The following is a 144179-nucleotide window of genomic DNA, read 5'->3' on the forward strand; positions in this document are numbered from 1 at the left end:
ACCTACTGAGTTTCACAAAACAAATCCATTAATAATTGGGGGGGGGACAGTTTTAATTTAATAGATCAACCTAGGAAATTTTAACATCATGTTAAAGCTGTCTTAATCATGGTACTTATCTAAAAATGGTGCCCATTTTTTTATTGTTTCAAGCCTTTTTTTATTGTTTCTTTCAGACACGTTTCACATCTTACTTCATAGAGCTCTTATACATTCTTAAGAGTTTAATCTTTGGAATCTCATCTGTTTTGATGCCAATATTAAGGAAGTCATTTCTGTTTATGAATTTTCTACCTAGTTACCAGACTGCCATTTTCTTATAGTTAGTAATACTATTTAATTCTTTTGTGTTTTCCAGTTACACAATTATCTCCCAGTTTGCATATCTCTTTACATTTTAATTGCATTGTAATGCAATTCAAGAATCACGTTAAATATAGTACTTCTAGAATCATGTTAAATATAACCATGTTATGTTAAGGAGTTAACCATGTTAAGGAGTATCCATTGATCCCTATGTTTAAAAAAAAAAAAACGCGAATCCATGTTGAATTTTATCACACACTTTATCACTACAGAGATGATCATATGATTTTTCTCCTTTGATCTTTTAATATGAATTTCATTAATTTTTTTGTAATTTTGAATCATTCTTGCATTCCTGAAATAAACTATTTGGCCATGTGTATTATTTTAATATATTGCTAGATTATATTTTATTTCAGATATTTGCAACTGTATTCATCAATGAGATTAGTCTATAGTTTGTGTGCATGTGCTGTCTTTACGAGGTCTGGTTATTAATTTTATGCTGGAGAATTTACAAACTTTCTTTCTTTTCCTTTGCTCTGGAACAGTTTAAATTGCACTGGAACGAATGTTCCTTAAAATTTCTGTGAAATTATCTGGGTCTGATGGATGTTTGGCAAGTAGCTCTTTGACAGCTTTGTTGGTATCTTTGGTAATTGGTCTGTGTAGTTCTTCTATCTTAGCCGAGATCATAAGTCATCCATTTCACCCAGGTTTTCAAATTTAATTGCCTAGAGTTGAGCAGTTATCTCTCTTTTGTGCATATGGCTCTCCCTTGTGTATTATGTTTGCTCCTTTATTTTCTTAATTAAGATAGCTTACATTTGACCTTTTAAAACACTCTTTGTTTGTTTCTCTCAGAGTGGTATGTTTTGAATGTCTATATTCTATAATTTTTCTGTTTTCCAATTAACTGACTTTCACTTTAATAAATTTCCTACTTTTTGCTTTTCTTAGTTCATTTGCTGTTTTTTTCCCTAACTCTTTGAGTTAGAACTTCATTCTTTCTTTCTTCCTAATTATTAACATGAGATTTAAGGTGTAGACTTAATTCTGAGCACGGCTTAAGATGAATCACTTGGATGTATTGGTGTTGGTTTATATCCTAGGTGTTGTGAAGTTTCAGTATTAATTTCCTCTTTAATCTAAAAGTTGTTTTACAGAGGAAGGTTTTTTCCTTTTTTATTTTCTTTGCTCTTTTTTTCCCCTCAGATAATAGGATTTTTGGTGTGAGTAGTAATCTTGTTTTCTGATTCTTGCATTAATTTTCATTTTTATAGTATCAAGATCAGAAAATGTAATGTGCATTATTTGGGGATATATGGGGAGTTTATTGTCCTTTCTCATTTTTTTTTAAATGTTCCAGGAACACTTTTAAAAAGTACATTCTCTGTTTACAAGATACAGATCTCAGTAGATTTCACTCAGATTTACCATGTTGTTTAGATGTTCTCCAGAGTACTTCATCTTGTCTCAGTCTGTCAGAGCTCCAGGATTAGTTTGGACGAGACTAGAAACCAAAGAGGCTGCGTTAGGGTTCCATGGGCCCCAGCCCTGCCTTGGGGCTTATGTTATCAGCCAGGACTGAGAACATAAGCATAGGATGAAGGGAGATCTTTCTAGAAGCTCTTGAAGTTTTAATCCCTACTGCTGTTTACCACCATCATCCACCATTAAGCTGGAAAGAAATGGGCAAGACAGTTAAAAAGAGTACTGTACATTCGGTATACTAGGTATTCGTTGAGTACCTACCACAAACCCAGTGATGTGTACAAGAGTTTACCTTACTGCTGCCCCTTTCCACCTGCTTTGTTCCCTCACACCCTTGCTCCTGACCTTCAAGGGAGAAGATGATGGTAACTTCATAGGAGGACCTGTTTTACTCACCCTGTTGAAAGAGTAATAGAAGCAGGCAGTAGAGAGAAAGGCTGGTTCTCAGAATAACTACACCTTCCTTCAGAAATAGCATACAAATTACAAATTGTGGATATTGGCATGGGTTGGATGTTGGTTGATTACATTTTTTTCTAAGGTCCTCAACATTCAAGGTAGAATGAGGCAAAGTAAAATTCACAAGAGTTTTAGAACTGGAAGGAATCTTTAAAAAGGAAATAACTAAAATAAATAAGAAACATAAAAAGAAAGTAACAGACAAAGCTGACTAATCAAAGTTTTCAACTTCAATGAAATAATGTATTTACATCTTATAAACCATCTATGCATACATGGTTTAAACATTATGTGATGTTATGGATTTAAAAAAAAAATTTTGACACATACCTGACCTAAATGAGTATATCCCATGTTCACACTAACAAAGACCATTTTTTTTTAATTTTTAAATAAAAATTCAATTAACATACAATGTATTACTGGTTTCAGAGGTAGAGGTCAGTGATTGTTCAGTCTTACATAATATCAGTGCTCATTACATCGTGTGCCCTCCTTAATGTCCATCACCCAGTTACCCCATCCCCCACCCCATCCCCTCCAGCAACCCTGTTTGTTTCCTATGATTGAGTCTCTTACAGTTTGTCTCCCTCTCTGATTTAGTCTTGTTTTATTTTTTCCTCTCTTCCCCTATTTTGTTTGCAAAGACCATTTCTAAGTCCTTTACCACCAGCTGCTTTTTCATCATAGGGAAGAATTCTCAAAGCATATATTTACCCATTGTTGAGTGCCTACTGTTTGCCAAGTCTTTTATATGTCTCTTTGGATCTTTATAGTCCTCTGTGATATAAACTACATATTACTTCTATCTACCCAAGAACACAACTAGTAAGGACAAAACTAAAAATGGACCTTACTCAGTCTTATCTGACTCAACAGTCATCTTGAGAATGAGATGAATCATAAAATGAAGTAATATCAGTAAAGAAAAATACCCATCTTCCAAGTGGAGCCAACAGAACTGGATTACTTGCAAAGTCACTGACCCTCCGCGTCCTTGATTTGAAATAAGGACAATCGTAAGGTGATTGGGAGGAATAAATTAAGGTTATATTTGTAAAAGCTTTCACACATATTCTGGTCACCTTTTGCTGTGTAACAAACTTTATGCTTACAGCAGCCACAAGCTACTCGGTTTGCTCACAAATCAGTAACAGGCAGTGCTCAGGGGAACTGGTTCACCCTGCTCTTGGCATCCACCAGGGCTCCAGGACATCCTCCTGGGGCTCACCTATGATTGGACAAGTCTGTGCTGCCTGTGGGCTGGGAGTTCAGCCAGGGCCACCAACCAGGAGGCGTGGATCCTCTCCATGTGGCCTCTCCAAGGGCTGCTTGTGTTTCCTTTCAATATGGAAACTGGGATCCAAGAATGAGTGTTCAGAGCACCTGCAGAAGCTCCAAGTGTTCTTACGACCTAGTCTCAGAAGGTCCAGGATGTCACCTCCTGTCAGTCAAACAAATCACTGAGGCCAACCCAGATCCAACAGAAAGTAATAGACTCCACTCTCAGTAGTGGACATAGCAAAGAGTTTGTGTAATCTTTCTGTATCTACCACAGCATAGTAGCTGAGACATAAGAAACACTAACTTGCCAGGGAATATTGTACGATAAACAGTGTTACAGTCCCAGTAAGAAGCTCATTTGCCAAAAGGACATCGAATCAACTCGGCTCAATATGTCAAGTACATCAATCGTGTTTATGTTGATTACAAACACAAAGGTAAAACAATCAGTGCAAATTTAAATAAGTACCTAGGCAGTTGATAAACAGTAAATGAGTTGTTTTTCAGCTATATCTAAAATAACTTCTATTTCGACATGATATGTTTTCATAACCTAGAAAATCTGTATTTTCTAATTTATTAGAGGTGACATAGTGGGTAAAAGCCAGAGCGGCTGGATTTTAATCTTGTCCTGTGATCTCTAGCAAGCCCCTCGATCGCTCCGCACCTCAGTTCTCCGTCTGTAATTGGAGGTAACAAGGCTCTTGGTGGATTCAATAAATTAATATATGTAAAGCTCTTGGAGCAGTTCCTGGCTCATGGCAAGCACTGTGTGTTTGCTCTTCTTTGTTCAACAGAGAACATCTCTGAAGCTTCAATTAAATAAGAAATTGTGTGTGAAACGTCCTGAAAGGGTCGTGGTTTCTGAAGAAGTGTGCTAACCCCAAATGCTTCTGAGAGCAGCCACTTCCCCTGGAATCATGGAAGTGAATTGCAACCCAAAATAAAAGTCAAAACAAGAGCAAGAAAAGGAAGAAGAAACTACGGTGCCTCTCTAGGGATGAGTTGAAGGGAATTTCCAGATGGAGGAGGCAAAGGACCCCGCTGAGGCAATCGCCTTAGTGACTAAATCTGGAGCTACCGGTTACGAGACACCTAGAACCTGGCGATTTTCAGATCACTTCGTTCCCTCCTTATAGCAAACACTGCTGGCTGCGTACCCAACACGCCCCAGCAGAGGAGCCTCATTCTATGGGTGTGGGGAGAGGACAAGAAGTAGCCTCGGCTTGGCTCCCTCGACTGCCAGTTACGTGAAACACCTGTAGTAAGTTCTCAGTTACCCACTGAGTAATCCATTCCTAACTTGGAGACGGGCTCTTTTTTATTTCCCCCCGATTTTTTTTTTAAATTTATTTATTTATTTATTTTTGACAGAAAGAGAGAGCACAAGCAGAGGGAGATGGAGAGGGAGAAGCAGGCTCCCCACCAGGCAGGGAGCCTAGGACCCTGGGATCATGACCTGAGCTGAAGGCAGACGCCCCACTGACTGAGCCACCCAGGCACCCCCGTCAACTACTTCTTAAATTGGGAACAATAGCTGTGGGCTTGAGGATTAACTGAGATAATATATGCAAACAAGTTAGAACAGGGACGGTTAAATGCGGTGTCGTGCTCGAGAAGCATTCATTGCTCCGGCTGGTGGTCGAGTTATCAATAAACCACTGGCTCCGTTCTCTGCCAAAGTCACTGTTTATGACTAAGATCTCATTTGAACAAAAGGCTTTCGGGATTAATTATTGTGGAAACCAATTGTCCTCTGAAACCTCCAGCAGCAGCTGGAACAGCGTAGAACCAAGTCACCCCGTGCTAACTGACAGCACGCATGGTGAACTGACATGGAAATAAATATATTTTGAAAAGAATTTACTAAGAGTGATTTCAAGTAAAAGATACTGAGATGTCAACTAGGGCGGATCTTCCCAGGTGTGGGACGGAGGCTCAAGCCCAAAGAAGCTTAATATTTTCCTAAAAGTGAAAATATTTTTACACACGGGAGCTTCTTCACTAAGGGCAAATACAGTGAGGGGCAAAAACCTGGGCTTCGAAGTCAGACCCAGCACAACTGGAATCCCAGCTCTGCTGCTAAAGAGTTCTAGAACCGAACAAATTACTTGCATCTCACCAAGCCTTGGTGTCTCCTCTGGAACATGGGATAATCCCTACCATTAAGGGTTATTACCATAAGGATTAAACAAAAGAAAAAGGAAAAAAAGAGACTGTGCGTTTCCCAGAGCATAAGAAGTTGAAAATAAATTTTAATTGCCAATATTATATTTTCCAAATTAAAACAAACTTTTTTGTTGTTGTTCTCCCCTCCATGTCTATTTCTTAGTGGCTGAGCTCTGATTTCAAAGAACACAGAAATTCTTAGCTAGTTTGGCTTTGAGATTTAGTTTTTCAAAGTCTGACTTAAATGCACTTTGTATTAGTTATCGTTCATTGATGAGTTAAAACTTTAGAGAAATTTTACTTTATATTTAAGATTTTATTACAGTCACATAGTAAGGATTTCTTGGCACCACGTTTGTTTTATTAAAAATTAAAAAAGGTTTAAAAACAACCACTTCACAGTCTAGGATGGCTATAATCACACAGACTGGAAATAAGAAGTGTTGGCAAGAATGTAGAGAAATCGGAATCCTCATGCCTTATTGGTGGGGATGTAACAATGGTACAGTCACTCTGGAAAGCAGTTTGGTAATAGTTCAAAAGTTAAATATAGAGCTACCATACAACCCTGAAATCCCTCTCCTAGGTACATACCCAAAGAAATGAAAACACGTGTCCTCATACAAAACTTGTTTGTCAACGTTTATGGTAGCATTACTCATAATAACAGAAGTGGAAATAACCCAAGTGTACATCATTTGACAAATGGATAAAAGTGTGATATACCCAGAAAATGGAATAGCACTTGGCAATAAAAAGGAATGAAGTGGAAAAACACTCTAGAGCATAAACAAACTGGAAACCATTATGCTAAATGAAAGAAGTCAGTCACAAAAGACCGCAAATTATATGACCCTATTTATACGAAATGCTTTGAAATCTGTAGAGACAAAAAGTAGATTATTGGTTGTCTAGGGCTAGGAACTGGAGGTTTGGAGGAGTTAGGGTTGGTGACTTCTCATGGGTAGAAGTTTTTTTTCAGGGTTGATTAAAAATATTCTGAAGATACGTTAGGTGAATGTTGGAAAACATTGTAAGTATATTAAAAACCATTGACTGCAACACTTCAGATGGGTGAGCTTTGTGATATGTAATTTATCTCAATAAAACTGTTAATGATTAAAGAACAAAAACAAACAATATTCCTTTTCTCCTTTTTCTTTTAGAATCAGGTCTAAGCTCTTCCTGTGTAAATAACGTTGCTTATTCTGCAGGATAAAAGTAAGTGTTTTATCAAATTAAAGACAGAAAATACTCTCTTCAGGGCCGCCTGAGTGGCTCAATGGGTTGAGCCTCTGCCTTCGGCTAAGGTCATGATCCTGGGGTCCTGGGATCTCTCTCTCTGTGTCAAATAAATAAATAAAATCTTAAAAAAAAAAAAAAAAAGAAAATACTGTCTTCATCTATCTACCATATAATATAGTAGTTGTCAGTTCCATTGGCTTTGAAATCCCATCAACTAACTGTGTTACTCTGCCAATTAAGCTCTTTTAACCATAGTTTTTACATCTGTAAAGTGGAAGTAAGGCTTCCTACTTCCTGGAGTTCCTGTCGAGATGAGAGAACATATACGAGGGCCTAAGCCCAGGTCCTTCCTAGTGGATTCAAATTCAACAATTAATTATTCCTAAATATTTATGGAAGGACTATATTTGCTCAATCTATATGCTCTTGAAGTCATAATGTAAAAGCTTGCTTGTGATCTCTGTCAAGTAAATTTTTAAAAAATCTAAAAAATAAAATAATGTGAAGAATATATTTTGCAAATCTAAAAAGTCATAATTTTATAACCTGAAATTACCCTTGAATATTAACACACCCACAAAGATTTTATTTTCCTTTTCAACTTTAAAGGAAAGATAAAACTTATAAATATAAATCGAGATACAAGGTTACCAGGAGAAGTGTTATCTGTTACTTAACCCAAGTTGCCGACAAACCAGATGAATAGTTGGCCTTTTCAAGAAGCCATCTAGCACTTTATTCTGGCATTTACAGTTACTTATTTTGCAGTAGGATTTGTTGATTGTTTTTCTTATCACTTGAACTTCTTTGAAGGCAAATGTGTGAATGGAAAAGGAAATAAGGCTGGCACTCAGTCTGGAGCTCCAAAAAATTCTAAAAGAAATTTTTTTTTAAGATTTTATTTATTTGACAGAGAGAGAGAGAGAGAGATTACAAGTAGGCAGAGAGGCAGGCAGAGAGAGAGGGGGAAGCAGGCTCCCTGCTGAGCAGAGAGCCCGATGTGGGGCTCAGACCTAGGACCCCGAGATCATGACCTGAGCCGAAGGCAGAGGCTTAACCCACTGAGCAACCCAGGCACCCCTCATCAAGAGTCTCTGATGGCTTGTTTTGCTCTCTGCTTTTTTTCTTTTCCCCCTTCCTGTATGTTCATCTGTTTTCTTTCTTAAATTCCACTTATGAGTGAAATCATACGGTATTTGTCTTTCTCTGACTGACTTATTTCACTTAGCCTAATACCCTCTAGCTCCATTCACATCATCGCAAATGGCAAAAATTTCATTTTCTGATGGCTGAGTAATATTCCATCGTGTACGTACACCCCGTGAAGATGACTTTTAGAATGAAAGTAGGTGACCTCCTCTGCAGATACTTTGTGGCTCACTTTGTAATCAAGTCAAAAGTCAACAAAATGTAAAAGACAGAAAAGAGCTAGTGGTTGCCCAGAGCCAGGGCTGGGAGCAGAGATGATTGGCTGTACAGGGACCTAAGGAAACTTTGGCGGATGATGGAAATACTCTGTCTTGATTGTGGTGGTAGCTGCATGAGAAAAGATTGCATGTCTTTGTCAAAATTCATAGTACTATATGCTCAAACAAGATGAATTTTACTTTCTCTATTTTACAATGTTTTTATTAAAAACTTTTTAAATATAAAATATAATATTCAAACCCTATTGTGGTCTATGCAACAAAAAGTCTAAATAGTATTTTTTAAGTGCTTTTCTCTTGCTTAGAATGGTTAAAAAGCTTAACCAAGAATCCACAGATGGTAGTTGATAAACCAGAACTCAAAGGCAGATCAGTTGGGCTCCAAAGTGCAAGCCGATTCATTTATTCATTCATTCTTTTTTTTTCTTAGATGCTTTGTAATCCATGGAGCACTTCCATTATTTCCTTAAGTATTATTATATTGTTGGAATAAGTTTGGCTAAGAAAGACCAGAATAAGTTGGAAACTGGTACAGTCTGAGTGAGTTACAGCAGCAGGAGAGTTTCTGGAAGTGCAGGTTAGTGCTGTTGGCTGATGGGCAGAGGAAAGCTCCGAGCAGAGCCCAGTGTTCCTAGGTCACCACTTGAGAAGGCAGTGTCTTTTTGTTCAAGGGGAACAATGACAGGCACTATCAGAGGCTGAATTAAGGGCCCCAAAGATACCCAGATATCTTTCTAGACCCTGGAAACTGTGAATGCTGCCTTCTAGGGCAAAAGGGACTTTGTAGATGTGAAGTTGAGGATTTTGAAAAGGGGAGACTATCCTGGGTTACCTTGGTGGGCCCTGACTAGAATCACAGTGTCTTTTTAAGAGGGAGGTCAAGGAAGATCTGACACAGAAGAGAAGGCAATTATAATCATGGAGGCAAAGATGGGAGTGAGGGGGCCACAGTTAATGAGTATTGCCCCCCCTCCCAAAAGCTGGAAGAGGCTGGGAAGCAAATTCTCCCCTGGGAGGCCCCAGAAGGAACACCACTGCGCAGTTTGACTCTGGTCCAGTGGAAACTGACTGGGCTCTATGACCGAAAAAGACTAAATCTGTGTTCACTCAAGCTGCCTCCTTTGTGGTGCTTTGTTTCGGCAGCCGTAGGAAAACGCAGATGCACTGCTAGAGCCCACTTTCCCAGGGCGTGCCTAAAACTGGCAGCTTCCCATCAGAATATTGTAACAAACAAAAAACAAGCCAAAAAAAAAAAAAAAAGTTTTTTTTCCTTGAGTTTCTTGGACTCAACACAATAACATCTCCACAAGTTTTTCCCCAAGACAGGTCAATGTGGGTGTGTTGGATATGATGCATGAGACTTGTTAATTTGTTACCAAAAAGTCCACTTTATAATAATACTATTTATTTATTTATTTATTTATTTATTTATTTATTTTACCACTCATGACCTTGGTTACATGAGCAAGAACACAAAATGGTTCTGCCATAGAGTCATCACAGTTGAGGGGACTACGGGCAGCTCTGACGCAGCCCATCACGGGGGCTAGAGGTGTGAAGTCAGTGTCAGGGATGTAGGATTTCACTCCTGGATTCTCGTTTATCCATTCATGTCATCTGAGGCCCCAGTGCAGCCAGGAGATGAATGTAGCTTTGGAATCTGGATTCACATTATGGGTAAATTGCAGGTTCCAGAATAGCGTACTTCCAGTATTTATTGCTGTGTGACTTTGGGCAAACCGTATGACCTCAAAAGGCTCATCTATTAAAGGAACAAACAGCACTCAGGTCAAAGACTTGTTGTGGGGGTGAAGTGAAATAAGGCATGTCGAGTATTTGGTCCAGTCCCGACCTGACATGAGCGCCTGATAAATGTTAGCGGCCGAAGCTGGTACTGTTATTCAGGTCAGCTATTTTCTCCTTCTACCCAGGACTGGTGCTTCAAGGAAGAATGCCCTCTGGAGCTGTGAAATGACCAGCTCACTCTCTCTCTCTCTCTCTCTCTAGCCCTCCAGAGTCAGGGAGCCATTCCCACCCACCAAGCAGGTCATTGCTGAGCAGTGAAAAAATGTCATCCCTGCTCATCAGCACGCAGACTCCAAGATCAGCCGCACCCAGCTTCATCCCCAGATGATTGCAGGGTGTGCATTCTCTATGCACCTTTCCAAGCAGAGCCCTTCTGCTTCAGTGGGGGGACCAGAAATAAAATAATCCTGAATCTCAAAGGCAAGTCCCGCTGGGTCTCCAAGTCACACGCCTTGACCCGAGAAGGACTGAACTCTAGGGCTCTGCAGGGCCCTCTCTGGGTGAGCTTCTGTCCCTGTTCACAAAATCACAAAACTCTAAAAGCACAGAGCGGGGGGCGCCTGGGTGGCTCGGTGGTAAAGCCTCTGCCTTCGGCTCAGGTCATGGTCCCAGGGTCCTGGGATCAAGCCCCACATTGGGCTCTCTGCTTAGCGGGGAGACTGCTTCCTCCTCTCTCTCTCTCTCTGCCTGCCTCTCTGCCTGCTTGTGATCTCTGTCTGTCGGGTAGATGGATAGAATCTTTAAAAATAAATAAATAAATAAAAGCACAGAGTGTGGGTCCTGTTAAGCTAACTCCTTGTTTTTCAGTTGAAGAAACAGAAGCCTGGAGAGTAAGGGACTCAACCAAGCTCGTCATCATCATCAGAGCCAAGATTAGACTCCTAATTCCAATTCCTCAGTTGATTTTCTTCTATTTTGACCTGTCCATGCTACCTACTTACCTCTTCGATCACTGAGCTATAACCTCATTGTCCTGCCAGGGACTTGGATCCCAGGGTGGGACAGGGAACTGGGGATTCCTGCAGACCCTGGCTGGGGCACGCTTTCTGGAGATGCCCAGTTCTGTCCTGTCCTTTCTTTGGTGTTGCCGGCACACACTCACTGCCCGTGGACAATGGCTTAAGACCACAGGGGCCTAGAGCAGGAGCGGGACAGGTTAGAAGAATAGGAAAGCAAACTCCTGGACCTCAGGTTAGCTGAGGACTTAGATACCACTGGGCCCAGTGGATTTGTTTCCCCATAAACACAAGGACTCAGTGAAGGAAGTCACTATTTTCTCCTCTACCTTGCTGCCCCTTTAAACCATAAGTCAGGGAGGGTTTCTGTGGTTAAGCATCAATCTCTGAAATCCTTTGAATGTCAGTTCGTCCTCTGAGGAGTAATTTGCTCTCAGACACACTTTGTTCTGTGAGTCAATCAACCTGACTCTTTCCCAGCAGGAGGAATGCAAAATGGCAGTCTTGCTTCCCACCAACATCCTGTCTGTCTCCCAAATCCTTGTCCACTGTAGACCTCTGAGGGAGGAGGCAGGTGAACAGGACGAAGCCAAGAGAGGCAGGGTTACTCCGAGGACATGCTCTCTCCAAGGAGAATGCTTGCCCAGGCTCCTCCTGCCCAGTGAGCTGGTGTGGGACATGGATGTCCCACCAGAAAGGGAGCTAACTCTTTCTACAAGCTAACAACGCTTCTCCTTAAACTTCCCGGCTCTCTCTTGTGTTGAGCTCAGTGAATCTCAATGAGCCATATATCCTCCTCCTTCAGTGACATTCTACAAACCTCTTTTCTGACAAAAGTTTGAGTTCATGGAAAGTTTGTTTTGGATTGTGTTGCAGGGCATTTCATGACCTCATGCATCTAAAATAAAGAAACCTTTTGAAATCACTCACCCAGACAATATCAGAAAGGACGTTGTAACCGCCCTCACATCGCATCCTATTTTCCTAGGGTAGTGTGTTATTTGAAAGACTTGTAGGAGTTTCATTACATTTATAATTATTCCTTCCACCCTTACCCAACACTCTTTTGATAATAATCTGTATTACGTTTATGGATTTCTTGTTCCTGGCTTGATGACCAAATCTGGAATTTGAAATCACTGAGGCTTTCTAATTTTTAATCATTTTGATGTGTGTGTAATCTGAGAGTTGAGGAAATTTGGCGATATCTTGCATTCCATTATTGAAAATGACATCCCTGAATTCACATGGAACTGCCTCGTCTCCAAACTCAAAGTTGTCTTCCCAGCCTCTGTCAGCTATTAAAAGTAACAGAAGACCCAAAGTAAACCCACTTCCACAAACAGGAGAAAGTCTAGAGGAGAGGACTTGAAGCATGGATAGTTTCAGAAGCTTCAAGAATGTGAGAACCCAGCCTCTCTCCATCTCTCCTTTATGTCCTCCATGTTGGCTCTGTTCACTTAAGAGCCATGTGGTCTGCATGGCTCCCAGAAGCCTCTTGTTTATAGTCTTTCAGGTTCAAGTCCAGCAAGAAGGAGCAAGCTCTCCATCTGTTCTACCTAACAGAAGATCCGCTCTCATTGGGCACAGTCAGTCAGCTTGGGACACGTGCCTATCCCTGAACCCATCACCGGTTCTATCAGACTTCATCTGCCGTCACCTCCCCAAGCCTTTGCGTACTCTGTTCCCACCACCTAGAATGCCATTCTTCTTCCAACCCGTCTTCTATTTATGTCCATGTCCTCTCTGCCCTGGTTCAAATATCACTTTGTGAATCTTTGATATCTAATTTTCTTCAAGACAAAGTACACTTTCCCTTTCCTCTAAACTCTTGATCCTCTCTCAAAGGTAGAATTTTCTATTTTATATATTTCATCATATACTGAAATGTCTATGTGTGTCACCGTCGGCTCTTGGCTCCTGAGGATAAGAATGTCATTTTTCTTTAACACTTAACCCTCTAGCTAATCACCCCTCCACTCCAATGGTCAGTTCCTACAAAGCCAGTATTTGTTAAATAAGTTTGTATGGTATTTCCCATTTTATTAAGGTACATTCACAACCATCACGTTATCTGCTCCTCAAAGAGGGTCTGAGAAGTATTATCTCAGATTTATGTATGAGAAAACTGAGGACTCAAGACGTTGAAAGATTTAACTGAAGATCTCTAAGCCAGTCAAAAAAAGAAAAAGGAAAAACCTGAGGAAAAACCCAGATCTTTAGAATTACATTACCTGCTGTTTTCCATGAAGACCTTGCTGGTCTGCACTGCAGCATTAAAACCTGGAGAAGAGTTGGTATCAAACCGCTTTAGTTTCAAATAGATTCAATGTTTTCACTCTGAGCTTTTACACTGTGTCTGCCGATGACTGATTTGTGGGATGATTTGCTCCTCATATAAAGAATATTTTTACAAGGAAATCCAGATCAAGCGGTTCTTTCTGGCGTGGGTATTATCATTGTTGCTGTAGGGGTTTCTGTGTGTGTGTGTGTGTGTGTGTGTGTGTCTGTCTGTCTGTCTGTCTGTCTTGGGACGGACACATACGTCTTCAAAGTAAGAGATAAGGTGGATTTCCTCCCCCGCAAAGCGCATTTTCTTATGAAGGAGAACAGACGTTTACACTCCAAGACTTTGGCTTCCGACCGCTCAGACCCCCGGGCTCCGGGCGCAGCACCCCAGGACGGGAGCGGTGCGGACCTGGCCTGTCTGAGCCCGCGGGCGCCAGCCCAGCCCTCCCGGGGTGGAGTCCGCCAGCGCCAGTCTATAAACCGGCGGGGGCGCGAGGCTGCGCGCTCGTCCGCGCTTCGGAGCGGGAGCGGGAGCCCAGGGTGCCGACCGTCCTCGAGGACCTTGAGGGCGCACCTACCCCGCAACCCCCCGCCATGGCGGCACCGTCGCGGCTCCTGATCCGCGGGGGGCGCGTGGTCAACGACGACCTCTCGCAGGTGGCCGACGTGCTGGTGGAGGACGGCGCGGTGCGGGCGATCGGGCGCGACCTGCTGCCCCCCGGGGGCGCTCCCGCCGGCCTGCGGGTCCTCGACGCGGCGGGCAAGCTGGTCCTGCCCGGCGGCATCGACACGCACACGCACATGCAGTTCCCCTTCATGGGCTCGCGGTCCGTGGACGACTTCTACCAGGGCACCAAGGTACCCGCGCCGCCGCGCCCGCCTCTCCGCACCGCCCAGCCCCGCGCCCGCTGCCGCCGCGCTCCCGGGGCGCCGCCTGTGCCACGTGGAGGAGCCGAGGGGCGGGAGCGAGCCCGGCCGCAGCGATCGACGGCTGGGGAGCCGGTCTTGACCCCCGCCCCCCGCGCGCGCTCTTCCAGGCGCCCCTTCTCGCGGCATCAGCCCAGCTCAGGCCGAGCCAGACAGCCTCGGCTCCTCCCTTAGGGTCATCGACAAGTTTAAGGCGACCTGGCTCCTCACCCTCATTGCTGCGCGCTCTGGGCTCCCCCGCACTCTCCTCCCCATTGTCACTATTCTGTGGAAGTCCACAAGTCTTTCATAATACCTGTAGAATCTTTTGGTTTTGTGGGCGCTCCCAGCCATTTTCTCCCCGTGTCCCTTCCCCGGCCAAAACCAAAGGAAAAACCCATTCACCCAGTGCTTACTGCCCTGACTTCCAAGTTCACAGCGTGCGCTGGATCGCGGTAAGTCTGGGCAGACTGGAAGCCCACCGTGACCACAGTCTTTGCCCCCACCCTCCAGTAGAAAAGACACAGCCGTGACCAGAATTTAGAAGAGAAATATCCCAGCATGGTCTCGGAGCACTCACACTGGCCCCAAGGCAAGCTGGCCCCATCTCTTCTTAACGGGCTTGCCCAGGGACCATCAAATAGAGATCCGATTCCCGCTGCTTGAGCCCCCGCAGCTGGGCTGATGGTGCGGGAGTGTCAGTTACCAAACCCAAGGGGGAGAGGCTTGGGTTTCTCTAGACACAAAGGCCGAGAGGCTCTGATCTATGAAAAGAACCTTAAACGTTTCTCCAGAGCTCCTGAAAACGAGATCTGGAGATGAACCCGACTGCCTTACAGCTCCATAAAGTCAAAACCCCACTCAGCGCTTTGGCTGAAGCCCGACCCACAGCCTCCTTGAGGCTTGCGTTGAGGCTTGAGGCTTGAGGAAAGAGCTCTTTCCAGAGTGAAAGTACTGCTCTCCTTAAAGCCTAAACACTTGTGTGCGAAACAGATGAGGCTACTTAGTCGTGCAGGCTTTCACAGCGGTATGGACTGTAGTTCCTTTGCCTTACTAACTTCTCTCAAATAGTTTTATTCTCTTCACACACACACCCCTCCACATTTCTCAGTCATCTATGATTGAGAAGTATGTTTAATAGAAGAATCATCTGACCCAGAGAGAGGGATCTGGGGCGGGCTGCTCACATCAAGATTTGGAAAACTTACTCCTAGTTACTAATTATTAACCTTTCCCATCAGGGCAGTGGTCAAAGTCTTTTGTAGGATGTATCATTATCTGTTGTGAAAATCGAATATGCATGTTACCCTTTTGTTAAAAAGTAAAATTTCCTAAAATTCAGTGAACTTATTTTTTACATTTTAGATAAAATTTTCAGATATAAAAGCAATACATGATCATACAAAATTGGAAAAAAATATTATCCGTAATCTCAACACCATGACAGCTGTTTTGGTGTATTGCTTTTATGCTTTCTAATATGCCTTATTTTACCTAATTGAGATTGTATTATGCATGTATGTATGATTGTGTATGTGTGTATACCTGTATATAAAATTTTGTGACCTGTTGTTTGCAGTTATAGTAGACACACTTTCTGTTATCCAGGTTCATCATTAACAAAGTACTTTGCTGATGGCGGGGCACTCCTACTGATGAAGTTCTAGAACCTAGGTGAGGTTCGGTGGGGTGAGGTTCGGAGCCAACGGCTAAGAAAGAATTCTTAAGACGTCTTTGGTGCAAGAAGGTGGTTTATTAGAGCACGGGGACAGGACCCATGGGCAGACGGAGATGCTGCCCCGGGGATGTGAGGAGTGGCTGGTTATATACACAGAAGTTGAGTAGGTGAGGACAAAGGGGTGTTCAGAAAGGCTATTGGGGTAAAGAAGACTGTCAGGATATTGAAGGCCTGATTACTATCAAGCCTAGGCCGCTTTCCCTCTAATGAGGCACTAACATAAAGACAATTGGGAGTCTCCTGGTGGAATGTTACATTCCTGCTATCAAGCGTCCATGTTAGTGAGATTTAGGTTTAAAAGAAATTTAACTTTATTTACTTTTCCTTCTGCCTCAGCCTCCTTCAGTTTTAATGGAGGGGAGGGCGACATTAGGGCTTGGGGAACTGAGTTATGTGCCTTTGGAAATTGGGCTATTGATAAGGTAACTTCTTTGTTGTAAATCTCAAGGACATTTGTAAACCGAGGGAGAATCCTGCCTTGCAGGATTGTGATCTCTGCAAGTTAACTATTTGTTTCTCACTTATGGCAGCCAGAAGTGTCTGAGGAATGTCATACATATTACCAAGGGGAGGGGGTGGAGGGGGGTGCAAGGTGCCAGCTTTTGCTTTGTCCTCAGCCAGCCTCCTGGTCCCTCATCACTATGATGCCCCCATTTGCCAGGTACAAAGCTGCTCCTTCTGGCTATCAGTTGCCAGGCCCACTAGCATCACTGCCTTTCATCATCTCCCTTTTTCTCATCCGGGTTCTAGAGATGCAGCCAGGAAGCTGGTTGGAATGTTCTAGAGGAAGAACATTTCCTTCGTTTTCTCAAGATTATCTGTGTGTGCCCCCAAGGCCCTGAAAGGTGGTTCTTAGTCTTCTATCTGTTGTTCTTTGGCTATTCAGGGATTCCTAGCATGAGATTTACAATTCTAGGCGGGTCTTTGAAGCTTATTATAGTAGTATAGTCATCAACATTTGAAAGAACTTAACCACCCCCTGATTCTCTAGGTATTTCCAGACTTAAAGGTTGTTGAACGATTAAAAAACATGTTCTTCATGAGCTTTCGGTCTTAATTAAACAATATACTCAGAGATGTTAAGGTCAAAGATTTAGGAAAGGCTAAATTCAGTTGAACATTAAACAGTACTCACAAAGACACTGAGTTACAAAAGTCTACTTCAATACTGGTTGGATCCCAGGAGATAACCTCTCCTGCACCCATAAACAGAGGAGACTCCATAAAAGGGAACTAGATGGGTAAGTACAGATAAATGTGATCATTAAAGTATTGGCCTGAGTTCTGAAAGGAGACCATTATGGAGTCACCTTGTCCTCTTTTATAGAATCTTTGCAATAATCCCCAAGGCAATGTTGGTTGAGCTTCTAGTTCATGGAAATAGAAACAAAGAAGACTTTTGTACATGCTAATGGTGCTGTAGATTACACTTGAAATGTAACATTTATTTTATCCAGCCCTCACCACTGCTAGGCACTGGACTAAACTGTTCATCTACCCACACTCTCAGGGGCCATTATCTCCTTTTGCAGTTGAGGAAACTGAAATGTAAGTCACCTGCCTAAGGTCACACACCAGTAAGTGACCAAGTGCCTCTTCAAATTCCTTACTGCCCACCATTGGTACAGCTCCTACCTATCAGGCTCTCTTCCTTTCTGAAACCATTGGGGAAACGTGTGATGTTTCGATTTGTCCCAGGGGTAGATGATGGGATGAAAATACTGGGTAAGTTGCAAAATTGAGCAGTCATCCTTAAGGAATGCAGTAGCCCTTCCCCTTCTAAAGCTAGAGGCAGTTAAGGTTATCAAAACAAACACACATCTCAGGTGTCAGCTTTGTGAGGCATTTGTACATACATTTATGGCCACATCATCTCTAAGGATACAGATATGGGTACCTTACATACAGAAAGCTTTAAAGGAAAAATGATATATGATGCTTCCAGGAGGTGGGTTCTAAGCGTTGGCTTTCTGCAAGCCCCAGGCTGATCATCTATAACATCTGACACGTAGAAAGGATAGTGTTTGTGATATTCTATTTATTGATCACCAGATTGTGATGTCGTCCAGTTTAAGAAATGAAATACACAGGTCAACCAAAGGTTAACATATTTTATAAATCTCATTTATGGCAGAGGTTGAGTTGAAGCCTGTAATTGATTTACTTAATTACAGGTAAAAGCTTTCTCTCTGATGTAACTAATAGAAATAGTGTTATGCCTTAAGGAAATCATATTTCATCTTGTTGGTCTATACTAGATGTACAGTCGTCTTCCAATAATTCAATATCCATGAGGAAAAACAATGAGATTTTTTATTCAAATGGAAATTGTGAATTAGATATAGTTGAAGGAATTATGACTTTGTTTTTGCTACATCCTGTGATAAGAGAGTAAATTACAAAAGCTCAGCTAGTTTTCAAATATATATTTATTAATATTCAGAATACATGCAGCTTGGAGTAGATGGGCTCACATTAAAAATCTGGCAGCATCCTTCTTGGGAAAACACACAGAATACTTTTTTTGTGTATAGGACAAAAAGTCTTCAAAATTATCAAGAAAGGAAATTACACTTTACTCTGGAGCTTTTTGGTAAAGTGCCATCAAGATGATTACTTATAATAGGGCAGTGGAAGGTATGTGATTAAGCATGCATTTGTGGCATATTTATAGAATTTCTTCACCTTGTAGGAGAACTGCACTTGTGAAAACTTGATCGCAAGCTAAATCCCTTTCTCTGTTCCTTGCAGGAGCTCCGGGCTGGGCTTCAGAGGCTGTGTGGGCTGACTGTGTGACCTTGGGCAAGTCACTTCTTCTCTCAGGGTTAACATTATCTTGTCTATATAATGACGCATCTGTCAGAAGAACAACTTCAATTAATGTTGGCAGTCATGGAAACAATATATACTATTCATTATCCAGACCTATAGGAAAATGCTGGAGCATTACAGTTGCTCAATATATATTAGTTTCCTTTTTTTAAAAAGGAAAATGCAGTTGCATATAAAGAAAATAATATTTAAATCATATATTTTAACATTCTTAAACATTTTAACATTTTGCTTCTTATATTTTCATGCTTTTCTTTCTGGGGGGCATATAAACATTTTCTGCTAAATTTTGCATACTCTTCAGAGATAGCCTTGTTCATCACACATTTGTCCGGGACCTTGACTATCATTGGAGAACGTGATTTCCATGGCCCCGTTGTCCTCGCCGAGGTTGAGTCTCAGAGATTTCTCTCTGGTTTTGGTGTCTCTGTGCATCAGGCTATTATTTCTGCCTGTCTGAGGATATCATAACCTGGTTGTCCCACAAGCACTTTGAACTCAGGGTTTTCCAAACCAAATTCATTCTTCCATCCTTCCTTCCTAATGTGCTACCCATTTTTTCAACCAGTTTCACAAACTGTTAATAGCTCCTCCTCCCATCTTCTCAGTGGTGGACATTTTGATGGTTTCCAAGTTTTTTGGTTGTTTTGGTTTCCAGGTTTTTTGGGGTTTTTTTGTTTGTTTTGTTTTGTTTGTTTGTATAACAATGTTGGGACAAAAATTATTGCATAGATTCTTGATAATTGACTTAGAAATCACCCCTTAGGGTGACATGATGGGACCGAAGAGTATTAGATCAGTCTTGAAAGAGTTTAATACATACATTCAGCCTCTTTTGTGCTCCCATGAGCAATACATTATAATCCTCATTTCACTGAATCCTGGCTAATTGTAGCTACTGCCTTAAAAAAAAAAATCAGCACCAATTTAATTGGAAAAACATAGAATTTCTTAATGTTTTTAAACAAGCATTTCTTCCCTTACTGGTGAAGCTGAGTTTTGAATGTTCTTGTTGTGCTAATAGTTTGCCTGTTCCAACTCTAAGAGTTTATAATTCTTCGATTTCCTCGAGGGGCTCTTTACTGATTACAGAGTTAATCTTTGCACTCATCAGAGGAAGAAAAAAAAAAAAACCTCCAAGGTTAATTTGAAACAACTTGATATTAAGTAGGGTCCTACTGAGGATGTCGTCTGCTAGGAATTCTCTCACTGAACTTTACAAAATCTGGGGCGTCTTCTTTCAGTTTTCATACTTGAGTTCTCTGTGTTTTTCGGTTCCACTGCTTGTTCCCTCCCTCATTTGCCTGGGCCAGGTGTTTTTAATGTCCAAAAAAGGTGGTGTAGAAATCAAGGTTTTCATGATGCTACTCTTGGGAGGAAAAAGGTTTTCCTATAGCCTCTTAGGTTTGGTTACTGAGGCATGCAAATTAACATACAAAAGACAGATTAACAAGAGAAAAGACAGGTCTTTAAATTTCACACACCTGTGAGTTCACAGAAAAATGTGACTCAAGGGACAATTAAAATTTGAGGTTTATATGCCACCCTAATGGGGGAGAGGAAGGGGGAGAAGGGCATGTATGGGAAAATAAATGACTTCTTCTTTTTTTTTTTTTTTAAGATTTTTATTTATTTATTTGACAGACAGAGATCACAAGTAGGCAGAGGCAGGCAGAGAGAGAGGAAGGGAAGCAGACTCCCTGCTGAGCAGAGAGCCCCATGTGGGGCTCGATCCCAGGAGCCTGGGATCATGACCTGAGCTGAAGGCAGAGGCTTTAACACACTGAGCCACCCAGGCGCCCCAATAAATGACTTCTTAATAAGAGAAGCAGGGGAGTAGAAAGGGCACTTATGGGAAAACAAATGACTTTTAGGAAAGATCCATGAGCTCCTAAGAGAATAGGTGGGAGACATGGGAGTTTGTGACAAGGTCTGTTGAGGCATGGTACAGGTTTCTAGTCTCAGGTGTTAAGAGCCATGGTGGTGAAACTTCCAGAAGGGGATTTATTACAGTTGAATTATTTGGGGAGGCTTTGCTTTTAGGCAGATAAGGAAGTTCACACACACACACACACACACACACACACACACACACACACATGCGTGGCTATTCTTAAATACCTTCAGCTCAAAAAGATTTTTATGCCACAGTGGCATACTCTGGACCTTGTCACTGCCATCTAATATGGAATGATCCTAAACTAAGTATTGTTCAAGTTGATGGTTGGGTGATATTATTTCAGTCAACAAATATTTCTTGGTAACCCACTAAGTGGTAGCCATTGTGATTGGGCTCTTACAGTTGAAAAACTTTGTTTCAAAACTTTGTTTCAAAACTCAAACAAAACTTTGTTTGGTGGTCTTTGTTCCCAATGGCAGACAGGCTAGAGACACATGGGGCTCTAATTTATGTTGGCTTTAATAATAAAGTATATACAGTAGACTTTTGGACTTGTGGACTAATTTAGATGACTGTGACTATTTTTGAGTGAAAACTTAAGGTCTGGCATTTTCCCTTTGGCAAGGTCCCCCGTCCTAATGGCTTGCTGCATCTCAGGCTGTTTCTGAGCACGTTATGTGGGTGATAAGTTAGCAACTACTGAGAGTCTAATGCTCACTTCCACTTTGTGCTTTTCCTATCACATGTCAAGTAACAAACTGAGGGAGGGCTCTTCAAGTCTTCAGTTATGTTTTGTTGCATCCAGTAGAGAAGTTGTTTTCATGGTGGTCATGAGTTCCCAAATTCTAGGGATCTGTTCACATGTAAAAACAAAGACCTTAAAAGTTGTTTAAAGTAAAACAAACTGCAATCTGAAAAAAAAAATCATTTGAGACAAATATGGATTCCAATCTGTTGTATTACCAATCCTGGCTAACGCTGATTAGGTAATAGGCTTTGGACAAAACTGACTACTTGGTTTTCCTATACTCTTAGAGTATACATTACATGTTAACCTTTTCCTAGAAGGAACCAGGAAATTACATGGTCAGGGTTAGCAATATTTTGAAGAAATGACATGTTACATTAACATGCAAGTTACTCTGCTTTCTTATTTTCTGTTGGAAAAGTGAACCATCAGAATCACTCCACCTTATAGCTATTGGGGGAAATTAATTGATCCCTCCCTTTCTTTCTCCCGTTAAAGAACAAAAATTCAGTTGAGTAAACTTGAAGATCTTGTTATCTTTATTAAGTGATTCTGAAACCAGGCAACATCCCTTCTGGCAAGTAGAAAGAAGCTCCAAGGAGTTTACAAAACGGACGGTTTTTATAAGAAGGAGAGCGGGGCAGGAAAGTCACTGGCAAAAGAGAAGAAAGGATTGTTCCATGAATGGTCAGTTTTCCCGAGGGGGAGAGACATGGGGTCTTATCATGCAGATGATCTCATCTTACTTTGGGGGATGGAGAGGGCCCATGTGACGGATTACCTCATTGGTGCCAACCAGAAAATTTCTGACTACATTTCTGAGGGAGGTTGAAATGACAGTTTGATTAGGTATTAAGCCCTGTTTCGATGACTTGGCCTAGCATAAGTGATTCCATCTTGGGACTGTGATTTTTTTTTTTTTTAACATTCCCTTAAACATTTAAAGAACCTTTATGTACCAGGCACTGTAGTGGGCACAAGACAGACAGAGATGAAACTATATCCATCCAATCAGGATCTCTGAGAGATAGGATAAATTTCCCTAGACGATGCTGGTGTGCAGCCAAGGTTAAGGTCACTGGACCCATGTAGAAGAGAGACTGGGGAGGGAAGAACAGAAGTAAGCTCCTTCTTATCTCTCTAAGTGAGGTAGAAAGGAGCTCAGAGCTCTCCAAGGAGAGGTAGGGACGATGTCACTGGAGTGGGGTGAATGGGTTGGGAGGGAGGTGACTTAAGAGCAATTGGAAGGGTCAGCTGAAGTTTAGCCTTATGGGATGTGTAATAATTGTCTCTTCTCCATCCTAAGAGCAAAGGGCAGTGGCAAGCATGGCCGGGGACAAGGTGACAGTGAAGAAGCTACTGCCTTAGTCCAGTTGGGGGACGTAGATAGTGCTGGGCAGCAGAGGTGAAAACACAGGAAGGAGAGAGATTCATGGAATATGTAGAAGGCAGCCCACGGGGGTTGGGGAAGAGCTGGGCTTCCCAGTGGGTTGGATCTGGGGATGTCGAGAAAAGAGAGAAATGTCAAGGATGACTCCTCAGTCTGGTTTGAAAAGTTGGATGGACGATGGTGTGGCTAATATGTCAGAGTCAAGGTGGGGGAGGGCACAAGGAGACAGGCAAATGCAGGCACCATCTTTTACAAAGCCGAATGTGCTTCCAGAGTTGAAACATAAACTGAGATCATGAAGTTTGTTTTCATAAGTCTTAGCAACTATGAGAAAGCTGAGAATTCAGTCCAGAGGTTCTCCCTAAGGCTCAAATATCCTCTTGGATTTCTTTCTGCTTCACTTGGGTTCACTGATCAGGTCCTATGATTGATTATAATGAGACCAAGTCACTTGTTTAAGGATGAGCTTAGAAATGAAAATTTGGTGACCCCATCAAAAGGAGGACGATGCTTGAGCTGCTTTCCATAATGATTTACAACCTAATACATTCTTAAGTAGAATCTTGTGTTATATAATATTGTGACCCTGCTGTTGGTTGTTTATCTCAATTTATGTTCTATCCCATTTGCACCTGATAACAGCACTTGCTCTCCTCCCCCCAAAAGAAGGCTTTAGATAAATTGGAAGGTTTTTCAAGGGAGAGCAGCCAAAGTAATTAGGAGCTGAAAGAATTGATTTATGAGCCAAGATTAGATAAGGTAAATACATTTTATTTGGCTATCTGACAAATAAAAGTGGAATGAAGTCAATCAGCAGTAAAAAACAAAGGAAACAATTCAGGTTCACCCAGAAATATGAGAGAAATTCTCACCCTTTACTGGTTCTCCCTCCCCTACCTAACTCTCCTCATTCCTCAAGTGTTAGGTAAACTCTGAAGATCGTTTGTGAAGTGAACCCAAAAGGGTCTGATGATAAAAAAACAGTTAAACAGATCCTGAAACTACCTGAGGTGGGCTAGGGAGGTGATGTTCTGACCAGTCAGTCTGCTGAATAAGGGAGATCTTCTAGGGCCCATCAGGGCATGGACATGAAGAAGCCCTAATACAGGGCCCTTCCTTATGAATCTTCTAGGGCCACATTATTCCAGTAGTGACTGTCAGTGATGAACATCAACTGAGCCGTATGAGACTGTGTTTTGTTTGTGACTTTCCAGTTGACAGTCCGGTGGGATTTGTTTTGTTTTGGAAGGCATTTGATTTCCTGAGTGCCGCATTTACTTTATCGACCTCTGCATTTCTCAGAGGAGTGATTCACCCCTGACCTGGGGCAACTGGCTGGAAATGAGATCCCAGACATGGCAGAGGGGCAGAGGGTTGAGGCCCAGAGTAGGCTGAAAGTAAGATTTAGCCCTCAGAGCTGCACACTCCTCCATGTAACATGGGGGTCATTTGACATCTCTGAGCCTCAACATCTTCAGCTGTGAAGTAAAAACCATCCCTACCTCACCAGACTGCAGCAAGGCTTGGTTAAATGATCTAATGGGTAGAGCATGCTTAATCCAGGCCTGGGCACTTACAGGCTCTTCTTTGAAGAGGTCAGTACCTCCTGGGAGGAACACGTCTCCTATCACTGTCTTTGGGATTACAGATCGCCGCTCTGGCATGTGGCACCCCAGATCCCATAGAAAGAAGGGGACATCTTAGGTCTTGAAATAATATCCGGGGATTTGAGATAACTTTGAGGAGTGAATGGACCCTGGGTAACCAGAGGGACCAGGAGATGAAGGGGAGGAAGGAGGCTCAGAGGAGGCTGGGGTGCAGACCGTGGCTGGCAGCTGGTCCCTGGTGGTGAGTAGCTCATGCCCCCCCCTGGCTTGTTTTCCGTGCATCTGCCCACACCCTCTCCCATTCAGTAGAGCTTCTGTGTTCCCGTGTTGAGCAGAGGAGAGGGAGGAAGGGCGTGGAGGAGAAACAGGACAAAAAGAAACAAAGGAGAGGTGAGTGGCAGTTCTCCTGTCCCTTTCCTGCTCCCAGGGAATTAGGGAGGCGGAGCAGGTGCGATAAATCCTGATTTGGGAGCTTGCAAATTGTAGCCCTAGGAATTTTGATCTGCTATCGTTTTAGAATATGGCCCTTTGACTATTACATCTGCAGTCTGGCGAGAAGACCAGCAGCACTCCGTACCCTCAGGACCCCTCTGGCATCCTCTCCAAGGTGACTGCCCTAACCTTCTCCTGCCCTTCATGGCTTTTCAGTGTCAGGTCTGTGTTTGTCTCTGTGCACAGACACAGCAGATGTGTGCCCAGGCACCGCACACGCAGGGTGTTCCATACCACACTCCTGCTGCCTCTCCATGCCAGAGCTGCTGCCTCCTCTGTCCCCTCTTCTGCCACGGTCAGTCATCACAGTTAGAATTTGTTCATAGAGTCCTGTCGCCCAGGCGGATGGCACAGCCTTCTTCTTGTTGGAACCAATGCTTTGAATCAACCCTAGTCTAGGTCTGAGTTCTGCCCTTTCCCACCTTCTGCCAAGCTGCTGGCTTTTCCTCATGGGCCCTTCCTCAAAGTGACCCTGTGCTGTTGGCTGTTCCTCAGAGCACAGGGCTCTGGAACCTGATGACCTGGTTCCGGTCCCGCTTTGGTCAAGTTATGTAAGATTGCTCTGCTGGGTCTCCTCAGCTCCCAAATGGGGCTAATCATATTCCCTACTGCAGATCTGATGAGAAGAGTCCAAAAGTTAGAGCATCTGGAACATCAGAATTGTTCTCGGCACATAGTAAGTGCTCATTGCACGTTTGATAGCATTACGCTGTTGGCCACTTGGCGTGTGTGTCCATATGCTAATTTAAATCTACACTTAGTCTGGTCTGGTATTCTTCACTCCTCTGAATTCCCGGTGGTCTTTCCCAGGGACCTCATCTAAGAAGCTTAGCAATTTTTACTTCCCCTTGGCAATTTCTATACTGCCAGTTCTTGTAGGAGTATACTTGCCACCCGTTACTACAAACTGATGATTTTACTGTAATGATTCATTCATATTTCCATCTCCACCTCCAGACTACAGACCCATGCGGAGAACTTTTGTCTGATTATCTGTGGCCCTTCCCACCCCCTCTCACTCCACGTCGTGGCTTACATGTGGTAGACCATTTTTTTTTTTATTGGTAACAGTTTCATGAAGATATAATTCATATATAACACAATTCAGCCATTTAAGCTATATCTTAAGAGTGGTTTTTGGTATATGCCTAGAATTGGGCAACCATCACCACAATCAGTGTTAGAACATTTTATCCAAAAAGAAAGTAGGTTCGCCATTAGCTGTCATCTCAACTCAACCCTTCCAGCCCAAGGCCACCACTGCCCTACTTACAGTCTCTGTGGATTTGCTGCTTCTGGAGGTTTCATACAAATGGAATCAGCATGTGATCCTCTGTGACTGGCTTCTTGCACTCAGTGTAACATGTTCAAGTTCCATCCAGAGCCCATGCCAGTGTTTCCTTCTTAGGGCTGAATAAGATTCCGTAGCGTTCCTCTACCTCATTTTGTTATCCAGGCGACAGTTCATGGGCATTTGAGTTGTTTCTACTTTCGGACTATAATGAATAATGCTGCTCTGAATATTGGTGTACAGGTTTCTGTGTGGATATGTTTTCATTTGTCTGGGTTACATGCCTAGGATTGGACCTCCTGGCTCAGATAACTGAGGTTGGATAACTCCTTGTTTTAACTCTCTGAAAAACTGCTTTCCAAAGTGGTTGTGCCATCTTTTTTTATTTCCATTAGCAGTGTATCTGGCTTGCCCACCTCCTGAATGTGGAAGACTTTTAATATGGAATGAATGGAAAGAATAGTTCTTTCAGCTTGATTTTGTAGCTCAGTAGACACTGAAAACGTACTTTCTTCTAACGCTTTAATTAACAGCATGTGCTATTAGAAAAATGCCCTTCGTCCTCAAGGGATGTCTGTGATGTACTGGGTAGACACTTTAAGAAGGAAGAAGGCAAGAAGATTAATCTGCATTTAAATAAAAATGCAGAGCCTGAGGATTTTTTTTTTCCTAGTATTGTCTTTACTGTAGTGAACCAATATGGATTTCTTAAGAAACATAAAAAGGTATTGTTTGCCAGGAATAAGGCAATGTTATCTAGAGGTAGAGACAAAGCATGTGATCCTATATAAAGAAATTTTTGAGAGCAAAAAGAACTGGAGTGGGGCCAAGTGACTTAGAAAAAATAAAAATCTATTGAAGTAAGCAAGAATAGAGCTAGTAAACCAGGTGGGACATGGGATGTCTCCGTGTATCTGGACAGCTTCGCAGGGAGGGTGATGGGTGTACAGGCAGAGGGACCTAGGAGAGGGGCTGGTGGCTTCCCAGCTGATAAGCACGGACTCTGAGCTTCCAGCCCTGGAGTCAGTCAGCCTCCTTGGTCAGTGCCCAGCATGAGCATCCCTTTCTGCTCTGTTTTTCCATCTCCACCTCCAGACTACAGACCCTTGTTTGGCCACAACAGTTAAAAGCACATTAATACCTTGTGATTTTAGTTTAAGTAAAATCAATTTCAGTAATTCATCAAGGACACTTAATTAAGAACTTACTTAGCTTACTTTTAAAATTAATCGTAAGTTAACATATACGATAATATACCAAGGAAAATATAAGTTGAACCAGATCACATGGGGCCCTGTAGACCGTGTTAAGAAGACTCAACTTCATTCCAGGGGCAGTATGAAGCATTCAGTTTTAACCTTTGGAGTCAAGTGGTCACATTTGTGCTTTGGAATGTGCTTCTACTTGCCTCAAGGAATTCGTATTGGACGGAGTGGAAGCAAAACTTGAGATACAAAGATCATGGAGAAGAATGATAAGAGGTTGAAGGAAGACCAGAGCAGTGGGGACGGATTAGAGGGACCAGTTGGGAGTTAAGGAAAGACAAAGGTCACCAGTTGACTGTGGGGAATGAAGGTGACGCAGGCACTGTGTGAGTCTCCCGGGATTCTGCGTGGAGCATGGGGCCACTAGAGATGCAATTCACTAAGACCGATACTTATGAAAAGAGACTTCACAATAACAAATATAATTTTCTAGAGAAGAAGAAGTTTTCTGTCTTCTCCATTTTTTTTAAAGATTTTATTTATTTATTTGACAGATCACAAGTAGGTAAAGAGGCAGGCAGAGAGAGAGAGAGAGAGAGAGGAGGAGGAAGCAGGCTTTCTGCTGAGTAGAGAGCCCGATGTGGGGCTCGATCCCAGGACCCTGAGATCATGAGCTGAGCCGAAGGCAGAGACTTTAACCCACTGAGCCAACCAGGTGCCCCTTCTCCATTTTTTCATCTCAGTTTTACCTTGCAGTCCAAGTGCATTGTTTGGACCAAAGCCATTTCCTTTTCATCAGGCATGTCATTTTTCAAAGCAATTCCAACAATTTCAGTACTTCCAAATTTAATTTATGGAAAGTCTGTTTATGTCCTTCTGGGTCTTTTATTTGTTCATTTTTAAAGATTCACTTACTTATTTGTGAGAGAGAGGGAGAGAATGAATGAATGCAGAAGCCGGGGTGGGGATGAGGCTCGATCCCAGGACCCTGAGATCGTGACCTGAGCCGAAGGCAGACGCTTAACCAACTGAACCACCCAGGTACCCCATGTCCCTCTGAGTCTTCTAAACAGGCAGCATCTGTGCAATATCCTGGACCCTTCAAGCTTTCCCTGGGGCTTGCAAATGCGTAGCGATCAAGGAGATAAATGACTCAGCTAGAAAATTGACACTAACCTGTTGAAACCCTCTTGTGATTCCAGGCTGCCCTGGCAGGAGGCACCACCATGATCATTGATTTCGCCATTCCTCAGAAGGGTGCTTCCCTCCTCCAGGCCTTTGAGACCTGGCGGAGCTGGGCTGACCCCAAAGTGTGCTGCGACTACAGCCTTCACGTGGCGGTGACATGGTGGAGTGACCAGGTGAACCACAGCGTGATGGCGGTGGGGGGGCTGAGGGGGAGGCGGCCCTGGGCGGGGGGAGCAGGGACAACACTTCTTCCTTTTAGTTCCCTAGTCCTTGCTCTGTGCCAGATCAAGAAACTGGTCATGTCAAAACATAAGGAATTGATGATATCAGTTGCTTCCTGGGTGACTGGAAGTCAGAATTAGAGGGACGACTTTTCCTTGCATATTCTTTTTGTACCTTTTGAATTTGGATCCTGTGAAGTATTATCAACTTGAAAAACTAAAAAAAAAAAAAAAAATTTAAAGCATATAAAGATGATAGGCTACATCCTTTATACTCATTCACAATAGCCTTTCCTCATCGGTAATCCATGAATTGTAAAATCTTTAGCTGTAATTTTTAAAAGTACTGAACTTCTCAATTTTTAACACCTCCAGGCTCTTTTAAACAGTATTTTTCCACAGAGTAGAACTTTTATTAGAAATGTTTAATATCTGGAGAAAGAACAAAGAAGGGACAGGCCAGTCATGTTTTGAAGGCTAACTCCCAGCTGTGTGCTAACCTGATGCCCTTCCTGCTCTGTTCTCTAATATGAACACGGGATCGGATGGTTTCATGGCAGAGCTGAAACCAGTCCTCCGTATCTGCTAACCATTTAGGCTGTGGCAGAAAGGACAACAGAATTCAGATAGAAAAGATAGTTTTGAGAGATGTTAAAATACATTTATTTCTGCTTATAAAAAAACATGCATGCGTTCTTTGGAAGAAATTTTTACTTGAATTTCGACTCCCAGCATGTGTTTCCATGTTGGACTTAATTCAGAAATCCTTTGACCAGAAAGGGTTCACAAGGGTGACTTTATTTGAAGTTACCATGTAACTTATGTTGGCACTTACCCCCAGAAGTTGGACTTCAGGCACCAAATTAACGTAAAACAAGTAATTAATCTTTAACTGATAGTTTCTCAAACATAATAGCAAGGTTTACAGTCCATGGCAAAAGTTACTTTTTCTCCCAAAACACCATTGTAAGTGATGCATCTAATCTCTTTTCTGCTTTTAGGGTCTTCTTGCTTTCCCCCTTTCTCCCTGCCTTCCTCCTTCCCTCCTTCTCGCCTTCCTCCCACTCTTATTTTATAACATAGAGCAAAGTTGAAGATGTTGCCTTTTCCAGTGTTTCTCACACTTCAATACGCAAATGGTTACCTGGTGAAATTGGTAAAACACGGATTATGTTCCGTTAATATATCTGTTTGCCAGGGCTGTTGTACGGACTGAGAGGCTTAAACAACAGAAACCTAGTGTCTCGCCCTTCCTGGAGACTCAAAGTTTGAGATCAGGATATTGGAAGGGTTGCTTGCTTCTGGGGCCTGTGAGGGAGAGTCCCGTGCAGGCCTCTGCCCGGCTTCTCGTGGTTGGCAGGTAATCTTGGATGTTCTGTGATTTGTAGAAGCACCTCCCCAGCCCCTACCCTTGTCTTCACCTGGCCTTCTCCTGTGTGCCTGTCTGTGTCCAGCGTCCCCTTTTTATGTGATTGGGGTCCCCCTCACAACCTCCTCATCACCGATGTGAACTGCGACGCCTCCCTTTCCAAATAAGGTCCCATTTTGAGGCACTAGGGGTTAGGTCTTCAACATATGAACCTTAGGGGGTGCACAAGTCAATCCATAGCAGCAGGGCTGGGGCAGGGCCTGAGAATCTGCATTTCCAGCCAACTCCCAGGCGATGCCCATGTTGCTGGTTCAGGTACCACACTTTTAGAGTGGCAAGGCCTAAGCCACAGCACCTGCATGTGCTAACAGTGTTTAAGGCTTTTTTTTTTTTTTTTTTTTTTTTTTTTTACTATAAAAATAACAGACTCATGGTAGAAACTTGAAATTATAGAAAAGTTAAAAAAAAAAAAAGCCACCAAAAAACCCACAACACAATATATCGTGTTGTTTCGGGTGGCCATTCTGCAGCCAGCATTGTTCTCAAACTTGGCCGTGGACTAGCTCTGCAAAGCCCCTGCTCTCATGGGGCTGAAATTCTAGTGGGGGAAGCCCTGAAAAAGTAGATATGCAGTATACCAGGTGATAAAGCACGATAGAGAAAAGTAAGAGGAATAGGAGGGGGGTAAATAATGCCAGAAGGGAGTACTCTGATAGAACAGAATCATCTGCCAGGGCGCCTGGGTGGCTCAGTGGGTTAAGCCTCTGCCTTCGGCTCAGGTCATGATCTCAGGGTCCTGGGATTGAGCTCCTCCTGGGGCTCTCTGCTCAGCAGGGAACCTGCTTCCCCCTCTCTCTGCCTCTCTGCCTATACTTGTGATCTCTCTCTGTGTCAAATAAATAAATAAAATCTTTAAAAAAGAAAAAAATCATCTACTAACATCACTGATTCATTAGAAAAAGATTGCATTGTTTTATTTTGCACTTCTCAATCAGCAGAAAGGTTAACATTTTTTTCATGTTTATTCATCATTTGTGTTTCCTGTTTGAACTGCTGGTAGTGTTTTTCACCTGGAACGTTCAAGACTTTTTCTTAGTAAATTGACAGACAACAACTAAGAGCAATCGTCCTATGCCTAGAACACGTGTTGAATGTGTGTGTGTGTGTGTGTGTGTATGAACATATAGAAATTCAAACAACTTTCTTTGGTCAAATCTACCAATTTTTTCTTTGAAGTTTTAAGTTTTCATTGAGACTTGAATTGGACCTGTAAAGGTAGTGACTTGACCTTGTTTGGCTCTTACCTTGGGCACACCTGAAGGCTCCTGAGGATTCCAACCCCTTCAGAGTCTCTCACCTGCCTCGAGCTGCGGGCCGCTCAGTGGCGCCCTTCCCTCCTCCGACATAACACCCATCCTGGGGCTTTCAGATCTGAGCCCAAAGCCCTACCTTGCTTTAGCTTTGAGTCCTCCTAAGTCCTCCTAGAGACTTGATTGCTCCTGTGGCTGCCAAGTGACATTGTTTTCATTTTCTAAAATAATTTCTTCCCATCAGGAGCTAGATGCCAAGAACTCTATGTCCAAATGAAGAAATGTAGTACTTTGGGGGGAAACTGAACTTTTTCATGATTTAAGATTATCTTACCAACAACACCAGGTGAATTGAGGTCTAGCCTGGGGGCAGGATCAGGGCTTTAACTGCATTTTTTTTTTTTTTTTTAGGATTTTAACTCTTGTCCTTATTTTACTTAATTCTCTTCTGAATGCAACATTTTGAAGGTTGAAGAGAATACTGACATTGTTTTGTAAATTAAAGCATGGCATTGTGTGTGTGTGTGTGTGTGTGTGTGTGTGTCTGTCATTCCCTTTTAGGTAAAAGAAGAAATGAAAATCCTTGCCCAAGACAAAGGTGTGAACTCCTTCAAGATGTTTATGGCCTATAAAGACCTGTACATGGTGAGGGATGAGGAGCTGTACGCTGCCTTCTCTCAGTGCAAGGAAATCGGAGCGATTGCTCAGGTCCACGCAGAAAATGGAGACCTGATTGCAGAGGTGAGCATTTGCCCCCCAGAACTTCACCATGAATGAAAGGGCTGTAGCTTGAGCTAAAGACAATGGGGCCCAAGTAGGTGAACTCATTCCATGCCCTGGGAGAATGGACATATTCAGGTGGTATAGACATTGGAGTGAAGATTTTCCTTTATCAAACCAGCTATCAGATCTCAAACATGTTTCTCAAACAAATACTTTTCTTGGTGTATCCCAGCACTTTATTTTTTTTTTTTTTAGTAGCTCTGCCTGCTGGTTCAGAATGCCAAAGTGCAGACATGAGTGGGATCTGATGATGTAAGCAGTTTGGTGTTAAGGGCTGCTTAAAGTCCCACTCTTTTCAGAAACTGGGTATTAAAATGTGCTCTGGAGGAATCTAGATGGTATTTATTTCTCATATGAGTTCCATTATTAATGCCCAAAGGATACACTATCTGCAAGATTTAAAGAGCTGTCTCTTACCCTTTATATTAGCTGATTTTTTTTCCTCTCCCTAGGCTCAGCTCCCATTAAAGTCAGGGAGAGTGAGGCTGGGTGGCCAGAAGGCAATCAGGATCCTGGGAAGCGAGCATGAGCTGTAAACTCAAGCAGACCAGACTTTAAGTGGACTTCTCCACTTCCTAGCTAGGTGACACCCAGCAGGCCATTTTCCCACTCCAAGTGTTGACTTCCTCCTTCTTTTGTAAGGAAGAAATAACATTCTGGAGTAGGAAAATGTCTCTTCTGATATCATTCAGTGGATGGGACAGAGGGCAGTGAAGACTATGATTCAGTAAAAAGCACAGCTGCTTACATAATGTCATATGAGTCACTTCAACAATATTGGGAATTCAAATATTTGGTTTTATTTTATTTTGTACTGAACCAGTAATAAGAATGTGATTCGAATTAACCTCCTATCTTTTCCAGCTTTTCAATGAAAATAATTTAATTATGAAATATGTGAATGAAAAACTAACATATACCAAGTGTTATGTTTATGTGTTAAATTTATGTTTGCCAGGGCACCTGGGTGGCTCAGTGGGTTAAAGCCTCTGCCTTCGGCTCAGGTCATGGTCCCAGGGTCCTGGGATCCAGCCCCACATCGGGCTCTCTGCTCAGCAAGGAGCCTGCTTCTCCCCGCCACCTGCCACCTGCCTCTCTGCCTACTTGTGATCTCTGTCTGTCAAATAAATAAGTAAAATCTTGAAAAAAATATTATGTTTGCCAAATACACACACTGTACCTATACACACACACAGACCTCTGCACCTAACAGGTCTGAAAGCCTGGCTGTGTATTTAATTCACAGTAAGGTAATGGTACTTGTCATTAGTAGACCTTCCTTGCATATGTGTCTGTTCCCACTGTCTTTTTAGGGAGCAAAGAAGATGCTGGCCTTGGGAATAACAGGGCCCGAGGGCCATGAGCTGTGCCGCCCGGAAGCAGTGGAGGCAGAGGCCACGCTGAGAGCCATCACCATCGCCAGTGCGGTGAACTGCCCTCTCTACATCGTGCACGTGATGAGCAAGTCTGCAGCCAATGTCATAGCAGATGCAAGGAGAGATGGTAATTCCTGAGCGAGAAGCTCGCCTGTAACTCAGTAGTAGCTAAAGAGGGAAGTAAATCGTCCACAGTTCCTGCTTTGCTTATGAGAAGGTTGCATGGGGGTGAGGTTGCAGGGGAGGGAGTGCCTGGGTGGCTCAGTTGGTTAAGTGTCTGCCTTCTGCTCAGGCCATAATCCCAGGGTCCTGGGAGCTGAGCTGGACCCTCTGCTCAGCAGGAAGTCCGTTTCTCCCTCTCCCTCTTCCTGGTGCTCCCCCTGTTTGTGTTCTCTTTCTCTCTGTCAAATAAATGAATAAAATCTTTAAAAATGAATAAATAAATAAGTAAATAAATATCACAAGAAGTTACCTTTATTACAAAAAAGAAATTGTACTTGCATTTCCATAGCTTGTCTTCCTTCCTTCTTTCTCATTAGCATCCTTTCTGTTTTCTCGCACATTATGCATGTCTAGTTGTGCCCTCCTTTCTGCTTATCTCTTAGGCATCTCCACTCTCCTCTTAGTACCTGAATCAGGATGGCACAGGGTACACAGGGGGTGCTCAACCAATTTCATTCAAATTGAGTTGATTTGTCCCATAGCTCCTTGGGTATTAGAGCTATTAAAGCAATTATCCAGATAGTATTTTTATGACAATTAGTTTAAGATTTTAAAACCAAAGTCCCCCGCCCTCCCCCCAACCATAAAATATAATAGACCCTCCTAGGATGCGCTAATATCATCGCACTTTTAAAGATCAGGAAATCAGAAATAGTCTTATAAATCATCCTGGCTCTTTGTTTTCTTTTTAAACTGAAACTGATTGAACTTCTAAAATATGGATTATAAAAATGATGAAATTAGATTTGGCATGTCTTTCACTAACACTAAGATTAATTTTATCAAAATCGCTTCTTGTTACATGTAGTTTCAAGAAGAATTTTGTGCAAGTCAAATGCATTTTTAAAATGTAATCCATTGGTATCTTGTGTTGAGAGTAAACTCAGTTTTACATAGGAGCCAAGAAGGGCTTACTACCAACCATCTCTGGTTACTTCTCCCCACTCCCCTTCCCCAATAATATAATTTCAGTATAAGAGAGCACCGCGGTTCAAAAAGAAAATACTGCAATTTTAAAGTTACAGTATTCATTTCAGCCACTAGGTGGCGGTGTTGCCAACTCTGTGGAATGGGTGGTTGTATAATTATTTGCTTTGTAAATCACGTCCCGTGTCCTACAGCCTGTCAGTCAGGTCCATAATGTCAGAATATGATTTAAGAAATAGCAAAGTCAGCAGAAACGGGCAGTCTTAACCCACATCAAGCTACTATTTTGACAGTCCTGTCAGGACACAGTTTGTTGATCTTAAGTATAAACTTTTTTACTGGGATAGATTTCCATTAGGTACAGAGTAAAAGTCTAGAGAAGGTTTTGGAATAAATCATGGGCAGAAAACTACTAAACTTGAGTATGGACATTTTAATTTTATTTTAAATTTTAAATTAAATTAATTTTTTTTTATTTTATTTTTTATAAACATATATTTTTATCCCCAGGGGTACAGGTCTGTGAATCGCCAGGTTTACACACTTCACAGCACTCACCAGAGCACATACCCTCCCCAATGTCCATAACCCCACCCCCCCAACCCCCCTCCCCCCATCAACCCTCAGTTTGTTTTGTGAGATTAAGAGTCATTTATGGTTTGTCTCCCTCCCAATCCCATCTTGTTTCATTTACTCTTCTCCTATCCCCTTAACCTCCATGTTGCATCTCTTCTCCCGCATATCAGGGAGATCATATGATAGTTGTCTTTCTCCGATTGACTTATTTCGCTAAGCATGATACCCTCTAGTTCCATCCACGTCATCACAAATGGCAAGATTTCATTTCTTTTGATGGCTGCATGGTATTCCATTTTGTATATATTACCACATCTTCTTTATCCATTCGTCTGTTGATGGACATCTAGGTTCTTTCCATAGTTTGGCTATTGTAGACATTGCTGCTATAAACATTCGGGTGCATGTGCCCCTTCGGATCACTACGTTTGTATCTTTAGGGTAAATACCCAGCAGTGCAATTGCTGGGTCATAGCGTAGTTCTATTTTCAACATTTTGAGGAACCTCCATGCTGTTTTCCAGAGTGGTTGCACCAGCTTGCATTCCCACCAACGGTGTAGGAGGGTTCCCCTTTCTCCGCATCCTCGCCAGCATCTGTCATTTCCTGACTTGTTAATTTTAGCCATTCTGACTGGTGTGAGGAGGTATCTCATTGTGCTTTTGATTTGTATTTCCCTGATGCTGAGTGATATGGAACACTTTTTCACGTGTCTGTTGGCCATCTGGATGTCTTCTTTGCAGAAATGTCTGTTCATGTCTTCTGCCCATTTCTTGATTGGATTATTTGTTCTTTGGGTGTTGAGTTTGCTAAGTTCTTTATAGATTTTGGACACTAGCCCTTTATCTGATATGTCATTTGCAAATATCTTCTCCCATTCTGTCAGTTGTCTTTTGGTTTTGTTAACTGTTTCCTTTGCTGTGCAAAAGCTTTTGATATTGATAAAATCCCAATAGTTCATTTTTGCCCTTGCTTCCCTTGCCTTTGGCGATGTTCCTGGGAAGATGTTGTTGCGGCTGAGGTCGAAGAGGTTGCTGCCTGTGTTCTCCTCAAGGATTTTGATGGATTCCTTTCTCACATTGAGGTCCTTCATCCATTTTGAGTCTATTTTCGTGTATGGTGTAAGGAAATGATCCAATTTCATTTTTCTGCATGTGGCTGTCCAATTTTCCCAACACCATTTATTGAAGAGGCTGTCTTTTTTCCATTGGACGTTCTTTCCTGCTTTGTCGAAGATTAGTTGACCATAGAGTTGAGGGTCTATTTCTGGGCTCTCTATTCTGTTCCATTGATCTATGTGTCTGTTCTTGTGCCAGTACCATGCTGTCTTGATGATGACAGCTTTGTAATAGAGCTTGAAGTCCGGAATTGTGATGCCACCAACTTTGGCTTTCTTTTTCAATATTCCTTTGGCTATTCAAGGTCTTTCGTGGTTCCGTATAAATTTTAGGATTATTTGTTCCATTTCTTTGAAAAAAATGGATGGTATTTTGATAGGAATTGCATTAAATGTGTAGATTGCTTTAGGTAGCATAGACATTTTCACAATATTTATTCTTCCAATCCAGGAGCATGGAACATTTTTCCATTTCTTTGTGTCTTCCTCAATTTCTTTCATGAGTACTTCATAGTTTTCTGTGTATAGCTTCTTAGTCTCTTTGGTTAGGTTTATTCCTAGGTATCTTATAGTTTTGGGTGCAATTGTAAATGGGATTGACTCCTTAATTTCTCTTTCTTCTCTCTTGTTGTTGGTGTAGAGAAATGCAACGGATTTCTGTGCATTGATTTTATATCCTGACACTTTACTGAATTCCTGTACCAGTTCTAGCAGTTTTGGAGTGGAGTCTTTTGGGTTTTCCACATATAGTATCATATCATCTGCGAAGAGTGATAGTTTGACTTCTTCTTTGCCGATTTGGATGCCTTTAATTTCCTTTCGTTGTCTGATTGCTGAGGCTAGGACTTCTAGTACTATGTTGAATAGCAGTGGTGATAACGGACATCCCTGCCGTGTTCCTGACCTTAGCGGAAAAGTTTTCAGTTTTTCTCCATTGAGAATGATATTTGCGGTGGGTTTTTCATAGATGGCTTTGATAATATTGAGGTATGTGCCCTCTATCCCTACACTTTGAAGAGTTTTGATCAGGAAGGGATGCTGTACTTTGTCAAATGCTTTTTCAGCATCTATGGAGAGTATCATATGGTTCTTGTTCTTTCTTTTATTAATGTGTTGTATTACATTGATTGATTTGCAGATGTTGAACCAACCTTGCAGCCCTGGAATCAATCCCACTTGGTCGTGGTGAATAATCCTTTTAATGTACTGTTGAATCCTATTGGCTAGTATTTTGGGGAGAATTTTCGCATCTGTGTTCTCTTTTTTGATGGGATCCTTGTCTGGTTTTGGGATCAAGGTGATGCTGGCCTCATAAAATGAGTCTGGAAGTTTTCCTCCCATTTCTATTTTTTGGAACAGTTTCAGGAGAATAGGAATTAGTTCTTCTTTAAATGTTTGGTAGAATTCCCCCGGGAAGCCGTCTGGCCCTGGGCTTTTGTTTGTTTGGAGATTTTTGATGACTGTTTCCATCTCCTTACTGGTTATGGGTCTGTTCAGGCTTTCTATTTCTTCCTGGTTCAGTTGTGGTAGTTTATATGTCTCTAGGAATGCATCCATTTCTTCCAGATTGTCAAATTTGTTGGCGTGGAGTTGCTCATAGTATGTTCTTATAATTGTCTGTATTTCTTTGGTGTTAGCTGTGATCTCTCCTCTTTCATTCATGATTTTATTTATTTGGGTCCTTTCTCTTTTCTTTTTGATAAGTCTGGCCAGGGGTTTATCAATCTTATTAATTCTTTCAAAGAACCAACTTCTACTTTCGTTGATTTGTTCTATTGTCTTTTTTGGTTTCTATTTCATTGATTTCTGCTCTGATCTTTATGATTTCTCTTCTCCTGCTGGGTTTAGGGTTTCTTTCTTGTTCTTTCTCCAGCTCCTTTAGGTGTAGGGTTAGGTTGTGTACCTGAGACCTTTCTTGTTTCTTGAGAAAGGCTTGTACCGCTATATATTTTTCTCTCAGGACTGCCTTTGTTGTGTCCCACAGATTTTGAACCGTTGTGTTTTCATTATCATTTGTTTCCATGAATTCTTCGTTAATTTCCTGGTTGACCCATTCATTCTTTAGAAGGATGCTGTTTAGTCTCCATGTATTTGGGTTCTTTCCAAATTTCCTCTTGTGATTGAGTTCTAGCTTCAGAGCACTGTGGTCTGAAAATATGCAGGGAATGATCCCAATCTTTTGATACCGGTTGAGACCTGATTTAGGACCGAGGATGTGATCTATTCTGGAGAATGTTCCATGTGCACTAGAGAAGAATGTGTATTCTGTTGCTTTGGGATGAAATGTTCTGAATATATCTGTGATGTCCATCTGGTCCAGTGTGTCATGTAAGGCCTTTATTTCCTTGTTGATCTTTTGCTTGGATGATCTGTCCATTTCAGTGAGGGGAGAGTTAAAGTCCCCTACTATTACTATATTATTGTTGATGTGTTTCTTTGATTTTGTTATTAATTGGTTTATATAGTTGGCTGCTCCCACGTTCGGGGCATAGATATTTACAATTGTTAGATCTTCTTGTTGGACAGATCCTTTGAGTATGATATAGTGTCCTTCCTCATCTCTTATTATAGTCTTTGGCTTAAAATCTAATTGATCTAAGGATTAGATAATTAGATAATTAGATAATAATATAAGGATTGCCACTCCTGCTTTCTTCTGATGTCCATTAGCATGGTAAATTCTTTTCCACCCCCTCACTTTAAATCTGGAGGTGTCTTCGGGTTTAAAATGAGTTTCTTGTAGGCAACATATAGATGGGTTTTGTTTTTTTATCCATTCTGATACCCTGTGTCTTTTGATTGGGGCATTTAGCCCATTAACATTCAGGGTAACTATTGAGAGATATGAATTTAGTGCCATTGTATTGCCTGTAAAGTGACTGTTACTGTATATTGTCTCTGTTCCTTTCTGATCTACTAGTTTTAGGGTCTCTCTTTGCTTAGAGGACCCCTTTCAATATTTCCTGTAGAGCTGGTTTGGTGTTTGCAAATTCTTTCAGTTTTTGTTTGTCCTGGAAGCTTTTAATCTCTCCTTCTATTTTCAATGATAGCCTAGCTGGATATAGTATTCTTGGCTGCATGTTTTTCTCGTTTAGTGCTCTGCATATATCATGCCAGCTCTTTCTGGCCTGCCAGGTCTCTGTGGATAAGTCTACTGCCAATCTAATATTTTCAGGATTTTCTCTTTGTCACTAAGACTTGTAAATTTGACTATTAGGTGACGGGGTGTGGACCTATTCTTATTGATTTTGAGGGGGTTTCTCTGAACCTCCTGGATTTTGATGCTTGTTCCCTTTGCCATATTGGGGAAATTCTCTCCAATAATTCTCTCCAATATACCTTCTGCTCCCCTCTCTCTTTCTTCTTCTGGAATCCCAATTATTCTAATGTTGTTTCGTCTTATGGTGTCACTTATCTCTCGAAATCTGCCCTCGTGGTCCAGTAGCTGTTTGTCCCTCTTTTGCTCAGCTTCTTTATTCTCTGTCATTTGGTCTTCTATATCGCTAATTCTTTTTTCTGCCTCATTTATCCTAGCAGTGAGAGCCTCCATTTTTGATTGTACCTCATTAATAGCTTTTTTGATTTCAACTTGGTTCAATTTTAGTTCTTTTATTTCTCCAGAAAAGGTTTTTATATCTCCCAAGAGGGTTTCTCTAATATCTTCCATGCCTTTTTCGAGCCCGGCTAGAACCTTGAAAATCTTCATTCTGAACTCTAGATCTGACATATTACCAATGTATGTATTGATTAGGTCCCTAGCCTTTGGTACTGCCTCTTGTTCTTTTTTTTGTGGTGAATTTTTCCGCCTTGTCATTTTGTCCAGATAATAGTATATGAAGGAGCAAGTAAAATACTAAAAGGGTGGCAACAACCCCAGGAATATATGCTTTAGCCAAATCAGAAGAGATCCCAATTCGTGAGGGGGGAGAAAGGGGATAAAAAGGTTCAGAAAGAAAAAAAAAAGAAACAAAAAAAGAAAACTAATAAAGAAAAAATATACAAAGGAAATATATATATATATATATATATATGTATATATTAGATAAACTAGTTAAAAAACGTTGAAAAAGAAAAGGGTAAAAGTTACAAAAATTTAGCAGAAGAAGAGAAAAAAAAATTGAAAAAGAAAAAAAAATTAACTGCAAGGCTAAAGAATCATGGGGAGAAAGCCTTGAGTTCCGTGCTTTGCTTTCTCCTCCTCTGGAATTCCGCTGCTCTCCTTGGTATTGAAACTGCACTCCTTGGTAGGTGAACTTGGTCCTGGCTGGGTTTCTTGTTGATCTTCTGGGGGAGGGGCCTGTTGTAATGATTCTCAAGTGTCTTTGCCCCAGGCGGAGTTGCACCGCTTTGAATTCACTTCTCCACCAGTCCTACCTTTCAGAAAGTGGTTGATTTTCTGTTTCTAGAATTGCTGTTCTTCTCTTCAATCTCCCGTTGGATTTGTAGGTGTTTGCAATCTTTAGATAAGCTATCTAGCTGATCTCCTGCTACCTGAAGTAGTCTCAGCTTGCTACTTCTCCGCCATCTTGACTCCTCCCCTAAATTAAATTTTTTAAAATATTTTATTTATTTATTTTTTTTGACAGAGAGAGATCACAAGTAGGCAGAGGGAGAAGGGGAAGCAGGCTCCCTGCTGAGCAGAGAACCGGTTGTGGGGCTCGATCCCAGGGCCATGAGATCATGACCTGAGCCAAAGGCAGAGGCTTTAACTCACTGAGCCACACAGGCGTCCCTTAATTTTATTTTTTGAATACGTAAAGAATTTACATGGTCCAAAAGTCAAAATTATATATTAAGAAAAAAGGATTCTCAGAGAAGTCTTACTTCCTTCCCTAGCAGCTTCATCTTCTACCCCACTAGTAATTATTTTTATTAATTTATTTCTGGCTTATCTTTATAATGTTTCTCTTTATGAAAAAATACATGCATGTTCTTATTTCTCTTTCTTTACTACTTGAAAGATAAAATAGTATATCTCATGTTCTGTATTTGGCTTTTCTTTATACTTGAAAATATGTCTTAAAGTCAGCTCATGTTAGGTCTAGAGTTTCTCCATTGTTTCCTATGGTGTGATGTGCCTCTTTATTTGTTCAGCTGGTTTCCTAGTGATGGACACTTGGGCTGTTTCAGTCTTTAGTGCTTACGTATAAAACCACAGTGATGGCCTTGAACCTGTGCTATTTTATGTGAAACGTGTATTCATTTTCTATTGCTACTGTAAACATTGCCACAGATTTAGTGGTTTAAGACAACACAGATGTATTCTCTTACAGTTCTGGAGGTCAGAGGTCTAACCCACATCTTACTGGGCTAAAACCAAGTTATTGTTCTTTTCCTAGAGGCTCTAGGGGAAGAATCCCTTTCCTTGCCTTTCTGAGCTTCTAGAGACCATCTACATTCCTTGGTTCACATTTCCCTTGCTCCGTCTCCAAAGCTGCAGGGGTGGGTGGAGAAAATTGCATTATTCTCTCCTTTTCTGTCCCCTCTCTTCTGCTTTAAGGACGGTTGGGTTACATTGAGCCCTCCCAATTAAACCAGGATAAAGCCCCTATCTCAAGGTTCTTAATTTAATCACATCTGCAAAGTCCTTTTTGCCACATAAGAGCACGTGGCCACAGCTTGTGGGGATGAGGACGTGGCCGTCTTTGGGGCACCGTTATTCTGCATGCCACGGAAGAGGATCTTCCGGGTAGAGTCCTCAAAGTGGGACTGCTGGTTCAAAGGGTAAATGCATATAGATTTTTTAGATATTGCCAAATCCCTTTCCAAAGGGGCTGTAAATAGGAAATATTTAAAATGTCAACCCAGATCTTCCAGTCGAATCAGACTTACTGTGGTAACTTGTGAAAATGCTCTAAGGGGCCATGTCAGAGGCCGCAGAGGTCCAGAATAAATTGGCATAAGAGCTTTCCCACACCTGGCATGTGAACTCTCACACGTGATCAAGCAGAAACCTGAAGGGAGTAGAGGGTGGGTTGGGCATAAACGGTGCCAGACTGTTCCCATGGTGACTGTATCCGCCAACCCAGGGGCAGATCCCTGGAGAGTGTAGAGTGACAAGAGCTAGTGGACCACATTGACCTTTTGCTCATTCATTATCTAACATGACTTCTGAACATGAACAAGCAATACACCTCTATTCATCGTTAGCATGTTTAAATAAGAAACAGTTCAGCTTTACAGGTTTGTGATATGCACACGTCCTATCTATAAATCCTTTGCCAGCCTATTCTATCATCAGAGCCTTTGACGACCAGAGTGTGGTCCCTAGAGTGGAGTGTCAGCATCCCTTGAGAGCTCGTTAGAAATGCAGAACCTTGGACCCCATCCCAGACCCACTGACTCAGAAGGTGCACTTAAACTAGAACCCCAGGTGATTCATATGAATATTAAAGCTTGAGAATCTCTGCTCCAGGAAGCACAAAAGGGATCCAATTATTAATTCTTTAGTGTAGTAGCCTTGCAATACAATGCTATTAAGTTTGATATTATTGTTGAATTGCCAACCATCTCAAAAGAGAGCAGCATGGTCGTTAATGATTATATAACAACCAATGTTATTTGTTGAGTACTTAATGTGTGCCTGGAACATATTTTAATAGGTATTATATCATTTCCTGTTTTACTATATATTATGTCATTAGTGCATTTTAATATATGTTAAATTTTAAAATTGTCATAACAATGTTCATGTCAAGTTTTACCAGTTTGGGGGCTGATGAAATTGAGACTTGGAAAAGTTTGGTAAATTAAGCCCAAGATCACTTACTGGGAGATGCTAAACCTGGAATTCAAGCCCAAGTCTGTGTGACCCCCAAACCCCAATTTTTTCCATTACTCTCCATTCTGTTCAAGAAGAAATTGGTTTACAGAGTTAGGAAATGCAGATATTGAGTTTGTATTTAATTGGCTTTGGTCTTTGGCCTTACATTTTACATTTTTCTTAAAACATTATCAACATTTTGTTATTTTTTACTGTTCTTGAAAGAGAAACTCACTGTTGGAGTGATGTCACCAAGATGGCGGCTTAGGTTGGTCCTGACTTCGCTCCCCCTCACAGGAGCAGCCTAACATCTATTCAAGTGTAAGATACCACTGAGAGAATCCCAGAACCCAGGGCTGAGGCTGAGGCAACCCCTGAACCTCAGAGACCAAGACAGACTGGATTAGGAGGGTTAAGAGAAGTGACTACTCAGTGACTGCATTGCCCCTCCCCCACGCCAGTGCAACGCCACCAGTAGAGGTCTCCCGTGAGACTCTGGTTCCTCCTGTGGGAAGAGAGAACCCAGGGGGAGAGCGAGCCTCCCTCAGCATTGTGGGTCACTTTGGGGAGCCTCGGCTCTGATCTGACATCATGAGGAATTCAGGGGAATCCACAGAGCTTAACCACTGGGCCTCTGACTGTGGGGAAGAAGGGAAGGGCGGCAACAACCAGCACAGATCTTGACAGAGAGTTCACACCTGCAGTGCCCAAGTAGTAATCCCAGACAGCAGCTTTGATTACCTGTGGAACCAAGCTGGGGGCACATTCTGACCAGAGGAATCTGTCGAGGGGGCAGATTGGCCCGGTTCAGGTCCCTAAACCAGGAGTTTTGCTGACCCTCGAGCCCGGTTTGCTCACGCACAGGCAAGGAGCTGAGTCAGGGCCCCACCTGCTGTGGGAGTGCCTTCCAGCTCCATCGGACAAGAAGCCTTGGCGAGGATTCCAGAAACTCTGTGGCCCAGCAGTGCTCACGCACAGAGACAGACAGCTAGAGCCGGTCACACAGAGCACTGCTAGCAGTAGGCACAGAGGCCCCCCATGCTGTGCAGACGTAAGGGATTCATTCATAGCCAAGGCTGACCATCACTCCTGGACCCTGCCAACCCGAGAGCCTGTTTGGGAGACTGAGAAGAGCCCAGAGCCTCACGTGGGTAAGGAACCAAGCCAGCCGTTGCAGTCAACTGTTCTCAGCCAGTGGCACCCCTCTGCCCCGGTCCCTGTCCTCAGACCTCAAACGGTTGCCTCAGCCAAAAATAGACCATAATAGCAGGCCCCACCTGCCCAAAGACATCACCAGCAGACGCACTCAGAGACCCGAACTGAGCCAACTGGTGAATGTTTCTGCCAAATTACCCAAATGTGAAGAAACAAACCTAAGAAATCAAGGGTCGCAAAAACAATCAGGTAAATACGATTCCACCAGAGGAAGCTAATCAAGCTCCAGTAACCGACCTACGTGCTGCCCACGGATAGTTCGGAATAATCCCCATAAGGGAGTTTAGTGATCGACCAGCAACAGACAACCACACGAAATTAGGAACAAGAGGCATGAACAAAATGAGAAGTTTGACAAGGAAGTAGTAACCATCAAATAGTAACCAGTCAAAACCCTAGAAGGCTCAGAGTTCAAAAAATACAGTAACTGAACTGAAGAATTCCGTAGAGAGTTTCGAAAGTAGACTCAGCTACACAGAGGAAAGACTCAGTGACTGGAAGGATAGAACTTTCACCCAGTCAGACGACTAAAGTGGGGAAAGAATGGGAAGACTGTCGAAAGCCTACAAGAAGGACGAAACACAACAACAACAAAGACCAACCAATATTCACATATGGAATTCCAGAAGAAGAGAAAGAAAAAGGGACAAAAAGTATATTTAAAGCAAGAACAGCTGAGAGTTCCCCAAACCTTGGGAAAGAAATGGACATCCACATTGTTTCTTGCTGAGTCAGTGTTCCTTTTTTTTTTTTTTTTTTAACATCTTGGTGTGATCCTGGGCTATCTATGTTTATGACTGTCCTTGATAAGCTATTGCCATCCCTCTGCTTTCTCATCTTTCTAAAATCGACGCAAACTTCTGGTCAGCTGTGGTCCCTGTTTCCTTCTCAGAGCACCCGTGGGGCTTGCCCATCTCTCAGACATCTTGGTGTGAGCTGAGAAGAAAGAGACAGAAATGTACATTGCATCCCCAACTTTAAATTGAAGCCTGAGCATTCCCTTTGTACCTACCTTGATGTTTTCTTTAGCACTTGCAATAAAAAACAAAAAGCAGGTTCCGGGAAAAAAGAATAAACACGTCCTGCGTAAGCCATTGAAATCAGAATCGCTTTGGATAGTTGGCAAGGAATTTAAATTTCATGCTTATTTCTGGTCTTAGTTCATCTAAATTGAGTAACTAGAACTAGGTTAGTTCTCATCCTTCGTGTGAGAAGCCACTTTTGCAAACATGAAGTATGAGAACCAGAAGGCTGCCCCTAGAATGCTATCCTTTTTCTTCCAGAAGCAGAATCTGCCTCCCTTGCTCCATACCCCATGTGTAAAGTCGGACAAACCAGCTGTATTTGTGTCATATATAGAAATTCCCATCTGCCCGGCCCCAGACCACGCTCACTTACCAGTCATGCCTTTGTCCAAATAGTATACGTGTTGACATGTGTCATGGGCTTCGGAGACACTTTTTATTTTGGTTTGTGTAGCTTTGGTTATCCATGCCCTTTTTTTCCACATATTGACCTCTGGAATTATCAATGACCTCACGTGCGTGTGCAGTCGCTGTGTTTCTGGTGCTCTATTTTGAATGATGGGGACCTCTCTCAGAACCTACTCGATGCTCTACTTGATGTATATCTGTTATAATTTGTTTTCCAGCTATGACTGAAATTATTAATGCTTTTTTTAAGTTTCTAGTTTAACTTGTCTTAATAAAGTTCAACTCGACTTTATATCCGTATTCCTGTCTTTAGGGTATAAATAAGAGTTTCACCTGAACTTATTAATAAAACCCCGAATTTATTGGACACCAAATATATGCCAGGCGCTGTGCTCTGGGCATTGGATTTGCAGAAGGGATTATGTTCATTTGCTTCCTTCAGTAACTTAGAGTGACCCAAGCTACATTGTGGTTGAAGGGGTTTTTTTTGTTTGTTGGATGTGGTTTGGGTTGGGTTGCGTTGTACTTATTATCAAAACTTTACTTTTTAGGCTTATCACTATAAAGTGTAAACTTGTATTACAGAGAGGTTTTCGATGTCTTCCTTTCCACTTTATAAGAAGCTTTTAAGCTCTGCCTGCCCCCCACCCCCTGCCATGTTCCTCTTGTGTTTTAGAAGATGGGCAGAAAGGTCCATGCAGGGACCACTCTCCCTCTCTCTGGTTGCTATTTCTTGTGAAAGCTGAACAAGAATAAATCGAATCTTGTTATCACAGGTGTCGTTAGCTGACGCTTAGGAACCGGCGCTTCTCCTAAGAAACACGTGGAGCTGAGTCAAGGTGACTCTGAATCTCAGACTTTCTTTTTCTGTACATGAACACCAAAACACTCCCTGGTCCTTAAAATTGAGAAAAAGATTGGGGCACCTGGGTGGCTCAGTGGGTTAAGCCTCTGCCTTCAGCTCAGGTCATGATCCTGGGGTCCTGGGATCGAGGCCCGCATCGGGCTCTTTGCTCAGCAGGGAGCCTACCTCCACCTCTCTCTCTGCCTGCCTCTCTGTCTACTTATGATCTCTGTCTGTCAAATAAATAAATAAATAATCTTTTTAAAAAATTTGAGAAAAAGATGATTTAGCTTATGTCCAAGTGCAAAGCAGTTGAAGACCAGCCATTCTAAAACATTTATTTTTTTAAAAGAGTTGTGTTTAAAAAAAAAAAAATGAGTTGAGCAACCATAAGGAAACTAATGTTTCTGGAACTTACTTGATGATATAACAAAGTACCAGAGACTGGGCAGTTTAAATGACAGAAATGAATATTCTCATAATATTGGATACTAGAAGACCAAAGTATTGGCAGAGTTGGTTCCTTTTTAAATTTTTTAAATAATTTTTTATTTTTTAAGAGTCTATTTATTTATTTGACAGATGGAGATCTCAAGTAGGATGAGAGGCAGGCAGAGAGAGAGGGGGGAAGCAGGTTCCCTGCTGAGCAGGGAGCCCAATGTGGGGCTCGATCCCAGGACCCTGGGATCATGACCTGAGCTGAAGGCAGAGGCTTTAACCCACTGAGCCATCCAGGCACCCCTGTTCCTTTAAAAAAAAAAAAATATTTTATTTAGTTATTTGAGAGAGACAGAGAGAGAGCACAAGCTGGGGGAGCAACAGGCAGAGGGAGAGGGAGAAGCAGGCTCCCCACTATCCCCACTAAACAGGGAGCCCCATGTGGGGCTCAATCCCAGGACCCCAGGATCACGACCTGAGCCAAAGTCAAATGCTTAACTGATCCAGACACCCAGGCACCCCGAGTTGGTTCTTTCTGAGGACAGTGATGGAAGGATGTATTCTAGATCTCTCTCCTTGCTTTGTAGACGACTGTCTTCTCCCTCTGTCTTCACAATTATCTTCCTTCTGTATGTGTCTGTGTCTAAATTTCCTCTTCTTAGGAGGACTCCACTCATATGGGATTAGGGCTTATCCTAGTGGCCTCATTTTAACTTAATTACTTTTATAAAGGGCCCTTCCAAATACAGTCACATTCGGAGATACCGGGGGTTAGGACTTTAACATTTGAATTTTGGCAAGGGGCACATTTCAGCCCATAACTGAACCCAGAGTCCCAAGATGGTGGGTACTTTCATATGCAGTAATTTATTTGATCTTCATAAAATTGCCACTCTCTCTTAGAGACACACTGTGACCCCACTTCACAGATTAGACAAACTGAGGCTAAGAGCAATGACTCATCTTACACAAGTCACTAACTAAAAAGTAGCACAATCAGGATTTGAGCCTGAATCTGTGTGATCTTTATTATGCTGTTTTCTCTGGATTTTCCTTGTTAGTTGAAGATTTCCTTTCTTTGTAAATACAGTGTTTTTTGAACCAAACAGAGCCCAGGAAGGTTCTGCTCTATCCTTCTAGCTGGGAAAAATTATTTTTATAGATGTGCTTGGCTTTCTGTTGGTAGCCAGTGCTTCCACTCCTGGGTACTCATGCCAGCTTCTCTGGATTGTTCAACCTTTTGTAACAGATCTTGGGACTTGATTAAGCTCTACTCGCAAATCTAGACAAAGTGTGAACACCTGCTCTATCACTTTCATCTAATGAATGGGTTGTCTGGTCAGAGGGGAGATTGGATTGGCTTGACAGGTTTCATCATCTGGAAATCTTTAGACACTCAGCAGGAAAAACTCCTTTAAGTGGGAGATAGCATCATAAGTGCAGAGTCTCTTTTGGCTTCAGGCCAAACACTGGAGAGAGGAGGAGAGACCCTGTATGGGTGGACAGGGTACAGTGCAAACCTTGCTGAGACAGTGGGTGGAGATTAATGATGAAGATGTTCTATCTCCCAAGAGTTGTTGGAACCATCTTGTCTCAAGTGTAATCAGGAGAGTACCCGACTAGGACAGATACAGCTCTTTTCATTACCAACCTGCTAAGCAGAGTAAATGAAACCAGTAAGTGAAATTGGAAAATTGCTCAGCCACATCCACAAATGGCTTGTGGTTGACTTAAATATTTCAGAATACATATTCGTTACCAAGAAATGAAGAATGACGCTTCACCTAGTAACGTAATGTGTATGTATGATATGATACCAAAATACTAGGGTTCTAATTCTTTGTACCACTTACTACCTGTGTGACTTGGGCAAATTAGTTCGTTTCATTGAGTGTCAGTTCCTTTATCTGTCAAACCAGCATGAGGGTTGCCCTGAAGGTCAAATGAGATACTTGACATTCAAACTCTATTTGCCAACTATAGAGTGCTATACATATGTTAGATATTTTTATTATTACTTTATTTTTGACCCAAATCTAATAAAACTCTAAATTATACTGAATTATCCAGTTTGAGTCTCCAATTTATGGATTACCCAGGACCCAGGCCCCTTGTTTACCTTCCCCTTTTTCCTTCTTGAATACTGGGAATTTTTTTTGAAGATGCCTTAGAACTATTGTAAAATAGGGGAAAGAGTAATTGGGAATTTTTACCTTTTATTTGAAATTTTAGAAGTATATTTGTAGATGCTTAATGGGGAAACCGTTGGAAATAGCACCATTCACCTGGGTGGCTTAGTCATTAAGCGTCTACCTCTGGCTCAGATCACGATTCTAGTGTCCTGGGATCGAGCCCCACATCAGGCTCCCTGCTCAGTGGGAGGCCTGCTTTTCCCTCTCCTGCTCCCCTTGCTTGTGTTCCCTCTCTTGCCGTGTCTCTCTCTGTCAAATAAGTAAATAAAATCTTAAAAAAAAAAAAAAAGGAAGAAAGAAAATAGCCCCATTAATGAAGAGCTTGTTGTGTGTACCAAAACCATGGCTATCACATTTTAAAGGGGCTAAAATCTTCCAAGGAGATTACATGTCATCTGGTTTCAAAACGGTCCTGGCAGACTCCTGGTAGATGCTGACACTTTTAATTTTTCCTGAGAGCTATTAAAATTGTAGAACTTTGGAACTGTATCCCCATCTCACCTTGATGGCCAAGTGATTGAATAGAGCATGTGATAAGAATCTTTCCTGTATGATGAAGCACCGTGGAAAATCCTGAGTTGGCAGCTTGTAAAGTGGTTACAGATCAAGTCTCTGAGTTTTTCATTGTCTGAGCATCTATCTGTATGTTCTCTTAGGATAGAAAGGTCTCTCCATACCCGCTAATCAGATATGGGTTCCCTCCTGCTCGCTGTACAGCAAACAGTACGTTACCTCTTAGTTCACATTAAAAAAAGGATTGTTCCTTGTCCTACACACAGCATAACGAGTGACTAATGGTATTCCCTCTTTTCTGGGAGTAAGGCAGTAAGAAACAGAAGGGGGATGGGATTCAGTGTGTGTGTGTGTGTGTGTGTGCGCACGCACATGTGAGAAAGAGAGAGAGAGAGGCATGAAAGTGAGGGATCTTAGCAGTGTCTGTGTTCTTGGGAGGTAATTGTTACTGACCGTGATACTTGGTTACTTAAGAAGCAGGATTTGTTAGGCTTCAGTAAGCCTTGTTTTGTGACTTGCAAGAGGAAAATGGCTAGTTTAGGAAAAGAAATGATCTGTGAGAGGGTACTACATTCCAGTTGAATCTGACACAGGCAGGTGATGGCCACCCACAGTCAGTATCCTCCGACGAAGTTAGTTAATTTCAGTTCTCTGTCAGGATTTTCACTGAAATCCGCTGTCTGACCAGCCAGAGTGAAGTTCACAGAGTTCCGTGGGCACATCCCTTACTCTGTGTTCACCTCTGTGACTGCCTGGGGACGATCAGCTCAATGCCGGTGCATCTATTATCCCAACAAACGCTAATCAGAGATAGGATTCTGATTTTAAATTCAAATTCACGAGGCACTATTAACTTTTCTAACATTGTGTGCTCTTGATGGCCTCATTTGCATGATTTTTTAAAATATGCACGTCTGGCTACAATTTTATTATCTGAGTGTTCTTTTATTTAACATAAGTTTTTGGACGAGTTTTGTTTGTTTTTGTGGTTGGTTGTTGTTATGGTTGTTTTTTTGTTTTTGTTTTGTTTTTTTATCCTTTAAGGGATATGAAGAGATTCTCAATCGAGTTGTAACAGAGCTATACCATGGTTGAACTCCATATGACCACGTGATAATTGTCACCAGGGTAGTATTTGCATAGAAGTTAGGACTGGAGTCCAAAACACCTGGCTTCAGATCCTACCTCCTCAACACCATCCATGTTCTGTTAGGTGCATGTAATACACCTGTAGAGAAGTTATTTATTTTCATCTTTCAATGGGGATAATAATAGCATTTGCCCCATAGGGTTTTTGAGATAAATTCATTAGAATGGCACACATACCAGCCAGCATTTGCTAGATTAGGCTGCAGTAACAGCTGAATCGGAAATGTCAATGGTCTCCAACTACTGAGATTTATTTCTCCTTCGGACTCATGTCCATCATGGGTTGGCACTAACTGTGTTCCATATTCTCTTCATCCTGAGACACAACTGAAGAAGCAACCTGTGGTAGTCTAAGGACAGAAGGAAGACTTGGCATGTGTTACTTCCTTTTGTATTTAATTGGTCAAAGTAGGCCATGGGGTCAAGCCTTGTGTCGGGGAGTGGGTATAATCATCTACCACAGCGTGCACTGCACCTGGGCAGAATATAGTAAATGCTCATGAAGCAGTAGTTTTCCTTTTTAAAAAATTCTGTCCATGAAAGGTGACTTGTGGTCTGGGATTCTTATCATCCTTTGCTAGCACAGAGAAGACGCATATTTATGTGTTTGTCAGGTGGTTCTCTTGAGAGCAAATGAAGGGACTGAATGCTTCCTTTGATGTTTCCAGGGAAAGTGGTCTATGGAGAGCCCATAGCGGCAAGTCTGGGCACAGACGGCACGCACTACTGGCACAGAGAGTGGCACCATGCAGCCCACCATGTTATGGGGCCGCCCCTGCGACCAGACCCCTCAACGCCTCACTTCCTCATGAATCTATTGGCTAAGTAATAATTTAACAAATGATTGTGAAGGGTTCTGCCAAAATAAGGTATCATAAGAGTCTTGGGTTTGAGTGGAGGACATCGTGTCTTACCATCTGACCTTCGTTGACCTCCATGCAGTATTCTGTTCTACTTGACGTGATAGGCTGTGAGGAGTCCCTCACCTGGGACCAAAAAAGCAGTGGCTTAATTATGATATGGTGTCAAAATCTCTCCCAGACACAGAGAAATCAGATAATTTTTACTAAAATTTCACTCTCTTCTAACTTTTTCCTCATCTTTTCTATCACCTATTGCCTGGAACCTAGTCTCTTCATGATGCTTTGTTTTTAATCATTCACATATTCTTGAATATTCTTCAATGGTGATATAACCCAAGAAGCAGATGTGCCTGTGTACATCTGATAGGTTATGATCTAGGGCAGAGCCACCGGAGGGGTGAAAGGCAAAATCCTGCCCTCAGAGAGGTTATCCCCATGAACGGCCATCCAAACTATTTTCAGAGATGCTACTTTCTGTGAAGTTATGATTACTTTTCTTGGAGACCCCAACACTCCCCATTCAGATACTAGACCCAAGTTAACAAAGGGTTTTTCACAACAAAAGTTCAAGAGTTCATTTACCTTTTTCTTTCAGCCTACTTCCTCCTTCACATGTCTACATCTCCAAGATTATTCACAATTCAAAGCAGGGCTCTCTGTCTCTGGTGACATGAACATCCTCAGCCAGTGTCCCATCTCTGCTCACCTCAATGTTGCCATTTGGCCAGGGGCTGCCTCTGTCCATGTGGGCCATGGAGGTTCATCTTTGTGTAGTGCTCTACTCGCAAAGAATTTTCCCTTACTTTATTGCCAGTGATCCTAAAATAATTATCATCGAGTACACATCATCATCATCATCAGTTTCTAGATAAGACTGAGCATTTGAAGGGCATCTGGGTGGCTCAGTTGATTAAGCGTCTGCCTTCGGCTCAGGTTGTGATCCCACAGTCCTGGGATCGAGTTCCGCATTGGGCTCCCTGCTCTGCAGGGAGTCTGCTTCTCTGACTGTCTCTGCCTATTTCTCTCACTCTTTCTCTCTCTCTCTCTCTCTGTCTGTCTTTCATGAATAAATAAATAAAATCTTTAAAAAAAAAGAAAACAACTGAGCATTGGACAAACTCATAATCATAGAACTAGCATGTGATGGAGTCTAGAACCAGTTTTTCTGACCTGAGCAGGATCTGGCTTCACACTTCTTGTAAGAGTATTATTTTCCAAAAGTGCTTCCTAAAATAGAGATGGGTATGGCTGAAATATGTGCTTGAAAAAGTCACTCATTATCCATTGCAGCTTTCTGACTTTCAGTTGAGAAGGGCATCAGAAGAACAGGAAAGGTTCTGGTAGTTTTCTTTTGATGTCTTTTATCTACTCATCCCACACTCTTGTGTGTTCTTCTTTTTCAGTGGTGATCTAACCACAACAGGAACTGACCACTGCACTTTCAACACTTGCCAGAAAGCTCTGGGGAAGGATGATTTCACAAAGATTCCCAATGGAGTGAACGGTGTTGAGGACCGGATGTCAGTAATATGGGAAAAAGGCGTGGTGAGTTTCACAGGATCCAGTTTGTTTTGTTGAACTCTTTAGCCAAGATCTGGCTCATTTCAGGACCAAAGTGCCACAAACCTTCATAGAAAAGCTTTGTGATTGTTTTTATTAGAGTGGAGACTGGGAACGCAGCACGGTGACCATCGCCACCCCATCTTCCAGGACAATAATAAAAAATCATTTTCATCTCTGCATAATTGAGTTTAGATGATACATTGCGTCATTATGCAGACATTAGGAGGTAAATTTAGATTGGGTACCTGGAGGATTCCTCTCTAAGTCTATGTTATAGCCCTTCTACTTGATTTCTTGTTTTTGAATCCCAGTTCCTCATGTATCACTCCTGTAAATACTTGGAATGATTGAAAATACATGAAGCATTTTTATTATGTTCGTATCTCCTTCTCATGAAATTTTTGTAGATGTCCCCTTTTGAGGATTTTTGTATATCATATTTTTGAAACTGCTGTATAAAGTCATATAAATAACAATCCAAAGCTTAGAAAAAGAAATTTTTTAAATGTCCATGATTTAAAAATGTCTCCTGGAGCATGGAGAAGAATCAGGTGGCTAAATGTTCATATGTTCACCTGTCCATCCACTTGACACGTGTAATTGTACGGATCAGTGGGGAGACTTGCCTGGTTATACCTGGGCCACCATTTTCATGTCATTCTCACCCATTTTTCAGAAGCCCTCCCTTAGATGACATTATCTCACACCTCAGAATCCCCTCGACATGCCATTCTTCCTAACTCTAATTATTTACCAGTTATTGTCAATTAGATTCCTAACATTTCTCCTTATTTACATCTTCATGTTGACTACTATAGTTTGAAGGCTGTCTCGGTTGGATCGTTGAAGTAGTCTCAAAGCTGGTGCCCCTCCGCCAGGCTCTTGCTTGCTTATACTATATTGCCTATGTTATCCTCTAGTACCAGTGCTGCCTTCCAAAAAACAAAGGACTATTCATGCTATTTTTTTCTTTAAAACCCTTTAACATTTTCCATTACTTATAGGATGACATTTGAATGATCGTTTACATGTAAGGATCTCTAAAACATCTCCATAGCCCTTTCTTCTGCTAATCATCTTTCAGCCCTTGGTACCTCTACCCTAACTCTAATCATCCCACATGACTCTTCCTCTCTTTCTCTTTGCTTAGATTTTCTTGCTAAAGGTTCAACCTTTTTCTCTGAGCTTGTGCTATTATAATGAGTATGTTCGTTAAAGCAAATTTCCATAATACAGCAAGTGTGTAAGTGACTTTTAAAAAATGGAATATTTCTTAATAATGTACAGAAACTGTGTTATTTTATGAAACATGAAGATGGTTGACTCATGGGAATATTACTCTCAGGTTGTGGTTCTTAATCATTTTGTGAGACATGGACACATTGGTAATTAAATAAACCTTATTAAGGATGCTCCTAACCATATAAATGTACATAGGGATAAGCTCTCAACATTTAAAAAAACAAATCAGGGGTGCCTGGGTGGCTCAGTGCGTTAAAGCCTCTGCCTTCCACTCAGGTCATGATCCCAGGGTCCTGGAATTGAGCCCCGGATGGCATCAGGTTCTCTGCTCAGTGGGGAGCCTGCTTCCCTTCCTCTCTCTCTGCCTGCCTCTCTGCCTACTTGTGATCTCTGTCTGTCAAATAAATAAATAAAATCTTAAAAAACAAAACAAAACAAAAAAACAAAATCATACGGTTTTAGAAAGACCACATTAATCTACAGTATGTCCATATTAAAATCCCTTATAATAGACTCCATGATTATTGGTTCATGTACATTTCAGTAGCACAAAATTTGATCTCTTGAGTTGATTTTTCCTCTTTCTAAACGTCTTGTCATCTGATTTAAAGGTCTCTCTTATTTTAACTTTATAATATTTTACTTGTTGTCTACATGATCATCTCATCATTCTTAGGTCAACAGTAAATAAGCCAGATCATAAATACAGTAGGGAGTGGTAGTCAACTCTAAACAAAAATTGAAAATACTATTGCCAACATCTAGCTGTTGTCTGTGTGATTCTGGGAAGGATGGAGAAAATTAGTGAAGGGTGGGAGTTAAGTTTAGGCTTGTGAAAAGTTATCTTCAGGCTTGTGTTAACCCATCATCCCCATCATTATCATTATGATAGTTTAAGGCTCACCAGCATCCCCAGAGGTGTTTGGCTCCACAGTGTAAGAAATTAGGTGCAGTTCTGTTGGGTTCTAAGAGATACAAGTCTTACACTTTTATTGATAGGAGATGTTTAAGTATGTGGTCATTAAAACACATGCATTTTCTTTCTTGAACTGTTTTTACAGCATAGTGGTAAAATGGACGAAAACCGGTTTGTGGCAGTTACCAGCACAAACGCAGCGAAGGTCTTCAATCTCTTTCCAAGAAAGGGAAGGATAGCTGTGGGATCAGATGCAGACATTGTGATTTGGGACCCAAATGCCACCAGGTAAGTCTGCGTTCTTGTATTTTTTGGCTTCTCCATGGAAAAAAAACACTAACTTGCAAAGAAATTATTTATTGACCTCAATCAGACACTTCTTATTAGGTGATTTATTTACCCTGTGTTTTGAACTTGTGCACAAGATAAGTGTGTGTGTGTGTTTAGAGATTTCATCTATTTATTTGAGACAGAGAGAGAAAAAGAGAGAGTAACGAGTGAGGAGGGGGCAGAGGAAGGAGAAGCAGACTCCTTCCTGAGCAGGGAGCCTGACACAGGCTTGATCCCATGACCTTGAGATCATGACCTGAGCCAAAGACAGACTCAACGGACTGAGCCACCAAGGCACCCCATGATAAGAGTTCTGATGTACAAATATTCCTTTGTTTTCCTTGGCATAGAGGATGCAAAAGTTGTGTTGCTTCCCATTCCCTGGAGATGCATGTGTGTGTAAAACCGATATGAATTTACCACTCCGGTGGTAAGCTTGGCAAACACCCCAGTTCACACGGAGGAACGGTATAGAGAACAATGAAGAAAAGAGGAGGCTTAGTTTGAAAAGGGCTGACTTGAAAACTCAAAATAATTATAGCCTTTTTAAAGCTTTCAGATAGAAAAATTCCAGCACAAAGGATGTCACTTTTAGTTAGCCAGATTTTCCGGTTGATTTCATCTTGAGCTTATCATTCCCAGTAGACTCCAGCTTTTTGTTTCTGATTTCCATAATTCTATGTTAATATTGCGGATTTGGCAATTTCCACTAACTCAGGAAAGCATTGAATAGAGAGGCTGAAGCCCTGGTAATTTCTCCTTCTAAGATACTAACAGAGACAACACCTGCATCCGAATTTGTATCTTCTATAACCTTCACATTTGTATTGGAGAAAATCCCACATACTATAATGTTCTCTGTGCGTGTGTGCGCGTGTGCGTTGAGGGGGATACATGAGGTCTTCTACCTTCACTGAATAGGCATTTATTCAAGGTCTACTGGGTTAATTACTGTACTAAGCAAAAATCTCTATTTTCTTGGAGGTGCTATTGTCACAAGGGCCCAACTTTGATTGAAATGCTCCTAGGTACCTCTGGGGAACAGAAGATGGAAAAGCACTAGGGCTACCACTGCTATGAGCTTAAAAATAAGCCTCCGATATTTCTGTAGAAAATGCTTGTCTTTTGTAGTTAAACATTCTCTGGGCATCCATTGTCCCAACTCAGGCACCAGTTCATGTGGTGGGCAGTCCCACAGCCATCGCAAACATTAGTGACCGTGTACCAGCCTGTTGCCGGCTTACGGTCTCGCAGGTCAGTACATGGTGATATGAACATCTTATTTACATAAATGTCCTAAGATACCAACAAGGCAGAGCTCAGGGTCTTTGTTATGATGCTAACAAGGAACTATTGCTTATTTAAGGATTAAATATCTGGTGGTTACATCCTCAGGCCCCTGTCCCTGCAGAAGAAATGAAGACAGATAAAATTAAATTTGGGGCAGCTTCTCCACAAGACTAGAAAAACTGTCCTTGGGAAGACAAAGGGGAAAAAAAATTTGCTTGGATTTGGATTGGTGTGCGGATGAATTGAGCATGCTGTGTTTAGAGAGCTCCTGATATTTTAAATATCACTCTACTCACGCTATTGTACACCCAGCAGGAGCCCACCCAGCGTCATTTCTGCTGTAATTCCAACGATTTAGTCTGCCCCAAGTACTGAGACAGATAGAGCTTTTGAAATGATTTGTGGCTTAAGGAGATGATGATTCTTAATCAGGAAACCTCAAAAATTTTGAAAGGGAGAAAATGATCACACAGAAGAAATATTTATGAAAAATGATGTTTTTGAAGCATTGCATCTGGGAGAGTCCAAATAATGATAATAATTAGCAACCATTTGCATTTGGACAGTTCTCAGTGGTTTTAAAAAATGCTCTGCTAGGGATGCCTGGGTGGCTCAGTTGGTTAGGCTGCTGCCTTCGGCTTGAGTCAGGATCCCAGCATCCGGGGATCGAGTCCTACATCTGGCTCCTTGTTCAGCAGGGAGCCTGCTTCTCCCTCTGCCTCTGTCTGCCACTCTGTCTGCCTATGCACACACACACTCTCTCTCTCTCTCTGACAAATAAATAAAATCTTTAAAAAAAAATGCTCTGCTATCTGAAACGTGACTTAACGAGGTAAGGCAGATAGGACTCTCCCTTTCGGCAGTGGGAAAACTGTAACACAATGGCGTCTGTGAACAGTGGCTTTGACTTTGCAGACTTCGATGTGTTTCACGAGATTTGGCACCATGCTATCTCCCGACACCAAAGCAGAGCACTTTCTCCTGGATGTGCCTGTTCATGGTCTGTGGTTTTCTTATAGTCAAGTGGACCAGTCACAGAAAGAGTTTTTGAATTTAATTCTGTTCTCTATTATTCCTTTTCAAGGTGAGGGAGAAATAAAAAAATAGTCAATGGAGTGATCCAACTTCATTCCTACTAGCGTCAAGAGCCATGGCAGGCCGTTCCCCGCAGCTCCCCTTTTTAACCCTGCACCTGGCATCTGCAGCAGGACCCACCTTAAGAGCCTCCTTGGCTGTTTCCATTTGTGAGGGTGACCCCAGCTCAGGGGTAAAGCATTGTCTTCCTTAGACAACCGGACAAAGAGAAATGACCTGCACCTACGGGTGTGAATAATTCACTTACTTTATTTCCACATATATTGTTGCTTGGGGGATATTTATAGGCTGTGATTATGTCTCTTTGAGTCACGTTTTTAGACGATATAAATTTAGAGCACTTTCACACAACTTTGTCTTGCCCTTCCTTTCCCATTCAGTTGTTGCCGAAGAGTGCATAACGATCCAGAAGAGTTTACTTCTTATTTTTTCAGATCTGTCTATTACCTGCTTCACGGCCTTTGTTTTTTCATCCAAGAACTAACTAACTGAAGGTCAAACTAAAAAGTTTCTGCGCTTTTAGGTTTCTTTTTCTCTCTCTGTGTTATCAATTCTCTGGTATTTCTTAAAGGAGACTTGTCCTTCACCTGATGGCAGTCATGGTAGCAGAAAATGAAATATTTGCATTTTCATGTATGTGTCTGTGGGATACAGATATGCACTGACATTTAATTACCAGCACTATGACTTCTTCACCTACATCTGCTGATCACGTCCACCTAGGCATGAGGCTAAATGAAAACACCATGGCCTAAGCACCTGCGGTGTGGGTTCTGTGTCCCGGCTCCATCCGTGCCAAGCGGGGAACCCAGGCATGTCAGTTACTGTCTCTGAGTAGCCCCTCTCTCTTAGGTAAAGTGAGATTATTAATAATTGTTATGCTTACCTCATCAGCTTTTTGTTCGTATCACATGCAACGATGTGTGTGAAAATGTGTCTAACATAAGAAAGTGTTCCCCAGGGTCAAGGTATGCACTGTCCTGGTTACTTGCTGTTTATCTAGCTGGGCTGGGGTCACTCTCTCCTGCCCATCTCCCTTTCAAGGTGTTCTCAGGTATCTGCCTGAAGTTTCCAGGAGGCCAGTGAACCAGAAGCTTCTATTTGTCTGACCTTCAGATTCTTTTAAAAAACTGGAGTCCTCTTTGTTTTTCTTTTCTTTTTTACTGTCCTTTTGAAAAATAGAGAAATATACATCTTTCCTTGGCAGGATATACTGAAAGGATCCAGCCCCCTTTGGGTTGCTTTGAATTTCGTCCTCATCTTGCTTCTTCAACCCTTTAATTTAAGAATTTTCTCTAAGCCACCCTCAGAATGGTTTGCAGTCTCATGATTCATCCTTTTCAACGTGAAAATTGCAGAATGTGGGAAACCGGAGAGAAGGGGCAGTTAGAGAGGAAGCTTCAGAGAATAATGAACCTACAAGGATATTTGAACAAGAAGAAAGTGCATTTATAGGTGCTTCCTATCAAAAGAGAGAATTTTGGGGACACGGTCTGCGGATTCCTTATCTGGGTCGATCATAGCTTCAGCTTTCTCTATTCTTGGCCCGCCTGTTAGGAGAAAGTCGCTCATCTGGGCTGGCTGTTCCTGACCAAACTTTATGCTGATGACCTCAACGAGGACCTTTCTGAGGCATGACAATATTTTTAACTTTTTCTAACTGCCCATCCGCCACCCGGAGCTTCCCCCCACCTTCGCCACCGGCCCGTCGCCATGGGAGTCTGCTTCTTCCCACCTTGCAGACTGAGCTCCGCTGTCCACTGCTCATCCGCTCCCCAGACCCGACCATGGTCTTTAGTCACTGCCTTCCTCCCTCGTTAACAGTCTTGACGTCAAATCCAGTTTTTAAAATAAATCTTTCCTTTCAGAATACTTTTGGATTTACAGAAAAATTGCAAAGATAGTACAGAGAGTTCCCATATAATCCACAGTCAGTTTCCATTATTATTCCTGTGGTAGGTTTTTTGTAATTAATAAACCAATACTGATATGTTATTATTAACTAGGGTCCATGCTTTAATGAGATTTCCTTAAGGTTATTTTATTTTATTTTATTTTAGAGAAAGGGAGAGAAAGTGCGAGCACCCGCAGGGGGAGGAGCAGAGGGGAAGGAAAAGAGGGAGGGGAAGGCAATCTCCAGCCGACTCTGTGGTGAGCGTGGACGCAGTCCCAGGGGCTGGGTCTCATGACCCTGAGGTCATGACCTGAGCTGAAACCAAGAGTCGGTGACTTAACTGACTGAGCCCCCAGGGCGACCCAGTGTTTCCTTAGTTTTTACCTAATATACATTTTCCTGATAGGGAGCCATCCAGGACACCACATGACATTCCGCCGCCGTCATGTCACTCTAGGCTCCAGTGGTCTGTAAGTTTCTCTGACTTTCTTTGTTTGTGATGACCTTGGAAGTTTGGAGGAGTCCTGGTCAGGCATGTTGTGGAAGGTCTCTCTGTTATGATTCTTCTCATGTTTTCCTCGTGATTAGCTTGGGGTTATGGGTTTGGAGAGGAAGGCCAGAGAGGTAGTGCCATTCTCCTCCCATCCTCCCAAGGAAACATGTTATCTATCAACAAGACTAAACATGAAGGTGAGAGAAACCAAAGGCCTGGGAAGAAGAAGCTAAGGCCGGAGGAGATTACGTGCGAGAACAGGTTCAGGCCGTGGGAGGAAGCAGGAAGGTGAGGAGGTCGTGGGCTGCCTCTCTCCAGGTTTAATTTTATTACAGACAGAGGTGATTTTAAACAGAGCTCCTCTAGTGGAAAAGCATCATTTAATCAAACGAATACAATGAACGTATCTATAAGGTGTTTTTTTTTTCCTTGAATGACACTGCATTTTATTTTACCTACTTAGTTTTGATTCCAGCTGAAGGCTGGTGATGTGAGGGCTTCCCATCCAACCACACCAACACAGGTGGGCCACAGTGTTCCTTTGAAATTTCTAGAAAGATTTTAACAAAAACCATCGCCCCGCTGACCAGGTAGTATCTCAAAGGAGAGCCGCATGCATCTCTCCCCAGAGCCTGAAGGGGGCACCCACAGCCCACACTGAGACCCAACCGGGCCGTTTGAGATGCTGGTTATGCAAGGAGCCAGCCTCTGGAGAATGGATGTGTTTGCTAATGATTTTTGGCTTTGTGGTACCTAGATGTTTCCCTCTTTTTCTAAATTCTCATTATTTATTAATGGCATGTAGAAATAAGTCTGCTGGCAACACAATCTGTAATCTTAAAAGTGGACTGCATTCTAGTTACCGAAGGCGACCAGAGCAGAGAAAGGGGATGGAGAGTGCCTTTAAAAACAAACAAACAAACAAAAACCCCCAAAACGAAAAACCTGTGAAAAGCCAGATGATTCCAGAATGAGAAATCTGACCTGTGGGATGAATAGTGAGAGAGAATTGGGAGTGGGAGCCTGTAGAGAAGGTTTGGCCGTCCTAATGAGAGATCACCTACGACATTACCAGCCTGTAAAAAGTTCCTGCAAAAATCAGCTGCAGAAGCTCTTCTGTGTCATTGCACAATAGAAACAACCTGCCTTTGGTGCATACGGAGCTTCCACCTTTTTCACAAGTAAAAAGTCTGCTGCATTCAGCTCGATGGCTCCTCGAGCCCGTGTGTCTGTTGGTTGTGACAGAGATGCATGTCCTCATGCTTGGCTCCTTGGGTCAAAGATTCAAATTGAAGGCCACATTCCTTATCTAAATGTTTGGTTCGTTTCTGTAAAATATTGTGGTGCTTAGAGTCAAGGGGAAGAAATCAGGCGTAGGATTTTTCATGGAGTGTCAAGAGAGAATCTTGTGGCCTCATGTGGTCAAGACGGAGACCCATCAAACTGGCCAACTTGTTAAAAATCATATTGGAGAGGATGGCATGTAAGTTACTTGCCAGCTCCTGGCAGCAGCCGTAACTCACGTTCTGGCAATTTGAGACTATCCTATGAGCTTCAGTTCTTCGGTATTCATTAACTAGCACTTAGTTACCATGGCAACGTTCCCTTTTCAGTATTTATGAGCTGCAGGATCTCTCGCAGCATCCCTAGCACTCGAACACACGGCTACCACGTTGCATGCCGCGGAACATTTAATGAAGACTTCTAGCTGGACCGTATTCTGCCAGCCAGGCATGCTTTGCTCACAGCTATTTTCATTTATTATTTTTTAACTCAATGATAGCAGGCTTTGACCTTGAATATACCATTCTTAAAGGCATCGTGCCGTCTCTCCTGCTTAATTTCCTTCCCTTTCTCATCGAAGATAGAGACAAATGAATTTTACTTTATATTCAATGAGGAGTAATGACTTGCTGCCTATCCAAGGGCCCCTCTAGATTCTGGAGGGGGACTTGCATGTGCATGAAAGCCGGGGAAGAATGACTACTTCACCCTTGGGTAATGAGGGTTGTGGAGCGCGGGAACAAAGAAGAGGTAAGGGAGAAAGTATGCTTTGGCCAGGAGTGATGGCTTCTGCTTATGGCTGTTTTATCAGCGACTATTTCACGGAAGCTCCAGGAGTTTTCCACTGAAGGGGCACACTGGGCATCGTTGGACTAATTGGTACACTTCACTGTTCCGCCGCCTCCAAGGAAGCACGTGCGCACACACATATCAGCTCACACTCACGCCCATGCACATAAACGCAGCAACTGCATTTCTGCTTATCAAAGTCAGTCAGCCTGAAGACTCTACTTGTAATGCCTGTTTCTAAGTGGGTTTATAACTCCTCCCCCAGTTCCCAAAGGCACACCGTGGCGGTCCTTATGTGTGGGAGGAGAGAGTGGGAGGCCCAGGCCTCGTACCAGGTACGTGGGTGGAAATGACAGTTTATGCCGTGGTCGTTCACTGTGTTGCCTCACGTCCATTCCTGGAGACCACATGGTGTGAGGGTAGGATTGTCCCGACTATGCATTGTACAACTACGGGGGCACCCTTCCCATGGTGGTGACCATAGGTACAGACAGTAATTATGACTGTTTTCTGGCAGATGATAGCAATGTGTCTTTTTATTTTTGAAGATTTTATTTATTTATTTGAAAGCGAGTGAGCAAGAGAGACAGAGAGCACAAGAAGGGGGAGCAGCAGGTAGAGGGAGAGGGAGAAGCAGGCTTCCCGCTGAGGAGGGAGCCCAGCATGGGGACTTGATCCCAGGGCCCTGAGATCCTGACCTGAGCCCGAGACACACGCTTACCAACTGAGCCACCCAGACACCCCCGACAGCAAAGGATCTTGAGGAATAAGTATTTTCTGCTAATCCACTCAAGATCCTGCCCATCTCCCTGGTTCCTGGGGGCAGGAGGAGAACCATAGTGTAAAGCTAACGGCTTCGGGGTTTAATTCCTTTCACTAACTAGATGTGACCTTGGGAATATTACTTAATTTTTCTGAACTTAGGTTTCTTTATTTGTAAAATAGGGATGATGGTAATGATGGCATTTATTTCATAGTATGGTCATAAGTATTTAAGATAGTATGATGAAAAAAACAAAAATAACTGAAGTGCTAGGTTCAGAGTTAATGTTCAGCAGTGCGTGGCACACAGTAGATGCTCAGTTAGTAGTAGTAGGTGGTAGTGGCAGTAGGTAGTCAACTTACTGAATAAGTGGGAGCTATTATTAACTATGGCTGTGATTCAGAAGCCCTTGCAGTAATGCCTTATTTCAGACATGACCAAAAGATACTAGAATTCTATTTAATCTAAAAGTTCCATCTCCTTTGTGTCTTGCACACATTCAGTTTTTACCAGGAATAACTAAAATGGAGAAGCTTGGATGGATTCTTTTGGCTGAGATAACATGATTCAAGGAGGACTCTTACGTGCCCCCACAGCTGACTCTTTGAAAAATTGTTTGCTGTGAAACTGTTCCAACCAACCACCTAGGATTTATTTTCTGGCCTTCAGAAGACATTTGCTTTTTAAAAAAAGTTTTTGACTATGCAGGCAGAAAGCTGGTTTTGCTGATTACAGATGGGTAAAATTTTAACCACTATTTATTTCAGCTTGTTTATTTAAGCATGTTCTTATGCAACTGAACCTTTCAAGTGAGCTAGAAAATGATTTCCAGGGACTTCACTACTAATAGTGGCTTTTTTTTTTTTTAATTATAAAAGAAAAGCAGCTTAGGAACAGAATGATCATTTGATCATTGATCATTTGCCTTGGCCAGCGTAAGCACAGTTTATTTTAACCATTAGGGTAAAAAAATAAGCACGAAGGGGAGGTGGTTGTGTAAAAAGCATATAGGATTTCTAACCAAGAACTACTGTATTTTTCTTCCTACTCAACATACATTGTCTATTTTTCTGTCTCAGCATTTGCCTAACTTATTAACAGCTGCATCCCTAGGTTTCAAAACAGTGCTGGTACATCGCATAGAGGAGCTCAATAGTTATTTATTGAATGAATAAACCAGATACTAATAGTCTTAGGCCAGTGAGCCAATGCGTGATTTAAACATTTTGTTTGGGCTTTATCTGTTCCCTGAACTGGTTTAAGATCGGTTTTACATTACTTCTTTTTGAGTTAAAGGCAAAAAAAAATAATTCTTGGCACTTTTGCCTTCTTCTTCCCCAAAGCGGTGGCTGGCAAGGATGTGTTCTAGAGTCAGTGGCCAGTAGCGTTGCCAGAACTGGCCAGGAATGTGGCTTAAGCCAGGTTGGATCCTTCAGTGGGTCAGACAGTTCTGATTTTTGCCCAGACTCACTCTTAATTCTGGCCACTTATCTTAAAAAACACGGGAACCTTGGTTATAGAGGAAACAAGAAAACAAAGCAAAAATGAATCAAAAGAAATTTAATATCCGTACCTGGAAAGAATCCCAGGGTCCTTATGGTTTTAAAGCACAGCAAAGAGCCATGGCTTTTTACAAAGGCCTTTGGGGAAGGCATCAGTAAAACTGCGCCCTTGCTGTCAGAAGAAGATCACAGTGGAAGTCTGTTTGAAGGCAGTGAGTGATGTAAGGAAGGGCACTCTTTTCTAACGGCCTGAAAAAAACTCCTAAAAACTTAATTGAAGCTGATCTGCCTTCTCTTTTTAAGAGCACAGGTTCTCAAAGTATGGTCCCTGGGCCGGCAACATCAACATCATTTGGGAATTTATTAGAAGTGCAAATTCTGAGGCAGGGCCCCAGGCCTACTGCCTTGGAAACTCTGTGGGTAGGGCCCAGTGCTCTGGGGTTTAACAAGGATTCTAGGGGATTCTGGTTCATATCCAAGTTTGAGGACCACTGGTTCTCATAGAATTGGAGAAGGCTTTGGGATTCATAAAGTGCAATTAACTCTAGGCTGTGCTTCATTACTACCAGTTTTAAGGAAGTTACTACCTAAGCAAACTGTTCAGTCTTGCCTGGGATGGCTGTAATTGTTAGGATGTTTTTCCTTTTTTGCATTAAAAATGACCCTCTTTCGAGCTCCTAAAATGTTTGCCTCTGGAGCCATGCAAAATCTATCTATGTTCTCCTAAGGTCATTCCTTCATTCACGCATTCATTCAAATATTTGAAGAAAGTCATTGACCTCCGATAAGCTATGCCATCCCCAAATAAGCATTCTGAGATCCTTCAGTAGATCCTGAGGCCCATGATGAGCAGAATCTAAATGTCCTGATCTCCTTCTTTTCACCCTTCTCTTGACACACGCTTGTCCGTGTCCTACAAAGATTTAAGTCTGAGATCTGGACATGATTCTGCCTGGAACACCACGGGAGCAGGAACATGCGAGGCGGGTTAGTTTCATACTAAATGCTTTCCATTTCCTTTATTACGTTTTTTAGGATGCACCTTATATGATTGCCATTTGCAGGTTAAAAACAGTAAAACGGGGGCACCTGGGTGGCTCAGGCATTAAGCATCTGCCTTCGGCTCAGGTCATGATCCCAGGGTCCTGGGATTGAGCCCCGCATCAGGCTTCCTACTCGGCGGGAAGCCTGCTTCTCCCTGCTTATGTTCCCCTCTCTCTCTGTGTCTCTGTCAAATAAATAAAATCTTAAAAACAAAAACAAAAACAAAAAAACAGTGATGTGTCAGCATTTGCAAGAGTTCCAATAATATCTTACCACATTTCTTCAGTTGACAATTTAAAAACTGGTATTGGGCCTTCCTCTCGGATGTTTTTGCTGAAAGGACTAGGATTCTACTCAGTGACTGCTTTCTGTATTACATTTTAAGTCCACTTGAGCAGAGAGTAATTTATAATGTCTAATATAATTTATAATGTGGAACATTATAATTTATTGTAACACTCAATGTTGTAATAATTTTTAAAAGATGCAAGATTTAATATAAATAGAAAGTACAAAAAATAATGCCCTTGTGTATTCACCCCCCCAACAACTAACTTGGATCCTGGATTTGATGTTTGTTACTCCCGTGTGTTTCTATTTGTACTATATGGAGATGCAGTCCCAGACCATTATGTATATATACATATATATAATTTTGTGTATCTTTAGCTTTATATGAAGTGTCTTGTACTGCATATATTATTGTGTGACTTTCTCAATACTATCTTTCTGGGGATTAGCCATTCTGAAATATGCAGGTTCTTTCATTCATGTTCACGGCTGTATAATATTCTGTTCTGTATAATATTATGTTCTTTGCTCAGGAAGTTTAAGACATTTACGGTCTCACTATTTCAGACACTGTGTACATCCCTGTATACATGTGTAAGGGTTTTTCTAACACATCCATCTAGCCCCTTATTTCTTTGACATCAAATAGTGTCAAATTTAGTCAGTAGAAGCATATAAAATCCTTGATTTTTGAAACTAAATGCAGATCTTCCCGTTTGTCCCCATCACATTTTATCTTGTCCCACCTTCGTTTACTCGATTATTTAAAAAACCAGATATGGGGCCCTGCCATGACCCAGAGGCCACAGGAAGTAGCTGAAGACAAAGTGAATAAGGCATAATATCACTTTTTACCCAGCGTGGCAAGGGCAGGGTCAGCGGAGAGGCAGTGGCCTTCCTTTTTGCTGCAGTCATTGATTCTCGAGTTGAGAGTCTTACATTTCAGTATTAGCTCTCACTGCGGGAGAGATGTCCTCACTCTTACCCTATATCATCGGAGATGAAGGAACGTGCATGTGTGTGTGTGTGTGTGCGTGTGTGTGTATTCTCACAGAGCGATGAGCTGGGAGTGCTGAGTGAGCTGCCCGTCTGCCTATGAATCCAAGGTCAGAGCTCCCTCACAGTTCCACAGGGCAGCAGATGGCATGCTCTGTCCTTGGTGACAAGCATGTACTTGGCTGGCATGTGGCATGGGTCCTTGCAAATCTGCCAACGCTCCTGGACGTCACTCCCCAGCACAGTCTGGCTGGCAGTGGGATCCCCTAGACACGAGATGACCATTGACTTGTTCGTTTAAAAGACTTCGTGTGCCTATGAACACCTACTCAGCGCCCTCCTGGCCGAGTGGCCTTTGCACATTGGGGTGAGCAGGGGAAGGAGAGTCAGGAACGTTAGGTTTACTCTGCAGCTGCAGTCGGAGTCCTAGGAAACCGCTTGCCTAATTTCCTTTGTCTAACTTGATTTCTTTTTGGCAGGGAGGCAAATGGATCAATATTGTTTTTTACGCCGAGATTCTGTTGCCCGAAGGAAATTTCCCATCAGTTCAGTGTGCCTGCCATGAGTCCTGTAAATGGGGCTGCGTGCTGTCTGGGCAATAAGGGGCCTCCCCGGATAGGCACGCAAAGCCAGCCATCTGTGCGGAGCCCGCCCAGAGCGCTCTTCTGGATGGGGTCAGACAGGTTGCCCCTCTCAGGCGGAGCTTGGCATTTGTGCTGGGCCCTTCTGCTCATGTTTCTCTGGCCACAGTCCCATATGGACAGCTTTATTTTATTTTATTTTATTTTGTTTTGTTTTGTTTTGTTTTTTAATGTTCTGCAAAGCCCATTTCTCCCTACCTTTCTTTGTATCTTTTTCTATATTTGGCGCATTCTCTCCCTCTCCAAAAGTTCTTCAAGGTCGTTTCTTTACGTTTCTGTTATATTTTCTTCCCATCTTACTTCTCCCCACCCCCCCACCCCCCAAACTGTGGTTCTGCCCTTTTCTTATCACCAGCAGAGGGAAATGCTCCTACTTTGCTCTCAGTTTCATTCTCTTATCAGGCATTTAAGGAAAGCTAGGATTCTGGAGACAGAATCACGAGAAGACATTAGCCACATGAAAAAAAATGGAGCATTTATCTGTGTGGAAGGGCCGTTGAATTCCTCATGTGGTAGGGGGAAGAAAGACAGTACTAATCAGTTGTCTATGAACAAAAATTTATCGCGTGCTCGCTCTGTGTGTAAGAAATGGCATTGCTCAGTGCTGTGGGGGACATAAATAAGGGTGTGACATTGGCCACCAAAGAGGCTGCATTCTGGTTGGACAGACAGCATATACACGTGGGAAAGGAGAAATAACTCTTGGAAGAGGAAAATAAGAACAACTCCACACAGCAGTTCAAGAAGTGGGAAGGGTCTCATGTGCTTCATGCCCCAGCAAATTTGTCATCTTAATAACTCTCCTGAGTTGAGGTCATCAAGACCTCCCCGAAGGCTGGGTTGGGCTTGTGAAAAGGCTTTGAATTAACTGCATCCTTGGGGTGGCTCTGGTCCTGGCCGGATTGCCAAGGGCTTTGCTTGTTAGTTTGAGTAGAGGTTTTCTGAGGCAGCACGTGTCATTGGATGGTTTTGAGTGAGAATTTGGCTTGATTGGAATCTGTGCTTCCTGATTTATATGTGGCACAAGTAGAAACTGTTATTTGCAGGGTGCGTGGTAGCATGGAGAATTTGGAGACCAAGAGGAGAAAGCAGCATTATCAGCTGGTCTTGGTTTGGCCCGAACTTTCCCAATTTTAGCACTGGAAGTCCTATATCCCAAAAAATCCTTCAACTTAAGCCTACACCAGACTGCTTGTCTGCCACCTGGGAGGGTGTTTTGGGTCACAGGTGATGAGCCTAGGAGCTCTACCCACACCTAGTCACCCTGGGATCTGAGCGTTTTGATCCTGCATTTAGGCTCATCGGTCGGGAAAGTCTTATGACCCAGTACTTTAGCGTAATGATGCGCGGGACTGGTTGGAATCTGAGAGAATGGTCAGGAGGCTGGTGGACTCTGGCTTAAGGGGATGAGACCTCAGACAAGATGATGGCAACAGAAGTTGGGGGGGGGAGAGGAATTGACTTAAGATATTCTCCCCCCTGTAGGGAAAACTCTTCCCCAACAATTCGATGAAAGACTGGAAATTGAATGAAGTAGGTGAGTCAACAACGGCTTCATTAATTTATGACCCAAGCATGTATTGAGTGCCAACTGAGTGCCATACCCTGTACTCAAAGCTGAGTGAGAAATGACTTCCCCCTAATGTAACTCAGGACCTAATTGGACTGGTAAAAAAAATATTCCACATAACTATCGTATAGAGTAATAGATCAAGGTGTATGGCCCAGGGGTTGAGGGGCATGGGATCTAGATCAGAACCAGATCACTGGATTCAAATCCCACCTATGCCAGTACTATCTGCATGACCCTGGATGGGTTCCTCACCTCTCTGAGGTCAGTTTCCTACCCGTAAATGTAGGTATGCTGACACAAATACCAGCCTCTGGGGGTTGTTGGAAGGAGATGATACCTTCAATTTGTTGTGTTGGCATACAGTAAAACTTGAAGAGACATTAATATCATTATTATCATACAAAATTATAAGACAGGAGAGATTTACAAACTAGCAGGCAGGTATCAGAGTAAATGATGTTTGTAATATGGGAATCTAGAGGGACAAAGTCTTAGAGGAGTCCACAGTAGTCCCAGAATTCCAGTTTGTCTCGTCAGTCACTGTTTCACTCCTGTTTATAGATATATCCTCCTTTGCACATTTAGGGTGTAACTGGCAGGTCAGTGAGGCATAGTTGTCGCTGCAACTTGCACAGGAAGCCCTAGACATCAGGTTGCACAGGACTGTTGAACATTTTTCAATGTCTGAATTCTCCAGGAAGGGCCCTTGTGATAGCCCCACCACCATTTTTTTTTCCTTAAAATTTTATTTATTTGACAGAGAGAGCACACAAACAAGGGGAGCAACAGGCAGAGGGAGAGGGAGAAATAGGTTTGCGCTGAGCAGAGAGCCCAATACAGGGCTCGATCCTAGGACCCTGGGATCATGACCTGAGCCAAAGGCAGATACCCAGATGCCCTACGGATTGGGCCACCCATGTGCCCCTGTGTTAGGCCATTTATCCAGATTTCCTATACTTGGATAACTTTATAGTTTTAATTCTTTTTTGATTTTGCTATTTTATATCCAGATTTGGGATTATTTCCATTGGGCAGATTATTGAAAGTGGAATTCCTGTATCAAAGTGTGTGCAGGTTTAAGGGCTCTCTGCATACATGGTTTCCACCCCCAGGGCTCCTCACCAGCTCTGGACACAATCCTTTTTTCCCCTTTGCTTTTTGTTATTTTTGCAAGTAAAAATTGTTACCCTCAGCTACAATATATTTGAGCACTAGGGAAGTTGAATTCTTTTTCATGTTTATTAGTCATTGGGTTTTTTTTTTTCCTTATAGAGAAATAATCTGTTCATGCCCTTTGTTCTTTTTGCTTTTGGTAACATATTACTTGTCTCTTTATTTAAATAGTCTGTCGTATTTCTTGTGAACTCCCCGGAGTTCTTTTGAGGAATAAATGCCATCATCATGTGAAAGTGCTTCACAGAAACTGTAAGGCACTCTCTCTATATTATTGTTATTAAAAAGTTGAACTTGTTCATATATTAGTATCAAGTTCATGACAAACAGGGCCTTGAAAATTCAGAAATAGGCATGATGGGAATGTGAGCTTCATTTAGGAGGGGATTTCCATCAGTTTTATTCCTTGCTGCAACCCCGGGGCCTAGAACAGTGCGTGGCATGGAATCAGTCAGTCAGCTGGTAATCAACAGATGTATGTTGGTAATGACTGGTAATTAATTGTAGGTTGGCAAGCAATAAATGGATGTTAAATCAATGAGTATAAGATAAACACATAGATGGAAAGGGATTTCCTACAACATTCCACCAGGATGACGTCTTCAGTTCACTTTCTTTTTTGCCTCAAGCCGGAAGTGTAGTCGGCCAGGGGATCGGAGCTTGGAAATAGTGGTCTCACTATTCTGGGCTTAGGAAACTCATTCCTTAGAACCCAGCTTTCTATGTGGTAACATTGTAAGCCTAATTAGCAATTCTTACCTCATTTATTTAAGTGATAAACCAGAGAAAAGAAGAGTTTAATGACCCAAGTATGGCTTTCAGCAATATGATAAAAGACCCAGGTTGTGGTTTTGTTTTTCCTACGAGAGCATTAGTTCCTAAATACAGCACCTCTGAGTCCCCACATCCCTCATTTGTTGTTTTCTGGCACCTGTGAGAATAGACTGCACGAAGTCTAAAAGAAAACATGATGGCATTCCTTAAAATTGATTCATTCTTTGGTTGCCTATTTTTGGGGAAAGGTTTTGCACAGAGATTTATGCTGATGAGTATATAATCTCATGTACAGACTTATCTCCTACTACCCACCCACCCAGGGGCCTGGTACCGTGTGCTTTTCTACAGTGGTTCCATTGTGTTTTTATCTTTAATTATCCTACCACACATTGTGTTTTCCTTTCAGAGTGCTTTCATATTTCTGGAAGAAGAGGCTGCAAGTTTTCATATAAACTCACATTTCATTCAAGACCCGTGTCCTGGATGGACCTCTTCTAGTGGGAGGCGCTCGGTAGTGGTTAAACACTTAGTCCTGAACTCTGATGTTTGCTGTTAGGTGAGTTACTCAGCTTCCTTGAGCCTCAGTGTCCTCATTTATAAAATAGATATTTAAAAGCAGCCTGCTTCCATAGGGCTGTCAGGAGGATTACAAAAAATAACGCAGGAAAAGAAGCTAGCATGCGGTTTGACGTACAAGCCTGCGGTAGATAGAAACTGCCGCTGAATGCTCCTTGCTTGTTGTCATGTGTTCACACTGGGGACTTGGCCATGGCTCCCAGTCCCCAAGGAGCTGTTAGTAAATGTAAGAAAAGCAAGTGACCACGTCAAAGACGAATACTTTGGGATAGCAAAAGAGAAGGAAAGAGAGCTCCCCGCCAGAGGTTATCCCAGAAACAAGCCACCCCACATCTATCAATCAGGGCTCAGGTGGAGAAGGAGAACCACCTGGAGATAGATCTAGATACAGACACTTAGAGACACACATGCACATAGACGCATGTGTATCTAAGCGTGCGCGCGTGTGTGTGTGTGTGTGTGTGTACACATATGCACATGTCTATACAGACGGATATAGACAGGCAGGCACACACACAATATATGTATAATTTGACCTCCCACAACGGTAGGAGCTGCACGGTGTCCACAAGGCTGTGGTCTTTGTGTCTCAGGCTGGAGTCTGAAGTCCAGAGGGCGGGCGGTTGCGAGGGCGAGATGGGGTAAAGCTACAAGAGCGAGGACCAGGCGGAGCCGTAGCACAAGCTGGGCCCCGTGGGCAAGATGGAGTGAACCTGGTGCCCATTCTTGTTGCCTCTGCCCTGGGCGGTATGGTGCACCGGCCTGCCATCGGTCCCAGGACGGAACACACCCCCGCCCCAGAGTCTGATCTGCTGAAGGAGGCGGGGCAGGGGGGCTGGGGTCCGCTCGCACCTGGAGAGGAGCCTGCAGATCACGGGAGCTGCAGGTGCTTTCTGCTTCCTTCCCACCCTCCACCTTTTGAGGCATAGATGCCATTCCCAATGTGGGTATCTGCTTCAAGGTGAAGACACCGGGGGTCAGAGGGGTTAGTCATTCACCCCAAATCACAAGCAGAGCTAGGCTTCAGAGCAGGCCTGTTGACTTCTGTCTAATCCCTTAAACACGGCAAAGTTACAGGTTCCCAAAGAGCAGGGAGGGAAGGGGCCCCTGCAGCGCAGAGGCAAGCGGACTCTCCCTGTGCAGAGGAGTGTCGGGAATCAGACCTCCTGGGTTCATAATGGGGCCTCTCCTCGGATGGACAGTGTATCCTGGAGCAAGTGGCTTATCCTCGGTTTGCTTCAAGTACCTCCTCTGACCCTGGGAAGGTTAGCAGTTACGGTCAAGTGTGCCACTGGCTGCCCGGCCCCAGCTTCTCAGCATCCTCCTGTCCGTGGGGTGCGGAGATGCCCTTGTAGTGATGATGTCACCCCACGGAGCCCACCCCTGTGACCCGACAGTGCTTCCTAGAAACAGGTGCCTTTTGGGCTGGGTCACATCTGAACTGTATGATCTTATGGCTAACTGGGACTCTGGGGCTGTGCTTCCCCCTCGGACAGAGCCCGAGAAGCGCTCTTTCTGCCGAGGTTCCATGAACCGCCCACGTGCGCCATGGCCAAACCAGGTGGTTAGCCGCCCAGTTCTTGCCCAGATGGAAGGTAGATAGTTTCTATTAAAATCCCAAGGGTTCTGATAAATTTTAATGAGTGAAGAACATAGTGCTTTCATTCTCTGAGCAGGCGGGTGGGGGGTGGTCACTGCTGGCCTGGGGTGTGGTGGGGAGAGGGTAGAGTGGGGGTTCAGCCTGCTTGTGTCTTATTTCTGGCCTTACCCCTTCTCAGTCATGTCACTCCTTTCTCAGTCTCTACTTCCTCATCCGGTCAACAGAAATCATCGTGTGGCTTGTTGGGAGGTTAAGTGAGGCTATGCTCATGGAAATACCTCAAATATGGCAGATGCTTCGTGGGCAGTGAGGAAATCTGGAACTTTCTGGGATGGGCAGTGCTGTCCCTGTGCCCCACAACTTTTTGGTCATCTTTCTTGCCTTCTTTGCACTCTTTTTATTATTTCTTTGTTTTTGTTTTTCTCCTCCTTCTCTCTCTCTCTCTATCTCTTTCGTTTCTGGCCTTTTGTTCTTTTCTTTTTGTAGTTATTCCCATCCCCCCCCACCCCTAACCCCCCCCCCCCACACCCAGTCAAGGGTATAGGTCTTCCAGATCTCTCAAGAGCCTGGGGTTTTGTTTTGGGGGTTTTGTTGTTGTTGTCGTTGTTGTCACGGGAGGCATTTAGAGCAGGAGTCAGCAAACTCCTTCTGTAAAGGAGAAGACAGTATTTTAGGCTTTATGGGCCTGAGAGTCTCCTTTGCTACTATTCAACTCTGCCATTGTCGTACAAAAACAGCCATAGAGGGGCGCCTGGGTGGCTCAGTGCGTTAAAGCCTCTGCCTTCAGCTCAGGTCATGATCCCAGAGTCCTGGGATCGAGCCCTGCATCCTAGAATGGAGCCCCGCGTTGGGCAGTTTGTTCAGCGGGGAACCTGCTTCCCTTCCTTTCTCTCTGCCTGCCACTCTGCCTGCTTGTGATCTCTGTCTGTCAAAAGCAGCCATAGAAAATACACAAAGGAACAAGCAAGGCTGTGTTCCAGTAAAACTGTATTTATAAAAACAGGCTGCAGATCTGATTTGACCTGCCAGCTATACAGTTTTCCAACCCCTGATTTAGAGTTTTGGAGATTAAGACTCCTCTCACTGAATGCTGATGTCCTCTGATGGACATTCTGGACCTCCAGTTCATGCACGGGCACTGAGGAAGCCTTTGGTACTTCCTTGGCTCTCAGTCCTGCTTGTTCACAGCACAGTCTTTAGGCAGTGAATCAAGAAATGATGGAAAGGATTACTTTGTTATTCACAACTGAATACCATTCAAGTCTAGAACGCTCTAAAAAAATTCCAGGCAAACAGTTGGATCACAGGTGGCTTGATCAGTTCAAAGGTAGGTGAGTGATGAACCTTGAGCCCTCGGGGTTCGGCAAAACTCCCTAGCCACAGCAGAAAAAGAGGAGCACAGCGCAGGTCGCTGGTCCATGTTCTTTGCATAGCTATCTACGGATCCTCTCAGAAAGAGCTTGTTGACCCAGCATTGTGATTAAAATGAGCTGTTTTTCATCATTAAAGGGAAGCCTTTGAACTCACAGACCTGAGTTCAAGATATGACTTTGCCACAAGCAAGCTGTGTCCTAGGCAATTTAAACTCTTTGAACCTCAGTTTTTCATCCATAAAATAGGGATGATAATAATAATAATACAGCAATATTCCAGGCTTCCTATGAAGGTTGAAGGAGGTAGTGCTGTCCATGCCTTTCACTATCACAGAGTAAAAACCGTAAGTATTTGTTAGGATTATAAGAAGAGGTTTCCGATGATTTTGGAGTTTCTGAGCGCCCCTCATTGAGATGACTCGGGAACAGAATCATGCAACATTATGCTTGCCTCTTCACCTTCCCAGGAATTCTGGAGGCCAGGCCTCCCTTCCTCAGGTTGAAGAAGAGGAATTCTTTCAGACTCTCGCCGGGGCGCTGCAACCCAGCGTCGAGGGCATCACCCAGGTTCCCCGGCAGCCCACCTTCCCAGTGCTTTCTCTCACCTGGCCACAGCCTTTTCCTCTCGCCTCCACTGACACCCCTCTCAGGTGTCAAGCAGTGATTTTCCAGTGTCAAACTACATTTCATCTGCCAGTATTTATGCTTACTACCTCTTTTTATTCTCCTCGGTAGGGATGGAGGGAAAATAGGTCATCTTCCTTCAAAGAAAAAAAAGAGTACAGAAGTTCCCCAGACATTCATTCCTGGTACCCAGCCTTCACTTTTCTATCCCCTTAAAGAACTCAACTGTCTTCCCTTTACATTCCAGGCATTCCTTTCTCTCCCTAAAATATAACATTACAGGTGACCATCCTAAGTACCTGGCCCACTCTCACTTGTCAGGGAGGATACTGTGTGACTCTTAGCCTGTGTGTTTCTGCATAGAGAACTGACATCTTGTTTCTGCTGCAGCTGTACCCCTACATAGTCTGTCAAACAACGTCATCAGTCAAGGGCAAGGCAACTTCCCAGCGTGGGGAAATGTAATTACAAGACAAAGTCCACACACCACCCCAGAAAGTTATTTTTAACTCTGACCAATATGTTAGGCCAACAGCCTCGCCTGGTACAAGCTAATAATTGTACCTCACCTACACACACTCCCCTGTTCAGTATTCCTAAGACACACATCCTAGAATCATGCTAGCTTTTGCTGATTCACATTCAGTTCCTGTTCCTTTAAGACACTAAATTATTTTTAGTTCCCCACACTCTGAAAACTAGTATAGGAACATGAAATATTTATGTTAAGTAATAACGCAGACATTTACTAATAAGTTATTTTCAGAGAAGCAAATATGTATATATAATGCCTTCCATTTGCTCAGGCTTGTGTGAGGCGTGGGAGGTGAAGGAGTGATACTTGCTTCCAAGGTCAAGTCGTTATACTCACTTTCTCTGACCATGATCGACACCACCAATTGTGACCTATATGATATAACTTCAAGGACAGAATAGGAGGGCTATACCTGATCCCTTTATTTCTTTAAGTCAATGTTGGGGAGCGTTTTTATGAACCTGCATGAAATGTTTCATCATGCACTGAGCACCAGTAGAGTTCCAAGTTATTGTCCAATTTAGATTTAATAACGTGGCTGAAGCAATTCCCATTTTCTCTTCTGTGGGAGGCAGGTTGAAAAGTCTGAAAAGAGGGTAGAAGATTGATGGGTGCAGTGAGCAGCAATTTTGCTTAATAATGACAATGTACTTGAAGTAGCACCACTTAGCATTTCCAGAGATGTGGCTGCTGTGCCCCCCATTTACAGGACTTGTCAGCTCCCAGAAATTGACAGAAGAGGTAGTTTGAAATAGACAGTTGGAACACATGTCCTAAAAAAAAAAAAATACCTTCCATCGTGATCACACTGAGAATGACTGGTCAATTTCAGTTTAGGAAATTTGTAATAGCACACTAAATCCTTGCTGCTAAATAGAAAACAAACTCAGAAACATCAAGAAGCATGGAATGAGCTGCTTCCCATTTGTTTTCTGGTTGATGAAGAATGCTTTCATGGACTGAATGCTGTCTAGGTGACTTCCCATGGAGCGTTCAAGGGCAGCCTCGTCCAGGGGTTCAGACCCCAGCCTCTGATCTCCCCTGACCTACAGGAACTGTGCTATGTAGGGTGAGTTATAAACCTCTTTGTGTCTCATCTCATCCTCATTTTTTGCATGGGAATAAGGATGGCCCCTACTCCACTGAATGATGATTAATATTTTTTCCTGTGAGTAGATAAGGTGTCTTATAAACCCATGCAGAGAGATGAGGTCGAGTTTTAAAGAAGCCACTAACAGATCTGACATGACTTTTAAAAACTTTTTTGGATTCTCCTGGCGACCCGATTCAGAATCTACCCATGCCATGGACAAAGTAGCCAAGCTGGAGAAAATAGAACTAAATCCCATAACAAGTCGTTTCTCTGGGGCGGAGAAGACGCACGTGGCTCTCAGAAATCCTCTTGCTACCCACCGGTGCTCTCCCCAAATGCTTGGAGGCGGTGTCACGGTCTCCTGCAGGCTTCGCTTCGGTGACTTTCTCATCTAGAAGAGAGCACCGCTCTTTGATAGAAAGCTATTTGCAAAGGGACAGAATGTTTCTCTGCAGCTGTGATGTGAGTGGTATCAAAGTCATTGACTGACTTGGAAACGAGCTTAATATTATCTTCAGGGCTCCTGCTGCCCTGTCAGCTTGAGCCTTAGAGATGTGTGTAACTGGGACTCGGGAAGACAACCTTGACGCCCTGGCTGCAGAGAGACGCGCCCTCTGATACAGTTTCAAAGCGAGCTTGACAAAGAGCAGCTTTCCCCTGGGGCAGAGTGACCACTGAGAGCCCCTTCCTGTGGCTCTGCTAATGAAGAGGCAGTCCAGGAACACCAGCCTCCCTTAGCCCCTGGGAAGGCTTTCATCATTCCTGCCCTTCCTGTCACCACCCCTCTCCTGCCTCCCACCCCCCCCCCCCCACCGCCCATCAGGCCAACAGCTTTGCCATCCAAGCTATCCAATCCGTCATTTGTCATTAGAGACAAGGGCTCTCTCAAAATGCTACTCTCCGGAGCTAGCTTGCATACTGTTAAATTTGAAAAAGATTCAGTGACGAATCTCACAGATCTTGGGTCTGGCTTACAGCTGGAATCAGGGCATCGCCGCCCCCCCCCCCTTTGCATCTGTTCTACAGACACATTTGATTGAACATAGATTCTAGGTCCCTTTTGACCTAGAACTTTGCCTCAGAGTTACTATCCACGGGCTCTTCGTTAGGGGAATTACTCTCTAAGGTACAAAGTGTTTATCAGTCAGGGGCTTGGGCTCCAAACCAGAGCAACCAGCTTGCTCGCCCTTAAGCAAAAGCTCACCCTGTGGGATGGCCTTGGGGAGCTCACCGACCAAAGGAGCAGCCAGTGCTGCAAGCTTGGGAAGGGCAGAGCCCTGGGTAGCTTGGAGCAGGAGCTGGTTTGCACTCAGGAATGCACCTGCCAATCACTTTTAATTTTTTTTCCCCACTCTGCCAATGATTCACATTGCTTGGGAACAAAAGGCAATTGCTCAGCCCGTGGCTAGGTAAGAAAGGGCACCATGCCTAACTGTCGTACCGAATTCTCTCCAATGGGGGAGAGAAAGGTCTTCAAGAAAAATGGGGGTTGCTGAGACACCAGAGGAAGGGCGAATGAAAGCCAAGGGACAAAACTCCAGTGCTTGCTGCCCTGCATTTCTCAGGATGGAACTGTGTGTGTGGCCCATCTCAGAACCAAGATGCACTGCAGGTGTCCATGACCCCTGTTCCCACGTATCTCAGGGGGTTCCTTTAAAACAATTACATCACCTTACAGTGATCACGTATGAGGGTGTTGACCCCATCTCTCTTTTAGTCAGAGTCTAGGTATGAGTGTTCTTGCTTTCTTCCAACATGGCCTCTCAGTGTTCAAGGGCACCACCAGCTCACCAGGGGACGTGGGGCTCACCGGTTCTGCAGGGGGCTGTTATATGAGTCTGACCTTGTCTTTCATACCTGGGCCTGGGCTGCATCCGAGGGAGCCCCTGTGAGTAACTTAGGAAAACCTGCAGGATGTTTCATTATTTTTCCATGAAGTTCTGGGAAGGATGGGTCCAGTCCTATGTCCTGCTTGACAGTGGCCTAAGCCAGGGACCGAAGAGACAGTGTTTAACGCTTCCCTCTGCTCAGGACCTGACACTGGCACTGGCACAGGCCTGAGGGGCTGTTGGCCTCAGGCTTCATGCTCAAGAAAGGCCTCAATTTTAGACTTTGAGATTATCACAAAAGATTTTTCTAAATGTCCCAGAGACACACTGCAAATATTGAAAGAAAAAGATGTATCAGGTAGGGGTCTCAGCTGCAACCAACAGTAGTTAAATAAAAGGGGAACATGTTAAAGGACGCTGAGAGGCTCAGAGAATCTCCAGAAGGACCAGAGGACCAGGCTGGGAGGTTATACAGCCGGGACCAATGCCCTCGGCCTAGCACAGGGCAGCGGGGAGACACAGTGCAGTCCCCGGGCACAGTGACCACGGAAGCAAGGTTGGACCCTCCTGCTAATCTGTGACAGCTGCGCCTAAAAGCAAAATTTATCTGTCTCCATCCCCACCGACATGGATTCCTGTGACACCTGAGTCCCGAGTCGCCAGCTTGCCATGCAAAGGCCAGGGGGAAGGCACCATTTCAGAGGAGACCAGATCCTATCACTGGGCTAGCTGCAGAAGAGGGTAGAAAGCATGTTCTTGGCTCTTGCCTTAACAGAAAGCCTCTGCCTTCACGGGTGCATGTTCAAAGAACAACAGGTATCCGTACAAAGGCAATTGTGTGACTTTGAACTTGTGTTCATTCTATTAATGGACCACATATCCCACACGGCACTAGTAATGAATAGATTTGAAATATATTTTATAGCAATTTTAGGAATCTCGTGATGATATTGCATTCTGTGTTTCTTTAAAACAATTACATATCGAAATGTACCACAATTATTTTTTTATCTTCTTATGGCGGGGTTACAAATATACCAGTGTTCTTTTTTTTTTTTTTTAAGATTTTATTTATTTATTTGACAGAGAGACAGAGATCACAAGTAGGCAGAGAGGCAGGCAGAGGGAGAGGAAGGGAAGCAGGGTCTCTGGTGAGCAGAGAGCCCGATGTGGAGCTTGATCCCAGGACCCTGGGATCATGACCTGAGCCGAAGGCAGAGGCTTTAACCCACTGAGCCACCCAGGCGCCCCTAAATATACCAGTGTTCTTAAGGAAAAGTTACTCTGACCTCTCAGAGGTTCCTTCATTATCAGACTGTGTGATCCTTGGGCATACACAGAGCTCTCACACAGCTCTATTTCAGCAGCATCAGCGGGGACATCAGCGGGGTGATAATACTTACCTACGTACTCATTAGTGTTGATCATATTGGCATTGCTAACTATCGCTAGACTTTGATGAACAAGCATTTCCTATAACTTATAAGATGCAATGAATAATGGTAATTATAACAATTTCCTTTACTTATTTCTGTATGTCTGTATTAGTAATGAGCTTGTACAGCTCTCCAGAAGTGTTAAGTATGACAGAACTCTGGGATTAGATGTTTACCTCTCCTTTAATTTAGCGCTCTATTTCCAAAACAGTCACATCCTAGAGGACAGGGAAGGCAGGAAATAAAACATACAGAAGGAAAATCATGCAGTTCTCTTTGTTCATTTCCTACATATTTATTAAGCACCTACTGTGTGCCGGGGATGGAACAACATGACCTCAGTCTTAATGTGTGCACCCAGTAGGAAAAGAGGGACTTATCAGGAGATCGTTAGCTGACTTAGCATTCAGAAGAAAGAGGGCCATCGGGGTCAGCTTCTCAGCGCCAGGATTCTCTTTTTTCCCCAGCTTTATTGAGATGTCATATAGGAGGCCCCAGGACTCTTGAATGGGGCTTAGGGAAGGTGGATGTGAGCAGCGAGGAGGGATCTGGAGTGAAGAAAATAGCATGCACCAAGATCCAGAAGTGTGAAAGTTCCAAGATCCAGAAGTAGGGAAGCTTCTACAGAACTGGAGGATTGTAGCTCGGGCTAGAAGGCAAGGGTAAGAGGGGCGCCGTGTCTGACACCTCCCAACGGGAAAGTGCAGGCTTGTTCTTTTTCCTGCTGCTGATACTGCCTGGAATTTACATTTTGTGCTAATTGGACCTCATTTACATAATGCCTTATTATAAAGAGTCACTTAGATGTTGCCTAATTGTCTTCTCTCTCCCGCAACCCCAAGGCAGAGAAAGTCAAGGTCATGACCTCTATTTGGCTAAGGCAGAGAAATCTGATTTGACATTTTGCTATCACAGGTCTTTAGCTTTCTTATTTGGGTCCTTTTGCATATCGGTTTATTCCTAGCCCACAACAACTCTGCTGTGTATACTTCCTTTTATCTTTGTCAGCCCGCATATGTATTTTCCCTGTAGATATAATATACAAATTTATATGTAATGTTTTTCCATGTATTATTATTCAATTTTCATTTTCTTTGCTTCCCCAGCATATTCGGGAATTCTAGTCTTTCACAGATGCCCAATATCCCATTGAACAGTAACTTAAACAATATCATGGTGACGGTCTTGGTGTATAGAACTTATTTCTTCTGTTAGATCATTTCCCTAAGAGCGTCAGTAATTCTTAACTTCCCATTAGGAAAAAATAGAATTTTATGATTTAGGGTTTCCCCTTTGTTGCCTCTTGTATCTAGTAACCACTTAAGCACGAATTTTTATGCATTTTGCGTTCTTTCTCTGGAGGCCTTACTGATGCATCGGCCCAGTCATGTTTATGTCACATTTTACAAAACGAGCCCAGTGTAACTGTGATAGGTAGGAAAGCAGCAGCCCAGACTACGGAAGTATCAGAGACTGGGGTGGTTACAGAAAGTCACTTTAACCTGCAGGTCTGAAGCTCCTCTGTATTTTTCCCTAAGTTTATTTTCTCCAAGTTTGTACCTCTCGTCACATCCTAACTCATTCTACTCCTAGTAAATATTTACTAGGAGTAAATATCTACTCCTTTAAATATTTTATTCATTTTCCTACTTTAGTGACATTACTTACTATTTGATCAGTAGCCTTCCCTCCTCCTTAGTCCTTGGAATTATTGTTGCTGTATTTGTATCTACCTCTGATTCATTTGATCTTTTCAACTTTTCTTTGTTTAGTTTTTGCTTTTTTTTTTTTAATATTTATTTATTTATTCATGGTGGCACAGGGGTCCAGAGGGAGGGAGAGAGAGTCTCAAGCAGACTCTTAAGCATGGAGCCTGACGCAGGGCTCAATCTCATGATCCTGAGATCATGACCTGAGCCAAAACCAAGAGTCTGACACTTAACCCACTGCACCACTCAGGTACTCCTTTACAACTTTTCTTTGTATCATTAAGTTGGTTATATTTGTCAGATGAGCTGGTGATGACCTGGGGTGGGGGTCTTTGTGGACAGTGGTAAGAAGCGTAGGAAGGTAAGAGGGGAAACAAAGAGGCCAATAAGAGGTATTGGGTTCACTCAGATGACAGACGATGGTGGCATGGACTTGGGTGGGAATGATGGAGAGCAACAGAAATGGGCAGGTTTGGGATTCATTATAATAATAATTTTTTTTTTTTTTTTTTTAGATAGAACTAACAATCTTGATGATAACTTGATGGGGGTGTGGAAAAGTAGAGAGGGGTATCGTTTATTGAGTTGGGGAACTCAAGGGAGGAACAAATTCAAGTGGAGGGAGTTATAGGAGGCATTAAAAATCAAGAATTCTGTTTGGACACATGAGGATTGGAAACCAAGTAGGTAGTTTGGTGGAGGACTCCAAGATCCAGGCCAGCATTGCCTCGTTCATTTCTAGAATGGCAGCGCACAAAAGCTCGGCATCTGTCCCAGCTCCATCCTTCCAAGTCAGGATAGAGGGAGCTTTGGGCAGCTGTTCTTTGACTCAGACTCAGCCTTGGGGTTTTTACCAAAACCACTCCTGAGAGAGCTTATAGGAACTTCTACCAGAATTCAGATTATGCTCATATTATCCACTGCTGCCCGATCACTCCCTCCCCACCCCTTTCCATTAAATGAGAGTTAGGGCAAGAAGACATCCAACATTTCCAAGTACCTAGCCTCGAAGTCATCAATTATATTGTTTAAGATTGAAAGTATTGATAAACTGCTAAGAAGGATGATTAATATGCAGATAAACTGCTGGGAAGGATGATTAATATGCAAATGGGTGACCTAGAGCCTGCTAAGGGATTGTATTCTAAGTATTTTGTTATTTTATTATCCTCAAACTTTTAAGTTTTGCTGCAGACAAGGGAAAGAAATTCAAGATACAATTTTCCTTGGTAACAACCAAATTCAATTTGATAACTACCAATTAGGAAATCCCTCTGGAAAAGGAGGGACAGGAATTTGGGATTTGGGCAGAGGTAATGAAGAAGCCTGGCACACATCTGAAAAAAAAGAAAAAATTCTGTAGAGCTGAGTACTGGGTCAGTGTGCTCATCAGACTCATACATGTTGTAAAAATTAATTTAAAAATCTAAACATGAAAGGCAATACCTTCCTTTTACCCACTTCATCCTCATTAATCATCATTAGAAGTGATCTATTGGGTTTTTTTCTCAGAAAATGTACTTACTTTGTAATGAAATGTTAATGCTATGTTCTATTCTTAAAGTCGCTTGTTCAGATGATAAAGCTTAATATGGCTTAATAGAGTTGCTAAATTTTCTTCTAAAGTCGTTCTTTTAATATCTTCTATTTGTCAGATGAGCTGGTGATGACCTGGGGTGGGGGTCTTTGTTTTTACAAACAGGACTATTTCGGCAAAAACCCACCATCAGGCTGTTAACTTCAACATCTTCGAGGGCATGGTTTGCCACGGGGTGCCCCTCGTGACTATTTCCAGAGGCAAAGTGGTATATGAAGCTGGAGTTTTCAGTGTCTCGGCGGGAGATGGAAATTTTATTCCTCGAAAACCATTTGCTGAGTATGTTTACAAACGGATCAAACAGCGGGACCAGGTGAGTTGTGCAGAAGTGGGCTGTTACCGGGGGCTGGACTGTCACCTGTTCCTGGCTGTTGGGGATGTTGTCACGTACGCTAGGTTTAACACATTCTTGGGATTTAAAGATTGATAGGGGAGGTTTCAGAAAAATACCAGTTTTCAAAGAAGGAGTCGTTACTGGATGGATGTGTTTTCCTTTGCAGTTGGTGTGTCTGTTAAGGGTTTCCTCATGACGACGTCAGGTTTCCCCAGGCAAGTTCAGGGTCCCTGGGAACGTTTGGCCATTGGGTTAGTCAGTGTCCTCTGGGAAGCAGACACTTATGTTTTCATTAGGGGAAACACCTGTGTGAAAATGTGGGAGGGAGCCAGAAAAGACTGGGAGAGCCTACAGATGGCAAGTCAAGTCTCCCCTGGTGAAGGAGAGAGAGAGAAAGGAGTGGAAGCCTCCTGATCTGCCATACAGTCTAAGACAGACTGACCAGGGCCTTGGGGCAGTCCTTGAGCCAAGTCTCCAGTCAGCCAGCTACATGGCATGCTGTCATTGTCTGCGAACAGCTATAGGAGGTGTGGTCTCTGTGCAGAAAGAGAGGTAGAGCTCAGAGCTTAGCAGTGAATGGCTCCTTGAAAAATTCTGCTCCCTATAGTTGAATGTCTGAAGGTTCATTCTAATGGCATGAGAGCACTGGTGGAGTTTGGGGTTCAGGTAGATCTAAATATGAACTCCACCTTGCCCTTCCATGTCCTACCTTTGTGGCCAAGAGCAAGATCTCTCCTCCTTGGGCTCAGCTGGTTCATCTGGAGAACAACGGCATTTTCTTCTTAACAAACTATAAGACTCAAATGAGAGTTTTAAATGGAACGGCCATAGTAGGAGTCAGATGTTAGTTTTGTCTTTTTGCTCTCCTCTTTTGATGACTAAATCCATAACAAAGTTCCCCCAAGACTTTGTTTGTAATAAATCTGTTATTATAAAAGAGATATTTGTTCTTAATCTATCTTGATCTTTCATACCTTTATTTACTTTACACTGCATTTTAAAAATTCATCTTACTAATACACTGACTTGTCAGAAAATTTCGGATTAAAGCCATATAAATTGCTGGATTTGGGGTGGGAGGAGGCATTCTGTGCCCTTAAGCCCACATGGGGACAATAGGCCAGGACTGGATGGCCGAGACCTTCCACGGCTGCCTTTCTGATTTTTACTCGGCAGGCTTCACTCACCGTGTTCCTCATCGGGCCATAGAGACAATAGAATTTAGAACACTTGGATTAGTCCTAAGCCTTCTCTCTCTTCTTTCCATTTTAAAACATACTTCTATTTTTCCAAAGTCCTCTGGCTGTTTTTCAATGCATTCCATTTGGATCGTGTAGTCTGTCTGTTTTTTCCTCTTATCCCTTGTGAGAAATTTTTACTTGTGGATTCTCAGAGTCCGTTATACAAGATTCATCCTGGTGGTGGTTGTTGTTTTGAACTCTTCTAAAGCTTTGATTAAGTTGACAAGCTCTCCAGAATGTTTTAAATTCTCAGGGTGCTGTAATTTTACATAGTATATTTCAGCCAAAATGTTTAAGATTACAGTTCATTTTGCTAGGGTTAACTTGTAAATGTTGACACAGGGACAGGTAGATAGTGACTAGAAGAATCCTATGTGTTTCTGACCGTTTATGTGATAGATAACAGCACTACTGACATTTACCGACTGCTAACTGGATACAAACCAGGGCATGGGTGCTGTCCCTATAACAGCTCTGTGAGGGAGAGAAGTATTATTTTGCCCATTTTAAACATTAGAAAACAAGCTTCGAGAAATTAAGACACTGACACAGGTCACACAGCTAGTATACAGCAGGGCCAAAACATAAACTCTGGTTATTTGACTCCAAAAACTGTATACATGAGCAGTAAAGGATATTGTAGGTCATAAAGACTAAGTTAAATGAGTTCATGGGAGATAAATGATTCAGCATTCAGTGTGAAAAACAATAGTCTCTCAAAAAATATTTAATCTGAATTGGAGGCATTGCTAGCAGCAAATTCATGCCTGAGACCGCGGGAGTAATATAAGGGATGAGCTGAAAGAGTGCGTAAGGAGGGAGAATCAGCAGAACTGAGTGATAGGTTAGGTGACCCTTGAAGTGGGTTCAAGAAGGGGCGGCTCCTGGCGTCAGTTCCCGTTGCTCACCAGCAGGGGCGCTAGACTAACGGGTCGCCTGACAGACTGTATTTAAATCGCTGACCTTACCTAAGTCTTCCTCTTGTAGAGAAAATGTTTGAGGCAGCAGAGATCCCACCAAATGACTGGCTCCATCAATTCTCCTTTCCAAATGATCATTTTATGTTTTGTTGGCAAAATTCATGTCAACGTCCTTTTTCAAGAGTTCACTATCAATTTTGTGAGTTATTTTGGTTTCTTAGTATTTTCTTCTGAATGAGCAGCTTTTAAGGCACCCAGGTGCATTATTGTTTTTTGCAATAACAGTAAGTGATAGTTGTTATCATTATTGTCATGTGTTGTTCTGAGCACTTACTATCTGTCAGGCACTGTACCAGGTAGTTCCTATTCATTATTTTACTAAATCTTCATCACAAGCCATATGGTAGATATTATCTTCCTCATTTTACAGAATAGAAAGCCGAGTCTCAGCAAGATTAAATAACTTTCCCTGGGATAAGCTGTAAGTAAACATTAGAGCCGGGATTTGTAATATGGTTTCTGACTCACCGTGTCATGGGACCTCCATAGAGCAAGAAAAGAGAAGAAAATGATTGTTAAATTCAAAGCTTAGGGAAATTCATTATTTTGCAAACCACTGGTGTGGGAAAAGTATCAAATAAAATGGATAAAATAAGGTTTGGAGGTTGCCTGGAACCATTTCAAACATTTTTTTTTCCTCTCTATTAAGCAAAGATAATTTTAATAGAAGAAAAATATCACACTAAGGTTAAGAAAGGGAGTTGTTAGGCATTCAGATTTTAAACTTACATTAGGTTATTAGAGCTCTTGCTTTGATTTTCACTTAAAACATTCGGGTTATTGTGGGAGTGGGGCTAAGAGTTGGAAGGCAAGCAGAAATAACCCGTACCATTTCTCCCGTTCACTTGTTATCCAGCCCAGGAAAATTAATCACTTGTCGTTCTGGACTCCCGAAGAACAGGTGGTAGAGACACATTCCCTGCTCCAAAACTCGGCTGATCTGGCTGGAACTTTGGTGTCTTGAGGACAACATCTCACACTTTCATGGCCAGTGCTTGGTACATAGTAGGAATTTGACAAACAGAGTGCAAGTGGAAGGAGCAAAGACTATAGTTTCAGAGGTCATCGAAAGAAATTTAAATCAAGTTACCCAGAAGATTGCCCCCTGACTCTGCCCAAACAGTGGAGTTGTCTGTGAGCCTGATTCTTGCCCATAATTTTATTACTTAATAAAACTTACCATCATCATACCATGCAGCTACCACTGTTATTAGATATAGTGAGGAATTTCAATAGAAACAGCATTTTTATCCAATTTGACAGCTTTAGGGAATTGTCATTTTATTTATTTTAACATGTAAGCAGCTGACCCTTAAGGGAAAAAAATTAAATCAGAAGATGGGGCATCAAACTATATGATAAACATAATAAAATATGTATTTCAATTTTTTATAAAAAAGCACTTAAGGGAGAGTTGTGGGGGGAGATGAAGGAAGGAGAAGAAAAAAAAAGTAACAGCAACTTACATATTCAAGAGCATCGTGAAAAAACAAAATCAACTTCCACACTGTTAATTCTTTACCCCCAAAAATATAGCTCTTGAGATTCAAATGGATTCTTTTTTTCTAGAATTTTTGTGTTTAGACTTGTAATTCTCACCAGCTCTTTAAGTGGTCTCTTTTTCTCTCTTTTTCAGTATTAAGCAACCCAGTCTATTCTGGGACATCAGGGTCACATTGCATTTTATAGAGAAACAGGAATAGCAGGGCCTGGTTTCAGAGCGTGGCTGCCAAAGCTTTTAAACTTTTAAAGCTTTGCAACAATAAGCATAATTTGCCTTTTAGATAAGACACAATGGAAGGGATGTCTGATCGGGTCCTTGAAATGAGTGTTCTCCACTTCTGAGGTAACCGTTTGTCAGTGTCTTTCTCAATGTGGGAGCTCGGAGAAAATAATTTAAGAGAAGCCAGTGACTGCCATGTATCCTGATTTCCTCAGACTGGTGGCTAATGATTCTAAGAGGGGAGACCTCTGGGGGAGTCAGCTCCCTGTGGCTTCTGAGAGACACCTGTGTGTGCCTCCTCCCACCTCCTCATTCAGTGAGGTCACTTCAGTAGCTTGAAATCCGCTGTGGTGGGAGTACGGACACCCCAGAAATAGGCAAGTGCTACAAACCAGGGCTTTTGGGGGTAGTGAGAAAAGGGAAGGCAGAGATGCTTGGTAACATTGACCAACATAGCACTGTACACAGGGACCCGGTGTCCCGGCATAGCGCTGTACACGGGGATCCGGTGTCCTGGCATAGCACTGTACACAGGGAACTTGTGCACCAGCATAGCACTGTACACGGGGACCCTGTGCACCAGCATACCGCTGTACATGGGAACCCTGTGCACCAGCATAGCACTGTACACAGGGAACTTGTGCACCAGCATAGCGCTGTACACGGGGACCCTGTGCATCAGCATACCACTGTACACAGGGACTCTGTGTTCCAGCATAGCGCTGTACATAGTGGCTCTCTAAGTACTCTCCCTTTGGGCTTTAGCCACTCAGCATTCATGCAGTAAATATTTATTGATAACCAATCATGTGCCGGTCCAGCTTAATCCTTACCACAACCTTCGGAAGTAAGGAGTGGTTCCCCAATCTCATAAATGAAGAAATCGAGGCTTAAGGAGGTCACGTAGTGACTCAGTGGCCGCATCAGAAGTCAGACCCAGATTTTCCTACCTTCAAAGCTAATCCTTCTTCTGCTGGGCCCTCTGCTGCAGCATACGGATCATGACATTCAATCCCCACTCACGCACATGGCCACCTGCCCCCATGCTCAGGATGTCCCCCAACAACCTCCCCTCCTGCACGTGGGGTTCACTTATCCTTGCAGTGGCAAACTCACCCGAAGAACCATCCCTGAAATGAGAGGGCCCAGCTTTGTCCCACAGTCCTTGAGAAATAGCTCAGCAGATGTGTTGGAGGTTAAATGGAAACATTTGGTGGATTGCAAAATATTACCAAAATGCGAGGTTTCCGTGTTACGGGTCACCTCCGTTGAACCTAGGGCTTACTCATGTGAGGGGTTGGGGTGGGGTGGGGGGGTTCACCACTCCTGAAGAGCTTGGTTCCATGTGTGTTGGTTGCCTCTGAGTTCACCAGACAGGCATGGATTTCATTCGCTGCTCGTTTGGACTGTGTAGTGTTGGACCAGTGTCTGCTGTTTGGAATCTGAAAGTTCTGTTTTTATTGCTATTTTATTTCTTAGCCTCCATGGGTGGGTTGGTATCAGAACTTCCTTTTCGGCCCCAGATTCTTCTCTGTCGGTCTTTCTGGTCTCAGAAAAGCTAGCATCCCAGCATTCCACTCTCCATGTCTCCCAGTTTGTGGAGCTGAAGTTCTGGGTCTGTTGGAGACACTTACTACATCTCCGTGTGATGAGGTCAGTTAGCCACTGGAATAAAGGAGTCTGGAGATTGGAAGAGATTAGAGCTGGACCTAAAATTTGGGAATTGTGGCATGTAAATTTGAAACCATAAGTCTGGGGCTACCTAGGAGACTGTAGGCAGAGAAGAAAGGGGGCTTGAGATGGAGCTCGGGGGCTGCCAGCCTCCAGAGACCAAGGAGCAGAGGAGCCAGGAAAGGAGCCTGAGAAAGCTGACCAGTGAGGTAGGAAGAAAACTAGGAGAACATGGAGAAGAGAAGGCAAGCCGAGAAGAGACCAGCTCTCTTTGTTCAGCCCAGAGCCCTCCACTCCTTTGTCATCCTGCTCTTCCAGAAATGTTCTCTGAGAATTAGGTACGGGTTTAGCTGAGACACTCGAGATGGAGTCCACGTGAAGCACTGTACTCGTCTGGGATCCTAGGGAACGAAGCCCGCTTTACTTCGGCCCCAACCACTTAGGATAGCCCATGAGCACAACACACTGGTCTCCCCAGATGCTGGGAGCCGTGGCAGGACTGGACACTTCACACTTCAAGGGGAGACTTGTCGTGGTCACTGGAGAGAAGTCACAGGAGTTGTAGGTCAGGCCTACTCAGAGAACAGACATGCCCCTCAGCTTCTGCATAAGGTAGCGAGCGACAGCTTGAGAGTTTGCAGAAACGAGCGCTGTCATCCTTCCGTTTTGTCCCTGTGAACATCTACTGAGGTTCTGAAATACACGTCGAGGGCAATGCCAGGGGCAGGAGGCAGTACAAAGATGAGCAAAGTGTGGGTTCAGCATTGAAGAGTTTATGTAACGCACCTCTAAGGATAAGAAGATACTAAAAGGTGAAAAGTACTAGGAGAGTTGGGACCCAAACTTAAATTGTCTTTGATTCCTGTCCGGTCGTCTATCAAAGGGGAAGGCTGTGGAGTGTGGAGCAGCAAAGCCTCCCCAGAGAGGGGTGGGGGGGTTCCTGGGGGGGTTCCTGAGGCGGAGGTGCAGGCAGGAGTGGTTCTGGTGGGAAATCGTGCCCTGCCTCCCCAGAGCCTCAGAGGCAGGTCCAGGGTGGGACCATGGGCAGATCGGACAGGCCGTTGAGGCCAGAGAGATGTGGTGGCTCCTGTGCCCAGGCTCCGAGTGCTGTGACGGCACAGCCAGAAAGTGGGTCCTAGACAGCCAGGTGAGCTGACACCTGCCCGCAGAAGGCTGCCAGCCAGAGGAAGTGCAGCCCCGAGAACAGAGGAACGGTGAACCACCATGAGGGAGTGTGAGGGACACGAAGTCAGCCCAGGCTAGGACAACCCATCCAAAGAGGAGACAAAGCTTGGAAGGGGAACTCCTTCCCATCACACCCTCAGCAGAAAGTGATCAACTGTGTAGTATTTCTCATGGAAAACAGAGCAGGGAGCCCAGGCCCAAATCTACAGGAGGAGAGGGGCAGGTAAGCAGATGATGACAGAAAACTGGCGAGCAGGTTAGAGGGCTTGTCAGGGAGGGCTAAGGCTTCCTGGGCTGATGATTGTCTGGGCGGAGTTAAAGAAGAGGAATCTGAGATATTTAGGCCCCAGAGAGGGCGGCAATGCCAGCATAGGCAAGGGCAGAGCCCTGGCAGGAGGACCTGGGAAGGACACGTGCTACCCCCGAGCCCGCCCCAGGGTGGGGAGGGGATCCTCCAGGGGACTGAGCCTGGCTGAGAGGGACAGCACCCGGGCCTGATGGCCGCGCCCACGTCACGGTGTCAGCCCCCACCTCCCACGAAGGAGTCTGGGAGAGACGGAAAAAACAAGAGCTGAAAACCACAAGCCATGGAGTTTCAAAGGAACTTTTGGATGAGAAGGGAGACAGAGTGGGGCTGATGAGGGACAAGGCAGCACGGCGGGTGACACAAAGGTCTGCCCATTTATGTCCCTGGAGATTGATCTGAAACACACCACAGGTGTGGCAGAGTACCAATGCTGAACAGAAATGAGAAAGGCAAGACCCCTCGGCTTGTAGGCAACACCCAGAAATGAATCCTGGCTGCATTAGCTGGTTCTGATGGTGCCCATTAATTGTGTTTGGTCCCCGTGACAGCCTCAGACGCGTCCCAGGGTGCATCAGTTCTATGGTCGCCTGAGGCTTAAGTGACAGATCGTACAGTCTGGCTGGGAGAGCAAACCAGGGGAAGAAAAAACACGAAGACCTCCCTGAGAATGTGGTCAGAGAGTGGGGTGTTAAGTGGGTGTAAAGTTTCAGGTGTGGTTGGCTCCAGGTGACCACAGGGTCCAGGGACTGGATGGCAGAAATAGGAAGCTGGTCCTCCATTTCCTGGGTGGATGTTCCTCAAGACGACAAGAGCGTCCAGGGTGAAGAAAAGCACAGAGTCGACAGCGAGCCAAAATGGAAGTCCAGCAAAGCGTCTAACCAGACCCAGAAAGTGGACGGAGACCCGGGCTGCTGAGCGGAGGAGGACGGGGCGCCTCCCAGCCGCCAAGGGCTCTCCGTGCTCCCGACGCTTTACTTCAAACCTCAGAGCGGAAGGGACAGGCTCTGTGTTGTTCTTTGTTTTGTCCTCTGTGCCTGCAGAGTATCTGGGGTGCTCTGTGTTCAATAAATACTGAATGAAGGAAGGCAGTGCTTGGTATCTAGGAGATGGCTTGCCTTCCCTCCGTTTCCTAGATGAGTGAGTAGATTCCGGGGGTCTGTTAGCTTGCCGGCTTCCTGCAGCTAGTGAAGCACAAAGCCAGAGCGTCCTATGCCCAAGCCCACGTTGCCAATCACTACGGTGTATTCGTTTTGGTGGTCCAAACAAGACAAACGTTATTTGTGTGTGTGTACATATTTATGGGTACACACACATTTATTAAGAGCTTATTCTGTGCTAGGCATCATTCTAAACAATTTACTTATTTGCCACCCTCTCACAACCACGCCATAAAGCAGGTTCTGTTAGGACTCCCGGTGTAAATCGAGGCAAAGGAAACACGGCAATAAGTAACGTGCCCAGACAGTCTGGTGTCAGAGCCCAGGTCCTTCATCCCTGTGTCTTGCTGCCTCTTGACCTGTCAGTGGATTTGTATCCATGTTTACAAACAGCATGCTTTAGTTACTGCTGGTAAACTCCGTTATTTATAAAGTCCAGATTGCTAAACTCTGAGCAAGCCCTGAATTCACTCAAGCCAGATCCAGCCCCGGGGCCGGGAGCGGGGGATTGGCTGGGTTCCGCTGCTCAGCTGGCCCACCCAAGAGGTGTAGTTAGAGATGTGAGATTGTGTGGACGGCCGATGACACACAGCAGCAGGTGAGAAAATGAGAAAACCCACACACAGGTTGCTAGAATCTGAAAAACAGGCTCTGAGTCTTAGGAGAATTACAACAAAGCAGTCTAGGGACACTGGCATCTCACTGAAACTAGAAGGAAAGGTGGGAGCAGGTCGGGAGGACTGCAAGGTGGGAGTAGAATGAGACAGGCATGAGGATGTGACAGAGGCTCCCGGGTAAGTTTCAGTGAGAAGAACAATCACTAGAGAGTGCTCCCTGGGCCTTTGTCAGACAGGGCAAAGAGCAGGCACGGCACGTCTGAGGTGGCCAAGAATGTCTGGGAAAGGGCGAGCGGCGGGAGGCAAGTGACATGCGAATTTGCAAGGTTCAATTTTGCTCTCACACTTCATCAAGGGAGCTGCATTCCACTTTGAATGCCAGAAGTCAGTAAACCGTAAGAGAAAAATGAACTGTTCTGTTTCAGACTTGTACACCTACTCCCGTGGAGCGCGAACCCTACAAGGGAGAAGTGGTCACAGTGAAATCTATGGAGACTAAGAAGACTCCTTAGCGGGGATCAGGACACCAGCCCCACTCTGAGCTGGGTGCTGTGGTAAGAGACGGTGAGCCAAGAAAGTAGTCCTTCATGACAACGTAGGAAATCGGCCTCTCTGTCTTCATAAGCCTTTGAAGAGTCCAAGGCCAAGGTCAAAGCCTTCAGAGTGACTTAAGTCTCTAGGACAGGTTAGCTAAGGGGAGACTGATAAAAGACCTCATGACGCAGAACACTCAGATGAGCCTCCAGATTGAAGAAGGCCTTGGTCTGATTAGAGATTTATTCTCTGAGATGTTAGGAAACAGTCAGCAAAGCCTTGAAGTATCAAATATGAGCGAGAGGCAAGTAGGCCAGTAACATGCCGAGGGACCAGTTACTGAGGAATTTGACACATCTCGAGACAGAGATTATAATTTCGTGGCCAGAATTTATAAACTGTTCAATGAGGGCTTTATCTGAGAAAATAAATCTTTGTCTTGTAAATGCAACTTATGTTCCAGAACTTAGAATGAAAGAAAAATGAATCAAACGTTGCTTTGGGGGGTATAATTTTTCAGGAAAATTATTTGGTAGGATTTGATGTACTTGATCGTACACTTCATTTTTGGAATAATATTGTAGACATGGTCATTTTGAAAAAATATTTCAGTACTTCCTCAGTTTTGTCTATTGACATCTAGATCTTTCTCTTTTTAAGCATCTATTATCATCATTCTTATCAATTTCCTCCCTTCCTTCTTTCCTTCCTCCCTCCCTTCCTTCCTCCCCCCTGCTTTTTTTTTTTTTAATCAGTTATTTTCTGAGCCTGCACTGTAGATGTCTTTTCAGGAGTGGCTTTGCCAACACCACTGAATTTATGAAATCTACATGCTTTGCCAGTTTTACAATGTCACTAAACTCTAAATTCTTAAAATTTCATGATGTTTTCAAATGTTTCAACACATAGCAGTCTGCAAAACACTTACACAAGGGGTTGACAAAATGAACAGGGGTAGGTGTTTGTGTTAATTAGGGACACTGTGAAAGGACTAGTTTTTGTTTTTTAAGATTTATTTATTTATTTGACAGAAAGAGATCACAAGTAGGCAGAGAGGCAGGCAGAGGGGGAGGGGGAAGCAGGCTCCCCACAGAGCAGAAAGCCCTATATGGGGATCCATCCCAGGACCCCAAGATCATGACCCCAGCAGAAGTCAGAGGCTTAACCCACTGAGCCACCCAGGCGCCCCCCAAAGGACTAGTTTTACACACACCCACTTCGTAGTTGCACGTTTTCACATTAGGACAACTGAAGCTTCCCTAAACCCCATGACTTGAAAAGTGAGGTGCTGTGACTGTGCTATGTTCTCTTTATTATGGAATGTTGCCTTTAACCGTGCTAGGCAGCCAAAAGTTTCAAGGTTTGTTTTTGTTTGTTTGTTTGTTTGTTTGTCTGTCATTTCCCTCCTATTGGAGTCCTTTTTCCAATCCAGGAAGGTTGTGTTAAAAATTCAGAGGAAGGAAAAAAAATAAAAAAATATTTTAAAAATTCAGAAGAAGATTAGCAAGAAGGAAACATTCTAATGAATGCTACAACATGCTATTAACAGAATTTATAGGGTCTGGATTGGTGTTTTCTTTGATGATAGCATTTCTTGGGGATGAGTCTTGAGTTCTACATCTCTTTGTGAGGGAGAATGTTACACTGAGTTCCTTTTATTCTGTTCAAAGGTGAAATCAGAGAAAAGGATTCTGCTGTTCCCATCACTGTTGAGCATCGTCAGCCCATGGAGAAGCAGGCCTTATTTCAACTCCCCAAGATCCTTTTGAAAAAATAATCGCTCCAGGCCTCTTTGATTTCCTTTCAGAAGCAATTGCTGTCTTTCTCACTGTGACTTTGTTGCTGCATTAAGACTGAAGATATAAATGAGTATTATTGTGATGGGAAGTCGAGGTGAAAATCCATTGATGATACTTTAAAATGTCATCCTCGCTTGAGCTGCATCTCTTACTTTGAAATTTTAAAAATCACTTTCTTGTTTAAGGGTTTTTTTAATGGCTACGTTTGTTTAAAATAGCGAACTCTGTGGTTTTACATCCAATTAGAATTAATAAACATTCAGATCTTTACTTTATATCCCATTTTCTGGGTTATGTGTATCTTCCTCTAACTTGTAGGATTGGGACTCTGGGGAGGTTGGTTTTGATTCAAAAGCGTAATTCGTATGTGACATCTGTTTCAGCAACTTCTGGAAAGTGGGTCCCTGAGCAAACCTCATGTAATTAAACTGGATACTCAACCTTAGATTATGTCCAAGGCAAATTATCCAGTCACCCAGACGAGTGCAGGACTTGGGGGAATTAAAGGGAACCAGCATGGCTGGAAGATGCTACAGTGAAACCTTCCCTCTCCTGTGCTTCCGGGTCTGTCTTGTGATCCTTCTGTGTCCTCAGAGAAGCTGGGCTTCCACGTCTTCCCCTACGTAACTAGGTCAAGAGGAATTTTTAAAACATGGAGGAAAATCAGGGCAATTATGCTCACATTACAGATGCACTTGCCCCTGGCTTACTCCTTTAGACAGGAACGCACCTGTACCTTTGATCAAGGGCGATAGGAATCCAGTTCGCTCCATTATCACTGGTTCTGAACACACAGAAGAAAGGACAGCGAACTATACCTAAAGAAGACTCACAGGTCTTTTTTTGTCAGGTAAGAGATACCTTAAGATATTTTATTAGTATTCTCCCCTGCTTTGGCTGACCATAGACACTCTGCAATCAAGTGTCTGAAACTTCTGAAATCATTCAATTTCTTTCTTACAGAAAAGCCAGTTCCCATCATCCTTTCCTATTTGGCTTAAATATCAGCCCTTCTCTGAGGCGTTCCCAGATCCAACATGGCAGGTCACGTTAGGTCCTGTTCCTCTTTACCAGGGCCCGGCCTACGTCCCATCATGGCACCTGTCTTATTGCGCTGTCATCATGGCTTTAGGCGTCTGTCTCCTCCAGGAGACTGAGTGCACATTCAGAGCGTGACCCGTCTGGGTCACTGTCATTTTCCCAGCATCTAGCAGAGTGCACCTGGGAATTGATGGGCATTCAATGCATATTTATTAATTTTTAAATAAGGGAGGAAATGAAGGAGTTCCTGCTAAGTTCCTAAGTTGATAGAGATGAAACGAGTGAGAAGTCTGAACAAAATAGGGACGAAACTGGTGGAGTATATGCGTGTGAGGGCACTTTAGACGTAGAATGAGGATTCGTCACCTGGTTGATAGATCCGTTCTGGAGAAGGAAATAGCTATAGGATTCTGTGTCACCGAAGCCACTTGAGACAAATGTGGGGATCCCTTCCTTGCTTGTGTTAGGCTTGTGATGAATATTTTTGTAGGCACCTAATTCTAAAGAACAATATAAAGCCATAGGAGGACAGGATTTAATCTATTAATACGTAATACCATGTTTTTCAGCATTACCTCCAGTATACAAAGTGAGATCCCTTTGACTGCATTTTCAAGGTCTGTGCAAAGAACAGATGGAAGGAGTAGCATTCCTTCATGTTCACCTTCCATTGCTTGCTTCCTGCAGTGGTCCGTATGATGTACTGGAAAGCAAAAAAAAGTGTGGACTCTAACACTTCCGTTTACCAACTGTGAGGTCTTTAGTAATTTTTAAAATAAAAATATGAGTTTATATATATATGTACATATATATATACACACATATATATATATCATATATCTATATATCTATCGTCCCATGTAAGAAATACAACATCACCAACACAGTCGAGATATCCTGGATTCCTCTCCACTCCCAGTCCCCTTCCTCCCCCACGGGAACCAGAGTTCTGGCTGCGTCTGGTGTTTTACTCCCATGCGCATCTTTTAATACCCTTGCTACACATACACAGATCTCTAAGCATTGTGTCGTATGTAGTGAAATCTTACAGAAACATCATATAGTGTGCCTCGGGGTTTTTTTGTTTTTTTAATGCATATGGTTTTGATTCCCGCCTTTTTTGCAGTCAGGGTGTTTGGGAGTTCTTTGTTGTGATCAGTCTAACTCTCATTCCATTTTATTGCCACCTCACATTTCACTGCGTAAGCACACCACAATCTGTTGACCCATTTTCCTGTTGATAGGCACTTAGGTTGTTTCCGTCGTCTTGCTCTGTCACACACGATGCTGCTCTAAGCATATTTGCACAGGTCTCCTGTGCCGCAGTGAGAACGGCTCCAGGGGACGTGCCTGCCTTGTAGGAGAGTGGGGCTGGCGGGTCCTAAACTGTGCACATTCTCCCCCGACTTAGATTCTGGAAAACTGTTCTCTAAGTGGAAAGTTTTGCTAATGAGGCTCCCTTTCACTGAGCAGTGCTGTTGATCTAACTAAGCCTCAGTGTCTTTTATAAGATGAGACTGGTCGTAGGGTTAACCTAACACACGAGGCTGCTGGGAGGGTTAGGAAGCCCATCCTGTAGGTCTGCACGAGGTAGCTCGGATTACTGTGCGGGGTGGGGGGGGGGTTGCTATAAGGCCACCCAGAGATCACCCAAGTCTTGCCTCTGCTCTGTGCGTGGGAAAGGAAGCTCCCCGGGCTTGGGGGTGCCGGCCCCTTCCGCGGCCTCAGGAGCGTGGAAGCCTAGACTAGAAGGCAGAGTGAGAGCGGGCGCCAGGTGAGAACACAGCCCCGGTCTGCAGAGGGCATGGGAGCTCCCAGCAGGTGCCCTTGAGCGGTGGCAACAGGGCCACAAGCTGAAACACGGGGATGGGTGGAGATTGGCTCTCAAGCGCCACCTGCAGGTCCAGCGGGTCGGGCTGCTCTACCATCTTCTACCAATGTTTTCTCTCCCTTCGCCTGCCCACTGGAAAGGAGAGGCATTCTGTGGGGGAAGGATCGTGGCCTTAAAGTCACAACAGCTGGATTTGTTCCACTCTCTCCCTTTCCTTCTTTTTGCATAATATCTGTAGACAAGTTTTTTTTTTTTTTAAAAAGCAATGACTCTATCATTTATTAAACATCTACTGCTTAATAGAACCCTAAAGGAAACCCCTCTGTGTGGGCTGCCGCTGTTCCCCAAATGCACAGTGAGTGGCACACTGAGGTGCTCAGGGGATTTGTCTCAGGAATAAGAGAAGAAAACGGTGGTGATGACAAAGGAAGAGGAGAGAAATATTCACGAGTGAAAATTCACACTCCAGCAAATTATTATTTGTGTTCAGGGCTCAGGACTGCATCTCTAGCCTGTTGGGGCAGTTTCTAAAAACATAAATGGCCAATTTTGACCTACATTTGCCTACATTTTATTTCAGCCTGTATGATAACCTAGTATAAAATAATTATGTTATATATATCATGCTAAATATTTGCGTCTGCAAATTGTTCATTGTAAGCTCCTTGAGGACGGGGGCCAGTTTTAACAGCTCATGCCTTGGAAACACCAGCACAATGATTTACACAGGGTAGACCTGGACGACGGGCTTGGTGAGCGGAAATTCATGTATCACAGCTAAGGGGATTTAGGGGGAAATGTCTGAATTTGGAAAGGCTTTCTGAAGTACAGGATTTTAAATCCTGCTTTTTGAAGGTACTCATGTCTGCCAGAGAGAGAGAGAGAGAGAAAGAAATACATTATAGAAAGGGGAGCAGAGGGACACCTGGGTGGCTCAGTGGGTTAAGCCTCTGTCTTCAGGGTCCTGGGATCGAGCCCCACATCAGGCTCCCTGCCTAAGTGGAGAGCCTGCTTCTCCCTCTCTCTCTGCCTGCCTCTCCGCCTTCTTGTGCTCTCTCTCCATCTCTCTGTCCAATAAATAAATAAATCTTAAAAAAAAAAAATGAAAGAGGAGCAGAGTACAACAAACGCACAGGTGAGCCCAGCGGCCAACCATGGAGATCGACCTGGGGCTGGCCCTGGCAGCCCCGCAGGGACCCACAGGGGTTACATGACAAGCTGCTGGAGTAGGGAAGCATCATCAGGGCTTTTTAAAGACTGCGTTTTGCCTAAATATAGGATGTAGTCTCCACAGGAATACAGGACCTTTGGTTTTTTCTGTAATGAATCCTATAAATATGCTCAGTAGATTCTTAACATAACACCTTATGAGGTGTCTGGCCCGGTGCTAAGCTCTGTGTAGACACCGCCATTTCATGCTCCCTGCAGTCCTGTGAGGTAGATGCTATTATTAGCATCCTGATTGAACAGATGAGACAACAAAGCCTCAGAGAATTTAAGGAATTATCCAAAGGCATTCAGCTGGTCAGTGGGTGACCCAGGATGGGAATCCCAGGCTACTTGACTGCATGTGACCATGACAGTGTATTCCTTAGTCAAGATTTTCAAAAGAACCCACTCCTGGATGAAGTACAGTTGCCAGAACCTCATTAAAGCCAGAAAACATCATGGCCACTAACAGTCATTAAAAGTCTACGTATTAAAGCCGGATAGGGTGGCTCAGTGGGTTAAGCCTCTGCCTTTGGCTCAAGTCATGATCTCAGGGTCCTGGGATGGAGCCCTGCATCGGGCTCTCTGCTCAGCGGGGAGCCTGCTTTCCCCCTCCAACCCCCCCACCGCCTGCCTCTCTGCCTACTTGTGATCTCTATCAAATAAACAAATAAAATCTTAAAAAAAAAAAAAAAAAGCCCAATAGACTTCACAAGTATTAGTTCACACCATCCTCTGGCATCACTCCGAGAAGGGGACTGCAGTTGCTGCCATTGTACACATGGTGAAACTGAGGTACATCAGTTATAACTGGTCAGACCCTAGATACGTCACAGGATGACCTGGAAGGGGGTTTCCAAGATGTATTGAGTCTTCCTGGTGAACGGTTTCTGAACCACACGTAGGACAGGGCTGGGGTAAGTCATAAGCGGTTAACACTAGACGGAGCACCAAGTAAATCCCCAGTCAACATTGGCTACTGTTATTTCTTTGAATTTAACTGTTTTATTGTTCTCCATCGAGGGAGCATGAAGCCATTTGATGCCCTTTGAGGAGCCTACAGTCTCTGAGTCACACTTCATGACCATGGTTGTTCAATACCCAAGTCACACAACTAAAGCTGAAAGATGAAACAAACCCTGGTACAAAAGAAATTCCGCAGTGAGTGATGGACTATAATCTTCCTATTTACTTTCTGGTTGGCTCGCGGACTGAGAAGTGATTACATTATTAGCCGCGAGGGGCAGGGAAGCACATCCTCTTGCCTCAGTAATTTATGAAGCCACTCGAGAAATAAACCTTGCTGTTCTCAAATTTTCTCATGAGCCAACTAAACATAACGTCTTTTGGTCTCATAAAATTTATTATTTGAGGTAATTATTGGGGCATGAGATGTCAACAATGCACAAAATTAAAACATTTCTGGAATTCTTCCAAAGTCATAAATGTTTTGAAATTTTATTTTCACAACAACCAAATTTACACTCTGGGTGTTTATGCCTCAAGACTTGTATTAGAGTAGAAAGAGAGAGGGGTACTTGGGTGGCTCAGTTGGTTAAGTGGCTGCCTTTGACCCAGGTCATGATCCCAGGGTCCTGGGATTGAGGCCCCTGAGTGGGGCTCCCTGTTCAGTGGGGAGCCTGCTTCTCCCTCTCCCTATGCCTCTTGCCATCTCTCTCTCTCTCTCTCTCAATCTCTCTCCAATAAATGAAGAAACAAAATCTTTAAAAATAAATTAAAATTTTTTAAGAAAGAAAAGAGAGAGCGAGCTGTTTCCCGGATGAACTCTTCATTACATTCAAACACAGATCAGACAAACTTCATTTGGGCAGAAAATGAAAGCAACATGGAGATTTAAAGCCAGAAAAATTTTCTCGCCCTACATAAGAGAGAGGAGCAAAGAGAGCCCCACAGGCTACATTGCCCTGGGTTCCACTCCTGGCTCATGCCCTTGGGCAACTAATATTTACTGAGTATTCATCACGTGCCAGGTATTGGCACCAGAGATAAAATTGTGAGCAAAAGCACATACGGCCCATGTCCTGAAAAAAAAAAAACAAAACAGAGATGGATCCAATAATCATAAACCAGCCTAAGTCTGTCACTGTTCAAATCACGACAAAACAGAGGTATACAGGGAAATGAGAACCTGAGGGAAAAGACTTGATGATTTGGAGACTGACCAGGGCGGGCTTTCCAGAGAGGGTGACGAAGGACCTGCGACCTGAAGTAGGTATAACCAAGCAAAGCAGGGCAGGAAGAGTCTTCCTGCAGAGAACAGTGTGTGCGGTTCGGGGTGAGGAGGGTCAGGGCCTGGAAGGAGGAGGAAGGGAACAAAGGCTGGAGTATCTGGTGGGAGAGAGTGGGGGAGAGACAGACAGACACAGAGAGGGAGGCAGGGAGTCGGGATAGCTGATGGTCATCCCACGAGCAACGGGAACCTTTGAAGGGTCTTCAGCAGAAATGCGACCTCAAGAGCTCTGAGGGGCAGACCCAGGCTGGGTTTTGATCATTTACATTGGAGATGCCTGTGAGCAAGTCAGAGGTCTCTGGGAGAAGTCAGCTCTGCTCAGGACTATTACCGAGGAACTTCTTTCCTGGCATCTATAGCTGGTCAGTCACCCGAGAGGAAGGGGCCCTTCAGGCAATTACAAGATTCCTGGGTTTCAACAGCTCCACAGTGGCCAACGCCAAACTCGCTGCGCTAACGAAATGGGGAGGCCCATTCTCTAAGGTAGAAACCCCAGTATCTGAGCAGTAGAGCAGACCCTCTAGATGTGACCTGCTGTAAAAAGATCTCAAATCTCCAATGCCTCAAGATAATCCAGAGTCCTGAGCCCCTGATGATGCCTTGGTTCTGTGATCCAGAAATACAAGTTATTAATACTCCTGACATCCTAGCAATAAGATGGGGATGAAGTGAGAGCATTTCTTCACATCTTTTCTGAACTGAGGTGGGTATAGAGAACCAAATACATTTTTCTGTGTGATATGGTGGGTGTGAAGCCCTGGCATCACTTCCAACATGTAGAAGGCTCTGGGCCCTTCCCTGGGATGTAACTGCACCCTCCCTCCTATGCTTAACACATCACTCACTCATCTCAGAGGCAAATGATCACTTTTGCTTTGTGCCAGGCAATGTGCTAGACTCCAGGCATACAAAATCCCCCCTTTATGAAGGAGCTGGGCTTGGTGGGGTGCGGGCATAAAGGAACGCTATTCTTCTGTGGCATGAATTCATCTCTCCTCTCCCTTGGGTGACACTTCGGGCAGATGCTGTAGGTCTGATGATTCTGCTTAGACACCAAGCGAATGGGAGTCTCGTTTCGGCATTAGAAAATCATGTCCAGCCGAGTGATCACAAAACTGCAGTCCAGTCTTGGATATCACTGAACTTCTGAAGCTGGGAAATCCATGGAATCTTCTTACCAGCCATGCCTGTTTTCTTCTCTCACCTGTGCCCCCTTCTCCCCGCTCACCCGAGACAGTTTCTTAACCGTCCCATCATTTATACAGTGGCATCAGGCAAGTCACTAAAACTCTATGCCACAGTGTCATCAACGCTAAAATGCTGAAAGTATTTTGTCCCCCTCACAGGATCATCCGGGGGCTTAAAGAAAATATTTCAGCGTCTAATACATGATAAATATGCAGAAAATGGGGCACCTGGATGGCTCAATGGGTTAAGCCTCTGCCTTTGCCTCAGGTCATGATTCCAGGATCCTGGGATTGAGCCCTGCATCCCTTTGGGCTCTCTGCTCAGCAGGGAGCCTGCTTCCCTCTCTCTCTCTGCCTGCCTCTCTGCCTACTTGTGATCTCTGTCAAATAAATAAATAAAATCTTTAAAAAAATGCAGAAAATGTAGAAAGTACTATTATTATTATTAGTGCCTTCCTTTTGCCTATAAGTATGCTTAAGTTTCTCCTACTCTAAAGAGATTCCTTGACCCTATTTTCGACTCAAATTATTTTGACTCTTGTCGTCCTTCCTTCCCAGCCCAGTATGGAAGAGGAGTCCATATTTACTCCCCTGTCAATTCATTCCTCAGAACCTTGCCTTCTTGGATCCACTCACAACAACTGGACTTGTCCCAGTGTTCACCAGTCACCAAGTCCCGTGACAGCCCACTCACCCTACTAGTCAACACAAATGTTCTCTTGTTGAAACTTACATTTCCTTTGACTTCGACGACACTGTACTGATTAATTCCCTAATTAATTTAAGAAACAAGGAGCCTTAAGGAACTTGGTAAGGCTCCCGTTGTTAAACCTCACCAGAAAGGAGCTCAATCACATCTTTTATTCAAGTAGGGAAAATGAGGAACAGAGAATGGAGAAGAAATCAACTCCAGGCTTAACAGTGATGGGAAGGGCAAACTGAACACCAACCTCTGGGCACGTGGTCCAGAGCTCTACCCTGTGGCTTGAGTTATAGGAGAGAAGGTACTGACTCTCTTTGCTGCAGAAAGCTTTGGTATTTTTAGTATTTTGGTATTTTGGTATTTTTCGACGATAGCTACCAGACACTGAACTAGGTGCCAGGACATAACAATGAAGACCCTGAGCCTGAAGAGGAAGCAAATCAGCGGCTCCGGCGGCACAGTGTGGGAAGGACTGTGGCAGCCATAGGATGCTTTCAGAGCAAAGAAAGAGAATGCCAATCAAAGATCCTTCTGCAGCACCTGTAACCCCTTCTCAATCTTCTCCATCTTCTGTCTCCGCCTCTCTTCCTCCACCCTCCCTCCCTGCCGCAAACCTTGCACCACACCGCAGTTAAATTCAGCCCACACCCAGGAGGAACTAAGAGCCAGATCTTTGACTTCCCTTGTACCTCTCAAGGCAAGCAGCACCTCATTGGGCAAATTCATCGCTGTTCCCAAGTGTCTAACACAGCACGTGGTGCATAGTAGGACAGAAAAGGCTTGTTGAATAAACATCTGTTACCCATGAATCATAATGAAACAATTGGTGTAATTAACAGAATATTTTGAGACTTCTTGAGGATAGAATCAACACTTCCTTCTCTGAGACTGAGGATCCTTCTAGGTCTCATTATGTTTGGGGGGGTGGGAAGGATGGTGTATGTGTGTGTGGTGGGGGGAGGAGTGGGGGCAATAAATCTATAGTAAGTGACCGCTGTGGCTACATCATTCCAAGCCCATTGGCAATTCCTGACTTGTCTGCTCTCTGAGTTTCTAAGGCATGTGGTATACAGTTCTGACAACCCTCAGCCATATATATTCTGGAAGAGTTTGGAGTTCTACTGTCCCATAGCACTGTCCCCATCAGAGTCCTCATCTTGAGAGAACCTCCAAAAGGTTTGAATTTGAGTGAACAAAATCATCAAAATCATCAGTTACACACTCTTGTGACTGCCCCTACTGGGTGCATAACAGGAGTATGTTAACGGTGATTTGTTTGCTCGAACTCACCCTTTCAGAAGACGGTTTAAGGGGTATGGGATTTCTTTGGGAGGAGGATAAAAATGTTCTGAAATTAGAACGCTGTATTGGTTACACAACATTATGAGTGTACAAAAAACCACCAAATTGTGCAACTTTAAAATGGTTACAGTGGTCAATTTTATGTTGTATGTATTTACCACAATATAACACTAAAAAAATAGACACACATAACCATTTTAAAATAATTGATTTAATATAAGTGAGGGATTTGGGAGTTTCGGTGGTTGGAAAATTGGGAGGAAAGATAGAGAGGGGAATGGAAGGGCAGGTGTCCTAATGACATTGACACACTTTGAAGAGCTCAGCTCCCACACCCTCAGCTGTCTCCCCAGAGGTAAAAAACCAAATCCTTGCCAATGAGCCAAGACAATGAAATGATCGTAGATCAGGACTCAGCAATAGTCGCTATGCAAACACCATTAAAACCAAAGCTAGTTATGTTAACAGTTTTGTTATGCTAAAATTGTAACGAGCATTTTTCCGGATCAATTCATTTGTTAATTCAAAAAGCTTCTGCATCCACGCAAAAGTGTGCCCCTTGCTGGCCTTGCTGTCTCTTTTGGTGGGCTACACTCTGCCCACTTCCCAGGCTTTAAGTCTGTGGGTGGAAGCTCCATGTGACTTTACTCAAGGTCATGAGACATGGCCACAGGGTCCTGTGAGCTGTGAAAGAGCTCCTGAGATGGGTGTCCAGGGGCCTGTATTCTCAGCCCTCTTCTGCCCCTTTCTAGCTATGGGCTCGGGGTAGAATCCCTCAGCCTCTCTGAGGTCCCGTAGGCCACACACGTGATAAAATCTAAAATTCTCGAAACCTAGCAGAGGCCCGGTAGGGGGCCTTTTTAGGAGTAGGTGAAGGGCGCAGGTTGGGGAGTCAGACAACCAGCATTCACCAGCGGGAAGACCATGGACGAGACACTTCACCGGTCTGAGCCTCCGTTTCCTCCTCGGTCATGGAGGCCGCAGCACCGTGGGGAGTTTGCTGTGCGGGACAGCTGGGCCCGGGCACACACCGAGCTGGGAGGGCGGCAGCCATCGGTAAAGGAGAGCGGCTGCAGATTGTCCAGGCAGCGCCGTTTCCCTGCGTCACGCAGGCCCCGCACCGGTGGTGCAGAAAAGCCGGAGGGGCCGCGCCGCCTCCCACACCACCGGCCTCGCGCCGTCCCGGGGGTGGGGGTGGGGGGGCGGCCCCGCGGGGAACGGCTGGGGGCGCGCGGGCAGGTGGACGCGGCGAAGCTACCTCGCCCGCCGCTGCCCGCTGCGCGCTCCCCGCTCCCCGCTCCCGGCGCCCGAGCTTTCCAGAATCTCCGCGCGCCGGGCGGCCGGCTTGGGACTCATTTACTCTCCGACTCCTCTCTGTTCTTCGTTCTGTTCTTAAGTGGTTTACAATACCCCGAGTTGCTTTACACCTTAGGGCCAATCTCGCCGTAAATAATTCTCTTGTCTTGGGAATTCTGGTAACAAGACGGCTTGCTTGCTTGCTTTCTGCAGGAAGACGCCGCCCCCCCAACCCCCACCCTCCATCAATATTGATTTGCTGGCTCTGCACAGTTGTGCGGAGAGGCCGAGAGCTCGACAGCACGTTAGGGAGATGTGGAGGCAGCCCCGGCGGGGTGGGGAGCTTGTGATAAAAGTGTGTGGGAAAGGAGTCTGAGCATTGGGCGGCTTCCCGGGAGCCCCACGGAAGCTACGTGCACGCAGTGCTGGCATTTCAAGAGTTTCCGAGAAAAGGGTTTTCTTGTTGTAGGTTTTGGGTTGGTTTGGACTTTTTCCTTTTTTTGTACGCAACCAGGGAAAAATGGAGCTTCCTGAAGCTTGAGGTGGGATCCTAGAATCTACAGTTACGCCACCAAATCTAAAGGGAAATGGGGAAACGAAGGCGCAAGTCGCTGGTCCTGTTTGTTCAGATTCTTGGGAGGACCCCGGCTTAACACAGGAGGAGGCCCCCTTAGCATCACCGTGAGGCGCATGGTGCGGGCAAAGACTCTGAGGCCCAAAGGGAGTGCGGCGCCCGCTTTCAGCCCTTGTCCTTGTGTGGCCTGGGAAAAGTCTCCGATTTCTAGATCCACGGAATGGGAATGATGACCATGGCTGCACGGCTTATGTTCCCGCGTTGGCAGAAGAACCTCATGAAATGAAGGTTGTGAACAATGGAACTGTATATGTGTGTGATGAGTAAAACAGGATGAGAATTTCAGTGTCTTGCTCAAGAATCCAGTCACTCTGGGAAGTTGGTTTGTGATCAGAAATGCTTCAGATGGAGAGAGATGGTGAAGGCCATGGAGATTTACAAATAGACTGGTGAGATCACAGCAGTCACAGAAGAGCACTTTTGGGGAGATGCCAAGAAATGGCGAAACCAAACGGGAAGCTTAGCAGCAGCGCCAGAAGGGAAGGTGTTGCTGGAGCCCACTGGAGGAAGCTGGGGGTTTTGTTCTCTGACATGCTGGGGATATGGAGCTGGGGTAACAGCTCATGATGTGAACTTATGATTCCGTGAGTCACTGTACCATTCGCACTGAGCGTCACACGCAAAAGCCAGAACCAGGAATAAGTACGCGGCGCTGGGCTGATGCCTGTTCCACGGGATCTGTAGAGAAGACACGTAGGGCTGGGAGGTGCAGGAGGTGAAATGAGTTGGACAGGCCAGGCAGGTTGTGAGAAAGCCCAGCCAGAGGCCGTGGGAGGAGGTCAGAATGAGCAAACGTTGTCTGGGCAGAGGAGGCTGACAGCAGGTGTACAGACCTGCCACGGAGATACAGAGGAGGCCAAGCAGACCAGCTCTGAAGGAGCTGGAATTCTAGGCAGGGTGGTCAGGAGACCACTGGGTGGAATGGAAAGATGGCAGACACCTGGAACCCGACCAGAGCTGCAGGGCTCCAAGAGGCTGGATTGCAAGGAGAGAGACAAGAGAACTGTGTTTAGGTTTTGCTCCTCCAGAAAGCACTGAGGGACAGCAGGATTCCTGAGAGTTGGGACATCTCCTTCCTCTCGGTAGCCTTACTGCCTAGCCCAGTGCCTGGCAGACAGAAGGCGCTCATTCAGTGTTCATTGGAATGAACCAACCGATGAATGGCAAATGAATAAGGCCAAATTCAAGATACTCAACAAGCTTAGAGTTTCTATTCCACCTTTTGGTGGCTTTTGACAGCCTTTGGTTTTCTTTCTAATGCCATATAGCTAATGCCAAGAGGACCCTCGCTGTCTCTCCTGAGAACTCTTGGCTAGCCGGCATGTCTCCAGGCTCCTTCCCATCTCTTTATAAGTTGTATGCATGCAAGATGGTTGCGGTTCAGTCAGTGGCTTGTTTCCATGGCAACTTGCTTCTTCATTATGCCATGCCCAACCTGTCTGCAGTTACCAGCCATTGCTGTGCCTTATTCATTTCTCAGCCATGTTTACATCCTGTCCTGATGCAGAATGTCTTTCATTAAGGGAACACTCACTGTCTTCTCACAATTAATTTTTTTAATTGTATTTTATTTTATTTCTTTTTTCAGTGTTCCAAAATTCATTTCACAATTAACTTTAAAAAGTACTGAAACACATTATGGCATGACTTCTTTTTTCAACTAGAAATATAAAATTTCTCCACAACTTCCTTGCCAAAAGAATAAGTTTCCTTGTCATTGACTCTTCAAAACTGTTTCCTCCACACATAGTGTATGCCAGCCCTGGAAAGAGTCTCCAGGAGAAGGATTTGGCTCCCCAAATAAAGTCTGGCTGTCAAATTTTCACCTACATCTGGGGACTCTACCCCACCCACCCCCTTTGCTGGTCACTGTCCTGATTGTATCGCCAGCAGTCTTGCCGTCAGTACTGAGGAATGTGAACACTAATTCCAGAAAATAGAGGAACAAGAGTCACAGCGTACGTTTAATTTTATTTTACTGTGTCATTTTTATTAGGCCCATCCATTTCTGTTTCTAAGGCTCCTGGCGTGGTTTTCAACACTTAAATGAAGAAGGATCTATCTGACCCATTCTTGGCATCCATCTTGCCCCACTCACAGAGAGTGCCTTGACCACAGTCTCTTTCTCAGCTGTAAACTTGTGAGATTTAGGAAGCACTCAGAAGGCGCCCACTAACACCAGTTCAGGATCACCTTATCTTTTCTTTTCGACGTGCATTTTCACACCCACTGGCAGAACGGTCAGCCATGCAATCGCCACTTGCAGCCAGTGTGGATAGGCTCGTCCCTGGCCCACCAGCTAGTCCTTTTCCTCACTGGGGCCCCTTTACCACCATTCCTTGCCTTCCCATAATGCGCCATATTGGTTCCCACATTTGGTATCTCCCATTATAAGGCCTCTTATGGCTCAACTCAGTGTATTGCGGAGGTCTTCCATCTAGATCCTTTCCACAAAGCTCAGCCAGGCTCTACACAGCAGGCCATTCATGGTGGCTAAGGTATAATTCCACGTTCCTTAGAACAACATTCCTCTGTGCATTAAAAATCCAGTTTTGATTTCTCCCGCTCTTTCCATGCTTGCATGTAGAGATAAAGAGCACCAGAGAATATACAAAAGTCATCCTAACCATGCAGTTGTGCTGTGACCAATTTGTGAAAAATACTTTCTAAAGAGGTGGTTCTATATAGCGTATGTGGGGTCATTGTGGTAGGGAAGTCTTTCCTGTACCGGGTTGAACAGTGTCGCCTTCAAAAATACATTCTGGTCCTTATCCCTAATTCCCCAAATATGACCTTATTTGGCAATACAGTGTCTGATGATAAATCAAATTAAAATGAGATCATGCCGGATCATGGTGGGCCCTAGCCCAACGACTGCTGGTCTTCTCCTAAGAGAGAATATGGGTCACAGAAGGAAAACTGTCAGTGCGAAGACAGGAGAAATCAGAGTTCTGCTGCCCTAGCCAAGGAATGCAAATTCTTGCCAGCAGCCAGCCAGAAGGTAGGAGAGACAAGGAAGGATTCTTCCTTCGAGACTTTATTCAGCTTCTAGCTGTGGGAGCATAAATTTCTGTTGTTTTAAGGCACTCCATTTGTAATAATTTGTTTTAGCAGCCCTAGAAAAGAATACATTCACCAGCTAGAAAGCTAGGTAGAGGTGAGAGGTTTGACTCTCTTCAATTTTGTCCTGCCTCCAGTGTTCAGCTCTCCCAGGGATAAATGGGAATGTGCCCATTTTGTTTCTGGGATGAGGCTACTTTCTTTACTTTGGGATGTGAGAAAACAAATACAGAGATTTCCTCCTCCCCTGACACTGGTAACATTATTACCCACAAGGCATTAGACACTTGTGTTTGAGATACTACCGAAATATTTACAGCTCCTACTGGAGTATGAATGCCTGATATTCCCATGTGAGGCTACTTGTGAACCACCCCTGACCATGCTACACACCACTGGACCCTCCCCTCACGCCCAGCTAATGAATTCAATATGGCTGCCCGAGTGGACTCATTAGCCTACAAGGTCAGAAAGGCACATTGAAGGTTGGATGTGACAAGTAGTCCAGATTATAAATGGCCATTGTAAAGTTTCTTCCAAGGAAAATTTCTAATGCTTTTAAATTTTAAAATGCTTTTAAAATTTTTTATTCGTTTATTTTTGTTGGGGGAACAGCCCTAGAGCTGGGAGTAATGGAGAGATAGAAGCAAATCTCCTGGTTTGGTAGGAAAGCGATGGTAGCAGTCAACACTGGTCAAAAGGGAAATTGAAGAAATGTTGCAGCAATAGAATTGGTTCGATGTTGCCTAGAAGCAGAGTTACAAATAAAGCTGACTCCCAAGCTGAGAAAGTCCGGAAAATGTTTGGGTCACTGACTGTGGTAGGAAATTGATTTTTTGAGATCAAGAAGGGCAAGAAAGAGGGGATGAAGAGGAGGATGTATCAGACTCACAGGCTGATAGAGCTTGGCAGAGCCCTCAAGGTCATTGACTCCAGGGGCCACATTCTACAGGTGAGGCAGCTAGGGCCCGAAGAGAGGAAGCTGTCAAGCAAATTTCTGCGGCTAGCAAAGGGTAGAGCCAAAATCAGAATCCAGGACTCCTCTCCTAGTCCAAATTAGAGATCAGGAACTGGAGATAGTGGGAGGGTTTAGACCTATGGATGTAAATTTTGGAGACCCCCACTTTATAGCTGGTAACACATGAAGGAGATACATGGAACAAAGGTTACAAACCACAGACTCATGGTTCGACCTTTATCCTATTAAAAAAAAAAATGTTTAAATTCTTTTCTTTCTAACATTTAAAAATCAGATAAGTTCCGATAAAACTCTGGCTTTCTAGCCACTCCGGGAAAAGTCAGTTGATCTGTGAGAAACTGAGGAAGAGCTCCTTCCTCTCAGACGGGTGGGGCCCAGGCTGGTTTACCCTGCCCACCTGTCTGGCTTCACAGCTGACATTCCCGGTCTGGCCCCTGTGGGCCCTGGAGTTTACAAGCCCTGGGAGCGGGGCAGATCGGCACAAGTCCTGAGCCCGAGGCTCACCACTTGATTGGAAATGGCAGAGGGTGAAGTGAAGCCAGCAAAGGAACGTGGAGACAAGAATGTCCAGGGAGCCTAGGTCACGGAGGCAAAGGTCTTGTCCAGCAATCCAGAGACAGAGTTTTCATCTATTTTTAGATAAAGTAACAGGATGTGGAAACCAAAAAAAGTGGACAGTTCTCTGATCCTGCACAATGGCGATGACTTATGCAAAACATCCCCTTTCCTATTTTTAACTAGATCACAGAAGCTGCGTCAGAGGGCGTGTTGCTGACTAATCCTGTGCAGTGCCTTTCTCTGAATTGCATAAATGCCATCTACATAGGCTGAAGAACATTTGAGAAGGGAGAAAAAAGTCTGTAAAGACTACCGCACACAGGGCATTCTTATAAATAGTGTTCGGAGTGAGATCGGGGTGTTCTGGGCCGCTGCTTTCTGGATGTTGTCTGGGACTTCATGGTTGAATGAAGCAGACATTAAAAAAAAAAAAAATTCATTTCCTTAGGCTGAATTAACCGATCCCATGATTGGTTTGTACTCTATAGTGACAACTCATTTTTAGTAGGTAACATGGAGAATGGTGCTGATTTCTCAGCAAAATTATTTCCTAATTGGGTGAATACCCCTGCTCCGGGGATAGGCATGTTGTCGGAGGAAAGGACTCAGGAATGAGAGCCCAAGGTTCTCCAGGGCAAGAACGACATCATGACAATGACAGAGCTTCAGGGTCAGCAGAGACCTGGGTGACCGCAGAAGGTAGCCCTTTCCCATTTTACTGAGATGGAGCTGCTGCAGGTGCTGGGTGGGGGGCAGGGGCTCTTCTCCCCATCCCCACTGCTTCCATGCACTCCAGCTGACTGCCAGCTGCCAGGCTCTGGGTCCCTTGTCCTGGGGGCTTTTTTCATAATGGAGTGAAGTCAGAGAGGAATAAAAAACCACCAAAAGCAGCAGCAGCAGCCCCAACCAGCAGCTGGCAGGAGCTGGTATATAAACACCCCAGTCCCTCACCCCTGGGCGTGATAACCCTAGCATGGGCTCTGCGAGCTGTTTAACGGAATAAGTAGGCTCTTGGCTTTGGTGGCCAAATACCTCATTAGACTAATGTCGAAATAATGTTGTTTTCAGTGCATGTGTGTGTGTGTGCGTGTGTGTTATGCACGGTTTATATATGTATATATAAAATGTACATACTATGTGTATAATGCATCTGTGCACAGTCTGTGTCTATAACAAATAAGGTACATATGATGTGCGCGTGCGTGTGTGTGTGCGTGCGTGTATGCTACTTTCTATTTACGGAAGGTGATACTGTTTTTCCATTTGCAATGAAGTTATAAAGCTTCCCTGTTTTGAATGAACTTATTTAAGGAAGAATGCTGAATTGATTTAAAGAACATGTAAGTAAATGACAGAGGACTTCTGCCAATATGCTACAGACTCGTGGTGGTTGGGCCTGGATGACTAAAGCCACCCCTGCGTCTTCTGCTCTGGTCTGCAGATCCCTCCGGTGTCTCCGAAACTGCCCGTGGACAGGAGGAGAGAGAGTGGCTTCCGGCCAGCCGCCTCCACTTAGAGCAGGGCGCGTGTGTCCGCCAGCCGGGGAGTTGGTGATTCACAAAGTGAACTAGGGGAAGGGGTCTCTACCCCTTCAAACAGGAGTCCACAAGTTTGAAAAAGTGCAAACGGGGTCCAACACTCAAGTGATCAAGAAATTGAGGCCAGGAGGGTTTAAAGGACGTCTCCCAGCTCCCACACAGAGTTTGTGTTTGAGGACATGGCCCCGTTCACATGCCCCATACCCATGCTCTGCCCACTGTGCTCGCTCCCTGGGAGGCGGAACTCAGGTAGAGCCTGGAAGGCAGGAGAAAGCAGGGAAGGGAATGAGGGGAGGGAATCCAGGAGAGCCCAGCTCTGAAGGGGAACGCAGGTGACTCTTTCAGGGGGCCAGTCAAAAAGAGGGTTTTTGTTTGTTTGTTTGTTTGTTTTAAATTTTCAAAAAGAGCTTTTTAATAAAGGAAGGGCTCAGGCAGAGGAAGAATGAGAAATGTGGTGGGGGCTGGAACCAGATGGGAGGGAGCTTGAATGCCTGGTGGGGGAAGGATATGAACTCCCAGCATGTGCAGATCTGGGTCTCAAAGCTGGGACAGGACACAGGAAAGCCATGCCTTGGGAGGCAGCACAGTAGAGTAACTGTGTTCAAATCCTGCTTCCAGAACCAAGTTACTCTTTGCCTCAGTTTCTTCAACTGTACAATAGCAGTAGCATCAGGACTTCCCTAATGAGATTTTGGTGAGGATTAATGGGAATAACACACCAAAAACAGTATCTGGCACCTCGGTTATAGTTACGATGTTTTCTATGAAGGACTGAGTTGTGTCAAGAGAGGAAAGTCCCCTGGCCAAAGCTAGCTAGTAGCAGAGACCCGAATTCAAAGTCAGTTCTGATTTCCAACTCAACATTCTTCTGCTTTGACTGCATCCTGCTTTCAAATGATGTCTTATTTATTTTCTTGTATTAGCATTCACACTTGCAAGACACAGCGCCCTTATTATGTGCAAACATACCTCCACGACAGTTTCCTTTTGGAAAACAGTTCTGATCGATTTCTTTCACTCCCTAATTAATATGTCACAGTTAGAGCAAGTGCACTGCTCCCTTTGAAAAAACAAGGCTTTCAATTTTCAGGTCTTCAGCTACTGACATCGTAGCCTGACTTGAAACCGTGTGAAATTACATATGACATTTAAATTTAATAACTGTTCTGATTGCTTCTTTGTGTCTGCGGAGAGAAGAACATTTATTTTGACCAAATGCTACCTTTTCCTTTTCTCATCAGATAAATCATACTTACGACCCGAGAGCTTCTGTTGCTCTTTATGATTCACTGGTCAACCATGAAAGAACAAAACAAATGCTGAAATTTCAGACAACAGTGCATTGGTGATTCTTTCCAGGAGACTGTGGTCTCTCAAAGAATCAGAGATAAGGGATAGCAACTTCTGCAGAGATTCTGTAGCCCAGCTCCTTCCTCTTTACAGATGAGAAAATTCAACTCAGAAAGGTGAAGTGAATTTTGCAAAGTCATCTAGCTAGTGGGCGGTAAGAGGAACTTTAAGCCCATGTGTGTTTTCTGACTTTGAGTCCCCGTTGCATCATGTCCGGCATCAACCTATGCATTTCTTAAAAGTCTTTCTGCATTATCAGGCAGGCAAATCCAGCTTGCTGCTTGGTTTTGTAAATAAAGTTTTATTGAAACACAGTCATACTCACGCATTCATGTTTTGTCTGCCCCTTGCTTTCTCACTTCCCCGGCAGAGGTAAGAGGGCTTGCAACGGAGACCCTGTGGCTGCAAAGCCTGACATATTTACTATCCGTCACTTCACCAAAAAAGTTTGCTGACCCCTGTTGTGTACCAAGCCTGGTTGAGACTCTTTTTTGTTGTTCCTTTGCTTCTGTTTTAATCTTTTTGTATCAGACCTTACTGTCAAAAGTTGAAAAAAGTGAGGTTGAGCAGGGAACAATGAGAAAGGAGAAAGAAGACAAACATTTATTTTTCTAATTTGGGGAGACTTTAATGTGTCATTTCATTTAATTCTCAAAAAGATGCTGTCGATTCCTATTTTAAGGAATTGATAAAATTTGGGGTTTGAATCCAGCCTTCCCCATTCTAAAATCTGTTTTTTCTACTGTATCATGTGACTGTCATTGTTGAGATGACTTTCATTTTTTTAGAAATGTGATATACCATTCCCTAAATTGGGATAGTTTAATTAAAAAATAGTATTGGGTACCAAACTATGTTTGATAGTTAACTACTCGTTATGATTATTTAATGTATGATACCATCATCAGTTCTGTTTTTGTTCGGATGGGGAGTGGGGCTGCAGAAATAAATATGATTCACGTTTGGACAATTTGCATTTTGCATTATTGAAAAGTCCTGATGGATTAATAGCTCCTTCAGCAACAGATAGAACGGAAGTTCTACATGTATGTTCACACAACCAATCACGTCGATGTTTTTATTTAATCAGCAACCCATCCTCTCCAAAGCTTGCTACAGTCCTCTAAGCAGCAGTTCCCAGATTGGCCCAATCATCTGAACACCTGTTCCATCCCACGAGGTCCCGCAGAATACAGACTCCTAGGACCCTCCCCCAACTCTCCAGTCAGTGGATCTGAATTTAGGTTTGGGAATCTGTAATTTTATTTTTTTTTTTTCTTTAACCTCTGGAGGCAATTCTGATGCTCAACCAGCTTTGAGAACCTCTGCTCTGGGTAATGAATGAATGGACGTCTGTATCTTTGTCACAGTCCTTCCTGGTCCTCCTGTATGTCCTCTAAGCCCATCCTCTTCCTGAGCCCCGCACTGTGGGCAGGAGGCACATTGTTCCTCATCTTTGTTGGATGAGACTTGGGGCGGGAGCACCTTACACAGCACACTGTGTGTTTCCTCAGTATCCAGGAAAGTAGTGCACACACTTCTGTCCTCATTATAGTGACCTGGCTGGTTATACTTTCCTTTCTATCATTGCCTTTTTCACTTTCCATTTACATTTGCATGAAATTCCTCAAATGACAAATCCAACTCTGATATCTTCTGTTTTCTGGTTATACAAGTGAAGTTCATAGACACCCAGAATTTAGATATGATAAAAGGCTCGTATCCCCTGTACCCTGTTATCCATCTTTCCTTTCCTGCTTTTAAAAAATGTCACTACAACCATTAGGGATTAAAACCAAAGAAAACTTTGAACCCTGAAAGTTTGTTGGTCTCAGCCATCCATTAATTTAAACCTTTAATCCTGGCTGTTGTGGGTTTACATTAGCCTAATAAAATAGACTTTTAAATATATATAAATATATAACCACATTCAGCCCATATTCACTTTTTTTAACCAGTTCCTCTTTCTTCCATAGTATAAGTTAATTAAAATAATTGACCTCAATGGTCTTTTCACTATGAATGAATTTGGATGAGAAAATTAGTTCTTATTTCATAGAATGAGATATGTTTATTTCTCTTAGGTGAATTAAGACAAAAATACATGGTGTGTGGTGACTTCAATATACCCCATATTATAATTAGGATTGATAAGGTTCTCATCAAGAAAGCAGCAGATTGGGGGCACCTGGGTGGCTCAGTGGGTTAAGCCTCTGCCTTCCGTTCAGGTCATGATCCCAGGATCCTGGGATTGAGCCCCAAATCGGGCTCTCTGCTCAGCGGGGAGCCTGCTTCCTCCTCTCTCTCTCTTTCTCTCTCTCTCTGCCTGCCTCTCTGCCTACTTGTGATCTCTGTATGTCAAATAAATAAATACAATCTTAAAAAATTTTTATTAAAAAAAAAAGAAAGCAGCAGATACCGAATCGAAAGAAGAATAACGATGTTTAACATGCCAAGTCGAACAACAAATTAGATCTATTACTGTGAAGTTGTTTAGAACTAGTGTATCTCACCGTCGGAAAGACACAACCGACAACAGGTGCGAAACCAACGAGGACGTCAGACTGACACTTGAAAGACCGGAATGAATATGGTGCCAAGTGGGAATTTGTGAAAGGAGAAATAGTGACTTCGACTGCAATAATGCAATATCTTTTATAAGCTATTAAAATTAGAGGTGAAAAAGGAAGCATATTAAATTACTTTGAGCGGTATCTTTCCACTGCCACGAGATCAACAGAGCATGTTTCACAATAGATGTCTCAAGAAATTTAACTATCTGTTCATTTCAATTTAAAGTGGATAAGCTGTAATTAAATAAGCATTTTATATCCCAGTTAGACTGGCCCTAATGAGCAAGTCTAAATCTTGTTTTCAAGATCAAATTGCATTTTGTGCCATCCCCTCCTTGCCAGCCTGTCCTTCCGATGGGGACAAGCACTTGAAAGTGAGGACAAACATGCCTAACAGGGACAGCAGGACACTCTCCAGGAGTCTCATGAACTGTTCAAAGTCACAGTGCATTGGAAACAATAGAGATTATGCTACTTCAGAAAAGTAATTTTGGTTTCAAGGGAATTAAGACCCTTGACTAATCTCTCCAATGCCCTTCTCATAGAGGACAGGGGTAACTAGGCATCTGTAATAGACCAGGACAGAGAACACAGCCACAGTGTCCTAGAGGCACCCTCTTCCCTGTGCTCTTGACACTTTCCAAAACCTACTGTATATTGTTATTTATTGTCCAAGCACGTGTCTGTCTTCCTTACTAGACTGAAAGCATCCCAAAGGCAGAGGCCAAGGTGAACTGTCTGGATATGGCCAGCATCTTCTACATGGTCTGTCCCAAAAGTTTATTCTAGTCATTGGCGATGCTCTTAGGTAGATAAGCAAGTTAGTTAATTAACAGAATTTAGAAGCACAAAAGCATCCAATTCCTTCTAAAAATTTGGCAGTTCATGCTTTGCCTTTATTAATATGGAACAGATCCCTTCTCCATAGAAGGAGTAAAGGCAAAACGAATACAGACATTCACACGTTGGATCCATGTATTAATATATGCATTTGTTTATTTAGGAAACACAACGACATATGAAATCATGAGAATGCTTTGATTTAAATAAACCAACACTACAAACCCATCTTCATCTTCTCAAATCCTTCTTTGGTTGGAAGTCATGCCAATTCTACCAGCATTTGCCCGAGTACAGACCGCAGAAGTGGCCCTATGCGGGGCTCATCGACCTTGCAGGTAAAGTTATTCCAGGATTGAAGAATTTGGGGTGAAATTAGATTTAAAGAGATTTCTTTGTTACAGTGTTTCTCAAGTTCTTGGATTGTGCCAACATGCTTTATGAATCTTCCAAGTTAGAAGGCAGTTGGTTTGGATTTACTAACTCCTGTAACTCTTTTTATGAACAGCTGGGAGACTGGTGTGGTCTGAGAAACATACTTTGGGAAATACTGAATCAGACATTTTTAATGGAGGCTCTTTCTGTTAGAAAGAGTTCACCGTTGAATACCTGAATTGAAAGACCTTCAATTCTATGAAGTTTTCTGGACTGGTGGTTCTTGATCCTGGCTGCCCATTAAAATCATCTGGGAGGGGCGAGGTGGGTCAGTGGGTTAAAGCCTCTGCCTTCGGCTCAGGTCAGGGTCCCAGGGTTCAGGGTCGAGCCCCACATCGGGCTCTCTGCTCAGCAGGGAGCCTGCTTCCCTTCCTCTTTCTGCCTGCCTCTCTGACTACTTGTGATTTCTGACTGTCAAATAAATAAATAAAATATGTTTAAAATAAATAAATAAATAAAATCACCTGGGAGCTTTAAATAGCAGGTGCCAAGCCCCACCCCCAGGCAGCTGGGTCAGGGCGTCCCCTCTGTGGGATGGAGAAAATACCTACTTCACAGAATCCTTGTGAAACCTAAAGGAGATCATTAATGTAAGAAACGTCTGCTCTGGCGCCTGAAACAAGTTTGGTCCTTGGAACCATATTTCCTTCTGGGAGAGTGTAGCATTTTGACGAAGAAATGCAGATGATAATATGTAACTTTCTAGTCACTCTTTGGCCACGCCCTGATTCTGCATGGACAGATGTTAACAATTGGCGATGAGAAATGGGATGTTTGCATCACCTAAATATTTCTCCACAATACACTTAGTAATTACAAAGCAAAAAACAGTTACTTTACTGTGGAAAACCCTGGCAGTCCCCATCTGAACTAAATGATGGAAGCTAACCCTACCAGTAATGAGACATGTCCACACCCCGTGCCCCCTGGCCCAAGGGGAAACCGAGATGACCACATCATGGCTTCTGTAGTATTCTATCGAAAAGTACGTTATCTGGGAGAATTATACCAGGAAATATCAGGCAAACCCAAGTCAAAGGACATTTTACAAAATGACTAGCCGGTACTTTTCAAAAGCATCAAGGTCGCAAAAGAAAAAGAAAGACTGAAGAACTGTCCCTGGTTGGAGGAGACTGAAACTAAACATGTCGTGGGAGCCTGGTCTGACTCAGGAACCAGAAAGGCTGTATTAGTGGGACAACTGGCATAAATTCAGTAAACTCTGTACATGAGACATTTTTTCAAGGTTGTTTTCTCAGGTTTCGATAATTATGCTACGGTTCTTGGGGATGACAGATGAAGGGTAAATGGAACTCTGTACTATTTTACAGCTCTTGGGTAAGTCTGAAAAGTTTTCAAAATGAATAGTTAAAAAATTAGAAAATTTTAATGATGCTTAATTTCTCTCTCACTCAGGGGCTTTGGAGATAATGGAATCAATATTTGGGGAGGTATTTCTCCCTTTTGGGTATTTGGAGTTTAGGGAAAATTAGGCCCCTGTACTGTGTCGTCTACACTGAGCATCGTAGAAAGCGGCCCAAGATGGTCCTTTTAACGAACACTTCCTGTGGTTTGGATACATGTGGTCTAAATATTTGATAGAGGGTTTGACAGAAGTGCTCCAGAAAAGAAGAGGTTTGAGCAGAGGTGGTGGTGAAGAGAAATTAGGAGTTGCTAGATAAGGGTTTCAGAAAAAGTCTTTGTGTTTGAATAAGGACAGGGGGAGGGCAGACAGTGCTGGGGGTAGGGAATTGCTGTGAATGATATTTCAAAGGGCAGAGAAAGGACAAAAGAGTTTAAAGATATTTTCCTGGCATTAAACGTGTATATTCTCTTTGGCATTTGCTTATAAGCCTGTGGTAGTGATTTTGATTTTTTCCTATTTTTTGTTCTTTTTTTTCCCCTTGAATATTACTCTATGCTGAGACTTCTCTGCTACACTATGACACAGTCCGGATCCTGTGCTTTGTTTGGAAGACAGATGACAACGCCATTTACCTGGTAGCCCTTTGACCTTATGAAGAAAAGTGGCTTGGCTTTGGCACAAACCCCAGCAGGTGCATGGAACGCAGTTCTCTTCTGTGGGGCATGGGGCATGGGGACCTTCGGGGGCAGAGCCCAGGAGAACGGACGCAGCTGTATGGCCGCGGAGCTCCTCGGAGTCTCTCACGGATTGCCTTCAACTGCCAGGCCTGTTCGTTTCTTCCTAATCATTGTCAGGACTGGAAGCCAGAAGTGAATCTGAAGAGACAAAAAAGATGGATGAATGATCATTACCTTCATTTCATGTGCCTCTGACATAAACTTTTCATCGTGCGACGGCTGGCATCAGGAAAAATGCAGAAAAACACTTCAGAATGAGCAGAAACTGATCCTTGTGGGTTATCTTAGTCTTTCATTACTTATGAGCTATTTCCCAACTCTGTAAGCTGTCGGGAGCCGAGAACAACAGTGCAAATGATTCGCGTCCATGGACGTGAAAATGACTTTCTCCCCATGGAGTGCAATTAATCAATCCTCCCACCCACCTTGGAGAAGCCAGTTTTGCCTCTAGTAAGCTCATTCATTTTGGTGCTCCTGATGGCTTACATATGTGTGCTTTGAATTGTTCTTTGAGTTGGTTGGAATTTCTTTCTGTTCTCTCGTTAATTAATTAGTTAAACGAAATCTTTGACCAGCATGCATTTTACCTGTAGGAAGTCATGAGGTTACCATATTCATAATATGCATGAGTGTCATATACATAAAATCATCATCATCACCTATATACACCAGACATATATTTTAATTCTGGAGAATGAACACATTCCTGGCAGTTTACTAGTTCCCTCTGTTATGCAGGTGTTCCTGGCGTGATAAATAACTTGAATTGAGATCTGTCCATTAATAATCACCCAGAGGGTCTTCCCACCAGTCTCTCTACCTCACGACTGAATATGCCCACTTAAAATTAGTGTTTTGAAAAATAGCTTGTAGAATCACCTGGACCAGCGCCAAACATCAAGAAGCTAAGAGCCTTAGCCACGCACATCTGGTAACTCCCCCCCACCCCCCCGCAATGTCCCATCTGTTACTGGGAATGTGAGCCCTAACGTGAAGCGGAAGAGGGCTTTGAAAGCCCACTTGCCCTTCAAACTCAAAATCTCCTTCACGACAGGTCATGCCTCCATCTTGGCCTTGCCTTAGTGAAGTAGGGACGCTGTTGACTGCTTCCTCCTCCCGCTGCTTGCTTTGATCTTTTCTTCAGTAGCTTCCCATGCAGATATCGGATGCGGGCGGCCTGCACGCTGGGGTAGAAGGAGGCCAACACCAGGATTTTGAGTTGCGTCAAGATGGAAGACAGCAAGCCCAGTACCACTAGAATCACAAGAATGATGCTGAGAGGAACCCAGGTCTTAGACAGAAGGAGCTTTGGTTCAGGGATGCAGGTGGGTTCGAACAGAGATATGTGAAAGGAAGAATCATAGATGATGTCTTGAGTTCCTTGCTCCTAGAAGGAAAGAAGAAAATCCTTAAGATTCATGCCATAGGGGTGGTGGGGGGAGCGCCTGGGTGGCTCAGTGGGTTAAGCCTCTGCCTTTGGCTCAGGTCATGATCTCAGGGTCCTGGGATCGAGCCCTGCATAGGGCTCTCTGCTCAGCAGGGAGCCTGCTTCCCCTTCTCTCTATGCCTGCCTCTCTGCCTACTTGTGATCTCCGTCTGTCAAATAAATACATAAAATCTTTAAAAAAAAAAAAAAAAGGATTCATGCCATGGTTGCCCTTAGTCCTGGTCTTTCTCAATCCTGCTTTGCGATGGACAGTGTTTATCTTACAACGTGAGGGAGCTCTGGCTGGACAGCTATGGCAGCTCCCCCCATGGGCTAGGAACAGAGTAAAGAGAAGGGCTGAGTCTTATTTGAAACTATCACAGGCTTTTTCCAAAGTGGGTTTGTGGAAATAGAGATTTCCTTGAGAGAATGGTATCAGATGAGTTTGTGTACTCTGTCCTTTCTTTGCAGAGTCAGGACGCCCCTGAGACTACTGAAGTCTCTGGGAAGAAGACAAAGAAACCCATTTAACGTCAGCCAGTGGTTCTCCTGACAAATTTGACCACATAACCCAGTTTTAAAGAAAACCTGTTTCTACCCGATAGGACATGTGAGACTGAGAAAGATGGTTTTAGCTCCCCTGGAGGAGATTTTTGGAATACAGACCAGTCATATCCTCCATCTTGACCAATACCTTGACGGCAGACCACAACATCACAAAGATGTAGAAGCATTAAATTATGTTCTAAATCAACCTTCTAGACTTTGGTGGGGGTGGGGTGGAGAATTATTCTTAGTGTAAGCATACTAAAAATAGCATTTCCTGAAGGTGGCTTTAAATCTTATCTGGAGAGGTCTCAAACAGGACATTTTCTCATTTTTCCTGGACGTTCAGGTGGAATGTGTTCCTTTCTGCTTGAAGGCAAGAGTGCAAACCAGTTGCCCTCAACAGACCGACACAGAGGGCAAAGATGACATTGAACCACGCAGCCAAACCACCAGCAAGAGAAGTGTGTGCTGATTCAGGACTTTGTTTCTCCTGACCTGAGAAAGTCATTTCATCTCTCGGTGGATTTGTTTTCTAATTTGGTAAAACAGGAATTAATGGACCAGATCCTGCCCATGAATAAACTACTCCCAGTGTAAATGAAGCACCTTGGGATGGAGCATTAACCTTACAGACAGGAGTGCTTAGTAAGTTATTATCACCGCTGCACCCCAGAGCCCTGGGGCAGGGAGAAGGAAATGACTTCTCCAAAAGAACGCAACCATACCTAGAGAATGGAGTGCATCCCGATCTACCCCAGTCCCTGTGAAGAGTCTGGACACTTCAAATCTGGGACCTTTCAGAAAAAATAAAAATTTAAAAAAAAAAAGGGAAAAAAGGTGTGGGACCTCTCTCCAAACGTCAGGTAGCATCTGTAATTTCCCCAGCATTGTGCCTAAGCAATGAAAAGCATTGGTGCTGCCTCTCCTTTTCTTTTATTAAAAAGACAGTTCACCTACAATTAAATAGAGAGATTTCAGTCCCCAGAGCGAAGGCCTACACTCTTTTTAATACTACTGAAGAAACGAGCACATCGACTGAGTCAGTGATGAGAAATCCTGCACTAAGAAAGCAGCGGGTGTCTGGTCTGGGAAGGAGTTACTTAGTCTAGGAGTCTAACTGGGGATTGTGCAATTGGGAGTCAGGGCTTCATAAAGATTGAGTCAACGTTTTCGTATGGGGTTGGCGGGGGGTAATGTGGAAGAGAAATGAATTCTCTCAAAATGCTGAGCAATATACTCAATGGTACCCTGATGTTTTAAAATGTGTTTACCTCTCTTAAGTAAACAATTTGCCCAGACAGTGCTGAGTATGGACCGAGGATCTGCTCTGGTATCAGACTGTCCTGAGAAGTCGATGTGGACAAATTCTATGCACAAGTAGGGGCTGGTTAAGTAACAGCACTGGCTATTTTCTCTTTCCATGTCCACCCATCTAGCTAGCTCACTTTGGGTCATTTCCCTTCTTTCTTCTTTACTGAAAATATTTATGTAAAATCCTATGAGGGTGGGAGAGGAATCCTGGCAAAACCTTGAGGGGATGCTTCTCTCCCCAACTGGACGTCTCCTTTCAATCCTGCGACAACGGAGGGACCAGGAGCCTCCAAGGCCATCCTGGGATAAGGGCAGCCCCATGGTGGGTCCCAGGAGCCGGCTGCGGACGGCAGTCCTCCAGGCACGGCAGGAGAGAGTCTGAGAGGAGCCTCCGCGGCAGGCAGTCTCTTAGGCACATCTGCCCCAGCGCCCACTGCCCCGCTGTCGCTGTGTGAGATAGCGTTGCGGCCTCCCCCACCAGGATGTGAGTCCACCAGGGTAGCAGCGGAAAGCTTAGACATCTTTGCATCCCCGCTCCCCAGTGATGCCCAAAAATGTATTTGTCAGGACATTGTCATTGGAAAGCTTCTGGGCGTTTTTTGAAAGGCAGAACTTGCTTTTCTCTCCTTCTGTCTAAAATGGTGAGAATTCACAAAGCAGGCATGGGTATTGTCTGTGGGAGAAATAAATGTGAGAGAAAGAAACAGGGAAGAGAGGAGAGGAAGAACCCAGCAAGGAAGAAAGACAAAGGAGAATGCATTGGGGGAGGTGTGGGAAGAGGACCTTTAACCTGCCAGCCCCTCCCTCCCACATCAAGCATGTCTGGAAATCTAGTTTGGATTTCACTTGAAACCCTGATCCCCTATGCCCCCTGCTCCAGATATCTTCGAGCAACAGGGATCTTGGAATTCACTGAATTCTTTAGGGGTAGTAGAGTGCTGGGGGTCATCAACTCTGAGAAACAGCCCAGAACCAGAAGGGGCGGAAGAAGCAGGGAGGGAGAGTGTGGACGCTACAGGAGGACCCCAGGCCCAGAGATAAAGATAGCCATGGAAAACAGGGCTTCCAAGGAAGGTTTGCAGACACGTTTTCTGCCATTTCCTTCTAAGAGTTCCCCTACTGTAGCTGACAAAAGCAAGCAAAGGAAAATCAGACATGTGGAGACAGCTGTCGGGGTTTTCACCACCCCAGGCTAGCGCACTCCGCCCCAGCACGCGCAACACTCGCATGCCCACTCACACACCATGCACGCACCCAGGCACGTGCACGCACACATCCCACCTAGCTCAGCTTCACAGCCTCTGCGTTTAAAAGAAATCAAGGCAATATCTGACGATATCCACATCCTCTGAAATGCCCACATAATCACACACTTCCCCAGGGAAAAGAGAAAATTGGGATTCGCGAAAACCATGGTCTGCTTGGCTGGGGACACAGCTGCTAAGAGGAGCGAGAACAAGGGAGAGAAAGGCAGATTCCGAGACTCAGGGAGCACCGGTTTAGGGAAACACTGTCTTCACTAATCAAGATTATCATCCATCTATCCAGTGCCCTCCGGCTCCATTCTTTTGGGTGGAGTTTAGAACAGTGGTTCTCAATCTTGGCCGCACAGCCCAATTACTTGGAGAGTTTTTAAAAATACCCCACCCCAGCCGCACCCTGATCCACTGAAATCTGATTTTTGGGGTGTTCATCTGCTTGCTCAGGTCCACAGTGATGACACCATGCAGCCACAGGAGATATCCACTGGTTTAGAAAGCCCCTGCTTTTGGGTGTCTGAGCCAAAGTGTCTCAAAGTTATGGACCACCTACTTTGAAGTCACACGCAGTGCTTATTAAAGTTATTCTCTTTTTGAAAACAGATTCTCTGTAAATTAAAGCCTGAGACTCTGCATCCATCCCAGGAAATACTAAAACATACTTAAGGTTGAGAACCACTAACCTAAAAAAAACAAGGTAGTTGTTTTCATTGTTCTAGGGGCTATTTCCGCCTTCTAGCACCAGCGGTAACATTTGGTTACCTAGGAGCCCTTTTTTTTCAGTGACCATCCTCTTAAACTATGTGCACGCATTGGGAGGCCTTTTGTGTTGTAGAAGGGCTCAAGATTCAAAGAAGAGAAGCTCTCATTCACAAAAGGACTCAAAGTCTACTTGCACAGGTCTGACAGAGAAAGGAAGAAGGACCCTTGGTTCATGCCAGGTACTCTCGCTTGAGAACCAACTTCATGTTCCATATCAGAAACACTGATTCCTACATTTCAGGGTTTGCTGACTATAGAAAGCAAAAAATGCACCCCCCCCCATGATATAAGATCCTAAGGTCCCAAATCTATAAATGTTACTTTATTTGGAAAAAAGGGACTTGGCAGAAGTGACCAAGTCAAGGATCTTGAGCTGGAGAATTTACCCTGATTAGCCTAGTGAGCTCTAATGCAATCACATGCATCCTTTAAGAGAGAAGCAGAGATTTTATACACATGGAGGAGGAGATGAAGCAAAGACAGACATGAAGGTGGAGGGCTAAGCCACCAGCCATGGAAAGCGACAAACCACCAGAAGTTGAGAGCAGCCCCTTGTGGATTCTCCCCCAGCGTCACAAGTGAGTGTGGCGTTGCCAACGCTTGATTTCAGCCCAGTGATACTGATTTTGGACTTCTTAGCCCCAGAACTATAAGAGAATCCATTTTTGTTGTTTTGAACCACCCATGTTGTGTTCATTTATTACAGCGGCCCTGGGAAACTAACACAGTGACCTGAGATGTTCAGACTGATATCATACTGGAACAGTAGGACTTCAAATCAATTTCACCAACAATTATTGGGTGCCAATAATGCCAACATGCCAGGCACTGTGCCGTCACGGGGATCCAAAGGTGAGGAAGATGCTGCCCTGCTCTGGGAAGGTCACGGTCCTTCTTAAGACACCCCAGCAAATAGCCAGGACACGCCGCCAGCCTGCGCCTACCTCTCTGTGCTGTTTCAAGTGAACCTCAAGCCCGGGCAAGTTTCGGAAACGGTCGCTCACTGAGAGAATGAGCCGATACAGCAGATAATCGATGGCTGCGAACAGCACCCAGATATAGAGGTGCATGAGTATGGGGAGGAAAAACAGCCCCAGGTTTCTCCTTTCTTTCGCAGACAACCAGAAAGACGGAATGGTGACGTATTTCTTCCTTTCCTCCTTATTCAGCGGGAGGACGCCTGGCCTCTGTAGACGCCTCTCTGTTTCATCGAAGTGAACAAATTGTTTGGTGATGAAGATGTTTTCAAACTTCCAACCGCTGGGGTCCAAAAATCGCTTCATGAAGAGGCCGGTGCCAAGAAGCACCAGGAGAAGCCCTGTCAGGGCAAGCAGCTGCTGACCCAGCAAGGACAATGCCTCCGTTGCTGTCACCATCTGATACAAGACACCCAGGGCTTGGCCTTTGGCGTCATTTAACTGTGCCTCCAGGGCTTGAGTGGGACTGAAGAGAGAGACCGCTAGAGTCTGGTTCCAAGAAATAAGGTCATCAAATAGATTCAGGTGAGTGGCAAGGCCATACATCCACCGAATTGCTTCAATATATCTTTGCAAAAGTGGAAAATGTATGGAAAAGCTCTTCGCCCTTAGGTTGCAAGTCATACCATCCAGGAGACCTTTGAAGTTGTGAAAAATATTTTCCACGTGTCCAAAGATTACTATCCCCGTGCCGGCGGCCATCAAGGCGCTCTTGCCTTCCCGCAGGCCACAAGAGAGGAAGAAGAGAAGAATGAAACATCGCGCATGCTTGGAGCAGCAGAGGAGAGCGCCCGTGATCACCCAGGAGGTGCTGAAGACCGTGAGTGAGGACAGAAGCCAGGAGGAGGCCACAGAGAGAAGCCCCACTGAAATGAAAGCCACAAAACAGCAGACTCCGCAGTGTTGGATAAAGGCCATCCAGCCAGGGCTTCTGGGAGACACATATATCCCCCAAAGACTTAGGAAGACGACAGCGCCTGAGTTCCAGACACCCATGCTGCCTGCGTCCCTGGAAATGAAAAAGAACAGCAGGGTCAGACATTGCTTTTGAACGTCCCCTGTCACCGTGTAAAGCGCATGGTGGTAGACTGGAGGCCAACGGTGGTCATAATTCTTTACCCGTCTCCATCTCCACACCCCTTCCAATGGGACTTTATGGCTTCTCCCATCAAGAGGCGAGAGAAAGAGAATAATCCATCAAGAGGTGGGTCTATTTCTCCAACCCTTGACTTCAGAATGGCTTTGTGATATCTTTGGCAAGTAGAATGAGGCAGAAGTGGCAGAGTGCCAGTCCTGAGTCTGTGATTCACCCCTGCTTCTCTCTCGGAACCCTCCTCCTAACTTCTTATCATATCCCCGTGTGTTAGTCTCCCACTGGTGCTGTAGCAAACAGCCACAGGCCTAGAGGCTGATAGAAACACCTACTGATTCTCTTATAGTTCTGGAGATCAGGTCTAAAATGGGCCCAGAGAGCTGTGTTCCTTCTGGAGGTTCTAGGGGAGAATCCATTTCCTCACTTTTTGCAGCTTCTGGAAGCTCATGGACTATTGCTTCATCTCAAAGCCAGCAATTTTGCACATTTTTCTTCTCTTGGACCTCTGCTTCCATCCTTATCTCTTCTAGGACTCTGATCCTTCTGCCTCCCTTTATAAGGACCCCTGCGATCATATTGGGCTCACCCTGATAATCCAGGAGCATCTTCCCATCTCAAGCTTCTTAATTTAATCCCGTATGTAGAGCCTCTATCATTGTGCGGAATAACATAGTCATGGGTTTTGGGCGTCAGGACATGGGCATCTTGGGGTGGGGGTGGGAGGGTGCATTGTTCAGCCTATCACACCAGGTTGGGCTGCTGGAGGACAAAGACTACAGGGTCGGTCAGTTCCATCAACCAAGAGCCAGCCGAGTGCCAGACAGCTGAAGGAGACCCTCCTGACCAACTTCTAAGCCATTGAATTCCATGCGCTTTATTAAGCCGTGATTATTAACTGATAAAAGCAGCAATACTGTATCACGGATCTTCATAATTCCAACAAAACCTCGGTTGATGGACAGGCTGAAATTTCCATGCATGGAGTTCCGTAAGATCACTTTTTGATCGTCATATCTTTTCTTGTGCTCTAATTTTGCAGACCAGAAAGCATGCCGAGGGCATCCAAATTTAAACGTGGCCCTGGACTGAGGCCAGCATGTCTCTGCTCTGTGACGCTGGCTCACCCACCCCCTTCCCACCCACCCCTACCCTCTGAGGGCAGTTCTCCCCCAAGGATCTTGCAAGGAAAATAAGAATATTTTGTCACTGTGTTAATCATCATTTCTCTTTTCCCAGATGTGGCATCATCCAAACAAAGGTACTGTGGGGCTGCTGCCACCCAGTCGGCCACGCATATTTAGTTCTGTAATGCCCTCAGAGTCTTGGGTTCATTGGGAACCCCATAAAATCAATTTGAGACGTTTCTCTCCTGATTAGCGGGAAAACATCTAATGAGCGTTATAACATATTCATGGGATTTTAATGAAGACATGGATTGGATTTTAAACACAGTCACATACACCCTTGCTCATATCAGATTTCCATCAGGAGCTGGATTTCTGGAGTAGCCGGACACAGTTTGAGCCCGTGGATTACACCCAGTGGGGGCAGACCTGTCCGGGCATTGGCTCGTAGGCAGGCACTGAGCAGCTCAAGGTGGAGAAGCAAGTCTTTCTGTGTTCGGAATGAACGAGGTGAATGAAGGGCAAAAAGGAGACGCGGAAACAGGCAGGTGAGGAACAAACCTGTGGAAGTTTCTCCTGCAATAATACAGAGGGTTCGCAGTTCCTGTCTCATGAAGGGAGATGCTCTGTACAGAAAAGAGATCTGGAGAGAAAGTAACTGTTGAGGAAGGGTCATTAATTACCGTGTGGGACCGACTTTATCAGAGATTCAGAATTCAGCCTAAGAGGATGTTCTCACTCTATCCGGAGGGGAATTGGAGTAACCACTAGAACGGGCACCAGCAGAAGGATATAATTCTTTTCTCCTGCACGCTTGCCTCCTTTTGGAGTCTGGGGTTGGTTTAGAGATTGGCAGTGCTCCCGTGCACTGACCCCATTCTGCTCCACTCTGATCCCTGGAAATCTCCAAAGGGCACCTGTGCTCCCAAGCTTTCCCCAGCACTGCCACCCTGAGTTGAGCTGTCCCGCGGCTGGGACAGGGGGACAGCAGCCATCAGCGGAGCGGGTGGGCCATGGGCAGGATACCTTGCATCAGAGTGGGTCCCAAGTTCTGCCTCCCCTCCTGGGCGTGGCCCTCTTTGCTTGTTTTGTCACAGCTTTGGATTGGACCCCAAACCATTATTAGACTAGACGATCCACTAAAAGGGACTCACTGCCTCTTCTGGTCACTTTCCAGAAAGCATCTCCCTCCATCCTAAGGACCCTTTGCCTTTCACACAGAAACTGAGGCTTCAGGGGCTCTCTGAAATCTGTCAGCAGTCCCACAGACAGTGGGTGGTGCAGTGGAACTCAGATCTGGTCTCCGTGCCTCCTGGGGCAGCCTCCTGGGGCAGAATCTGGCACCATGGCCAGATTCCCTGACTCCGGGGTATGTGACCAGAACTCAGCTCGGTGTGTCTCTGCTGGAAACATGTTACACTTTCTGCCAGTGACCGCTTAAGAGCTGACCTGTAGATCACAAACTCATTTCTATCTGATCATTTTCCCCCGCCCCCGCCCCGCATCAGGATAGTTGGCCCTAGAAGGCTGTGTCTCTGATCAGCAGATTTTTCTTTAAAGTAAATCAGAAATCCCAGCTGTTTTTTCCCCCACTAATATCCTTTATGAGGCACCATTTTGCTTGCTTCCTAAAAAATTAATAATATGTATTTTGGATTCATATTTCCCTTCTCTTGCCTTCATTCTTGCACAGGGTGTTCTTAATACAGATATTTCTCTGAAAGTAAGAAACAGATTTATGGACACATTAAAACTGCAACATTAGACAATAAAAACTAATATCAATTAAATAAGATATATGACTGCAATTTTGTCCTGTAAGAGGCACATGTTTTCTTAATGAGCAACAGATCTAATATTATCCTCCTTGTTATTATACTGAAAAGAGCACGCCACCAAAAGACACCAAAACTTTCTGCAAGGAGAGCACTGAATGCATTCTCTATTTCATTTATTTGTTTTCTTTTTTCCCAGAGGTAGAATTCAGTGAGTCATCAGTTGCAAATAACACCCAGTGCTCGTTACATCATATGCCCTACTTAATGCCCATCACCCAATTATCCCTTCCTCCCACCCACCTCCCCACCAGCAGCCCTCAGTTTGTTTCCTATAGTTAAGAGTCTCGTATGGTTTTTCTCCCTCTCTGATCTCCTCTTAGTTTATGTTTCCTTCCCTTCCCCTCTGTTTATCTGTTTTGTTTCTTAATTTCCACATATGAGTGAAATCACATGATAATTGTCTTTCTCTGACTTATTTTGCTCAGCGTAATACCCTCTGGTTCCATCTGCAAATTTGCAAATGGCAAGATTTCGTTCTTTTTGATGGCTGCATAATATTCCGTTATAATATGTGCCACCTCTTCTTTATCCATTCGTCTACCGATGGACATCTGGGCCCTTTCCATAGTTTGGCTGTTGTGGACACTGCTGCTATAAACATTGGGGTGCACGTGCCCCTTCCGATCACTACATTTGTATCATTGTGGTAAATACCAGTAGTGCAATTGCTGGGACATAGGGTAGCTCTATTTTCAACCTTTTGAGGAACCTCCATACCATATTCCAGAGTGTACATTCCGGTTGTACATTCTCAGTTTTACAGTTCAAGCCACAGACCTGGGTTTGGACCACGTGCCTGGAAGCTTATGTTTAGTCTGCCCTTACTGTCACTGTTGAACGTGGCCTTGATTTCTTCTCCAATCTGTTTCTCATTTGCCCTACTTGAATGTAAGATCTGCCTGAGTGCCTTGCTGGTGAGGTTTGACAAGGGGAGCTTTAGCGAGCCCATTAGGAAGACCCGGGCCAGAAAGTGCTGCCCATTTCTTGTGTTTTTGTTTTTGTTTTTGTTTTTGTTTTTTGCCACCACAAAAAAACTGAGAATGTCCCTTCTCTGGAAGTCTTCAGGAAAGGACTGAATGCCCCAGGATGATGGGAGGCATAGTGACGAGAGCTGGATTCGCCGCCTTCCCAACACTGATGTTTCCGGGTCTCCTTCTGGGGGCTGCTGAGTTCCTTCTTCTTCTCCCGCAGGGGTGCGTGTGTCCTGCTGAACTTCCATCACAAGACCTCAATTCTTTCCTTTGAGGCAATTCAATGAATCAGGATTTGGACAAGCCGGTAGCTTCTTTCTTTCCCCAAGACTTTGCCAAGCAGATACTCAGATTCTTGAATTTTATTTTTAGAGCTAAAACAAATCTTACAGATCAGAGCTTCTTAAACTTGAGTCTGTGATCACTGGGGAACCTTGTTAAAATGCAGATTTTGCTTCTAAGGGTCTAGAATGGCACCTGAGACTCTGCCTTTCTGACAAGTTCCCAGGTGGCCGATGGCACTCAGAGGACGACCAGACACTGGGTAGCAAGCTCACGGGTTCAGCCCTGTCTGATAGCACTTTCTGTGATGATGGAAATGTTCTATATCCGTGCTGTCACGCTAGCCATATGTGGTGATCGAGCACTGGAAATAGAGCCAATGTGACGGAAGAGTTGAATTTTTAATGTTATTTAATTTTAATTAATTTCAATTTAAATAGTCACATGCGGCTGGTGTCGTTGAGTTGAGCAATGCAGCTCGAGAGGACTGACACCAGCCAGTGGTTTCCACAGATGAGGAAACAAAAATCCAAATAGGGGACTCACGGAGGCTGTCCTGGCTTTAGAGACGGAGCTGGGGTGAGACCCCAGTTCCTGCCACTTTACCTGTCACGTCAGCATCTCATCTCTGACTTTTCATGAACCCTGTTTTAAAATCCTTACCAGTGTTCCTGGATAATAGAGTTAAAATTTCCCACAGACCACATTTACCTTCAGGCAAACACGTAATTAGAAAAGTGGACAAACCAGAGTCTATACCTCCGAGACTAGCCAACTAATAGCAGTGCTAGGTAATAGCTAGCCATTTGTTAACCGAGCTCCTGGCCGCTATTAGCATCTGATGTACGTTATTTCTAATCTTCGCAGCTCTAGATATTACAGCTATTCTTATATCTCTATATTTTAGATGAGGGAACTGAAGCTCAGAGAGGTCAAGTAATGTGCCCAAGGTCACACAGCTAAGAAGTGGAAAAGCCAGGATTCTAACCCTCATTCCAGTGGCCCTCAGGGTTCAGGATGGGCAGCTTTCTAGACCTTCTTAAAATGATCTTCAAAGAGCAGCTTCTAAATTTGCTTGGAGTATGTGCCCAGAGTTGCAATCATGCACGCAAGCTGGAACGTGGCTTTAACAATGCGGGCATACGCTCTCCTTGCACTGCCTTCTGCATGCGGGGTCTCGCACCTCCACCGCCAGCGGGTGCCTATGGAACCCTCCAGAAGTGACTGTGGAGCTCCTCTCCCTGGGCTGACCCCTGTGCTCAGCTGTGGCCTGTTCCATGCTCTCCTTAGAGACTGTTCCAGCCAGCCTGAGGCTCGGACTTACTCTTCCCTTAAACCAGCCCATTTGGTGAAGGCCTCCCTGGTCTGAGGTCTGGGACCCAGGGCCCTGCATTATCAACTCAAAAAGCCCTCTCTCCCAGGGTCAGTGCTGGTGCCCACACTCTGTTGCGCCAGAAAATCAGGGTGGGGTGGGCAGTACTTGGCATCTTAAACTGTACAAGGGTCAGACAAGCACCGGAAAGGATGAAGGAAATCAGGAGGTACAGCTACTTCTCAGGGTTCAGGGTGCGGAGCAGCGGATGGTCGGTCTCAGGGCTGGAGAGCCCAGATCTCAGTTTGAGTTCTAGGAACAGCGGCTTCTGTCCCAGCTGATGGTCTTCAAGGCTGTATGGAGACCCAGTGTGGCCAAATTTTCTGATTTTTTTTTTCCCAAAAGAAGCCAGAAATCTACATTTTTGGGAGGCGGCATCTCCTGACTTAAAAAACAAACTTGGCTCAAATGGTTTTTAAATACTCTGACTGGCTGGGTTTTGGCCACTGACAGTCGGTTTGCAAACCTTGGTCTTTGGGGAGTCCTCATTCTTCCTTCTCTCTGCGCTGCCCCCTCCTTCCCTTCTTCCTCTTTTCCACTCATCAGAATTGTCTTTCCTTCCTTTTCTCCCCTGGGACATTTTAAAAACATCCTGTAGGCCAGTTTCCAGTCTCATGCATAAATGTTGTTCTCTGTGCCTTGGGAATATTTATTTTTGCCCAAAGCTCTTTAACTCTGTTCTCTTCTCTGTGCTCCTGGCTGGAGCCCCTCCCTCCCTCTCTCCATTGCTTCTACTGGGAGCCAAAGAAAGGCAAAACCCATCCCTTTTCCCTGCAGTTCCTCTTTGTTTTGCCTCCATTATCGATAACATTTATTTTCGGACTCAAAATTCTTGCCTCCCCAGGACAGCGTACCTGCTTCTTGCTTTTTTTTTTTTTTAAGATTTTATTTATTTATTTGACACACACAGAGAGATCACAAGTAGGCAGAGAGGCAGGCAGAGAGAGAGGAGGAAGCAGGCTCCCCACCGAGCAGAGAGCCCGATGTGGGACTCTATCCCAGGACCCCGGGATCATGACCTGAGCTGAAGGCAGAGGCTTAACTCACTGAGCCACCCAGGTGCCCCCCTGCTTCTTGCTTTTACCCACAGTAATATTCCAAGACTAATTACCACTTTCTTTCCTTTACCCCTAAACTATCATTTGCACCACAGCCCGGGAAGGGTGGGCGGGGCACGACAGCTGGAGTGCGCAGCAGAGAATCACTGAGGAAGCCCCATCTCTCCTCCATGGGTTAAGGTAATTTGGGGGTGGCTGGATGGGAAGAAGCAAGGCGGGAAATGGGGCTGGTGATAAGGAGCCTCTGGTCCCTGGTGAGAGCTACACAGCCTGCTTTCACGCAGAGCTGAGCTGTTGCCATGGGAAACAGCGGCCACCGGGCTTCTCCATCAACCCTGCAGCGCACTAGCAGACACCTGCTGTGAGAGGCATGCACAGTGGCCTCCACTGTTTTCCCCAGGAGGGGGTTACATGTCAGAGGCAGCAGCGAAGTCCCCAAGTCCCCACCCCAGAGCCCCACTGGTCCACTGTGTGGGGGAGTCAGGGGGTCCAAAGTTTCTGGGCACCATTCTTTGGGCACAGAACCCTTCTCAAAGTGTAACACATTCTTGCTTCACATATAAGGCCCAGGAAGCAGCCAGGACACATGCAGGCATGAAGTAATAACGAGAGCCTCCAAACAAATGGTCTATCCCAGGAACTTTCTAGATTGGGGGACATTGGAGACTCACGTCCCCAGTGCCGCTCCAGAGCTGTCAGACAGAAACCTCAGTGCAAATGCTGGAGAAATCAAGGTGGACTTCCTTGTGGAGGGCCCTAGAGATCAGGATCTCGGGACTGTCTTATGACTCCCCTCTTTCCCTACTTGTGGAACACTCCCCTTGTCTGACATCCCAACATTTCCATTTAGTGAGATCAGCTTCTGCCCCTGCTTTCCATGAAGAAGCCAATAGCTTATGTTCCACAGGCCCAGATGCGGTCTGTGGACACCCCGGGGGGGCTGGGGGGGTGCAGTAAACCCAGATCCCTCTATTCTTCTGTGCTCCTGCAGCCAGCTCTGCTAACCGCCAGCGGGAACCTACCTACCCAGTCCCTCTCTCACCACCTGCAGGACTTGATGGGACTCTCATTTGAGAGGAAATTGGGACAAAGGTCAGAGTGGAATGAGAAAATAGCACCCACCAGGGAGATGGGAGACCTGTGGTCTAGCCTGCTTCTACCCAGAATGAGCTGTGTGACCTTGGGTAGGTCACGTCACCTCTCAGAACTACAGCTCCCTTGGGCTAGATGAGTTCTAAAGTTCCTGCTTGCTCAACGGTCTGAAATGAAAGGCACAGGAGAGCAGCAGATCAGGGCTCTACATGCTGGCATTTTCCAGCTCCGTACTTTTAAGAGGAACAAAGGAAGAATGGAGGGTTTCTTGGCCTGCCCTTCCTTCCTTTTTCCTTCCTTCCTCCCTCCCCCCTCCCTTCCCCCACCCCATCCTTCCCTCCCTTCCTTCCTTCCTTCCTTCCTTCCTTCCTTCCTTCCTTCTTTTTTCTTTCTTCTTGCAAACTTCTAGTTTGCTTGGGAACACACTGTTCTCTCTGGAGGCCAAAACAGCTTGAGCAGTCACAGAGGCCTCCTTTTGAGGTGAAATGAATATCCTCATTTCTTTTCATCATTCTTGCCTTGGGAAAGCCAGCAAATTCCACCCCCCCCCCCCCCCCCCCCCCCCCCACCCCCCCGTGAAAAGCAACCTCCACACAAGAAAGGAATGATTAATGAAAGCTACCAGGTAAACAGAAGAGCATTTGGGGAACAGTTCAGTCTGTCATTGTGCAGGGCACTGTCTGTGAAGCCGGGCAGCCTTCCAGGGTGGGCCGGGCCCACCAGCCCTGCATCTCCCCACCGCCCGGAGGCTTGGCCAACAGGCATCGGTTCTTCAAAAGCTGGGAAATGGGCGAGTTAAGCCAAGCTGCTCTGTGAGGAGGATAGTCATGCTCTGAGATGACGTTACTCAGATCCCTCAGACCAGCATCCATAAGACTTTTTTTCTGGTGTTTCTGTACACAGATAAACTGTCTGAGCTGAGAGTATCCTTAGGTCTCGGCTGCTTATTCCAACTGACTTTTTTTCCTCCATTAAAAAAAAAAGCAATTCCAAGGACAAAATATTCAAAAATTTACTTACAGGTTCCTCTCAGGTTCTTCTGTGAGTGCAAAAGTGCGCTTCCCATGGACTCTGAGTTTTGATATACAACAGGAAAAAAGGAACTAGAAGTGACGAGACGGTCACATCGCCCTGAGTCAGCATCTTTATTTCCCCCACAAAGTGACTAAGTCATAATATTGACAAGGGGGAAAATTGACACAAAGGAAATCCGTATTTCTTTCCAGTATTTTCCTCAGAATGGATGTTCCAGAAATCAGTACTAGCAAACAACGAAGTAAGACATTTTCAAACACAGGAGAGGGAGTTAGGAACATTTGGAGGGTTTCTTCCCTCTGTCCTCTTCTCCCCTCCCTCTTATTTTCCCTACCCCACTCCCAGTAAGGGGACAGCGACACTCTTTACCATCCCCACTGCCATCCACAGTACCAGAGGCATGAAGGGGCCATCTCTGCACTGATGACCCAAGACAGGTGTCATTGTCTGTGTAACGTGTCTCAATCTTACCATCTTGGAAATTGAGCTTCCAAGTCAAGAGGATCAGCTTGTACGGTTTGAGGGAGTTAGGGGAGCCTCAAAACCCTCCTACAAAATTGTTCTTCTCCTTTCGATTTAGACCCATAATATAACTGGAGGAGATTTTATCTTAAAATTCGTGGATTCCTGTCAAAATGCAGAAGGGCTGATAAAAAGAAAAATCTAAAATAAACCAGTGGATAGATGAATCACTGCAAACTTAGGTAAAAAAGAAAAAGAAAACTCAGGTCAAACATCATGGCGAAGATAGCCAAATGTATGATGTCTGGGAGACACAGCTTTGAACAGCATGAACAACAGGTATCCAGCAAATGTTGTGAGCAAATTAATATTACAAAAAAAAAAAAATCAGTGAGTATCAGTGGAGTAGCTTGGAGGGGAGTGAGTACAGGGGGCAGGGAGCTCAGTCAGGAGGTAGGACCAGTGTATTAGTCAGCGTTCTCCAGAGAAATGAAACCAATAAGGGGAATGTGTGTATGGAGAAATAGGTTTATTTTAAGGAATTGACCCACATAGTTGTGGGGCCTGACAAGACCAAGCTGGCAGAGTGAGCCAGCCGCCAACAGTCCCAAGTAAGAGGTGATATTGTAACAAGTCCAAAGGTGAATTGCAGGCCGAATTCCCTCTTTCTTGGAGAACCTCGGGCTTTAACCCTCTCAAGGCCTTCAACTGATTGGATGAGGCCCACCTACAGTATAGAGGATAACTACTCAATGTGTACTGATTTAAAAGTTAATATCATCTAAAAAATACCCTCACATCAACATCCATATTAGTATTTGACCAAATATCTGGGCAGTAGCCAAACTTCCCCAGAACATTAACCATCACAACCAGATCTGAGTAATGGAAAGGAAGGACAAGATAGAGGAAGGTTTTACTTGTTTGTTTAGGCTGTGGAGATTGAATGGACAGAACTGGTAGCTGAGGTGCGGTGGGGAGAAAGGAAAGGAATCAGTGATGATCGAAATTTTCCACCTAAACCACATAGAGCATGGAGGTTCGTAGGGAACGTGGCCAGAAAAATAAGGTCCCAGATAGATGTCTGGATGGAAATATCCATCCTGTGAACAGTCAGGAACGTGGTCCTGGGCTTAGGAGAAGACACGAGGGATAAAGATAGAGAGCTGAGAAGTAGCCAGGAGAGTGCTTGCGGCTTACCATCCAGAGCATTTCTGTTGAACTGAGTTGCAAATTAAAACTCTGAGGCCACATGGATTTTCAAAGGGAGACGGTGGAAAGAGAGAAGAGCAGCAGTGAGGGGCTGGGTTGATGGGCCTGGGCTACAGGATGCCGGCCTGGGACTCAAAGGGCCAGAGCGTCTGTGGAATCATCAAGCTCACCGAACACATGCAGAGAAGGCTTCAGGAGCACGGCTGCCTCCAGGGAGTTTGAGAGGCAAGTCTCAACCTAGGGAAGGGTGGGGGGAAAGGGTGGCTTCTGGACAGGAAAAAAAAAAAAATGGCACAAGCAAATAAATGCATGGAGACAAATGAGAGAGTTGCAAAAATCTGGATGTGACTGAGGTTAAGGCACTAGAAACAGGCGGTCACAAATGAGGCGGGCAAGCCTGCCACAGATACACAGCCTTGACAGCCCTGGTGTCAGGGCGTGACTCTGTCCCGCCGGTAAAAAGCGCCACTGAAGCAAAATGTTTCCATTTGAATAAGGTCCAGATTTCAGTGAGGGGGCCTGATGGGGTAATCCAGAAGCAATTTGGGGGACCCCAAGAAAGGGATGGGTCAGGAAATGGAGAACCAAAAGCAGGTTGGAGATCAGTAAGGTGGGAAGAAGAATGAAGCCCCGGAAATGGCCCTATACTTTGGTGATTAGGAGGTCACTGTGCTCTTGGAAGAGCCTGGTTGGTAGAGGGCTGGGGTGAACCAGATGTGAGAAGAGGGGCAAGCCCACGTTACTTTGTAGTAGTGTTGGGGGTAGAAATGGAGAGGGGAGAAGATAATAGTCCAGAAACAGGGGTTTTGTGGCGGGGGGGGGGGGTGTTAAAATTAATTAATTAATTTTTAAAAAAAGATTTTATTTATTTATTTGGGAGAGAGAGCTGAGCATAAGCGGGGGGAGAGGCAAAGGGAGAGAGAGAATCTCAAGCAGAGTTTGCACTGAGAATAGAGCCTGACACAGGGCCTGATCTCTCCATCTTGGGATCAAGACCTGAGCCAAAATCAAGAGTCAGATGCTTAACCAACTGTGCCATCCAGGAGAAGTTTTTGAAGAACAGAGAAAATTTAGCATATCAACCTTACAAAGGAGAACAAAGCTAGGAAGAGGTGAGATAAGGAGAAAAGAAGGAAAACCACTGAGGAATGGGCTCATCCCCTTGGGGAGGGTAAGGGGCCTTCTGTCCAGAGAGTTGGGAGGGGAGATGGGTCGCCAGCTTGTGAAGAGGGCATCTGGGAGCAGCTGCTAGAAGCAGCACCGGGAGGAGGAAAACTAATGAGCCCCCAGCCTCCCAGGGGACCAGCAAGGAAAGCAGTGAGCCCCCAGCACACCCGAGCTTTGGAATGATAGTGGCCAGCTGGGTTCAGACCTTGGAGGCTCCTAAAAGTGGGAGCCACTTAAGGGTAAGGGGCTGGGTTGCTGCCATGATTTCTTCCCTGGGCTTCCAGGGAACTCGGACCATGGAAAGGAAAGCTAGGCTCAGCTGGGAATTTTACCCTGAATCAGCTTCACCGTTCCTTAATGACTTTGAAAGTCTGCAGTTAGCAGGAGACTGGAGAATTTGAGAGTCTCTCTGGTCCTGAGATAAACAGTTTCAGAACATCCATGGAGGACGGGGCCCACTAGGCAGCAACCATCCTGACTCCAAGGCCAGAGCCTGGTGACCACGGGCGTGTCTAGGATTCTGCCTGCTGTGGGGGAGGGGTCGGACAAGGAGCAGTCAGTCACTGCTGAAATTCCAGTAAGGGTCAGGAGCGTCTAACACTCTTTCTCCTGCCATCGGGAATCTCTGCCCCGGAGGTGATTTTGGTGTTGAGGAGTCAGGAGACATGGAAAATACGAGGTTCGCTTCAGACTTGTGATTCATCCAGGCCAGGGATCTCTGGAGAACAAGACAGGAGGTGGGTGTTTTGTGAGACTACAAGGTCTGGCATAGACAAGTGTGGTTATTTTGGCCACTTAGTAGCTTTTAGCCCCTTAAAAATGGCTGTAGTCTTTCCTGAGCAACTCATAAGAGGTAGTAAGTGTCATGTGTCGAGTGAGCGACGAGAGAATTCTGTCCCATGAGTCCACTTGTGTGGTTTCTGCTCCAAAACTCTTTCCTTTTAATCTCAGCGTGATATCCCCAAGTGTTTCTCTGAGGTCATCCAAGGGATATCCTTTGCAGTTAAAGATCTGGATCATTCCTGCTATCTCCATACAGAAGCCTTGCTGTGTTTTACACTCACTTCTGCTCTGATCCTGCTCCCCCTCCTCTAGCCCAGGCCCCTGATAAATGAGACAACAACTATCTCAATTGCTCAAGCCACTTTTTTTTTTTATAAACTTCATCTTACAAAGTGTCTTAGGTTCACAGAAAAAATTGAACTGAAGAAGGTACAGAGATTTCTCATATACTCGCTGTCCCCACACATGCGCAACCTCCCTCCTTATCAACATCTCACACCAGAGTGGAAAATTTGTTACAACAAATCTACATGGAGCCCTCATAATCACCCCAAATCCCATAGTTTATATTACAAATCGCTCTTGGTGTCACATATTCACTGGGTTTGGACCCGCATGTAATGACCTGTGCCCATCATTACAGTGGCTATTCAGTCCCAGAGAATGGCTCCATTGCCCCCCAAATCCTCATGCTCCTACCTCCTGATCCCTCTCTCCCCCTATCCCTTGGCGACCACCAATCTTTTTACGAACTCCATAGTTTTACTGTTTCCAGAATGTCAGAGTAAGAATCATATAATACATAGCTTTCTCAGACTGGTTTCTTTCACTCAATGATAGACACTTGGGTTTCTTCCATCTATTTCAAGGTCAAGCCACTTTATTCAGATATAATAGACATACAACAAACTGCATGTATTCAAAATGTGTAATGTGATAGGCTTCAACATACACGTAGACCCACAATCACCATCACAATCAAGACAGTGAACATATCTGTCACCCCTGGGGTTCCCTGGTACTGCCCTCTGCCCCATCCTCAGAAGGCCACTGCTCTGTCACTATGGATTCATCTGTATTTTCTGGAATTTTATAGATGGAACCATACAGCATGTGCTCATTCCTTCCTTCTGGTCTGGCTTTACTCATGCGGTGTCACTATTTTGATATTTTCCTACATTGTTACATGTATCATTCCTTTTGATTGCTGAGTAGTGATCCTACATTATGGACGTATTCTCATTTGTTTCTCCTTAAACATGCTGGTGGAAACTGGGATTGTTTCCACTGTGGGGCTGTTAAAAATAAAACCGCTATAAGCATTTGAATATAAGTCTTTGTATCAACTCATGATTTCATTCCTTTGGGGAAAATACCTAGGAATGGCTAGATCATATGGTAGATGTATATGTGATTCATTTCAAAGAAATGGTCAAAATTTTCTGAAGTCACTGTGCAATTTTACATTCCCACCAGCAGAGCATGAGAGTTCCAGCTGCTCTAGGTCCTTGTCAACACTTGGGATAGTCTGTTTAATTTAACCCACTCTAATCACTGTGCAGTGGTATTTCATTCTACCTTTAACTTGCATTTGTCTAGCAACTAGTGATGCAGAACAGCTTTTCATGTATTAATTTGCCATCCCTGTATCTTCTTTGGTGAAGTGCCTGTACTTGTCTGCAATCCATTTTTAATGCAACTGCCACAGTAACAGAATTTCTGTGAAAATATGTATCTTCTTTAAAAAATAAGAATACACACTCATTGTGGAAAATCACCCTTAACTTTACCATTCAACGATAATTCTCTGTCCATTTTATCCACTTCGAATAATTTTCCACTTTGTAATTTGCATTTTAATTTGATTTTTAGGGTTTTGTTTTTGTTTTTTTGTATAGAGAGGTTTTTTTTTAAAATGCTATCACTCTATCACTCTCTGCCTTTGAAGAAAGAAAAGTCTACTGTCCTCACAAGTTTTGTTTTGTGTGTGTGTGTGTGTGTGTGTAGTTGTCCTATTTAAATATTTAATCTATCTAATATGCACTTGGTAAATTATAAACTAGGAGTCTGCCTTCTACTGATGCTGTGACAACTTGCAAACTTGGTAAACTTAGTGACTTAAAAACAACACGAATGTATTCTCACAGCTCTGAAGGTCAAGAGTCTAAAACGGGTGTAACAGGGTGAAAATAAAGGTGTCAGCAGGGCTGTTGTTCTTTCCGGATGGAGGCTGGAGGCAAGAACCTGTGTCCTTACTTTTTGCAGCTTCTAAAGGCCGCCCCCCCTCCGCCGCCCCCCTGTCACTCCTCTGGTCTTCAACGCCTGTCATTACGCCCCGCCCACCTCTGCTGCCATGTTCACATTTCCGGCTCTGAATTTGACCCTCCTGCTTCCCCCCCATAACCCTTGTGACTGCATTGGGCCCAGTTGGATAAACCAGGCTACTTTTCCAGCCTCCAAACCCTGAATTTGACCCCACCTGTTTGCCTGTAAAGAAACCCATTCACAGGTTCTGGGGATTAAGACGTGGCCCTCTGTGGAGGTGTGGGTGGTGGAGAGGGGAGGGGGCTTTATTCTGCCCACCCCAGAAGCTATGACCGCTTTATAGTGGCTCACCAGTTAGCCCAGTATTCTTATTAAATTTCCCATTCATAATTACTCTACTAACTGGAGATGTCAGCTTCGTCATATAAAAACTTCATGTGGGATGTATATTCATTCCAGAACTTTCTATTCTGTTCCTCCAGTGGCGAGGACAGACTTCCTAACATGCGTGGCTGGTCCCCACTGCTACAGGTCCCAGGTCAGACCCCTTCCCGTGACTCTTGGAACTTCCGTGCCCGGCTCCTGTCTCTCTTCTCGGCCTCATCACCCACATGCCTGGCAGGCCCACGAGGCTCCAGCTAGGGCTCGGGGAATCTAGGGACATGATGACTTGTTGAATTGCAGGTGACACAACTGTGTAAACGTAGCGCTTCTTGAAGGGACACTGAAGTGAAAATATAAGACCTATACAGAGCGTGGCGGTGGATGGCCGCCTCACTCTCCGTGAACAATAACTAGCTGTGTTTTGATGCTTCCAAGTTTCAGCCCCACAGATGTTCATTGGGAGCAAATGATGCACCAAATGCCAAGCCTGTCACTAGCGCTATAGAAGGAACAAGCCACCATCTCTAACTTCGAGGCATTCCTAATCTGATGGAGAATTCCGATGCATACCATGAGAATTTTGGTACAGATAGCTATTGGGAAAGAGGTGCATTGCCGTTCACCCACCAGAGCTGTATCCTTATCTTTCTCGATGTTTCCATTATGTTAGTAGTCCTTGAGAACTGCTATGTCATTCCTTTTATCAAATAGCAGAATCTTAAAATTTCAGGGACTGTCTGTACCCGCATTTGACGGCCATGACCATCTTACAGCTGTCACTGGTAAAATTGCTATAAATAGCCTGAACTCATGTCAAGAGGCTACCTGGTATTTGCTTCCTCAGCCACGTTGGCTGCCCGATGGCATCATGTCCAGCAGCCAGGAGAGGAATGCTGCAGTGCTTTTGCTAGTCCTCACAGACGTCTCCACCATTGACTATCAAGCTGTGTGTTCTCAAGCAAGTCGCTGAACTGCTCTGTGCCTTTGTTTTTCGTTTGCAATATGGCAAGGTAAAATCAGATGACCTCTAGAGCCATTTCTAGCTTTAAAAGTCTATTATACCAACTCTCACCGTTGATGGCGGGAATGCAACATGGTGCAGACACTTTGGAAGACAGTTTGGAGGTTCCTCAAAACACTAACATTCTCTTACCATAAAGTCCAGCAACTGGTACACCAATATCCTTGGTATTTAACCAAAGGAGTTAAAAACTTATGTTCACAGAAGCACCTGCATGCAGATGTTACC

The 144179-nt window shown here is 44.2% G+C and overlaps 2 protein-coding genes across 2 annotated transcripts; one reads left to right on the forward strand and one right to left on the reverse strand.

Moving 5' to 3' along the window:
- The first annotated feature begins 13998 nt into the window (after positions 1-13998).
- Positions 13999-95893, forward strand: DPYS (dihydropyrimidinase). Its single transcript, XM_032858494.1, has 10 exons — positions 13999-14293; positions 28747-28905; positions 32194-32373; positions 33729-33918; positions 51848-52004; positions 53446-53587; positions 55909-56051; positions 84176-84383; positions 93711-93839; positions 95490-95893. The coding sequence occupies exons 1-9, from the start codon at positions 14030-14032 to the stop codon at positions 93795-93797; spliced, it is 1530 nt and encodes a 509-aa protein (XP_032714385.1). The 5' UTR covers positions 13999-14029; the 3' UTR covers positions 93798-93839; positions 95490-95893.
- Positions 95894-120450: 24557 nt separating this feature from the next.
- On the reverse strand, positions 120451-136689 carry DCSTAMP (dendrocyte expressed seven transmembrane protein). Its single transcript, XM_032858495.1, has 4 exons — positions 136643-136689; positions 126760-127801; positions 121587-121895; positions 120451-120646 (listed from the first exon to the last, which is right to left on the reverse strand). The coding sequence occupies exons 2-4, from the start codon at positions 127786-127788 to the stop codon at positions 120572-120574; spliced, it is 1413 nt and encodes a 470-aa protein (XP_032714386.1). The 5' UTR covers positions 127789-127801; positions 136643-136689; the 3' UTR covers positions 120451-120571.
- Positions 136690-144179: the final 7490 nt, after the last annotated feature.

The sequence above is a fragment of the Lontra canadensis genome, unplaced genomic scaffold (genome assembly GCF_010015895.1).
Source record: "Lontra canadensis isolate GAN:19392208 unplaced genomic scaffold, GSC_riverotter_1.0 scaffold15, whole genome shotgun sequence".
Classification (NCBI taxonomy): Eukaryota; Metazoa; Chordata; class Mammalia; order Carnivora; family Mustelidae; genus Lontra; species Lontra canadensis.

Excerpts from the sequence above, each read along its gene's own strand:
- DCSTAMP (XM_032858495.1), bottom strand. The coding sequence starts at position 127,788 with ATGGGTGTCTGGAACTCAGGCGCTGTCGTCTTCCTAAGTCTTTGGGGG. Across the intron at positions 121,896-126,759 it reads ACTTGAAACAGCACAGAGAG|GAGCAAGGAACTCAAGACAT; the intron begins GTAGGCGCAGGC and ends CTTTCCTTCTAG. Across the intron at positions 120,647-121,586 it reads AGCGTCCCTACTTCACTAAG|ATTCACTTCTGGCTTCCAGT; the intron begins GCAAGGCCAAGA and ends TTGTCTCTTCAG.
- DPYS (XM_032858494.1), top strand. The coding sequence starts at position 14,030 with ATGGCGGCACCGTCGCGGCTCCTGATCCGCGGGGGGCGCGTGGTCAAC. Across the intron at positions 53,588-55,908 it reads TAATATGGGAAAAAGGCGTG|CATAGTGGTAAAATGGACGA; the intron begins GTGAGTTTCACA and ends CTGTTTTTACAG. Across the intron at positions 56,052-84,175 it reads TGGGACCCAAATGCCACCAG|GACTATTTCGGCAAAAACCC; the intron begins GTAAGTCTGCGT and ends TTTTACAAACAG.